Source organism: Stegodyphus dumicola, chromosome X1 (genome assembly GCF_044657685.1).
Source record: "Stegodyphus dumicola isolate Sdum_Otavi_A_Nest chromosome X1, ASM4465768v1".
Classification (NCBI taxonomy): Eukaryota; Metazoa; Arthropoda; class Arachnida; order Araneae; family Eresidae; genus Stegodyphus; species Stegodyphus dumicola.
In genome coordinates this window covers 205,033,573-205,161,993 of record NC_140780.1, presented here as the reverse complement: position 1 = coordinate 205,161,993, position 128,421 = coordinate 205,033,573, and the positions used below count along the sequence as shown (strand labels likewise).

The 128,421-nt window shown below is 34.3% G+C and overlaps 1 protein-coding gene across 1 annotated transcript; it reads left to right on the top strand.

Annotated features, from left to right (window-relative positions):
- The first annotated feature begins 32,952 nt into the window (after positions 1-32,952).
- Positions 32,953-113,084, top strand: LOC118187259 (tyrosine-protein kinase Src42A-like). The gene is made up of 8 exons (XM_035357446.2): positions 32,953-33,617; positions 89,992-90,113; positions 92,448-92,611; positions 95,921-96,089; positions 100,560-100,718; positions 106,672-106,850; positions 110,976-111,132; positions 111,302-113,084. Exons 1-8 carry the CDS (start codon positions 33,193-33,195, stop codon positions 111,511-111,513), a joined length of 1,587 nt encoding a protein of 528 aa, XP_035213337.1. The 5' UTR covers positions 32,953-33,192; the 3' UTR covers positions 111,514-113,084.
- Positions 113,085-128,421: the final 15,337 nt, after the last annotated feature.

The following is a 128,421-nucleotide window of genomic DNA, read 5'->3' as shown; positions in this document are numbered from 1 at the left end:
GTGTCTTACAAAGCTTATATGAAAAGGGTAACAGCCCACTCCACAGTGCAGCGCTCAAAAATCTCTCTCCACAAGGGACCCAAACTCAAGCATCTTCATGAACTGAGTTAGGTCTCCCATTAGCAGATTGGGAGTGAAAGGGTCAACAGTCTCGCCAAAGCAGCTACAACATACGCCGCCGTCAATATCGAGGTGAGTGAGTGAGTGACAGAGGAAGTGGGCACCATCCCTCTACCGTTACGGTTAATTGGTATGAGCACTACGTCCGCCCTTATCTAGAATGCTATAATTAGATACTTAGGTTATCGCTACCCATTCAGACTTGCATGGTACATATTGCCATACTCTGACTTGCATGAATATTACACATGCCGTACCATATTCGGACTTGCTTATTCATACTTGCATGGTGCATTTACATTCATATTGCATGGTACATATTTCACACATTACATTTACTGGGAAATTGAATATGACTTATGTTTAAGGTTCTTTGCATCCGTGAGGTTCAATATTTACGTTAATTATACATGATTAGATACTTAGGTTAACTCTATGCATTCATTATTATTTACAGACTTGCATGGTACATATTACACACAGAGAAATTGATTAATACTTATGTTAAAGGTACTTTACATCTTAGGTACTTAGGTTAACCCATAGTTTAACACTACGCATTCATTATTGTTTACAGGTTTGCATGGTGCATATTATATACATTGCATAGTACAGATTATATTTACTGAGAAGACTTGCATTGTACATAGTACACGCATTACATAATACAGATTACATTTCTAAGAATTTATTATTAATTAATATTATTAATTAATATTTGCATGGTATATATTATACACATTTCATAGTGCAGTTTACATTTACTGAGAGATTGATTAATACTTTTGTTTAAGATACTTTACACCTGTTTGGTTCAATTCTTACTATAAGTATGTATAGTTGGGTGCTTAGATTAACACATAGGTTGGCTTTACGCATTAATTATTATTTACAGTTTGCATAGTACATATTACACACATTGGTACATATTACACACATTAAATAGTGCATACTAATTAATTAGCATGGTACATATTATAAACATTAAATAGTACTGTGAATATTGACATGGTACATATTACGCACAATTATTGAGACATGGGGTATATTTGCATGGTACATATTACACACATTTACAGTTTAGTTACTAAGAATACAATTGCTGAGAATATTAGCATGTTACATATTACAATAATATTAACATGATACATATTGCACACATTAAATAGTACAGATTACAATTACTGAAAAATTTAATACTTACTTCCGTTATGTTCAGACTTTCATGGTACCTATTACCATATTCAGACTTGTATGACTATTATATGTTCTATACCCTATTCAAACTTGCATATTCGGACTTGCTTGATGCATATACATTCACATTGCATGGTACATATTCTCACACGTTACATACTACATATTTCATTTACTGAGAAATTGTTTTTACTTATGTTTAAGGTACGTTGCATCCGTAAGGTTCAATATTTTAATATTAATTAAACATAATTATGCATTCATTATTATTTACAGACATGCATGGTACATATTACACACTTTACATAATACTGATTACATTTACTAAGAAGTTAATTAATAGTTAATGATATTAATTAATACTTGCATGGTGCATATTACTTGCTTATTATAGTACATTTTACATTTATTGAGAGACTGATGAATATTTGTGTTTAAAACACTTAATACGTTCAGACTTGCAAATTCAGGATCGTATGATACATTCATATTGCATGGGACATATTTTACACATTACATACTACATATTGCGTTTACTGGGAAATTGAATATAACTTATGTTTAAGGTACGTTGCGTCCGTTGAGTTCATGTTTACGTAATCATACTTAATTAGGTACTTAGGTTAACACTATGCATTCATTATTATTTACAGACTTGCATGATACATAGTACACACACATACATAGTACATAATACTGATTACATTTACTAAGAAGTTGATTAATAGTTAATAATATTAATTAATACTTGCATGGTACATATTACACACATTTCATAGTACATTTAACATTTAGTGAGAGATTGAATAGTGCTTAAGTTTAAATACTGAGAGTGTTAGCATGGTACATATTACACACATTTACAGTTTACAATTACTTAGTATATTAGCATGGTACATATCAAAATAATATTAGCATGGTACATATTACTACAATATTAGCATGGTACATATTACACACTTTAAATAGTACAGTTTGCAATTACTGAGAAATTGAATAACACTTATGTTGAGGTACTTTGTGAAAATGATTAATACTTTTGTTTAAGGTACTTTATTGCTGTTAGATTCTATACTTACGTTTATTACACATAGTTAGATACTTAGGTTAACACTACTCATTTATTATTATTTAAAGTCTTGCATGGTACACAGAATCGACTATAAATAGAATTGCGATGAGTTAGGTAAACATTTAAAGTCTTGCATGGTACACAGAATCGACTATAAATAGAATTGAGATGAGTTAGGTAAACATTATATTTTCATTATGTTCATTGGCGATGTTTGCTCATTTTACATGGTGCATATTACAAACCTACATATTACATACTACACACATTACATATTGCAGGTTGCAGGTTAATATTAATTTGCATGTAATATACATGCAGTGAAAGTCACCATGTTGAAATATTGTAACATAATCAATTTACACAAGAAAAGGTTATCTACAGATTGGGGTGCAGTCTGTATATACATAAATAGTCAGATATGTGATTAATAGGCATACTATATGCATAAGTTTGTGATTCATATGCAGTAGTCATTATGCTGCTTGACACCATAAGATACATTAAGCAGTTTGTTACAATTATGTGCCACTTTTTACATAGTGCATATTACAAACCTGAATTTCACATACTACACACATTATATAATGCGGGTTAATATTAATTTTCATGTAATATACATGCAGAAAAAGTCACTATGTTGAAATATTGTACCATTATTAATTGCACGAGGAAAGGTAATCTGCAGATTGGGGTGCAGTCTGTATATAAATAGTCTGATGTGATTAATAGGCATAGTACATGCATAAATTTGTGATTCATATGCAGTAGTCATTATGATGCTTGACACCATAAGTTACATTAAGCAGTTTGACACAATTCTGTGCCAAGTGTCATTAGCTTTGACATGATGGCAGTGATTTGGCGTATTGTTGGCTTATGCTTAACGAGGAACCTGCAGAAGGCCTGCCGATCCGTTATAGGAAGGGCAATATGGTGGTCCTCTGTAAGGGGACATGCAGTGATGTAATGGTCTGCTGTGTCCTTTTCACCACAGATGCATTCGTTAGGGCTGGTGATAGCGTGTCGATGATAGTACTGTGGGAAGGGGCCATGACCGGATATGTAACAATATCGAGGTGACACTCTCAGAAGACGCTGCCAAGCGTAGGATCCTCCAACACGTGGCAAGGCTCTAGCAAGACAGATGGGATGAAACCACCACAGGCTGTCACAGCCAAGCCATCTTCCCAGCAGTTTCTACTTCCTTACTAAAGAGAGACTTCTGTATGACATAAGCCTTCACCGACCACGGCAGGTTCCCGGACTACCTAGAGAGGTTTATTCACTAGAATACCAGGTGCTCATGAGGAGCACCCTCCACTTTATCCTGCACTAGAGGCTGACATCTCCACACCGTAAGAAACACTTCCCAACTTTATACAGGACCATTAACGCCTTGGACCTATTCAAAGATTACTATTATCAAATCGAAAGAAGAGAGATCATGAAATCTGTCAATGTAACACCAGACATCATCAAAAAATTGTAAATCCAAATTAGACTATGTCAAATGGGCGAATAAGTCCATGTACATACCGTAAATATTATATCATGTTGATGTAAACGTTTCTGTTATATTATGATGTTAAATAAAGTACTGTGTCCACAACAGTAGTTGATTGCCAGACCAGAGTGGTTTGTCATATCTGTAGTGCCTGTGGTGGCACAGGTCACAAATTATTATTATTATTATTATTATTATCCGTTTCAAGTATTATTGTATCCGCTATTTTTTTCTGTTGTGGCTATTAAAGTAAATTTAGAAAGAAATTTTAAATGCTCTTTATTCTCACTATGAAACAGATAAATTAAAATTTTTTGAAAGACTTTCAGCAGCTGAAATCAATCAGCGATTAATCACGATAATGCCAATACCTTCTATAATAAGAGAGAAGATTATGAGAATGGTGGTGGAAATGGGTTGGAAAGCTCCCCCCTTTACCTATCACACCAGATTGACTCCACCGTTTCAAATGAACTGCTTAGTGAAATTGGTCTATCACTGAGCATTGAAGATGTGATCACATATCTGGACCTAACCGAAAACAGAATTGAACTCAATACAGAAAGTTTTAACTAATTGCGTTTTTATTTTAGTCTGTAATAGCCCATACTGAAATCTGTAAATTGACGATTTTACAACAGAAAACTAAAAACGGTGAAGGAGAATATAAAATGTGTTACTCACAAACTGAGTACAGGACCGCCGTTCTAATTATCTATGAGCAACAAATAACCAGTCTGAAACAGAGAATAACACTCAGTGCACCATGGATCAGTTTATACCGACAACCAGAAAATTATCAAGCAAACTGTTAGCTTAGATAAAACGAGGAACTGTCTATTGTGTTAGATTGTGCAATTTATGATTTCATTATTCTATGAATTCTTTAAGTCTACGCTTTTATGACCCTTTAAATGGAGCGCGAACCTAGGTTCCCCTGCAAATATAGTTCGTCCTCATGAGTACTTCAGTCTTCTTATTTTGTTGAAGCAGTTTACAAACACCTTATGTATATACGATAGGAATTCATATTCATTATCATCAATGAAGAAGAAATACCTTATTACGTAAAAGCAAAAACGTTTGACTATGTTGTTTGAAGTAAAATTCTGAGGAATGATTCCATAAAAATAATTGAAGCAATATTTTCAGAACGTTCGTCGTGAACAAAAGATGTAGAAAAGCTTTTGAAAGCTCTCTTAAAAAGATGAAGCTAGATTTAACAGAAGCATTTCTTTCATAAAGTTACGACATCTTCCTGTGTCGTAAACAACTGAAAAAAATTGTAATCAAGCAATGTGCTCTTGCATTCGGAAAAGGATTCGAAATCTCAGCAATTTTAATATCATTCTATCTCAGCAATTCTAATATAATCTAATATAATAATGTTTAAAACAGAATAAGTGACAAAGCCACTGATATCAAAGATTAAGAACGTACAGGGGATAAAGCTCGAAGCATTTGTCTACTTTTTAATTTAAACTGATAAATCAACTGATGTAACACTGTATTCCCATTTTCTGATGTTTTGCAAAATGTTTTCTGTCGTTTCATTTAAGGAAAACGCTCTGCAATTCTTGACTAAAACGTTTGAAGACATCTTCTGTTTCTCTTTCCCGATCAGTGGAGTAAATAGAGATAGTGTGCCTGCGTGGTGTAATGGCTAGCAAACTCGACGCGTATTCGAGAAGTTCGATTCCCAGCCAGGGCATTGCTTATTTTTCGTGTACTCCTGCTTCTTCTAAACCTAATGTCTCTACAAGCTATGATATAGAAAACTAGCAAGATAACGAAACAGATATGCCGATTAAAGAATTTTTCTTTAGTTAAAAAAGCTGAGAATGTTTGTCGGTTTTTATTGCATTATATATTAACCCGCTAAGGATAATTGTTCCACTTATATAATAATTTTCAAGCAAATGAAGTTAATTTTTCAAAATGTTGGAATAAGCTTATGATGGACCTAGTATTTTTAGAGAAATATATGATTTATCGCAGATGCACGTGCAAACTATATAATCAGATGCTATCTACATCTCATCTACATCCCAAGAACTATTTCTCTCATCTGTCAATACTTTCTTACGACGCTTTCTTAAAAACTTAATAACTCGCAGCTCATTTATACTTTTACTAAGTTGCATTCTGGTCAGTGGCGTAATGCAGAGTCGTAGCTAGGGTTTTCAGCGCCCAAGGACAACTGAAGATTTCGCGCCCCCTAGTGCTTGCCAAGGATGGAAAATATGTAATTCTAAAATGTCGTAACATCAGTTTGGCGCCCCTTGGATTCTGCGCCCGGGGACAGATGCCCCCTTGCCCCCCTCTAGCTACGCCTCTGGCGTAATGAGAGGGAAGCAAGGGGGTCTATCATGACCTGAGCGCCGCTCGCAGAGGGGCGCCAAATGATCCCCAAGACAAACAAGATTTTCCGGAAAATTTCTATTTTTGTTTTTATCGTTTCTGGGAAATAAGGTTAAAATCAAAAATTATTGTAATATAATTAATTATTTCCTTTCTTTGTTTGTCTGACGAAATATGTTATAAATAACGTTTGCAGTAAATCAATCAAATATCTCCCTGTGCAAAACGTTCTTTCCCCTTTCTTTCTGAACACTTATTTTTCTAAAAATAGCGAAATATTTTTATTTTTTTAAACGAAATGCACGTACAGCCCACGTTTGTTATTTTATAGCGATGACAAACAATCAACTGTAGTCTTTTATTATATTATTAGCCCTTCAAACTTAAACTATTATTAATTCTGCCGCTAAACTATAATAATCAAATAGTAAGTCACATCAAAAGAAATTAATATTATGGACTTTTATTTGGCTCATGATATCGTTCATCGAGAACAACTGTGCAAGTCGTTAGGTATATAGGAATATTGATTTAACCAACAGAAAAGTTTCTATGAAAGGATATTTTTGGGGATTTATTGAAGTACATGCTAAAGATGCAGCCTCAATTGAAAATATAGCTTAGAAAAATTAAATTTCGATCAGATTTCATTAACAAACATTACAGTGGGAATTAAAAAATGCTTTAAAGGAAACTGTTAAACATGAACTTGAAGCAAAATAGAGTGCTAGAGCACAAGCGGTTAGTGTTTCTGTCGATGAGCTGGAAGAATTAGTAGAACTACTAGAAAAATTAGCATAGGACAATTCTACCCAAGCGAAACCAGAAATGAAGCTACAATTTTATTGTAAAATACACTAAATTTTAATTTCATAATTCAAGTCCTTTTCTAGCATGAAATCTTGAGGATAACTAATCGTGTGCAGCTCAGATTACAAGATCCTAAAAGGAATTTTAGAGAAGCATTGCATGATCTTGAATCACAAGCGACTGAACTTACAGAAATTCAAGACAAGATCTGTGAAAAGATAATGTCTCTTTGCAAAAAACCGGGTATTCATGCAATAATCCATGTTAGAAGACGACGAAAATTGCCCGGAGAACTGGCTAGAGATATTGGCGATTTCGCAGAAAATGAAATTTCTCGCGATATGAAAAGCGTTCCTGATCATCTGCAGCAGGAAAAAAGTATACGATTTACACGATTAAAAGTGATCATAATTCCAAATTTGGATATTTATTAAACGTTAAAACTTTAATAAACAAGAACAATGTTGATAATGATGTTGAAAAGAAAAAAAATCGTGAATTTTATAACACAGACTTTAATGGATCAGAATATTTAATGTCGAAATATTTTGCTCAAAACAGTTAGGGAATATGTTTTGGGATATAATGGGGATGAGGAAATGTTTTGGTGAGTGATTATATGATGCATAGGTGCTGTAAGATATAAGAAAATAAAAAGGAGCAATGAACAAGGAATAATTAAATTTTTTTTACAAAAATGTGTCAGTAAACAAAAAATGTTCAATTTATGTATATTTTTACAAATAAACAAAAGAATGTGTATTCTCAGATACAAATGAGTTTCAGTAAGGGGTATGGTTTCCGTGATCAAAAGCAATGTCGCTCACCTACGAGGCATAGAATGAATGAGGTTATCAATGAGAGACTGGGGTATTCTCTTCCACTCATGTAGCAGACAGCTTTTTAACTGATGAATTACTACTGGAGGTGATAAGCGACTAGCAACTCTTTTCCTTAGAGTGCCCCAAACATGTTCTATTGGATTCATAACTGAGAAAGATATTGGCAAATCCATTCGAAGGATTCCTCCGTCGAAAAGAAAATTATTCATTAGCTGAGCAGGATGATGCCTGGCGTTATCGTCCATGAGAATCAATTCATCCCCGACTGCTACAGCATAAATGAGCACAATTGATCTGAGGATCTCATCCCTATATCGCTGAGCTGTTAGTGCTCTATTCCTCATAATATGCAGGTGGGTACGACCATTGACAGAAGTATCGGCTCAGATCATCACTCCCCGTCAGCCAAATAGAACACTTTCATGCACAAACGGAGGAGTATTACGTAAGAAGTTCTCTCGTCATATCGTCCCCGTATGAAATGCTCCTGTGCCCACCTTCTACGGATAACATGATGGACCTATGGGAACGAAACACAAACCATAAGTCTGCGAGCATACAAACCACGTGGTGGAAACAGTTTCGAATAGTTTGAGTCGAAATTCTGGTACCAGTAGCCCTCTGAAAGTGCTTTTGCTATAAGGTGGCGTTCATAGTATAGTTTCTTCTGGCCCTTAGTGTTAAACATTTCATATATATATATATATATATATATATATATATATATATATATAATTTCTTTTTCCCGAGATAAATTACTTCGAGTCAATCTTCTAAAGTTTAGTTTTAGAAATCATTCTTTTAAGTATTTTCAGTATCAAAGCTTTAACTGTTTATTAATGCTGATTGCAATATCTGTGCCTAACGCTGAAATATCAAATATGAGATTGAGCTAAAAGGTCAGAATCCAGCCGTTTGCCATACATGTTAAGCTTGTTGATTCATTTCCTTTTTAAATAACAATTAGAAGTCATAACACATATCAGTGAAATGATTTTCATACTTTCTGCTATGAAATTTAATTTAATTAAATAACCTAAATTAAAATGAAAGTGCTGTCTTCCAAGGATAAAATATGAAAGCGTTTTTTAAATAGTATGTCGAACACAGAAATACCAATCTAGCTGTATAAACTAATTACTAAAGGAATTATTATAGATCCCCGCATTTTAGTTTTCCTTAACTTAATTTGTCTGGATTTTTTTTAAAAAATCAGAATTACAAAGAACATTTTTAGTGTTTCCAATTCAAGTTTATTTCAGTACTTAGTTCTTAAACACGATTAAATCAAAATAAATTGTATTAAGGCGGTGAGTAATTTCGTTTTAAATATGATCGAACTGAAAAAAGAACGTTAAGTAATCTGCTTTGTGGAAGTTAGTTGCTATTAATTAGTATACTAATTTTGCAAACGGTCACCAAATTTGAGCCAGTTTAAGACATCGGACATAAGAAAAAGTTAAAGCCGAAATAAGGAAAGGAAAGTTGCTTTATTGCAACCTGCCTCGATTGCCCCTGGGAAAAAGAAATTCTGGCTAAAAGTCCACTGTTTTCTCGAATTTTCCCTCTTGGATAAAAATCCACTGACTAAAAGGACACCAAACCACCAATTCAGCTTATTGCCTAAAGTCTAAAAATCTTCTAGCTGAGCGCATGTGTAATGTCGTGTTCTTTTTGCTATAATAAAATGAAAACGTTGAAGACTGTTTGGTAAATTTTCACCAAGTCCTTTTAGATTACGTAAAAGTCATGAAAAGGGTGTAAAGAAACCTTTATTAACTCAAACAAAATTTAAGTCGGCACCAACTCGTGCTTACAAAAACCAACCTTTTTGGCTTAACTCAAAAGGCAATGAATAGCTTAAAATTTAATGAGGTTAAGTATAGCCTAACGTCGCAGATTAATTTTCGCGCAAGCTGGCTCTGACTCGAAAATCGACGTAACAAAGCTTAATGGCAAGAATAACTCAACTCAACAGAAGTCTAATCGCTAGAGAATCAAGGTTAGTAACGTGGCAGGCAGAACACGCTCCCCCTCCAAAACCTTTCTTTCAATACTAGCTTCTTTCTACCTCATTTGAATACACACTACTCATTTGAATACACACTGCATTCTGGCAAGAAAGTATGAGTTGAAAGCAAGAGCGATAGGAAAGCTGATTGAACATAAATTAACTGTTAAGTAAATTAAATAAACCCCTACACATGCATCAGACTCATCATAGTATATATGGAAAACGTCGATTTAGTTGTAATATACTATAAAGTGGTCCATAACTGAAAAAGATTACATTTTTTAAATACTGAGTTTAAAGTTTTCATAAAACATTTCAAAATGAAAATCACCTTTCTGATACTTGAAACGCTTTCCTTTCTATACTTTTTAAATTTCACCATTCTTTTCGTCATTAAGGTAATATTAATTTTTTTAATCACTCATGATCTTTTCATATGGATTCTAAAAGGTTTATGGAATGTCACCGAAAGCCAGAATTTCGCCCTTTACCTAATTCCTTGAATTTACTACGGAATGTAACGCCTAGGACGCATAACCAATTTACTCCCAACACACCTATAATGGTATAATTAAATAACAAAACACTTACAATTGCACGAAATATTGATGTTCAACAGTTTGCAAGCGTTCATTTGGATATAATTTAACCAGGAATGCCAACAAATTCCTCCAATGAAAAGAACAGAAATAAATGACAAACGATTAATATATCAAAAGAAATTAAATAGTATTCTTTAAATCTGAAACATATTCGATTGATTCTAAAATCTTTATGGGCACTTAAATAAAATGCTAGAAAACTGATAATTCTGGAGTGTTTGTTTTTCATTCATTCTAGAATGCTTGCTTTTCATGTATCACGTTCATCATTTGAATTATTTCAATGAGGTACCATTGAAAACTACTTTCCTTTGGATTCAACAGACCTTCATCTGGCCATTATAATTACAAGAAAGAGAGAACAGAATTGAGTACTCTACAGATTGGGAAGAAATGTTTACAAAATATAAGGAAATCAACAGTGATCAAAACTATAGAAAGACTTGCACATTTCTCCTAAATAAATATGAAAATACTATTAAAATTATTTCAAGTTTTCTAAAATACATTTTAATGTATCAAAAGTGAATATACAACTCTGATCTAAAATAAATCTCTACAAAAAATTAAATTTTTTAATACATTTTAATCTTTAAACACAAATTCCCGGTATGCAGTAATCCTAAAAGGCCTATAACTTTGGTTGTAACCTGCAAAAAAAAAAAAAAAAAAAAAAAAAAAAAAAAATTAAAAACTGTATTGATAACTAACGATGCAATATAAAAGGGAAAATAAATAAAAACTTCGGAATTTCGATTGAAAATTATCATTTATAAGAAATCAAATGCCCTAAATATTTTCAATGTAATGAAAATAAAATCAAGATTACGTGTTTAGCTTTGGAAGATTCGTTAATTAAAAATTAAGTTCATTGTGCTATTTTAATTGAAACTGACATAAGTTACACATTTGTTTTAAAAGAAAGCGCATTTTCATTGATGCTAAAAGTGTGTTTTGCCCACTTTCCCTCGAAAGTAAAATATTACAATTACTAAATGCGCAATCTTGATTGAAGTAAAGTATGATAAATGAAAAAATTAAATTCTTCATTTACATTAAAGGTAATATTCATATTCGGTGCATAGAAAAAGTAACCAATTATCTAGAATTTTTTTAATATTCGAAAAGGCTGTTTTCCCAATTAATCGGGGTATTTAGAATTCTGCTGGAAGTAATTTTTTAATATGCTTCATTACTGGAATTTGGTTTCCGTGTAGGAGGTTTTCTAACTGTCACATGACTCATTCCCTTAAAAGTTTCCAGCCAAGATAAGTTTTCACATGTAAATCCTTCAGTATATAAGTACAACTATTTTGAATAAAAAAAAAAGTCGAAAAATATTAAAAAGCGAATGAGCTGCATTCTCCTGCAGCTTTCATTAAGAATATTTAAGAAGAATTCGCCTTTTCTTTTCCGTTTTTTTTTTTTTTTTTTTTTTTTTTTTCCCTCCCCTCTAAGTGATTATTCAGAGCGAAAGAATTTATAATTTTCAGTGTTATTTTTTATGTGCTGAAGAAATAAGGTATTCCGTGTGAGAAGGAAAATATAAACCGTTGTTTTTAATAAAAAAAAATACGTTCCAACAGTTATAACGTGCTTTCTAATCAGGTATGTAGCAGACTTGCCGTAGGACTTCTGTTTTTCTGAAGGAGTTAAAAGACTGGAGTATTCTACGGAGAATCTTAAGAGCTTTCCTTCCTTTCTTGGCTGCCTAGCCTTCGAGCACGAATAGCTACCTATTGAAACTTGAAGATAGTAAAGACGAGAGTATGTGAAGCTCTTGAAGGTTCTGGAGTGACACTCGAGTGCTCGTCGTTATTGATTATGGCTGTTATTTTTTTGCTTATTATCTTCAGTACTAGTGCCTTACAACTGACGGGTTTTGAATACTTCGAGACAAAATTTTAAACATCTAGAAGTGACCGTATTCTTTTGACAACTTGTGAAGATTTTAGAACGCATTTTCTAATTCTGCATTATTTTCTAATTTTACATATTCTAATTCTGCATTATTTGCTTTAACTTAACAAATTTCGTTAAATTAAAACAGATCTTCGAAATAATTTCTTCTCCTTTATTAATCACTTTAAATATTCAGTTTAATTCTTTTAAAATTAGCTCAAATAAATTTCATTTTCATGATACTATAAACACTGCTTATCAGCCGCAACTCAACTAACAATAACCAGACAAACAGAAAACTAAAACGGGCAGAAAGATATTTCAAGTACTGTTTCGATTTTCAGACTTAACATATAAAGAAGGTATACCACCCTTAGTATAATATGTATATATATATGTGTGTGTGTGTGTGTGTGCTTATTTACATTGCTTTCCAAACTTTAAGCCTACAAAAGTAAATTCTACGTAACTGAAAAAGTTATTCTTTAATTGACTCAAATTTTACATGAAAATAGGCAGTTCAGTTATATATTCATGACTAAAATATTATAGTTTGCAAAAATTTTGTAATCATTTATACGATAATATTTTGTACATCGAAAATATTTTTGGCTAAGGAAGGAAATTTGCCATAGTAAAAAGATGTAATCACCTCATACATGCATACAAGCTCATTAAAGCTTTACAGTGACCTTTTCATATGTTCAGTAAAGTGGTAAAACGTAGTAGAAGGCAATAATTGTCATTTCTTTAATAAAACACGGTATTCAGAAACCTGGCTTGTCTATGAGCAGTATCGTCCCTTTCAAAGAATGATGAATCTATTGTTGTAACTTACACTCTTACAATGGGGTCACGGGGTTTGTGAGTTAATTAACACAGTTACCTTATTATTCTGGCTTTACACTCACATTCTGCCTTCGTCAAGTCTCAACAGAATGCAAATTGGTTAAAGTAAAAATAAGCGCAAAGTTTTGAATTCAGAAAGTATTTAGCAGCACAGGCTGACAATCGCTCTGCTTAGTTTTCCTGCTCATTGAAATTAATTTGTCGGCTTAAGCTTTTATCAGCCTCTTTTATTTCGAAAATTCTTAACAAGACAAAGTTGGGTTGGAAGCGTTAATTCTGTATTTGGCATTCAATTCAATCTGAACTTGCATCCTGAACTACCCGCAAGTAGCGAAGTTCTGCTTTTGTTAAACTTATGATCCTGAGTAATCTTCGGGTTGAAGTGTTAATAAATAGCTTTTAGTTTAAATCTTTACTCTGACTCGTGAGACCTTTAGTTAGAAGGCAAAACGTAAGGTAAGCCATTTGATGGTCTCTGCCGTTATACCGAGGATGATAGTAATTTAAAATAATCGAATAACCAGTGCAGCTCATCCTGATATCTTTAAGCCGTCATAATTTCTTCAGCAAAGATATTCAGGTTGGTGTGATAATTCAAAGAAAATCTAGCCCACATCATTACACTACCAGCATTAAAGACGTAATGCTCAATGACACATAGGTTGATCAAAAAGTAACGCACAATCCACTGTAGCTCGATAATGGTAAGCGCTAGGTGAATGGAATTTTGCAAGTAGAAGCATTTTCCTTTACCACATAACTCATACCTAATTTTTATTTGTCTGTTTTTGATAAGTAGGCCACCATGAATGATCAACTTGAGATCCTATTAAACCAAAGTGCAGTGATCTAATTCCTCTAACAAATCAGTGATAACTCAGCCATCTCGATTCACAGTAAGCTGTTGCCAGTCTATGGGGGCACTGCAATGAATCGAAGTAATTTGCATCGACGATTTCAGAGGTTTCGGCACGGTAAATGGAACTCCCAGGACCAGCCATGTTCAGGTAAACCGTCACAATCCATCGAAACGCATCAATCATTGAGGAACTCATCAAAAATGTTACTCGTCAATTTTGCAATGACTACATACCGAACTTAATAACCAAATTGAAAATTGTAAAATTAAAGTTTGTAAACCAAGCACAAATGAATTGTAGCAACAGTTTGCTTTTATATAAGCATATTGTTACAAATTTGTGTTACTTATGTTTGTAGGATTTATTTATATTAATTAAAAAGTTATTTTATTGTTGAGTCTGTACTGTCACTTTTCTTTCTGTTTCCCTACCAGAATGCAAATTAACTCTCGAGCATTTAAGTATTTAAGTTTGGGATTGTTGAGACAGAGGACGTTCTGCCTAGTAAGGTCACGCCTAGTAAGGTCACGCCTAGTTCTGCCTAGTAAGGTTCTGCCTAGTAACCTAGTAAGGTCACGTTACTAGGTTGCTGCTGTCTTGTTTATTCTTGCCTATAGTACTTTCAAGCCGGTGTAAGCTAAAGAGCCAACTTTCACGTTTAAATTTTTCTGGGTAGCTTTTAGCTAACAGATACTTAGATTTAGTTTTAAATTTAAAATTGCACTTTGAGCTCGCATCATAATTGCTGGCTGATTTGTTAGCACCAGATGTGCCTTCTGTTTAATTTATTTAGTTTTAAATAAAGTCTTTTACACCATTATTAAGTTTCTGTTTTATATTAGACATTGCGATAAGTCGCTTACAGTCATATTGAGGACTTGCTATAATTTACATTTAGTAAAAGCCATATTTTTACAGTGCAATCCTCACTGACCCCAGTCAGGCCCATGAAAGGATTTGTCTTCATTGTGAATGCCATGTGGGCCTCAATGAAACCCGTCGTGACTTTTGATGGACTTACATAGGATTGTCATAATCACTTATTGAGGATTTTCCACAATTTACATTTAGTAAACGGAATATTCTTTACATGTTTATTTGAATGTAGTTTGATTTTTATCTATTTCTGCAGTGTTATGTATTGTTTTTCTTTATTAATTTACCTATTTAGTGCATTTTATGTAATAACTTTTTGTGCATTTTTGTTTAGTCAAACTTGCAGCCATTTTTTTGTGCTTGTATTCTTTTCGTGTATTATGGTGAAGATCGTGTAATTCTCAATCGCTCTACACCTAAAATTGTAAAGAGCCGGAACCTCAGATGTGTGTAAAAGTTTTCCTTGTGGTCCTTGGCGACAATTTTTATCTACAACTTAGCAACAAACTGAAAGATTCATGAATATGGGTTTTTGATACCTTAAAAGCTATTGTTCCCACGCTCTCAGATGTGCTGCTCAACTCTATATACATATAGAATATACATATAGTAGCATAAAAAATATGTAAATCATCATACTAATTTTAATTTGCAATTGTATTTTAATTTGAATATTTCTCCTTTCCGTCCTAGAAACAGTAACTGCTTATAACAAACCTCTTTAAACTACATCATTTTCAAATTAATGCATGTCACATGATTTTGCGTAACGCTGTTAATGCAGGTAGTTAAACTCTTTAGCCAATCATAAGACATCGTAATCGAATTTAACATTAAAAACTATAACCTTTTGGCTTCTCTCTCACACATTTTTTTTAATGAGTTACGTTCCGGATTTGCTTCCTGTCCAGCTAACTTGTCGCCATTCACCTTCCTCTTCCATCCCTAGTATTTGTCGTAAGATGTAAAAATGTTACAAATATGATTAAAAAACAGGGACTCTGCGCCCAGAACCATGTGTAATTTATAATAAAGATACGATTGTCAAGAATTATTTGATCCAGAAATAAAATGCGTTGAACCTTCACGCCGACTTTCCAATTGCGTAGTTCATTTATTTGTATGCGTTTCAACTCCATCATCTTCTAAAACATCGGCCATGAATGAGAGTAATCTGTGCTTTCACCACTTAAGCCATTAAATATGTATACGGCAGCACTTGAACTGAGGCCATTTAGTCGAATGATTCAATTCAGAGTCGTATAATCTGTACTAAAACTTCCGCTCAGTGATCACTGCTTTAAGACTACTCTGTGAGAGACTTTGGTGATCTGTAACATTCTTCGCGTGTTAAGGAGAATTTGCCTTATCTTTTTCCTTCAGTTATTTATATTATTTTGCTTTGTTGGATAGCTGTTATTTATTTAAATAAAGTACCGATTTTTTCCTGAGGATCTGTAATAGTTATTAGGGATATATCAAGAACCAGTAACACACAACTATATTTGGTGACACAGAGTTGTTTTTCAATTTTCCAAGACCCAAAATACCGCCAAATTTTGTCAGAAAGTTTGCCGTTGACGATCAGAAGTTTCATATTTGATAATAATTTATCTCTAGGGATGTAACAGTTAATTGTAGTTGATTTCATTCTGTTTGAATGTACAGAATCAAATGTACCTTTTTTTTTTTTTTCAATCCTGTGCAGAATTCAAGTTTTGGAAATCCTCCTTTTTAATTTCATTTTTGTTACTTGTACTTAAAATTCAGATAATAGTCTTTCAGCCTACTCTATTACAGTACGTAATAATTGTTCCGCATACACTGTTTTATGTAGTAGAAATAAAATACATAATTTTCCTATATAAGTTTACTCGGCTTACAAGTGGTCGAATTGATAAGATCTCTGACACTGGTAGTTTGATTTGACCTTAAATCCCACTGAATGGGATGGTTGTATTGCATTTAACGCTGGGGATAGTTGTATTGCATTTTTCGCATATGTAATGGGTATACAAGCCAAGTTCTCCACGAAGCCATATATCTCCTTGTTGTGATAATCCCGCAGTATTTATTATCTGACTGTGTCAACAGCCTGTCGTTATGAAAGCAAGACATCAGTTTTGAAGCTCTGTTCACCAGCTTTTTACTTGTGCACTGAACTTGAAAAGTTATAAAGTTTAGTAATCCTCTAGGCCAGGGGTTTCCAACCGGTGGTACGCAAAGAAGCAAAGTATTTTTAAATATTAAATTCAAAAATTAAAACCCGATACCTTAATTGAGTTTTTTCTCTAACACTCGTAAATTTATGCGATCTGAGCTTTGTTCAAGAGTGGTGGTGGTAGTAGTACTTTGTAGTGGTGGTACTAAAGGTTTTAAGTCTTTGTTTAGATGGTACGCGTTACTCAAAAGGTTGAGAACCGCTGTTCTAGGCTGTCATAAACTGTAACCAAACTTTAAACAGACTGGCAGTGAATTATCGCTAAGCCCAAAATAACAACTGAGAACTAAAAAGGGTGTAAAAGACCCTTTATTTGAAACTAAGGAAGAACAGAAGGCGTACCTGGCGTTTACAATCTTAACCAGTACTTATGGCGAGATAACTTGAAGTAACAGCCGAATATAAAAACTTAATTTCAAGTAAACTAGTAGCAGAAGGCTACTCTATTCAGTTTAACTCCAAGTTGGCTCACAAAACTAGCCAACGTAGCTATTCAAATATCGGCAATGCCGAAGATTGCAAATCTTATCTGAGCTAGCAGCAACTGAGTAACGTGGCCTCGAGAGGCAAAACACGCTGTGTGTTACAATCTAAAAATCCCATCATCTTAAATACACGCGAAATAATTTGCATTCTGGCGTGGGAACGGAAAGAAGAAGTAAGGTCTAAATCATAATAACGCTTTAATTAAGAAACAAAAATCCTACAAAGAGTTTGATCTTTTGTGCGCTCGTGTTATCTTTACGTGTATTTCAAGACTGTGAATTACTTTATTTTTTAATAAGTGTTTGTGTTTGTGCTATATTCCGTCATTCTTTGCATTGCGTTCACTTAATAATAATTTTAAGTCTAAAAATTAGTTTTTATTTGTATATTAATTCTTCCTGGATTACTGGTGTATGAGCCGAAGTGTACCAAAGTAGACAACTTTTATAACTTTAGTTTGGCACCACTCCTGTAACTTTACAATAATTCTATGCATCTCGTGACTTTTTTTTTTTTTTTTCGAAACTACTTATAAAGCCTTCATGTCAATTTATGCCCTGCTAGAAAGAAAATCGAAACTTAGCAACAAAAGAATTCTTTTTATGCAAGCCATTAGGCCTATTCTACTCTACGTAACGCCAGCCTGGGCTGCCACTGCCAGATCTAACCGACTACTGTTACAAGGGCTACAAAATAAAATGCTAAGAATGATCACTGACTCGCCATGGTTCGTAAGGAACACGGTGATCCACTATGGATTTAACATTAAGCCTATTGACAGTGAGATTTTAAAGTTATCTTACAATTTCTCTATCAGTTGTGACAATCATGTTAATAATACTGTGCGAAGCATTGGTGATTACTTCTACACGGTGTTACAGTGATTCAAGCGACCTCGAACGATTCACCACAACGTATTGTGGTAAATCGATGTAAATAATGTAAATATAATTTTTCTACTTATTTTTCTTTGAATTTTTCACATTTTACTCTTCTGACAAAGCCAGAAATGGACTTGCCAGAAGGCAAAGCCAGAAGGGCCCGTGGACGGCTTATTCGCAAAGCCTACAGACCGTTTCTACTGCTGTTTGCTCCGATTGGTTAAAACAGGAAACGTAGGGTTACAGAATCTAGCGCTTGGCGACTTTTGGTTCATCACCTTTACAATTTGTATCTTGCGTCGTGTACCAAAAAGTGTGCACAAACCACCGGAGAAGCCGCAGCTCAGTGGTAACGAGTTAAGAAAAAATTCTCAGACTCCTAGTTTGCGGGCTGTATCCCCGCTCGTAGCTTTCCTAAGCTCTGCTCTAGACGGGTTTATTTTAATTTCTCTATTTTTGTTAATGTTAATTTTTCTTATTTTTATTTACTGGTTTGTACTCTTTGTAGTAGGTACCAGTAGAAAGATTACGATACAAGATCCCGAACAGCGTTTCAATAGAAATAGCGCATAATGGAATAAAATATAATTTTAGTTATACTTACTCATAATTTAGGTAGAAAGAATAGGTATCCGACTCCCTTAAATATTTACTGAATGCTTTCGTTTGATTAATTTTTTAATATTCCTTTATTTGTATAAATTAATGGGCTATGGAAATTTACAGAATAGGCTCTTTCTAACAGAAATGACGAAAAAGTGCGTATGCTATCTCCATGTAAACACCTTTTTCTTGTCAAACAATTACGTACTTTTAAAAGTTTAAATTCAATTACAAATAAACTATTAATAAGATCAGTAGGTTATTTAAAATATATTCCACACAATTCCTCTAAGCTTTCATTCATAAACTAAAAAAATATCGAATGAAATAAACGCTGTTTCCGTTTGTTTGGCGTTAATTACCACGCCTACAGGGTGATAACTCGCCATTCCAAATATGACCGCCAAGCAGATGTTTCCTCCAATGAGAGCAGCCCGTAGCGAAATGGTCTGTAGGCTTTGTGAATATGACCGTGGACGGCAGAGAACTGTGATTGTATGTGTATTGTGTAAAAACTTTCGTGATGTCAACGTATTGATCGAAGTTACTATGTTCCGCCAACTACTGCTAATACTGCTATCTCACCACCTACGATACTCAGAGTCAGGAGGCCACAGAGGAAGGTCGTTACAGCTGTAGCGCCGGTTCTGCTAAAAGTTATGCTATAAGATATGCCATGATATGCCAAGTTATGCTAAGATATGCCAAAAGATTTGTCCTCTATGATTTGAAACTATGTCTATAATATTGACTTGAGCGTTGAATGACATCATTTTGTTGTTTGCTTTGGCCCCCATCTTGTGCATGTGCATATATAACAACCTTTCTTGGAAGTACAAATTCTGACTGAGAGCGCTTAGCTACAGTGGTGACATCTAACAATACTTCAACTTCGTACACTTGTTTAGTTTCAGGGCTTTGAAAAATTTGTCTACCTCATTTACATTTGTTCAGTATTACTATCTATCATTTAATTAATATTAACCACATCCTATTCAATAGTACCTTGATAGTGTACTTTGTGTTTGCTTCATATTGGAACTTCGTATTGTTACATGCATTAGAAGTTCTCTGTAGTTATTGTCTCTTTAAGCCTGTCTCCAACAACCTGATACTGAATTGCATAATTTTTATATATGTAAATTGGTCCCATTTCATTGGATTAGAAGTCCCCAAAACGCATTTTTTAAAATTGTTAATTTTAGCACACAGTTAGATCTTATTCAGTATGGAAACCTTGTGAAAGCACTTTCTGGGCAACGTTATTCTCTAATTTTATTTTCTAAATTTGACTATTCTTGTTCCTTTTCGGAAATGCTGTCCCCAAGACTTAAAAAAACCACCTGAAAAGCATTTATAAGTTTATCCAACAACAGCACTCTCATGTGGATTAAAAAAAAGAAACTTTAATGGCATTCTCTTTAATTAGTGTACAGTATTTTCTAGTAGAGCTTCTATATTGTTGTTTGAATTATTTATTTTATGTTGTAATTTACTGTACAATTACCTTGTATTTAAACTTTTGCTAATTGAGTTACATTAATTAATCTCTTTTTAGTTTTCGTATTTATTTAAATTGCAATTTCGTGAATTTGCCTATAATGAGCAAATTAGTCTATAACATTCAAGTTATTAATTGTGCCATAGAGTGCCTTAGAGTTTAATAGTGCTTGATGAGAGACCAATACTGCTTGTCTCCTACCATCCGTGCAACAATAATTTAACAACTTGTAAGATCTGCTAATTTCTGTACTCGACATCTCTCTAAAAAATCCAGCATTGCATAAATATTTTATCTTCCCAGCTTTCTCGCTCATAGGATCATCTGACATTTCTCCAGCTCCTTCCACATTCACTAATAACTGTTCTGTAGCTAATAACCATCACACAGAAGCCACTGCAAACTTTCGCATGGTCTATCCTGTTTATAGAAATTCAACAATATTTAAAACATAAATCCATGCTTGAAATTATTAGGCTAGAACGTATTAACTAATTTTACTCCCAGTTATGAATACATACACCATTCTTGTTGTTTGACACGTAAATAAAAATAAAATATTTTGCGATTTCACGCATCACTGTAAAATTTCATATGTCTATTTTTTGCTCATAAAAATGTATTAGCTTTATCAAAAAAAAAATCTGTTTATACTCTTTAAAACTTAATATTTTGTATAAAAATAGTCTGGATATTAACTGCTGTTGGCATGTACAATTTTAAAGCATATGAGGAAATAACTGGTAGTCTAGCTTTTTACTGTTAGAAGAAAATAGAGAATTGTTTTTCTTTTCTCATTATTACCTAAATGTTTTTTAATAAATACATAGTTTGCAGAACTTTTTGTACATTATTCTTGTCTCTTGTATAATTCGCATTCTCTGAGATTATTTTATTTATATGCTTGGGGTAAATATTAATGAGGGTTTAGGAATTTTGAAATTTTTGTACACATTTAAAGCTGTATTTGTACTGAAACTGGCTGTGAAGATTTCATTTGATGTACTTCTCGCATTACTAGCGTAAATTCATAAAACATTTTAAATTATGTTTTAAAGATTTAATTAAAATCTAATAAAGCAATTTTTTCTCTTTCAATTTCGTGGATTATGGAATTCTTTTTTTTCAGTACTATTTCATTTATTGTTTAGTAAATTTTTGTTTCCTTGCAATTAGGTTTTTAACATTTCTACCTATGCTTAATGAGCATTTACTCTATAAGTAAGACATGAGACTACAAACCACGCCATAGTTTAGTGATGGCAAATTGTCCTTCTGTCACTCGTGATATTCTACGAGCGGGTACTGCTATTTTAATTGTGTACTGAGTATTTTAGTTTAACTCCTATTTTATTTTCCTATTATTTGATATTTCAATCATTATGTAAAGCTACATATTAATTAAAGTGTGTTTCTTGGCGTATGTTCTGTTTGTTCAAATACTTTTGTGTTCTAACGCAACTGCAAATGTGCACGGCTTTTGCGTATATAACACAACAGCAGATGTGCTTTAAATCACACATTGATGGAATTATTGTACTTTGCAATGCATTCAGTTGGTAGGTGGGAATAATTGCAGTATTATTGTAATAAATAAAGTCATTCTATTGCTATACATTTCATAAATTTATAAAGAATGTGAATCTCAACATTTGGAAGCACCAAGAGGAAAATATTATAGTGTTTTGACAGCATAATCAAATAATGCCTTTCTGTATTTCATTAAAAAAAATTAGAAATAGTTATTTGTGTAAAGCTGCATAGTTAAAAAGTGAAGCTGTTTGATTTTGGCATTCTTGTTATTGTTTTATGACATACAAATAATTGTTTATCAAAATACATATGCATGCATACATACACTGAAGTGACAAAAGTCATGGGATATCAATATGCAAATATACAGATGGCAGTAGTATCGCGAAAATATATAAATGCGAAGTGCTTTGGCAGGGCTTTCATTTGTGTTCAAGTTATTCATGTGAAAAGGTTTTGACGTGATTATGGCCGCACGACGAGAATTAACAAACTTTGAACGCGGAATGATAGTTGGAGCTAGACGCATCGGTCATTCCATTTCGGATATCGTTAGGGAATTCAACATTCCGAGATCCACAATGTCAAGAGTGTGCCGAGAATATCTAATTTCAGGCATAACGTCCCACCATGGACAGCGCAGTGGCCGACCACCTGCACTTAACGACCGAGACCAGCGACGTCTGCGTAGAATTGTCAATGTTCACAGACAAGCAACACTGCGTCCAATAACCGCAGAAATCAATGTGGGACGTACGAGGGACGTGTCCGATAGGACAGTGCGGCGAAATTTGTCTTCCTTGGGCTATGCCAGCAGAAGACCGACTCGAGTGCCTTTACTGACAGCACGACATCGCCTGCAGCGACTCTCGTGGGCTCGTGAGCATATCGGTTGGTCCCTAAACGAATGGAAAATCGTGGCTTGGTCAGATGAGTCACGATTTCAGTTGGTAAGAGCTGATGGTAGGGTTCGAGTGTGGCGCAGACCCCACGAAGCTATGGACCCAAGTTGTCAACAAGGCACTGTTCAAGCTGGTGGTGGTTCCATAATGGCCTGGGCTGTTTTTACATGGCATGGACTCGGTCCTCTGGTGCAACTAAACCGATCATTGACTGGAAATGGATACCTTCAGCTACTTGGAGATCACTTACAGCTATTCATGGACTTCACGTACTAAAACAACGATGGGATTTTTATGGATGACAATGCGCCATGTCACCGGACCACAATTGTTCGCGATTGGTTAGAAGAACATTCTGGACAATTCCAGCGAATGATCTGGCCACTTAGATCGCCCGACATGAATCCCATTGAACATTTATGGGACATCATCGAGAGGTCAGTTCGTGCCCAAAACCCTGCACCGTCAACACTTTCACAATTATGGACGTCTATAAAGGCAGCATGGCTCAATATTCCTGCAGGGGACTTCCAACGACTTGTTGAGTCCATGCCGGGTTGCTGCACTTCGCCGGGCAAAAGGAGGACCGACAAAATATTAGGAGGTATCCCATGACTTTTGTCGTTTCAGTGTATATACGTATGTGCACTCGAAAAAGTATTTCACTTATTTTTCATTGAAGAAAAATTCTATATGAAGAGTTAATGCTGAAAATTTTTAATAAGATAAAAGTAAACTTTACTTGTTCTTCACTGAAATATATTAAAGATATTGCCATTTAATTAAAAGTTTGCTTTCATTGTCATACATTGTAAATGGCTGACGCTGAGAGAAAAGTTTAATAATTTTTTTGCATTGAAAAAATATATCACAATATTAAATAGCTGCTTGAATCCAAGTTCTTAATGTTTGCAAAATTGCTCAGTGGGAAAGAATATATTATGAAAATTGATTGTCTACTCGAGAAATGAAAGATCCTGGTGCAAAAAAGAGTTCCTGACCAAGATAAGAGTATCTATGATAACTTATTTTGCACTATTTGTAATTGATGAATTTCCTCCTTCGGTCCGGTTTTCCAAGGCAGCATAACATAGCGAAGTATTGGCCTGATGCAAGAAATTTAAATTTGTGTTTTCACAAGCAGACTTAGCTTAAAGTACTTTCCGAATGCAAAGAGAAATCTGCATATAATTGCATTTGAATTCTCGTGTGCATGATTTTTAACGCTGTTTATATGATCCTTCGAAGTAAGCTTTCGAGTTATGATGATTCCTAAATATTTTATTTCGTTAGCAAAAAGTGGAACTTCTTCGTTGAATTTTCCTTTCTGCGTAGTTTATTTCTGAAAAGAATTAATAATTGAGGTTTGCAGGTATTTATGTTAACTCGCCACCTATAACGCCAAAATTTAATGCCACGAGTTTACTTCTGAAGCTTATAAATTGCGTGATTAACATTGAGTGATTAAAAGTCTGTGGCCGTTTAGTTGGCGTAACAAACCAATAGTGAGAAATGTTTTAACCAAGCTTGGAGAAATCACAAATATCACAAATATAAAACAAATAAAGGAGCGGACCCTAAATATTACCCTTCTGGGATCTGGCGTTTATTTCAGACACTTGCCATGGCATTGCCCTGGGTAGTAATAAGACAGTCTATCTGAGAAAAGAATGCAGTAACAAAATCATTTTTGTGCTCAGCTCCAGCTGAATCAATTTATGTATGAGCCCCTCATACCAGATGCAGTTGAAGGCCTTAGCTATGTTTAGAATAAGGAGCGACAATTCTTTATTACATTTCTGGAGAGATCTCTAAGCATCCGATTTGTAATGCAATCAGCTTTGGGCGCTTTCCTTAGATTAAGATAATCTGATAATAAGCTTCTTTTCTGAGGAAGAAAATAGTTTCGGCAGATTATTGTCCTTAGGGTACGTTAACCAGCTTAGTTACCTAATTTTCCACCATATTTGTGAAAAGAGATTCCATTGGAGAAATATTTGGTTAAAACTGAGAAGTGAGATGGTCAGTAAAAGTGGTTATTTTCCTCACGTAAGAAGTATATGATAGAGAGTTCTGAGTCTTTTTTTAAGATTATTAACGAGTTTCTTGATTTTTCTGTTGAATTTGTTAATAATGCATTTATATCTTGAGTTCCAAGCACGATGCATGAGAATAAGCTCTTTAATTATATCCTGAATACTCATGAGGTATAGTGCGCAAAAAAAAGGGGGCAGTTTTATATCTCCCGTTCTACTGGCCAATTGACGAAATTCAACTAACGTTTTTCATGTCTCGAAAGCGCAACTTAAAATATGTATTAAATTTATATATAGCATTGTTTATTAGAACAAAATCGGGCTTTTTCTGGAATGGCATGCCAATTTTTTTCCGTATTTCGATTCTACGACTCAAATTATGGCCAAGTTTTGTAAAAATCGCATGAGTAGTTTTTAAAGAATTAGCTCTCAAAATTTAAGCTCCTCAATATTAATTCAATTTGATAATATATTTATTAATATCTCTTTTTTTATTAAACTTAATTGATTCCTTCTTCCAGAATTTGAAATATAGATTCATTGCAAATGTAATTCGCCCATTTTGTATGATTTATTTTTAAAATTTGTAATTTTAAATATTTTTTATAAATTTTTCGAAAAATTTTTTGTATTATAATATATCAAATTTTTAATATCACCTTGAGGTAGATGTATTTCTAAGTGTACCTGCAAAAAAAATAGTTTTTTTATTCCAAATTTCCTAAGATATACGGGAATTTACATTTTGGCGCGTTGTGAAATTTAGCGTATCTAACATAAGCGATAATAATGAAAATGTGGTTTACGCAATTTCTTAAAATTATTTGAAAGAATGAACGATGAACCTTTCCTCCTCTTGTGCATCAATGAAACAAAAAGAAAGTATGTAGGTTACTAACTTGAGAATTCCGTCAAGTGAATTATTCTTGGCGCAAACTTAAAAAACTGCGCCAAGATAATTTTGAAATTTCTCACCAAAAATTACGAAATTTAATATCCAGGCATAATTTCAGTCGTCGAATCGAAATATGGAAAAACATTATATGCTACAGAAAAAGTTCGATTTTCTGTCAAAATACTTATGTTAGAATAATGCTATAGCTAATATATATATCCTAAATAATTTTAAAACCATTGATTCCTTTTCGTCGCAAGCATACCTTTTTTTTTTTTTTTTTTTTTTTTTTTGTAGAAAATTTTGTAAGAGATCAATAATTCAATTTAGTAGAATTCTTGCTTGCAAAATTTGTTGTAAATACAGAAAAATTATATGGTTTGGAAAGTAACTTATAATGTTCATATATTATTGTAAATATCCCATTTTGCGTTTGAAATTAGGGTATGCTATGAAATTTTAATTTTATTTTTCAGCGTTTTAATGAAAAAGGAAAAAAATAGTATTTATGGATTACAGAAAGCAGCTTATCAGCTTACTCAGCATTTTTAATATTTCAATTTGTAAAAGTCTCATTTATGTTGGTAGTTTCTCAAATATTGGAGCAAAAGAACAGTTTGAAATTTTAATTCATGGATGTAGTTTAGCTAAATATTCCTGTAAGGTTGATAAAATATTAGTAAAGAAACCTTCTTTGTCACTTGAGGTTAAAATTATTACTTTTTTTTTTTTTTTTTTTTTAAATTTAAAAAGAGAATCTGTATACAGCTATACTCTTTGAATCCATTTTCAGTGTTTCCGTCGTTCTCCACATCCGTTTTCAGTGTGCGGCATCGATCTTCGTGTTAACATTTATTCTCCAGCTAGTTTGTCGGATAAATTAAATTAACTTTCTTTTCAGCGGTTCAAAAAATGAGAAAAGGAGAAAATGAGAATTAGCAACGGATTAGCAGCGATTCTCTGCATCATAACTTGAAGACTTTGCTGCGTAGTTAGAACGATGGATGCATAAACCAAAACACTTGCAGACATGGCCTAAATTCCACAAATAATTTTATTTCTTTTTTAATGTACATTATTACTGTGGGTGCTTTATGCACCCACAATTTTTACAGCTTACGTCACAATCTTTTTACGTTACTTTACAATGGGCGAATTTAGAGAAGTAAACTTTGTGTGGCTAGCGACACAGCGGAAAGCAGCAGAAGAGACGAGCGAAGACAAGAAGAGAAGGTTGCGACGTCATTACGCTTTTATATCGAATTCAATTTCAGATCACATGACAGTTTAATGTATAGGTGTCCGGTTCAGATTTCATCGGTAAATGCGCAATACATATTAAGTGACGGATCTTTTTTTAGTTAGAAAATTTATTGTTCTGTTATTTTTAGAATGAAGAAAGAAATTAAATTAATGCTATTCATTTGTTATTTGAAGGATGGATATTTTATTTTTTACATATTAGGTATTTTATATTTTACACACACACGTATATATATACTTCGGTGTATATATATATATATATATATATATACACCGAAGTATATATATACGAAGTATATATATATATATATATATATATATAGTATTAAACTGCCAGTTTGGCATCGCCTTATTACTTGAGTAAAGGGCGAAACACCTTCGTATTTATTTCTTAATTATTGTGCATTGAACGGGAGTTGGTTTGTTCCCCTTGAAAAGTCAACTAATTTCCGATCAATGGCAATGATTACTTGCTTTTAATTTATTTTTTTACAATTGAAATTTTGTTATTCATGATTTAATTCAAGTCCCCGTTAAACATTTTTAACAATTTACATTCAAGTTACTTTAAAACAATTTTCGGAATTAAACTTACTAACTATGGATTCACTCTTTTTAGATACTTCTACTAAAATTAATCTTAGGAGATAATATAATCAATATTTCTTTAGTGAATAAATTATATATATGTAGCGTATATAGTGTTACGATTTTTTTTCTTTTCTGACACCAGTTGTTACGTTGTTTTCTTCCTTCACGTTCGTAGATTTGGAGTGAATAACGACGACACTTGATGAAGTATCGAAACACACTTTATTAGCCAGTATTGTCAGGACAGCTCCAAAACACGCTTTACAGTCGTCGATGAACTACTATAAACACGCTGACACGATCAGCGACACAGCCTTCAGGTTATCAGGCTATCACGGTGGAGACATCTTCCTGCAAAGCACCCGATTCTGCTTTCCGGAGTACAGCTCCCGACTCTGCTTGGTAGTTCTTTGGAACTCCACGTGCTCTCGAGACTCTCCACGCTACAACTCGCGATGCACTCGACGACACACGAGTACAGCTCCCAACTCTTCGGTTCAGTCGTTCCCGGAATTCAACACTCTCTCTCGACGATGCACTAACGGCGATACACTAACAGACTCCTTCGGTGCACTCGACGACCCACTCGGCACTTGCTGCCCGGCTGTAAACTCGATCGACTCCGCAGGGATTGACCTCGCTAGATGAGACATCAACTCGACACTGACTCTCTCGGAATCTATGCGAGGCACACACACTAACTGACTGCGGACCAGCAGGGTTTATATAGCTTTCGGCTTGTGTTCGGGAACGTTCTGGACTAAACCGGTAAGAATTCGTTCCAGAAGGTTCTCCAACCGTCCATGGTAGATCGCCAATTTTGTCGCCTAAGGTCGCCAAGTGGGCGATTTCTCGCCAAATGTGGCAACCTTGCCCTCCTTTGCCATTTTATGGCAACCCTAAAACTGCTTTGCGGGGAAGCCATCTTACCGCGCCTGTACATTTCGTAAGAATATACAGTACACTCCCGGCCGCCGCGGATAACAAAAAACGCTGATAATTCGAAAAAAGCTAAAAACGGGTATAGCAAATAAGAAAACAGTCATTCAAACTTTGAAAAATCGTTTTATGTACAATAAAACGTAAAATAAACAACAGGAAATGTTTAACTAACGCTTAATATTTTAGCTTATTACGCTTAATATATTCTCCCCATGAATTCCAATTTCTCGAATTCCATGTCGCTGCTGAAAACGAGTCAACCAGCCAGAAGACGCATCAAAATTTCCTTTCAGGCCTAACAACTCAAAAAAGGTTTTTGCCTTCGCCGCAATAATAGGATACAGGAGGGTACATGAGTACCCTCTTTTCGAACTTGAACTAACCACTCTGTCAATGCCATGTCTGCCATCAAAGGTATGCCCTTCATAGTTTTTCGCGTTTTCATTGCGGAAGCACTGTCCGACATTGATGCAAAGTTCACCAGTTTGTCTTTTTGCTTTAGAATGTCACGCACTGTTGTTTCTGCGATTTCGTAATCCAATTCCATCTGCTGCCTTGTAGCGCCGTTTGCTACTTTGAAAATTAATTCTAGTTTTTGCGCTATCGTTAACACAACCTTCTTTCGTTTTCCTGACATTTTAAATCGGTAACGAAAACACAAAACCAAAAAGCACAAGCACTGAACACAATAAAACATAAGAAATTAACTCCAACCGGTTCGCAAACACTATCAGGCTTAAACTAACAATGGCGAGTGGGAGGAAGACGCCTGTACATTTCGTAACAATATATATATATATAATTTAAAGTAAAGTAGAAAGAACAAACGATTAAAGACCTATGTGGTCAAAAATTTTGCGCATTGTGCTGCAAAATTAAAGAAATTAAGAGATTAATTCTAGTACGAACGCTAAAAAGCTGCTTAAATACTGTGGTAACTTTAACATTAGCAAAATTAGTTGCAATGAAATGTATTAATTAAAAGAGAAAAATATAATATTTGATTATTTACAAGTAAAAATCAACAATAATAGTAAGCTATATGCTAAACTAATTAAGGTATATTTAAAACATAGTAAAAGTATATATACATACACTGCTGGCCATTAAAACTGCAACAGCAGGAAGGAAGGATCTGACGAACGTCAAAATCACATTGTACAGACATTAGTATTTTTTTGGAAGCAAGTGTGATGAAAAATTAGCAACGCCTTCGCCGGGAATCGAACCGCGAACCTCTGGAATACACGCCCAGCATGCAAACTACGACGCCACGAAACCACGCCACGAAAGCATGCCGAGAAAGCGGGAGAAATACCTTGTACACTCCCCCTTTTAAAGGGCGTCTGGTGTTTTTTAGGGTACCAGTCGCCAAATCCTGGGTGTGGAGAATCACCATCCAACACCCGTTTTAGTTCGGGGGCCACTGTAGAGACATTGGGTATTTTGAAAGCAGGAAAGATGAAAAATATGCAGCGCCTTCACCAGGAATCGAACCACGGACCTCTGGAATACGCGCCCAGCGTGCAGACCACCACACCAAGAAGGCGGGAGAAATACCTTATAAAAGAAAGAAGAGTTTGGGATATGCAAATGATTAGTATTTCAGCCCATTTAGACGCCGTAGGAGGCAAAAACGACATCTGAAGCACTGCATAAAAGAAAAGTTGTGTAGTGGATTTTTCATTCGGAAAGCCCTTTGTAAGGTCGGAGTTTGCTCAAATATCGTGTTATGCCTCGAACAAGAAGATGAAATGCTTACCAGCAAAGTCGGAATTCGATAGAAGCAGGATCGTTGCCTATCGAGGGTGTGGATTATCGTTCTGTGATACCGCCCGTCGCCCTGATCAACATCCAACCACTGTCATGCAAATATGGAAATTATGTGTTGCTCAGGGTCATCTGAACGGCATGCAGGATCTCAACGCTCTTCCATGACTAACTCCTGAGAGGACAGACATATTGTACAGTCAGCCCTGCAAAACCGTACAGCCACATCACGGACCATTAGTCAGGAAATGGACATGTTTACAGCACGCCCAATAGCTTCCCATACGGTGCGTCGACATTTGTAGTAGTGTGAACTATCAGCACAGCGGCCATTACTGCAACTTCCCTTGACAATGCAGCATAGAGAGAGACGGCGATTCTGGTGAGCCGAACGACAAAGCTGGATACAGGAATGGCACAATGTCTTCTTTTCAGACGAGTCCCGGTTCTGCGTGCAATATTCTGATGGCTATATAAGTGTCTGGAGGCTCCAAGGAGACCGCAAGTCGCCCGCTTGCATTCGATATAGGCATAGGGGCCCTCACCTGGTGTGATGATGTGGGTAGCCCTTCGGTATACGAAACATACATCTCTATTTCGGATCGACGGTAATTGAATACAGATGGGTACATTTCTAACATCTTACGTCCAGTGGCTGTGCCCTATCTTCGAAGTCTGCCAAACGCCATCTTCGAACAAGGATAATGCCAGACCGCATGTTGCACGGGGTATTCTGACCTTCATCGATACAAAGAGTATTCGATTGCTGCCCTGGCCTGAACGCTCTCTAGATCTGTCATCCATTGAAAACATCTGGTCATGGGTTGCTGAGAGACTATCCCGCCACTCCTCTTCAGCTAATACGGTTGGTGAAGTGTGGCATAGAATTGAAGCAGCATAGTATGAGTGGCCCGTTTCTGTCATCCAGTTCGACTCCATGCTCCATGCCTAAACGGGTAAGGGCCGTTCCACCTGTCAAGGGTCGCAGATGTTTCTACTAATTTCGCCCCCTATGTATATATATATACAAATAAAGTCCCATTTTGATTTTTATAATTTTAACAAATTTAACATTTAACAAACAATAAAATTTTAATTTAACATTTTAACAAAACCCCCAACTGCTTAGAAATTTAATCATTTTGTCTTCCTGCCATACTGTTTACGTACATTAGGTATATTTTTTTCTATTTGATTTTCTTCATGGTGTTGCAGTTTTGATGGCCAGCAGTGTGGTACTGCCGATTGCAATTGAAAAGAGAGGTGGTGCACAGTTAGATGTTATCGCAGTCCAATATACAAAATTTCAATATTCTACGGCTAATCATTTTTGAGTTGTGCGAGATACGTATATGCACACATACATACGTACGTGAAGACGTCGCGAAAAAAATATCATTTGAGTCTATTTTAAATCCATTTTACAATCCGTTTTGGAAAACTCTTTTTTATTCTGTCCGTACGTTCAGACATAAAAAAATCGTCCAAGTGGATTCGATTTTTTTAAAAAAGGCCCACCATCTGCCGAGTGCTAAAGTCGCTGAACACTGGTATTTCGGTTCGAGGCTCGAATTCCGCGAACGAGCTGGCTGCATGGGCGCTTTCGCGGTTTTCCACATGTGTAACGTGTATACGAGCCAGGTTCCCTTAGAAAGTCCTCCACGAAGGCATTCCTCTCCTTAGGCAGATAGCCCTAGTGTGCTTTGCCGTAATCTCAATAAACCAAACCAAACCTAAAGTATAAAAATTTGGTTATTTCTATATTTTGCTTCTCAGTGCTTATCTTAATTCTAAATAGTATTTTGGCCGCTTTTAATTCCTACTCTGACGCAGAACCTCATGCTACATACAAAGTAAATTTATGCTTTTGTGTTATGTGAGTTATTACACTAAATAAATATAAATTAAAGGATTATCCAGAGCATCAAATAATTGAAAATTATTTTCCAATAACGCTAATTTCTGAATTTATTAATAATGATACATATTTGCAAATATGATGAAAATATTTTGAATAAAAAAATTGGTTCTAACTTAAAACATGTAAAACTTTCTCGCTTTCATTACAATGACAGCTTTTTAGTTGTGTGAGTAATTTTATTTACGTTTAAGCATTTTGTTCTGAGTGTGGTTTTTTCATTAATATAGGGATAATGGAATTTAATTTAAATGTTGGCGTCCCTAGTAGATGGCGCCACTATTGACCAGTCATTCCGCTGGTTCAGCAGAGTGTTTTAAGCAAATAGGAGATGCGTGGCTATGACGACCAGGTTGATCCATTTTACGAGAGGTAGAAGGGAGACTTCTTGTCGATTTTCTAACCCTCTGAGTGGCATGGCACGCAAGAAAGGAGTGGGCTGGTGTGCGAGTGAATGAGGCTTAGGGCAGGGTGGTGGTTTTTGAGTATGTAAATGAGGGGAATTAGGGTGAAAACTATTAATGTGTGCATTTTATGATGAGTGCGCAGTTGTCTACATTAAATATTTTGCACATAAAAATCCATATTATAAGATCTAGTGAACTATTTTAGATTTTGATTTCTAGTTTTCATCAAACATGGGTAACTGTTTCAGCCGCTCTGCGAATAAGAATGTGAAAAAGGGGGATCCATCTGGACCCGCAACTGCAGAAAGAAATATTGATAATGGACCGACACCTATAAGTGTTCTTGTCCCTGTACAGTCTCATGAACCTACCAGTATAAGACATCCTGATGCTGTGGTGCGAAGTGGTCCGATGCTACCTCCAGTACCTATGGACACTGAAAATATATCTGGACATAATGCACCTAAAGTTTTCGTCGCCTTGTATGATTATGATGCTCGCACAGACGAGGATTTAAGTTTTAAGAAAGGTGAGCACCTAGAGGTGCTTAATGATACGCAAGGAGACTGGTGGTTTGCCAGATCTAAAGCAACTAAGAAAGAAGGCTATATCCCCTCAAATTATGTTGCAAAATTGAAATCAATTGAAGCAGAACCGTAAGTACCCTAGAAATGTATCATTAATTTTAATTTTTACAAAATGCATCGAAAGAGTTTAGCTTTTTACCGTATTTACTCATGCATTTCTTTCATTTTGCTATGAAGGTCTTGTCATGAACAAATGTTTTCATTTAACATTGGTATGCTATCTGATTGCCATGTGAAATTAATTATGTATAAATATGTATTCAGTAAAACTGGAAATGAATACCGAAATCTTGGCAAAGCTGCAAAAAAATACAATGTATTTTAAAATCATGGAAAAAAATTAAGCTATTTTGTTTATGTTTGATATAGTATCCTACTGGGGAAAATCATTTTGTTATGTTTACGTATTTCTTTCATCTCTTCCAATATAAGTACTGATTGCTTTGCCTAAAACTGGTAATTAAACATTTACACTTTTTGATAAGCTTTTCCCAAATAAATTGCATTAAATGAAATTAGATGAATGTCTAGTTGGGAGCACAATTAAATAATTAAGTATTATTTTCTAAAAATTATGGTAGAAATCCATGTGAAATATTTGTTATACTTTAAACATGTAAATACGTTGTTTTTGTCATTCTCAAATGCAAAATGTGAAGTAGCCCTTTATATTTAAAAGGTTTTAAATTAGGCACTGGATAGTAAATGACACATCTACTATATTCATAACCTTTTATTTTGTTTCTGAATGGTTTCTTTGTGAATCACTAAAAAAAAAAAAAAAAAATCTAAATTTTATATGTAATAACAGTCTAGCAGGAAGTTATTGCAAAAGTTATAGTCTACAAATATTAATATACTATTTTTATCAGTGTCTAGCACGTGTGTTTCGGCAAACTTCTCGCATTTTAAAAGCGTAGTTGCGTTACTGAGTTATGTTTCTTTTCTTCAGAACATAAAAATCATTAAGAAAAGGTTAAACATGTTTGAAAGACAACATGAAATCATGTTGTGCTGCATTTTTAATGATTTTAGTTTTATTGCCAAGGAATGGAATTGAAGTTTCGTGTTATTGACAAAAAATGGAATCTAGTAAAATTCTCCCCCCTTTTTTAATTTGAAGCACTTTGCTTTATAACATCCATTTTTATTTGTTTATGTTACATTTTAAAGTTAGATTATTCATGTGATGGCTTTGAAATGTCTGGTCACCTAATGCATTCCACTGTCAAATGTTTGTTTTGTTGCCTAACATGTTTTGATTAACATCCTTCTTTAGTAATTATAAGCTTGATGTGGGATACAAATGAAAATATGTGTTGCCCATGACGAAAAATCTGCAATAGAATTTTTGGTAAAGTGCAGAATCACCCACTGCTTGACGCGTTTTTAAGAATTGCACATACTCAGTAACCATGTACACATCGACCTATTTTCACTTAAAAAGTATAAGAAAATTGACAAAAATCCAATTGTTTTTAACCCTTGTAAAAAGCGGCAGACAAATAAGTGGGCGATTCTGCACTTAACCGAGAATTTTTTTTCAAAGAAAAGGCATCATTCATTATAGAAAATTATGTTTGAACAACCAACGAGATGAAATTATGCTTTAGCGATAACTCGGTAGTGAAATAGCGGTGCAGGCATCCATTCAGTTATGTTTAACAATTTTTATATAAATTATAATAATGATCTAAAATAGTTATTTACTCTTATGCTTCCATTCAGTCATGTTTAGCCTTTTTTATATAAATTATAATAATTAAAAAGTATTATATGAAATTAACTTTTCTTCTAAATTAAAACATCAGTCTTAGATAGTTATTTACTTCCTTTCTGTTAAGGTTGCCACAATTATTTTTGGCAGCACTGGCATCAACAATAGTTTGGCGATTTTTTACGGCCTTCAAAACCGAATAGTACCGAAAATCTTGAGTCTGGTTTCACGAGAATCTCTTGTTTTTTTCGTGTTCTTATTCTTGAGAAAATATTTTTAGAAAACTTGCATTAGTATCTGGTTTTAATGAATGTTTTATGTCAAAAAACATTCTTAATAAAGTTAGAAGAGAAATATGAAAGCAGTGGGTAGTAATCACCACCCAAAAATCTATAGTTTTCTGCCATTGTTTTGATAGTTTTTCAAAGCCTTCAACCCAGAAACATGGTGGCCGTAAGTCTAAAACCAGATCAATCTCATTTTGGATATCCTGTGTAGAATGGAAAATAGCACTAGTAACTGCAGGTGTGAAGAACGGTAGAAGTCCCAAGGAGCAATCTCGGGGCTATATGGTGGGTGTGGCAAAAGATCCCATTTGAGACCCTATAGAGTCTAGTCTGCGAATGCAGACACTTGTAGTCTTGCATTATCTTGATAGAACATTACCTTTTTGCACCACAACCGAGTTTGACATTTTTCTTTGATAGCAACGTCAGCATGGACTAGCATCTCTCTGTACATCTTACTGTTGACGATTTTACCTTTCTCCAGTTATTCTTTGTGGCACTAGACATTCTTTATACCATGGCAATTCCACCAGATACAAAGCATGATCTTTTTCTTAGTCAGATTGCATTTGCAATGCTGCCCATGGGCTCACTGGGCACACCCTTTTCAACCTGTGTTGTTGAAGTAAATCCACTTTTATCACAAGTGACGATTTGGTCTAGAATTTTGTCCTTGCATTAGTATTCAAGCAGATTAGTGTAAGCCCGAACACGTCTGTCCTTATCTGTTTGAGTCAGCTTATGCGGCATCCAGTGATTGAACTTGTACATCAAGTTTGTGCAATGCATAGCGTGACTAATGAAAATGGCACTAACGTCTAACTCCTCAGAAAGCTCTCGAGTGGTTGCATACTAATTTTGGTTGATCTTTGGATTATGGTAACATGGTGAAAATTTGGCGACCAACTCTGCTACAGCAACCCTCTATTTGTTTTTTTCCGCCGCCATTTTGTCTTCACGAAGTAAAGACATGTTTCTTTTCTTTTTATTTACTGAACACTTTTTCCAACAATCTACTAGCCAAATTACACTTATGCTAGAAATTTTATCTAACAAAACTGCTTAATCATGACAAATATTCACTGTAAAATTGGGAAAAAGTGCACAATCGCAAACTCCTTGCGCATTTTTCACAATAACACATACACATAAACCATGTACACGTCGACTTATTTTTACTTAAAAAAACATCCCAGAATTGCACAAAAATGGCATTGCGCACACTCTTCACTATATCCATGTACACTGCTTTTTTCTCATAAATTAGAAAAATTTCACGAAAATGCACGACAATTTTCTGAATCTTTAAACCCGGTAAAAAGAACATATATGAAATTACCTTATCGCGAAAAAGTATATACCCTTTCTAAATATGAACATTTCTACGTATAAAATAAATAAAATATCCGAAAACTTTTACCTCTAAATTATCTACAGTCAAAAGTCGTTAATTCGGAATGATCTATAATCCGGACCTCAAAACTAAAAACTTTCTGCGCATGCGCCGCGTTGACACATGCGCATAGGCGTTTACGCGTGCGCGTAAGACCTTTTACGACTGCGCATATGAGTGTGCGCAAGTGCAGAATACGTTTTCGCTTGCATGTTTTATGTATAGTGGACGTATAAGCTAAATAATTATCTATTTCAGTTAATGTTGATGATTGCATTGTTCCTTAATTTTCGAATTGGATCCGGCTTATTATTTTTTGCAGACTGTAACAGCAATTTTATAAAAGTAAGCTTAAACTTTCGATTATATCAAATAGAATTTTCGATATATATTTGTTAATATGTAAAGGATCTAAAGCGAAAGTTTGTTTTGAAATCCGAAATCTGTTTATCAATTACACGCCGCGGCGGGCGCATAATGAATTGGAAGTTGAACTGTCAGCACTATCCTTATCTTCAGAGCAGATGTTTTTATTTTATTCGGCTTATAATTCCTTACCAAATGTAGTATTTCATCTCGATGTGCTCCGTCTTTGATATGATTTAAAACAAGTTCCTCGTCATTATAATTCGCTTCCGATAGCAAAGAAAGTAACAGAGGTTATTGAAAACGAAAAAATTTCGATTGACAAATTAGTCTGTATTCTCAACACAGAAATTATAGGACTTGAACAGCGGAACTTTGTAACTGAACAAGAAATTATGTCTGTTTAATAGAATTAAAGAGAAAGTATTATCACATGAAACGAAGCAAAACTTAAACAACTTACATTCAAAGAAATGTTTAATAAAGTAAACAAATAAATATTAAGCTTTTTCTTTTTGCAAATTTTGATACCCTTTAGATCATAATTGTTCTCTATTTCATAAATTACGGTTTCATATTTTTAATTTTAGAATTTCTGCATGCCATCTTACGAGATTTAAACTGATGATCTATAATCCGGAAAAATCGAATTTAATAGCCATCATTAAACAGCAGAATTTTATTATAAGGGACAGCCAAATGCAGTGTGATTTTCCTGTAACCTTGCAGAACTACAAAGATAATGTTTATGTGTGAAATGAAATCTCTGACTTATTAATTTTTGAATTACATTAGACACCCAAATTAACCAGGATAATAACAGGAATGTTGTGCACACTTAAAAAAATACATTAAGTAGAATTAATCCATATTCTAAGTAAATAAAAAATATGATACTTGCATATTATCCCATTGAACATGAAACTGTCACCAAGCATAGCTTAAGTTTTCATTATGGATAATGTGATGTAACAAGACAGTCATCACATCTGTGCTTTTATTTGATGTAATGCTGATTGATTCTTGATGGGGCATGTTTTGTGTTTTTGAACAAGGATACAAATTAACTGTTATTGCTGCATTTTTAGCCCAAAGGGACAATTTGCCCAGAAGGGCTATTAATTTCGTTTTGGCATTTTACCATGATTCGCTATAAACGGCGAATCACTTTTTAAACTGTTGTCACTAAAAATTAGAGCTCTGTATTTATATTTAAAGAAATTAAATAATGAAAAATCTGCATATATGTATGTTTTTCACATTGTGATAAAACAACGGTACCTAGAGCCATCAAATTTTGAATAGCGTACATGTCCACCCGAATACGGGCATCTGGAAACCCAAATTTGGAATTTGCCTTATTATCTATTTCATAGTTTATAAAGCATTTATGAGTTTTTGGCTAAAAAACTCGACACTTTCAAAGCAAGCAACAGCAACACTGTATAGAAAAAAAAAAAAAAAAATTCAGCTCCAGCGTGCAATACTGTGCATCAGAAATTCTAAAGGTATGCTCTTTTAAATATTTTGTGATAGTGCTGTTGAATTGAATTTTGTGGTTTAAGTGCGAAGAACATGATATTTAATAAATAAAAGTAACACACAAAACATAAAAAGAAGCCCTTTTTTTTTCTTTCATTTCACAAATCTGCTTTCTACAGAACAGCAAGCGATGGATTATTTTAATAGTTATTAGAGCCTATTATAAGTGCATATTAATGACATGATATGGTATTTTATTTGGTGACTGAGAAACAATGATAATGCTGTGTAAAAAAAAAAAAAAAATTGTAATAGGAGAATATCCATTCAAAAAGCAATGCGGTTCGAGGGCTGTGGAATCGCATTTATGGCTGCCCTCCAGTTCATTTACAGCTGGTCCATAGAGTTAATATCTGTTGAATAGAGAAAGGAATAGATATAGTCAACAAAACAGTAGTAAATTGTAACCGTTACCTTCAGGAAGTTTGTACTCGCGCCATTCTAAACAGAATTTCTGATAAAATCAGAGGATTTAACAAAATAATAAGTAACAGAGTATGTATGATTCTTTGTTAAATAAAGAGGTATCATTTTCTTCAGAATTCTGCAGGAATGATTGCTGCAAATTTATCAGAATTTCGGGCAGCTTTCATGCTTCAGTGGTAGCCAACTTTTATAGTTGATGGGATTACCAAAAATATTAACTTAAGCACCAAAAATTATTTACATAAGTACATTATTAACATAAATACCTAAAATTTATTAACAATTTATATTTTTAAACAGTTTGCTTTGGTTAATTTTTTATGTATATTAAATCGAAATTCAAAACATGCACAAGCTTCAAAACACAAACAGCAATGTTTTTCTGGAAAACGAGATCAGTGGCTGTGCAGCAGTCCTTTTTTAATGGTGGTTATGTATTCTAGGTTACAAAAAATGAAATTATGTGCTGCTGTGGATAAAAGTAATTCCTAAATACTGTGACATTATATGCTATCACTGGTACCATCCAATGGATTTTCTATTTCTTTTCATATTTCCCATAGAATTTTTTTTTTATTCTGATGGCTTGTGATAATAATTTTTCTGTCATTCTTCAATAAACAAACTTTAGCATTTTTAATAAGCCCTGATTAATCTTCCTTCAATTGACTGTATGTATTTAACGAGCAGTGTGTATGTATAAGGGGCAGTCAAATGAAAACGACACAGATGGGAAAAAAGTTATTAAACTGTTTTTTATTTCAAAAGTAATAGCTGTAACCCAGGGGTTTCCAACCTTATGCCCACGGGCACCATGGCGCCCGCCAATCGTTTAACTTGTGCCCGCCGCTGTGTGATCACAATAAAAATGTTTTAGTTTTCAATAAAATTCTATGTGAAAGTTTTCTCAACTTTAATGAAATAGAAATTGCATCCAACACAGATACCAGCACAAAGAGAAGAGAAATGCAACCAATCTCTTTTTTTTAAGTACATGTATTATAAATTATATCCAACTATAAATTCACCTTGAAAAAGTGAATTTTGCCTGCAGTCCAACAGATATTTTAGAATGTGCTCTTAGGAACAAAAAGGTTGGGAACTCCTGCTGTAATCCTTAATACGTTTATCCGACTGCAAGACGAGGCGGTCAGTGCCATGATGGAGAAGTGTTTTCGTTTGCTTAAGGAACCATGATTGTACCCAGGTGTGCACCTCTTCATCCAAAGCAAATTGGCAGTCACGATTGTCTTTCTCTAGAGCTAAAAAAATTTGGAAATGTCAAGGAGAGAGATCTGGACTCTATGGGTAATATGCAAGAACTTCCCTGCAAAATGCTTCTTCATAGCATGTTTCAATTTTTGCACATACTGGTGTGCATTAATTGTGGTGCCGAGTTCCAGCAGTCGAAGAAAAAGGCCATTATGATTTTCCCATTAGCTGCCATGGATGGCTTTGAAGTTTTCTGTGGGAGTGAAACCGTGTGCTTCCACTGTTGGCTGTGGCTCAAAATCATAACACCATGTTTCCTCTACAATATGAGACAGTAGACAGTATTCTTCATCATAATACTGTTGCGGGTGCTGCAGCGATATCGGCATTCTGTTCAACTTCTGTTCCTCCGTCAGTTTGTGGGGAACTCCCTGCATATAGATTTTCCGGAACTTCAAATGCTCTGTCAAGTTGAGGTGAGTGATACCGTGATTAATGCCCAACATGAGTCAAATAGGTTCCGCTGTCAGTCTTCTCCGACAGCAGCATCCACTTTAGCAATGACAGAAGGGGGAAATTGTCCTGGCCAACTGCTGTCTTTAAATGACACCTGACCTCAATATTGTTTATTCCATTCAAAAACATCCGCATGTGACATACTCTATTCACCATAAGCAACAGACATTCATGTAGGAATTTCACTTTGACACTCTTTTTACAGTCAAAAAAATGGACTACAGCATGATGTTTCTGTTTCTGGGCCACCATAGTGATGGCTGAGGCACACACGACTCCCTGACCTCTCTTTTAGTACATCTAACAGACAAATGAAACAGCAGTGAGCATTCGCACTGTTTCTTCCTGATTTTCTATAGTGGTTGCTTCTCTACACAAACTTACTTGTGTTACCAAATTCTGCATCATGCTCATTATATAGTCTGTCTCGTTTCCATTTGACTGCCCCTTATATTTATCAGAAGTTCTTTTGCTACAAGATTTTTTTTTTTTTTTTATCTAGGATTTAATGCATTCCTTGGCAACCTATGACCCATAGGTCACCAAGTGACCCATTTCATAATTTCAACTGACCCCCTACAAGTTCTGAAAATTAAGTATAGTACATAAAAATGAATTAAAGCATAAATATGATGAATACATTAAAAAATCAACTGAAATAAATAACAATACTATTTTTGTTTGATTATCAAGTTGCAGTAAAGAACATGTATTTTTATTTTTTATCATTTCAAGGAGAAATTGATGAGTTTGGCAGTACTGAACCACAATTCATAATTCCAAAAAATTGCTTTTGTCATTTTGTGTGCATTTAGTTTAACTGATAAATGTGTAGAAATATTTTAGTAAGAACAGGAGCAGCTTAACTACTAAAAATTTAGGTTCTTGTGTTCATTTTAAGACGACTAACTATAAACCAAACTTAATAAACAAAATTGAAATAACTAGTTCAGCCTCAGGGAAGCCAATGGTATCGAAGAGAAAAATAAAGTTCATTCAGTTATGTTCATTTTATAATAATTATAATTTTAATTTTTAAAGTTTAATGAGTATTGTAATTATTTTTTCAATAAAATTAATTTTATTATTTACTAAAAAAAATTTTTTTAATGAAAATACCACATTTTGTCTGAAGCGTGTTAATAGACTTCAGGGCACTCCCTGAAGGTAGGGAACTATCACTGGCGGCAATACATCATCCACATATCATTAAGCTGTCATAGTGCTTTGAATACGAAATAGAGGTGACCTGGAATTGTATGGAAATGTGCCCCAAACCATGATGCCATGTCGCCGCGCCTTGGGACGCTCCACAATTGCTGCTGGATTGGACTTGTTTTCACATCGATGACACACTTGTATGTGGCGAATATCATTGAAAAAACAGAAGCATGACTAATCTGAGAACATTACCTTGTGCCATTCCATCGTTCACATCGCTCGAGCCCGCACGCCACTGCAGACTTTGGCATCTATAATGTGGGGTCAATGGCAGTCTTCTTAATGCAGACCACTAGCCACCAGTCAACAATTAATGGTTCTGGTCGATATGGGAACATCCAAGCTGTCTTCAACATGGTGCAGAATGGAGGTAGAGGTGCCTTGCGGGTGTGCCACCATTTGTCGGCGGATGCATCAATCCACATATGCTGGCGTCACTCTGGCTGCACTGGCACCCCTCAAACTTGCAGCATTTCCTTATTCGAAACATCATCGCCACAGCCGGTGCATTGTGGACACGTCCAGCTGTGTGTCAGCTGAGATTTGCCATATGGACCAACTTGCCCATCTCAGTCTAATCACCATGCCTCTCGTAAAATCGTCTGTCCTCTGGAACTGCCTCCGTTGACAGTGGCTTGGCATTCTGTGCTATTATACATATCCTCTGAGACAAGAACAAATTTTCTATGGTGATTTCCGTAGCAGAAATAACAGCATGAAAATTAAACATTCTGCAGGTTCCTTCCCTTATATCTTCTTCAGCGTGCACTGGAGAGCTATGCATTTCACACCATTCGCATAACTCGGTGACGTACGTCTACCCTGAAATTTGCATAATTTTCGGGCCTCTCCTTCTTGGTGTTGCATTTTCAATGTCGGTTAGTTTATACCAGCCCTGTTGTTATAGCCTGACACTATGGTGGGAGCTGTTCTCCTCATACACAGACAGTACATCTTTTTGTTGTTATGCTAACAGTAAACAGATTATTTTCTTGTTGCATTTACTGTGATCTGGCTTATAAAACCAAATCTTGGTTTCTTACAAATTATTTTAAACACTATATGTATACTATTGTTTTCAGTGTTGTTGTACTCAGCAATTTTTTTTTTTTTTTTTTTTTTTTGTTGTAATTTGCATTGTTGCTGTAGTGGTGCTGATTTTAGACTAGCTACTAGCTGTTGAGACATATTATCAACTCTAATTACCAATAACATATCACAAATTTTGTTGAAATGCACTACTGATATGTATAATTACAGGTTACATTGTATAAAAGGAAATTTATATCATGGCTAATAAGATCATGTCTGATTAATTAAATGAGTAGGCCTCAGTTGTATGTCTGTATGTTGGTCATCATGCGACTTGTATGGGAAAAATTGTATTTAGTGCACAAACCATTATAAGCTGACAGTTCATTTTTTTTTTTTTTTTTTAAAGTTTTCTTTCATTCATTTGCAGTTGCTTGGCAGTGGCTTGTTCAGTCACATTTGCTTTTATTCTTTCTAGAAATGTGTTTGTTTATGTACGAGTTAAGATCAAAGGGAAATCATTGCTTGTGTTTTTCAAACTGTTGCTTGAGTCTTCACTCGATGAAAATGTTTACTTTATTATATAAAAGCAATATATAATAAAGTATAAATGGAAGTGAATTCCATTTTCAAACAGTAATATATATATATATATATATATTTCCTTATACTTCCCACCTTTCACATCTCACCACCAGTTCTCCCTTACAAAATTTAAAAAAATGTATAATTATGTTCCCTCTATTTTGATCTATTTAGGGCTGTTTTTATTTCCCTCCCTGCATTTAATTATTTCTGTTATTACGAGCTTACGCATAAAGTACTGTTGTAAGAGTTTAAATAAGCAGTCGTGTCGTCCAGGGATGAATTAATCCATTTTACAGTAATTCCTATGGAGGGAGAAAATTTTGGTTAATGAACATTTCATATGACACATGGCCTTCAAGAATGAATTACATTCATAAATTGAGGTTTCATTGTGTTAGTAAAGCAGAAATTTAAGTTAATGCCTATTACTGTTAAATACTGCAATGCATCAGAAGGTAGCATAGTGCTTATTTTAACAATCATTACTCTTTGCTTGGGTACTTTTTTGTTGTATGATGGAAATGCAAGCCAATTTACCTGGCTCATCTGGTGGCTTGGATGATTTTACAGTTTAAAGAAAATGAAAGCCAATTTATGTTAGGAAACTGGCTTGCAATTACATCATTGAAAACTTCATATATGAAGTTCTCAATAAAGGAATCCATTTGTAGGGACATAGATCTTGTGCCTTATTCAAATTAACTAACCAACCTAAGTGAGATTGATGTCAGGGGTAGAGGATGACTATACAGATGTCTGAAGATTTTAAATTGTAATGGAAATTTCACTCAGATGGTATTGAACCTAGTTTAAGATGTAAAATTTCAGAGAGAATGTTAAAAGTAAAATTTGCAAGAACTTTTGCTTTTAATTGGAAGATTTGTCTATTAATCTTTAAAATAATGGTCTTAGAAATTCAAGTTGCTGTTTATTTGCTAAAATCAGGATTTTTGATATCATTCTAAAATAGCTGTGTATTTTTATTGTTGAGAATAATCACACGATCTGGCAACAGTTGTAGTAGTTCTTGTTCATGGTGTGATTTGCAGAAACGTGCTGTTCCATGTACGTGAAATTGCATCTTTTAATAAAGCCTCTACTTAATTATCATCGGCCTCTGATTCACCTTTTTTTAAATCTTTACAGCAGAGCGTGGTTCTGATATTGAACACGCTAGAGGCGAAACAGTTATATTTGTTTTGTGGAACTTACTTGTTTGGAACGGAATCGCGCGTTAAGTGAAATTTGAAATGGCAGCACGTGATGAGAACACAAAGTATTGTGTTGAGCTGTTTAACGGTAAAAACTTTTCTCTCTTTAAGCGCCGTGTAGAAGCTGTGTTTGAAGCCAAAGAACTTGATAAATATTTAGACGTTGAAGCGGATGAAACGAAAGTTGCTGAAATCAAAGATGCAAAAAAGGCTTACGCATTGCTGCTAACCCTTCTAGATGATGCCATATTGGCGACCATGTCGAGTGAATCTTCTGCATGTGAAATTTGGAGTAGTTTAAAGAATAAATAACATAAGGTGAGTGCAGTTAGTCAAATATTAGTACGAAAGAAATTATCGACACTGAAGAAACGTCGAGATTGCAGTATGCAGTCACATATTAACGAACTGTTGGCGATCGTAAATGAACTTTGTCTCTCGGGTGCTGAAGTCAAAGATATGGATGTGATTATTTATTTGTTGATGTCGCTACCTTCTGAGTACGACATTATTAAATCGACGATTGATAACCAGCCAAATGAAATGCTTACGCTGGACTTTGTTATGCAAAGGCTCTTGAATGCTGAAGAATTGCAAGGTGAGAGAAATTCTTACGATTCTCGTATTTCTGGCTCAAGTAATAACGTAGCTTTTAGCGCTGATAAGCATGATATCATCTGCCACAAAGGTAAAAGTAAAGGTCATATTGCCAAGCTTTGCAAGAAAAAAAAATTAGTTTGTTTTGGATGTGGACGTCCAGGGCATTACAAGAAGGATTGCAGATTTAAGCATAAATCAGATTATAGAGAATCAGCTGCAGTAACATTCATGGTTGGCGAGCCTGTTGGAAATTTCATTCTGGATTCTGGAGCATCTACACACATGTGTAATAAAGGTGAGTGGTTTGAAGAAATTAAACCTTTTTCTGGAACTGTTGCATGTGCTTCGAAAAATGAAGTTTTAAAGGTAGAAGGTATTGGTACAGTACCTGAAACATTAAATGGAAGAGAAATATTACTTAAAGATGTGTTATATGTGCCTGAGTTGAACGGTCAATTAATATCTGTGAAGAATATTCAAAAAGCAGGTTACAGTGTAATTTTTAAGAATGATGTAGCTGTTATTGAAAAGAAGAATGAAAAATTTGAGTTTGCTAAACTCAATGAGAAAGGACAGTATGTGAGTCAATTTGAACCTGTTAAAGCTTCAACATACATTGCAAATCATAGTGCAGAATTATGGCACAGGCGCATGGGGCACTCATTTGATAAAATATTAAAAGAAATGGGTTTGCCAGTATCTGAGTCACCTTCAAGCTTTTGTGAATAGTGTGTACTAGCAAAACATTCCAACACTCCTATGAACAAAGGTCCTAGAAGCAGAGAGCATGTGCCAATGAGAATGGTACACACTGACATATGTGGTTCGATTGATCCACCCACTAGGGAAGGTGAAAAGTATTTTGCTACAATCATAGACGATTTTTCTAGATTTACTGAAGTGCATCTCTTAAAGCACAAGAGTGACATAAATGAAGGGTTTAAATTGTTCCTAAAGCGGAATCCTGATGTCTACAAAATTCGGTGTGATAATGCCAAGGAATATGTGTCTGGTGAACTAGCTCGTTATTGCAAGAAAAATGGTGTTATGATAGATCCTGCTCCTCCATATTCACCTTCTTTAAATGGTGTGGCTGAGAGAGCCAACAGATATCTTTTAGAGAAGGCCCGAGCTCTAATATGTGAAGCAAAGCTTTCTAAATCCTTCTGGGGCTATGCTGTACAGACAGCTGCATATCTTAAGAATAGAATTCCAAATCAGACTGTTGAAAATGTACTTTATAAGCTCAAATATGGGAAGCCGCCTGATTTGAATATTATTAAGGTGTTTGGATCTGATGCATACGTGAGAGTTCCTGATAACTTCAGAAAGAAATTGGATCCAAAATCAAAAAAGATGATTTTTATTGGATATTCTACCATGGGTTATCGTTTACTGGACCCAGTCACAAATCATGTTTTGGTTTCTCAAAATATGTTGTTTAATGAAGAGAAAAAGAAATGTATCTCAGTTCAAGATGATTTTTCCATAGAAAGTAAAGATCCTGCAAAAGATGAAATAGTATATGATTCAAGTGATGTAGAATCCAGAAATCTTGAAGAAATTACTAGGCAAAGAAGAAATATAAAATTACCTGTAAAGTTGAATGATTACTTTGTGTATGAAGCTAATGTGGCAACTCTTGATACAGTAACATATGAGGATATAACATCATTGCCAAAAGAAGAGCAAGTCCTATGGAGGAAAGCCATGGATGAGGAAATAGCTTCTCTTAATAAAAATAAAGTGTGGGAGTTAGTCAACTTGCCAAAGGATGAAAAGCCAATATCCTGTAAATGGGTGTTGCGCATCAAACGAAACAATGTTTACAAAGCTAGATTGGTTGCTCGTGGCTTTGAACAGAAGCCAGGCATTGATTACTTTGAGACCTATGCTCCTGTAATTAGTACATCATCACTTCGACTTGTGCTGGCTATCATTGTTCAAAAGAATCTTGAAATCTATGCATTAGATGTAAAGACTGCATTTCTGAATGGTGATCTCCAAGAAACAATCTACATGGAACAACCAATGGGCTACAGTGACAACAGTGGTCATGTGTGCAAGCTTCTTAAGAGTCTTTATGGACTTAAGCAAGCACCGAGGCAGTGGTTCAAGAGATTTACTGATTTTATAATTCAGTTAAACTTCCAACAACTAAACTGTGAAGCATGTACTTTTGTGAGAACTAAACAGAGTGAAATATTTATTGTGCTGTATGTGGATGACTTGCTAATTGCTGGTTCTAGTGATTCAGAGGTAAAAATTGTGATTGAACTACTTAGAAATGAATTTGAGATGTCCAAGGCTGAAGTTGCAAATGAATTTCTTGGAATAAGTTTTGAATATTCAGAGAACAAACTTACTTTAGGCCAAAAATCTTATGTTCAAAAATTATTAAATAGATTTCGAATGTTAGATTGTAAGCCATCTGATACTCCTCTAGTGCCTAAGTCAACTTCATCAAATTTTGTGAATGGTGAAAGATTTCATGGCCCTTATCGTGAACTTGTAGGTGCTTTGCTGTACCTATCTATGACAACTCATCCTGATACTCTGTTTTCTGTGAACTGTCTGAGTCAGATACAAGAATAACCCACTAACAGTGCTTGGGCTGGTCTGAAGCAAATTCTTCGATATTTAAAAGGGACATCTGAACTGAAATTATTATTTTGTAAATCTAATAGTGTTGATATTATGATAAATGTTTATGTTGATGCTGATTGGGGGTCAGATACAAATGATAGAAAATCTATTTCAGGGTACATTATTTTCTTTAATGATTGTCCTGTAACTTGGTCTGTTAAAAAGCAAACATCTATTGCTCTGTCCTCTACTGAGGCAGAAATTTTGGCTTTAGCAAAAGCTATTCAAGACCTAATTGTATTTTATAATGTATCTAAAGAAATTTTAGGAGTCGACAATATTAAAGTTTCAGTTTATGAGGATAATCAGTCTGTAATAAAAGCAATATTGAATGAAAGTAATTGTGCTAGACTAAAACATTTGGACATTAAACTAAAGTATATTAGGGATATTGTAAAATTGTATGATATAAATCTTGTATATGTTTCTAGTGAAAATCAGTTAGCTGATTTGTTTACAAAATGCTTGCCTAAACCAAGATTATGTTATTTAAGAGATAAATGTAAAATAATATGTGATTAAGGGAGGGTGTTGAGAATAATCACACATACTCCCTGTTCTTGTTTTAATGTCATGTATTTTAACCGTAACTGTTTTATAGTTTTGCTTAGGTTGATCTGGCAACAGTTGTAGTAGTTCTTGTTCATGGTGTGATTTGCAAACGTGCTGTTCCATGTGCATGAAATTGCATCTTTTAATAAAGCCTCTACTTAATTATCATCGGCCTCTGATTCACTTTTTTTTTAAATCTTTACATTTATTAAATAAAAGCTTAATTTAAAAAAATGAGATATAAATATCTCTTGAAAAAAAAATGTGTAAATGATCTCGGTAAAATAATAAAGTATTTTTCTGTTCTGTTGTGTACAAGACAAGCAGGAAAAGTCTAATTTTTTAAATCTTGAAACATCTGATCTTTTTTTATTAGTTGAAAGATTATTTATTTATTGGAATTCTGAAGAATTCTGAAATGTTCCTTCTGTTTTGTGTCTGAAGTTTGGTGGTTAAAATTTCTTGATTTACTTTTTAATGTAATGTGGAAGTCTTTTACAATTTAGTATTTAAATTGTGATTAATCTGTAGTCTTGTAATTTGTGTGTCTACAATTTCATTAGTTGTTCTGAGACTTATGTGAATTCTTTTCCTCAATGTATTAGATGGCTGTAAAACTCATAAATTTTATATTTAGACTTTGTTGTCTGTTTGTTTGTATTTTGTTTTGCTTTCTTTTATATGTGTCTGACATTTTTTATTCTTAGTAATTCATGGGGTAAATATGAGTTCAGCAGTGACCTGCTAAATTAAAAGCAAGCTGGAACTAAGCTAATCAAATTTTGAAAATTTGCATCAATCAATCTGATTTGTATTTGCTTCAGAGTAGTCTCTTTCTGTATTTATGCCCTGATGACAGGGCTTTTCACCATGGTTGAAGTTCTTCCTGGAATTTATTAAATTAAAGTGCATCTGGCGTTTTTTTTATGATTTAATCCGATTATTTTCTTTAAAGTGCAGAAATTCAGCTTTTGATATGGATTTTAACTTCAGAAATCAAAGTTCACAAGTACTAAATTTGACAAATAGGTGTATTGGAGACCATTTGAGTCTTGTTATACAGGGTGATTATAATTAAAGTTTAAGTTTAAAAACGCTATAAAAAAAGAACCACTGATGAAAATGATGTGAAATTTGAAAGGAATGTTATTGAAGAAGGCGGAAAGCGTATGGCAGAAGAAAAAATTTAGTTTCGAAAGTTAGCCACAGATGGCGCTGTAAGCGGCAGAATCACGACGAGAAATGATTCGTAAAACAACGGCTAAGGTGGAAGTTACACATTAAAACGTATTGACAAATTAGAATTGTTGAATAATTTTATTTGCATTACTGTACATATCACATCGAAAGGGACAAATTGGTTTCAAGAGTTTTGCGGCGACGTACCGCATAAGAACCATTCATCAAAGAAGTTCGGAACTGTCGCGAGACTGGCGCAAAACATGTTCAATATGGTGTCCACCATTGTGTGCAACAAGTTGAAAGCGACAAACAGCATGTTCCACAACGGATCGCAGTGTCTCCGGGGTGATGTTCAGAATGTGTTGTGAAATGCGTGCCTTTAATTCCGCTAATTTGCAATTGGAGCACGGAACACAACATCCTTCAGATATCCCCACAGCCAGAAATCACACGGAGTAAGATCAGGCGATCGGGACGGCCAAGCTGTAGGGAAATGACGGCTGATAATTCGAGCATTTCCGAAATGGGGCCTCAGCAGCTGCTTCACGGGATGTGCAATGTGCGGAGGAGCGCCATCTTGCATAAAAATGATTTCATACACACATCCATGCTGTTGCATAGCTGGAATCACGTGGTTGCGCAAAAGAGACGCATACCTCTGACCACTGACGGTTGCGATAACAGGACCGGAAGCACCCGTCTGCTCGAAAAAATATGGTTGTAGGATGAATGATGCCATAAAGCCACACCATACCGTGACCTTTTCAGAATGAAGTGGTACGGGGTGCGTTGCCAATGGATTTTCTGTTGCCCGTATTCGACAATTCTGGGTATTCACGCATCGTGTCAGATAAAAATGGGCTTCATCTGTCCACAAAATTTTCCACGGCCATTCATTATCCACTTCCATGCGAGCCAGGAATTCTAACGCAAACGTCTCCCTAGCTGTCAGGTCAGACGGAAGCAACTCCTGCACATAGCCAATTTTGTACGGATAGCATTGCAGGATGTTTCGTACAATTTTCAGCACCGTGCTCGTAGGCCTGTCCAATGTTCGGGCAATTCCTCGTGCACTGCACGGTTGCACACCACCGGCCGACCCCTCCTGTAATGCTGGGGCCACTTCTTCAACTACCGTCGAATGCACTCGTTTTCTCCCTCTACCATACTGCACATCAAGCGAACCTGTCGTTTCGAATTTTTGCATCATTTTCTTTAGACCTACGACACTCATTGGACCAATGCCTTCTTTTATACCCTTCAGTGTCCTGAATTTTTGCAGAGCTACTCTTGCACAATCATCATTCTTGTAATACAGCTTTACCAGCAGAGCGCGGTCCTGCAGTGAAACACCCATGGCGAACGTCTGAGACGCAAAATGAGGAACAGCCTGGTACCTGACGGCTTTATAACACTGAAATTTTATTAACATTTTAATTTACGTCTTCTTCCGCTTGCAGCGCCATCTGTTGCTAACTTTTGAAACTAAATTTTTTCTTCTGCCATACGCTTTCCGCCTTCTTCAATAACATTCCTTTCAAATTTGACGTCATTTTCATGAGTGGTTCTTTTTTTATAGCGTTTTGAAACTTAAACTTTAATTATAATCACCCTGTATATAATAGAATGTAATTATTACATCATTAGAATACTATGGTTTTTTACATAGCTGTGGAAAAGTAGCAATTCCCATCCATCAACAGCTGAGACACTTTCTGACAAGCAGCTGGTCAATCACCTTAAAACTGCAGAAAGTACCCTCTGCTTATTAAACACACTGATTAATAAACGGTCAAATTTCCAGGAACTAAAACAAATACATACTATTAATAGAAAAAACTCTGTTCATTAAACTCATCTCCACCGCTTAGAAAACTCAGATCAGCAAAAGACTTTTTGTTCAGTGCCAGAATATCTTATTTATACTTGCCAAAACCCTTTTGTAGTTCATCCATAGTAGCAGTTTTCGTAGCCCATGTAACATTAGTGTCTCTTCCTGCAAATACCACTTCTACATTTAGCTCTTAGACCAGGGAATTATGAAAGCTTTCTAATGTCATTAGAGAGAAAATGTTAAGAAAATGATGAACATAATTTAATTTTGTGAAAATGCAAGCACTTCGAAGGAGATAAGTAAGTCAATTTCTCTGCTGTAGAGACCATACATATTATGGTCACTGCAGGGAGTTAATCTCTTAAAACCTGTTTCTGAAAATAGTTTACAAAAAATTAAAAAAGAAATTTAAAACTGCGTAAATAGTTTAACTTTAGTATTGATTTTTAGTTATTATTTTAGGATTAATTTTTAAATCAGTTATTAGTTATTATTTTACTTGAAAAGTTTTTTAATTGATTTCACAATTTGCGATTTACAAATCGCCATGTATTAAACTCAGCCACCTAATAAACTCAAATACGTTCGGAACGGAAGTGATTTTAATATTCAGTGGGCACTGTGTATATATATATATATATATATATATATATATAGGGTGGTTAAAAAAAATCCGCTGATGCTATGAACCCCTAGCGGCTGACCCTTCAAAAATTGAAATGAAATATCAGATATTTTTATCTGAAGGTATGCACTTAAAGATTCAAAACAGTAGAGCTCTCACGGTTACGTGACAGTAAAAAAAATTCGAAATTTTTGAATGGCAACACCCACGTTTTCCTGTGCAAATTGAATAGTGTATTAAAAGACCATGAATGATGTTGGAGCTATACATGTATGACGCAGGGGCGTAGCTAGAGGGGGGCAAGAAGGCGCATCTGTCCCCGGGCGCAGAATCCAAGGGGTGTCAAACTGATGTTACGGCATTTTAAAATTAAATGTTTTCCATCTTTGGCAAGCAGTTGGGGGCGCGAAATCCTCAGTTGTCCCTGGGCGCTGAAAAACCCTAGCTACGACTCTGGTATGACGAAATTAAATTGCCAGCTTAAAACATTTGTAAAGAAGAGAATTATAAAGGAGTGACAACACAGAGAGGAGATGCATTTTTCATAATTCACAGAGATAGGTAGTAGAAGCACTAGTCATAGAACATCATGTGCAAAGCATTGTTTGTGAAAAACTTTTTAATAAGCAGTGTGAGAAGATTGTTTCTTCAGTCAGGTAATTCAAGCGTGCTAACAAGATGGCAAATACAGGGAAAACAAGGAGGTGTATTGATAAAGCTGTTTTATCTGAATGGGAAAAGTGCTGCGGAAGGAGTGCGAATTCATCTGCAGAATCATAAACAAAGACGAGGCTCATGTTCCGTAAAAACTGTAATGATAAAAAATTTTGGTATTTTAATTTTTGGTAAAAACATTGAAAGAAACATGATGCACATGTGATAGACTGCGATGCGGACGACCTTGTGCTTCTGTAGTTGTTGTTGCGGAAGTGCAAAATGCGATTACTGCAGGTCCACTGCATACTGCAAGAAGTCTTGCCCGCAACTTATATACACCGAAAACCACACTCCTGCAGCTTCTGCAGATATTGCAATTTTTTCCGTATCAGGTATGAAGATAGCAGGTGCCCGCTGCAGATATTATGGACTGAGGCACAAGTTGGGAACATGAACTCTCAAAGCTGCGTTCATTGGACTGACGGAAATCCTCACAATGTGGCATCAGTGCCATCGCATGAATGTGCTTTGTGATACCATACCACAGTCATTAAAGTGACTGTGGAACGATGTCTCAAAGCACATTCGTTCTCGGTCCATACCTCTTTTAAGAGGTCACTTCACGGGTATGAAAACGTGCGCAACAAATGCTCAATACACAGGAGTGCTGCAGAATTATGTAATTCCAGAATTACAGCAGAGACATTGCATGGATGCAAGATTGTTCTCCTCCACATTTCTGCTTATGTTCCCAAGTGCTGCAATAGCACTTAGGAGGACACTCATTTTCCGCAGCTTTGCATTTTCGTGGCAACTGCGAATCCCTGACCTCACTCCCACAGATTGCTGGTTTTGGGTTTATCTGAAATCTAAGGTGTATATATCAAATCTACGAGATTTGTCAGAACTGAAAGATGCCGTTAAATGGAAAGTTATACAAATACCTCCTGCTATGTTATGTTCATCATTGCTATCAACAATCTTCTGCATGCAGTGTGTTATCGTCTGTGAAGGTGGACACGTTGAAAACTTCGGTACTTTTCCGTTTTGCCGGCGCAAGCGATAAAGTCGCCAATAATGGTACAGCCGATGCCAAACTGAATATTCTCGCTGGTAACCTTTTAAGCCTCATTTTCAAAACAAGTCGCAGCTTTTTCTTATCAGATTGATTGTTTCTTTCAATACTGGCATAAAATTACATAGAATTTTTATCAGATAGTTCAGTTTTATGTCTAAGGCCATTTTTATTAAGTCAATCAGGATGCAATCACAGCGCTTAACCCGAAGCCGAAAATATAGAAAAGGTAAAGTCAAGGGTTAAATTCATCAATTCTAACGAGAATGCATTAGCTAAGTAAAGCACTGCAGTTTTACATAATTTCTGAGTAAGCTATTCGTACGAATTGAAATATTTCTTGCATTTAAACTTGTGTTCCAAATTAAGATTTAATGTGAAATTAATATAGATAATTATTGAGAGCATTAGATTTTTGTAGAGTAGTTTACGTGAGATGAGATCGCTTGGGGTCACGTGATATAAACCGGCGAATCACGATGTTGAACCATGAAAGCATAGTAAATTCTTAAATTAATGTCTTTTTACAAATTTATTGTCTTTATTTATTGGCTTCTTATAAAATTTTAAGCGATATTAAAATGTTTATGCCTTCAAAAAAAGAATTCTTAGAACTAACATTTTTTAAATATTTTTTATGTGTATACTGTATGTTGTCGCCAATAAAGTCTGCTTGGCGATATTTGCGCCGGCGAAACGGAAAAGTACCATTACTTCTAATTTCAATAACGGTTTTTCTTCCTCTCTTCTGTAGCATTGTCAACTAGTGCTTTACGCGCTCTTATTTGGAACTGGTTTACACCGGGAATTTTAGTCGGACATGTATTGTTCCAAAGTCATTTATGATTTTTCAGTGCCCTGATCAATTTGCGCAAAAAAAAAAAAAAAAAAAAAAAAAAAAAAAAGGTGTTGCCTTTTAAAAAGTTTGAAATTTTTTCACTGTCACCATAACCATGAGAGCTCTATTGTTTTATATCATCACAATCTCGAGCACATATCTGAAATTTTATTCAAGTATTTGAACAGATAGGTAGCTAGGGATTCATATATCGGAAATTTTTTCTTTATGACTACTGCGTTTATATAAATTTATATATGGTGCTTCTAATTTTCTATAATTTTGTTGATCGTAGAGAATATGGAGTATTATTATAGAGCCTGTAACTTTGTCTGAATTGCAGGGTATGCTAGACGCAATTCAGCTAAAAAAAATCTGGATGGCAGATGGCATTCCAGTTTTCCTGAGGAATTTATATGCATGCATAATACAAATAGCTAAGAATTTCTTTTATTCTTAAAACTACGTTAACTTCTTTTGGAGCTTTTTTCAGTGTTATGAAAGAATGTGATATGCTTTAAGACAGTTTAAACTATGTTAAATCATATCACATTCTTACTTAAATACATACTTAAAAGCATTAATCTTTGTTATTTCAAACATGGTGTAAGTGTAGGAGAGGATTACTCTGAAATGCAATGCAGACATTTAGTTCAAATGAGTTTCCAAAGTTTATTGGCCTAGTCCAGTTTCTTTTGATTATTCTGATAAATGTTCGTTCAGGTCAGGCATGTGCAAACATTTTAGAGAAAGATCACATTATGGATTAACACGATGAGCCCGGCGCCGAATTTGCTGTCCTTTCCGTTCAGCCGGCGCGAGCGATCAAGCGGTGCAATGTTGCAGGGTGATCTGCGACTTCATGTACTGAGTAGAGCTTATCTGTTGGTGAGCTTTGTCGCCTACCGACATACAAGCCCTGCCTGTGCGTGACAAAGCTCGTGGTCGCGAATGTAATTACTGTCGGTCCTGCGGACCGACGCCAGCCAAACGAAAATTCCATTGCCGGTCCCCAGGAACCGACGCCGGCCACACGGAAAGTTCACTGCCGGGCTCAACGTGTTAAATAAGTACAAAAAATAAATAAATAAATAAATAAAAAGGGAGCCCTAAATAAAATAGCGTTTTTAGGTGTAAATTGTTAGTTTTACGGGGAATGGTCTTTAACCAGGGGCTTCGTCTTAGGGCAATGCGATGACCTAAGACACATGCCTATAAATTTGAAATAGCAAAAAAAAAAAGGAATTATTATTTTTTAACTCAATCGAATAATAAAATCCTTATTAGTTACTTTAAATACACAGCTTTGCGGTGAATCGGTGAATCATCGATTTTATTTAGAATCAGAAATTTAAAACAAAATGAACTGCGCGCTATCGTGTCTTCTCTAATTTCCTCTGCATGCTGTGAGATTACCAGCATCATTAACGAAGTAGTGTATTTTACAGGGACAAAGAAAAAAACCTTTTTTCCCCCGCAACATAAAAGCGTATTCGAATTTTCCTTAAATACATGCGGTACTTTTATAGCATTCAGAAGGAGGAAATGAGTGTTCGTTGTTTAGCAGTCAGTTTCGTGCAATTTATTACGTTCTAGGCATTATTATTATTACGCAAAGGCAAGTATTCTGCTTTGAAGTTTTACATTGTACTGTACACTTAGTTTAAAGTTGGCCGTTTTTCTTTGACGGAGGGGGGTTGTTTTCAAATTTCTTTGCAGCAGTCTCAAACCGGCAGTGCTCGAAGCAAATTTATGTGGCCTCTGAGTATATTTCCTCTAAATTAGTTATTATTATGACAGGATTTTGAAGTAAAGATTTTAATGGTTTAGAGTCCAGTTTTACATCATTTTCAGTTCAAAAATGAACGTAACTCTTCGAATATCTAGAAATGAAGTTAATTCATTGACACTGTGATTTAAATCTTATTCAAGATTTGAAAATACGAATTACTTTTAATAGTACCAATGGAAAGATAAATATTCTCAATTATGAATTTTCGCAATAAAAATAATCAATTTGTTTCAAAGGACATTTACATTTGAACACCCTTCCCTTTTTCCGTTTTTATCAATAAATAAAGAACCAGACACCCGATGAGTATTTACTATTTGTGATAACGATATTTCATAGTAATTTTCCTTCAAAATTACAAACTTTATAAAAATTGCAACGTCATGAGGACATGTAGCTGAAAGGTATGAAACATAGTTTATAATTATTTAAATACAAATATTATTTTTTCTGTATGCCTCATAGAAAAATCTAATAAATAAAAGGAAGATAAAAGATTTCATTATTTATTCTCAAGTTTTGTTCCTCTTGGAAAGTTTTCGTATATTTCTTATACGAGTGAGTTGTTTAGCAGTAACTTCAGTATATTACTATTATTTGAGTAAATGCCAATGTGAAAATCTTAGTATTTTGCTCTGAGTTTGAATAACCGATTGTGACGAAGAGAAATAAGGCAGAAAAAAAAATATAAATTTGATTTTTGTTTTGTTTTGTACATTTTGAAAAATATGTAGTAATTGTTTTTTAAAATTTAGTTAACAATTTTTTTTTGTTTTGTTTTGTTAATTTTTTTTTTTTTTTTTTTTTTTTACATTATTTTTGTAGCCCGTCTGCTACTTTCAGTTCGTGCATTTGGCCTACGCGCAATTTGAGTTTGAGACCTCTGTGATAGTGTATTAAACCTGAATTATTAAGTTAAGCTTTTTTTTTTAATTGAAGCATGACTGAAAATTAAGGGACAAAGTTTTAAAAGGCTTAATTTTATCGATAGTCAGATTTTGATCGTCCTCTAAAATGGTCTAATCTTTTGATCTTCCTAAAAAAATAAAAATGATAAAACGTAAAGAGAATGTGCATATAAAAGTCAAACCACGAGGCATACTCAAACTGTACGTAATAATAAAGTTGCACTTAAATTTAACATCATGTATAAAGACCAACAATATTCGTATCATGATAAGTGAAATTAGTATCTAAGAGAACTGGCTGTTATTCACGTTACACGTGGGAAAAACCAGCCATGCAGACAGCTCGTTCACCTGGAATCGAACTTCCAGTATTCAGCTGTCTTAACCATTTAGCCACTTGTGGGACTTTTATTTTATGGAAATAAGCGTAAAAGTGTAGCCGGTATAGTGGTTAGTGACCCTGGCTGCCGTTGGGCTTGGCTTCGAATCCTGGAGAAGACATGGTTGTAATTGTCCGTCTCTTCATAGGAGGCAACGGTGACCGCTTATTAGGCGCTTCCATAATGAAGTGGCCACCATTTCCAGCCCTTTTAGTGGCGCAAGACTAATGGCCATTAAGAAAAAGTATAAAGTGTAATTGTGTTTTACTAATGTAGAGAAAAATTTACTCATAAGTGGTGTGATTGGATTATATTTTTGTGAATATTTTCAAATATGTAGTTATTTATTGTAATATGATTAATTTTATATTAAGGTGAAATCTGTTTACTCTGTCATTGAAAACAACGAGACACACATGCCTTTCCTTTTTACAGTAGTAAATAAAAAAAGTATCATTAGATGAAACGTAGAGTTCAGAGGACCTGTTCTATTTAAAAGTTAGCACTAACATAATTTTTTTATAGTGTAATAACTTTTTCTTCCACATCGTTGGTTGCATCTTACCAATTTGAATCAAGAATTCTGAGGCACGCGATTTGAGCTGTTAAATACAGATGGATATTATGAAGATGCAAGTGTTTCCTCATGACACCATGAAAAGCCTTGACATAAAATTCATTTTTATTCATTCAGTTTTTGTGTCATTTTGTTTCTCGACATCAGGTACTCGGCCTCTAAAAAAGGTGAATTATTTCCCTTCTGGCACTTTAAACCGGGTTTTTTAGGTGTGAGATCAGATCGTAGGCAGATTGCATTTTTCAGAGGAAGTAGGCGCTTCTCTTGAACTTAGATTGAAAAAGCTGTCTTACCTCCACTGTCATCTTTTGTTTTGCGTATTTTTGTGAATGTAAGTTATTTACAGACTGTAGATTGTGGGTTATTGGTTAAGTAAAGTAGCCTACATAAATTCGACATTTCTCTTGATAAAGTTTTTGTAGATATATTATTGGAATCCGTGTATACGATTTTTTTTTTTTTTTGTAATAATAGTACGCGGAAGTTCATTAATTATGCAGTTAAGTGAATGATTATTGCTTAAAATATTATTTTGCATTTAAGTACAAAATCGAAAAACCAATTAATGTAAAAACATGCCCTTTCCCCCCTGATCCCCACTCTGTAATATTTTATTAAACACTGTTTAATTCAGTTCGCATTCATAAAAAATTTTGTAATCTAAATAATTATAAGACAATTTTTTTTTTTAAATCTTTGAAATTTCGTTTCATTGTTAAATGACGCAAATTTTTGGCCATGTCTGTAAAATGTGTATCTGAATGAATCAATTAAAAAATTAACTATTAACACCATGAAAAGTTTGTGCATTTACTATGAAAGATGTAAACGTATTTATTTTAAATTATTTTCAGAAATTAGGATAGTTAAGACAAAGGAATGGAAACTTCCTTCACTTATGCAACGTGTTAAGGAACGGAGTGCTTTCAAAAACCGGAAATCTTCAAAATGGGAAATAGTTTTTAGTTCGCAAAGGGTTTTGATTCCTAGAAAACGTAAATAACTAAATTTTAAGTTCTCTTGAAAATGTTCGCGAAAGGTGGCACAGTTTATGTATTCAGTAGTCTAAATAAAGAAAAACTTATCTTTAAATTAACGAAACATGACGCAAAACGGGATATATTGGTTCTGTTTATAACTTTTCGAGTCAAAAATTTGGGAGCGCCTGTATTTAAAATCTCAAGGAAGAATCATTATATTAGGAAAGTAATTGGCTGAATTAAATATTTTAGAATTCTCAAAATCTGGATATTTGTGTGATATTTTGAATAATCCTTTTTTCCCTATTCAGAATGGAAGTATATGAAAAATGAGGCTTCACTTGATAGCCAAGATTATTTAAAATTACATAGATTACTGCAAACCACTTCGTTCCAGGAGGTCCCATCGAACTCGGTTCTTAATAGTCAAATGAGTATAGTTAATATTTTAAATTTTAATATAGTTTATCATCTGTTAATTTAAATATATTGCATATTTTTCATTACTCCTGCTTCCAAAAATTACCTAATGTCTCTACAAGTTTTTTCTTTCCCTTTCTCCCCTCCCCTTTCTTTTGCGCGTTGTTTACCTATAACCTTATTATTTTCAATACCTTGGTTAAGGCCAGAGGTGCTATTAGTCTCAAACCTCACTTTTGAACTTTGTCGCCATGTATTATTTTTTTAAAGAAATTATACAACCAATAAAAAAAGTATGACAACATTTAGCACTTTATCGAGAATTCTGGAGATAAACGATATAAAATATGTTTAATTTCCACGTGCAAATTTGTTGTCATTTGGCGGCGTGTAAGATATTTAATTTTTCTCTTAAATTTAATCTGCCTGTTATTTGTTAACAAACTATTCTATTTAAAAGCAATAAATGCAGTTCTTTATCTCTTTTATTAATTAGCATGTGGACTCGTTAAATTACACTAGCTGGATTTATTAAAAATATTATATATTTTTTTTCTTTTTATAGTAACTATTTTAGGTGGCTGGCTGGTTATTTGAAAAGTGATATGAAGCGGAAGTGAGGTTTGAGAATAATAGCCTTTCTGGGCCAAGCCCACCAGCGACCGAGCGGTAAAGTCGCTGAACACTGGTAGTTCGGTCCGAATCCCGCGAACGGGCTGGCTGCATGGGTGTTTTCGTGGTTTTCCCCATGTGTAGCTTGTATACGAGCCAGTTTGCCTTAGAAAGTCCTCCACGAAGGCCTAGGCAGATATCCCTAGTGGGCTTTGCCATAATTAAATACACCACACCACACCTTTCTGGGCCAAAAAAAAAAAAAAAAAAAATATATTGCAAAACATAGCACTGTATCTGACACTGTGTTTTTAAAGATTTTGTGATTTTGCTCTTGAATTTTATGTTGCGTAATTGCGAAAAAAGTGATGCTAAATAAATAAAGTTGAAAAGACAAAAGAGAGCTGTGTCAGTAGGAATGGGTCTAAGAGCAGACACATAAACTGAGAACTCAACGAGAGTATAAAAACAAACTTACTTAGTTTTAAGTTAAAATCTGAATCTCTTCAGATTTTTTTCCGGGGGGGGGGTTGATAGTGTAATTTTGATTTGTGTATTCAATTGAGAGAATAAACCTGTTTGAAAATATCGTTTAAAAATTTGTTTCTAAAAGAATATGCTTCACACAGTATAACCTAGTTTCCTTTTAATGAGCGTTTCTTCATACAGGAATTTTAAATTCAGTGGCAGTTTAATTTTACTGTTAGATTTAGGTTAATTTAGTAGATTTATTTTGCGCGTAAAATGCTTTTGCCTTTTAACAAATCATATTCTGCTCAAATATAATGCTGGTAGCTTAAAACGTTTTTTATTCTAATGAATTTGTTATGCCCTGATTAACAATTAAACGACTTCTTTAAGCAACCACCAGTGTTTATGAAGTTTGCAATCACTTTAGCATGTCACAGGCCAGTTCAGTTTTTTTAAAACACTGTTTAAAATTTGGGGAAAAGATGGTACAGCGTGTTATATTTTTATTAAGACTGATTTGATAGCGTAGGGGGTCATGCTTCCTTGTCGCTTTGTATGACAAAAATGGGACGTGGTTTTAAGGAAAACATGCTTGTTCAACCGCCGCCGCCTTTGCACTTCGCAAATCGGCTTCTGACCTGTGGAGCAAACCAGCCATTTGAATAGTAATCATGGCTGTTTTCGGACTGTTCAGGGTCAGTTCTGTAGACGTGACTGAACGAAGCCATCCGCATCTAAGTCAATTATCCAGCCTCGTTATCCTTATTACTCGTAGTTTTTTTCGCCCTCTGGTATTTATTCTTTCCATACGTAATTGCATGTGTCATTTCACTGACGGAATGATGTGCAATTGGTCTTACTTTCTATGTTGCACCAGAGTAATGTTAATTAAAATTAAAAATTACCGAGAAGTCTATTTGGGTCGTTATGTAACCATGACTCTTATTTAGGTCATAAAATTCCTCTGATGGTATTTAGTTCATTTAATGGTTTCTTAATGAAGCCTAACTGGGTAGTAACATATTTTCGACGCTATGCCATGTTTATACTTTCTGTTGGTTGTCTGAGGTTCTCTTATGGCACTGAAATATATTAAGATCGCTGTGTAACATTTTAAGCTTCATGAAAAGCTGATTTGGAAATCGCTTTGAAAATATGACCCCTCCCCCCCCGAAAAAAAGGCCTTTCATCTTTGTTTTTAAATTGTTTTGGGTAGTTCCTATTCATCTTAAAAAAGACGATGTTGTCGATGTCACCGTAACAGAAAATGAATGAAACTCGTTCGTTGTTCTTGTGATAGATAACAAGTAAATTTAGTTGCCTATATATTTTTAAGCTGATTTCAGAAAAATTATGAGGAAAACCATTACATTTCTAGCATTCTAATTTTAAAACATCCAATACATCAGTAAGATTTATTGAATAACTCCTTATTAGGCGATTTTTAATTGCCAGATATAGTCTGTGAATTTGTTAATTATAACAAAGCATTCGAAGTACGCGTTAAGGAGACATTGGTATTTACGTTGTAAGTACAAAAATACTTTTCAGGTAGCCTGTTTTCAGTCATCGGGAACCGAATCTGACACATAACTGTTCTTGGCTTTAGCGCGCCTACCGTCGGTCGAGCAGTAAAATCGCTGAACGCTGGTAAATCGATCTAGGTTCGATTCCAAGCGAAAGGGCTGACTGCATGGTGTTTTTGCGGCTTTTCCCATGTGTGATGTTAGGTAGTTTCCTTAGAAAACTCTTCGTGAAAGTATCCTTCTCTTCGGCAGATAGCTCTCGCATGCTTTGCTATAATAAATAAACCACACCAAACCATTCCCTGGCTTTAATCATTCTGCCTCTGTTTGCCGTACTTATATTTTGGGATCACCGAGTGGATATGACCGTCGGCTTACTGGTATCTGAAACCGGACTTACTTCTCGGAGAACGGGCAGGTAGCATGAATTTTATAAAAAAAAAATTACGTAACAGTACAGATAAAATCTGTTTTATATATCGTGTTATTAGGTGTGTGATGACTTGATGACCACGCATGCACGGTTTAGCCGAACGACGTGCAACGCCTGTCTCTCACGTTTACAGTAGAAGATAAGAGATTGATAGTAACGAAAGCAACTCACTGTATGCCAGCTTAATAATGATTAAATGAGGTTCTTTTTTTGTGTGTGTTAACTATTTGTTTTGTTCGTGTGATAATAAAGTGTTCGTACCATCAAATGTATGTTGTATTAGATGCCCACATTACGTTCACGTCCATGTTAAGTAGTAAATATATATCCAGAACCCACACAAGAAGAACGTATGACAAGGTGTTTATGATATTTATATCGCATGCATAGATAATCAGGTTCTAATTACTATGTAGGATTTTTATTCCATCCTGTAATTCGGTTAAGACCACTGATTAGTGGAAGTTCGATCTCGAGCGAACGGGCTGGCTGCGTCATTGGTTTTCGTAGTTTTCTCCTTTGTGTAACGTGAATACGAACCACTTTTCTTTAGAAAGCCCTCCATGAAGGTATAGCATCCCTTAGCGAAATAGCCCGCGTGAGCTTTGCCATATGAAGTTAACCTAACCATCATTTTCCTTATAATCCTCTGTTTCTTACATTAAAAAAAGTGGGTGTTCGGGGTTGCAAAAGATTCGGCTTAGCTTGTTTTATAATGGCAAAGTACGCGAGGGCTATTTGCTTAAGGGGAATGGGTTGCCTTCTTGGAGGACTTTCTGAGGTAAACAGGCTGTGATATTCACGTTACACATGAAAATCCAACCACACTGTCAGCCTGTTCGCCTAAGCTCGAACCCGAATCAAACTATTCCGTCACTATGGGAGCCCCCTTCTTGAAAGGCATTCTAAGGAAAGTGGTTCTTATTCACGATACATACGGGGAAAATCACGAAACACTATGTTGGCTGCCTGTTCGCCAGGAATCTGGCAATGTTCATCGTGCTTATTCACTTGTTTGCTGTTGGGTGCTGAAATATAGAACCCATCTACTTAAGTTGAAGGTACTGTGAAAAGTGAATTCGTCAATTTTTACTGTTGCTGAATAAATGCAATCATCAGTACTAAATTTTAGATTGATGTGTAGCCTTATAATAATGGAGGCAAAGCTAATTAACTTCTTAAAAAAACTTATTTTTCACGGAAACCCCTATAAAAGGTTATGGATTTTTTTAAGAAAAAACTAAATATAGTTAAATTAGTAAAACAAATTTTGCAGTTAAAATCGCATAGAAACTACTGTGCTATTTATTTTCCTTGTAAAATTCTGAACTTTTTATTTGCAATGGCTAGGCAAAAAGTTACAAAGAACTAAAATCTTGCAAACAGAGGTTACAAACAGTGTAACTAAGAAGAGAAAGATTGAAGCGATCTTGCCTCCTCTAATCTCGACTCCTCTGTAAGTCACGAAGAGCCCCACATCGAAGCAGGTGGTCTCTGTCCATTTCTTCACCAGAATCACAAAGTTGACAAATTGGATCGCTTAAAATCCCTATGCGGTGCAAATGGGCGGCAAGGCAATCATGTTCTATACACAGACGGAAAGCCGCAGCTATATTGCGTGTTGGACTATCGAGGATAAGAGAAGAATTTATCATTCTCCAAATTTTTAAGGCTGTACGAGTCTGAAGATCTTTTAAAATTCTGAACTTGGATTATTTTTACTGAGTAGGGCTTATGAAAGTTTGTTATATTCAGTATATAAGATCCTTAAGGTTTCAGCCTGTTATATTGACAAAAACGAGCTGTGATGATTTAATTCTTTGCATTATACTGAGCGGGCAAAATTTCTGTAAAATAAATAAATAAAGGATTTATCAGCATATGGAAATCTCGCAGTTTAAATTTATTTTTATCAGTTATTTTTAAAATTCAGATGCTGTCTTAGCATAGGTTTCGTGAATTGATTAAGGCAAAGTAACTCGACGGCTATTTGCCTATGGCGAGAATGCCTTCGTGGAAGACTTTTTAAAGGAAACTTGCCTTGTTCTGATGGGATAACCTTGAAAACTTCCATGCAGCGAGCCCATTCGCTGGGATCTGAACACCGGTGAAACAGCCAGTGTTCAACGACTGTACCACTCGACCGCTTGTGGGCCGCGTTAGCATAGACGATGAGAAAATAAGTCATAATACTAAAAGAAATGACTTTCCTGTGATTTTTTTAACTCGTGTAAATATGTTGTTAATCCTGTTGTAAGAATGCTTTAAATTGGTTTAAAAAATGAATCAAAGTTTACTGTAATTTGAGCGAGACTAGGCTTAGAAATTTATTCTTAAAACAGTGACGGTATGGTTTTGTGCTTGACTGGACGATTATTTATAGTATAAGTCACATATTGCGCAGTAATAAAAGAAACCGTATTTGTGTTAAAGGAAAGAAAAACCACAACGAAACGAAAACCTTGACGAGTTAAACTATTTTTGTTTGGTACTTTTGACAGCATAGGAGAGATATCGATATATTCCCCCCCCCCTCGTTTTCCAATGTTTTAGACAAGGCATTGATTGAATCTGGCAAACTGGAGGAGACAGCTTCTCTATTGCTAATTAAAAATTTGAAGGAAAAAAACCACTATGTCGGAAATCTCTCCTTGTTCATTATATCGCTTTTCGTTGAATATACTTGCTTAAACTTTCTTCAACAAACCCAGAATGTGACTGCTTAATTTATTAGCAAACTTATTAGTATTCTCCCGCCTCGGAAGTATTTCTTTTGTATTTTCGCCTTTTTTTCTTTCGTCCTTCCTTCCCCCATTTCCTTCTTTTTCATTATTATTGTTTATTTGTCAGGTATTTGCTTGAGCGTATTGTTGCTCTCGAAAGCGTCGGGTTGATGGATTACATTACACAGAGTGAATCCATTTCATGGGAGCAAATAAATTTGCGAATTTTGGTTTGTTTAAATTAACTGATTATTATTTCTTCAAGCAGAAGTTAGATTTCATAGCATGCAAAAGAAACACATCTATGTAGATGACTGGTATGTGTACCTTTGGAGGAAAAAAAGGAAAGAAAATCCTTCGCGTGGGTTTTTTAATACTGTCGAAAATTTGCTTGTTCTGCTCACGGTTTATCTCTCGATAAGGACCTTACCCTTTCTTTTTTTTCTTTCCTGAAAATTTCACGGGTGAATGCATTTACGTTCGCTTTCTGTCTTTCCCTTCCTCCTTTTCCCTGCTAGAAAAGGCCATATTTTGCTTCCTAATGTTGGAAATCGACGTTTGGGAAGCTTTCTGTATTTGAAGTATTTTTGTTTTCTTTAGGTACTGAGTTATTTCGAATGGAGTAGTATATTTTACTCTAATCTCCCTCTAATTTCACTAGATTGCTTTCAAAAGATTTTCTCGTTTCTTTTTTTTATTGAAAGGCGGAAATGCGGAAAATGCCTTGAATTGCTTACTAATGTTTGCTACTTGGGTTTGTCGAACCCTTTTTGTTTTTATACTTTTTTTTTTTTTTTTGCTTTTGTTGTTCGAAACTGAATTTTAAATTCGAACTACACTAGTAATGCACGAACCTGTATTATAAATTCTGTTCATGTTCGAACTGATTACTCGATAAAATTCCAGTAGGTTTAACATATTTTGCTTCTCACTAAACAAGGTATACAGTAATCTCAGATACCTTTCTTTTTGGTAAACGGAAACAGTGAAGCGTATCTAAGCATTTAAAAAAAATAATTAATATTTAATTCCATTGTAGCAATATTTAAAAAGTACTCCATTCTTATCATGTGTTTGCGAATTCAATTTAAAATTATTACACATTTGTCTTTGGAAACAATTGTGTGACGAGCGAGAGGTGGTGCAAAGTGCGCGTATACATAAATAAATGCGTTGCTACTTTCGAAGTTGCATCTCCCGCTGCATGCCAGAATAACCCATCACTTTCGAAGTTATGGCCGAGTGGATTAAATCCTGAACATTAGTAGTTCGACTTGGATTCAAATCCTGGTGAACATGCTTGCTATATGGACGTTTTTCGTAATTTTCCGCATGTGTAATCTAAATACGAGCTGATTCCCCACCCCCACAAAGGCATTAGCCGTAGTATGTTTCGCCATAATTAACTAACCTACCGATTGCATGCTTGTGCTGCTGGGGAACAGTCGTAGTAATGAGACGGCTAAATGACCGGAGGGCTGTATTTTTCGATGAATGGCTAAACCGTAAAGTGTTGGCTGTAAAAGAAAAAAAAAAAAAAAAACATTGCACACGCACGCACGCACACACACAAAAAAAGACAGTTCTGTATCTCCCGTTCTACTGAGCCGATTGACGAAATTTAACTTGTATTTTTCATATCTGGAAAGCGCGACTTGGCATATATATTAAATTTATATATGGCTTTTTTCTAACATGGGTATTTTGACAAAACATCGGACTTTTTCTGAAATGACATACCTATTGTTTCGTATTTCGGTTCTGATCATTATAAATATGTATTCTCTGTCATAACCATTTCAGAACTAAAATGCTAATAGTAAACTACTCCTCCGTCCCTTTGTTTCCCGGAGGAGATCGTAAAACTTGATGTAATCATGCGATTGTTGGGCTGTTTACTAATATAACTATAACATCCTGCATATGGTAGTTGCTTAAAAAATTATTTTCCTTGATTACCTTTTGTAGTGCTTGCAAATTCTGTGTGATAAGACACCGTTGATTTATCATGAGGAATCATGTAGCGTTTAAAATCTGACTTTTAGGCTTAAAACTTTAAAACAACTAAAAGGGAGTTTCATTAAATTTATTGCAGTATTCTCATCATGTAGTATCAAGCATCTCAGTATCATTGCAGTATCAAGCATATCAATAGTCGAGTAGTTAAGACCGCAAAACACTGGTAATTCGAATTGCGTGCGATTTAAGGCTGTCTCTTTGTATTGTTATACGAACAATTTTCCACTAGAAAATACTTATCAAAGCCATCCTTCGCATGCTTAGTTTTCTTTTAGATTGTTAATGCAACGCTTAGTTTTCTTTTAGATTGTTAATGCAACGCTTAGTTTTCTTTTAGATTGTTAATGCAATGCTTAGTTTTCTTTGGTTTATTTTGATTATGGTAAAGTACGCGAGGGCTGTCTGCCAGGGAGGATGCCTTCGTGGAGGACTTTGAGCTCGTAATCACGTTACATATGAGGAAAACCTCAAAAGTCAATGCAGCCGGGATTCTCCGGGATTTGAACCTGGCTCGAACTATCAGTGCTCAGATACTTAACCGTTCTGCCACTGCGACTAACCGTTCTGTTGAGCCGGCAGAGAGTAAAAATTATTTTCTTTCTAGTATAACTTTAATAGGTCAAGAATATTCGCGCAACGTTCACTTTGCAAAAACACCGGTGTTTGTTCTTTGAAATTAATCATATTCTTTATCCTTTATTCATGCCCCTTAAATCACCATAAAGGCAAATTATTATTGAAGTGTCAGAATTTATCTGATGGATTGATTTGTTCATTATGGCAATTTGCATTCATGGAAATGCGCATACGCGTGTGCAGCTTACTTACTTCTTTAGAACATTTATTTAGAAATTCTTGTACGTTAGTATGGGGAATAGCTTTATATCATTATCATTCCGTGTAAGGTTATGACAAATAATTTATTTAGTAGATCCATTAACTTCTTATCTAACATATATGAAATTGACTTATATGAAGACGCTTTGATAGTGTGGGAGAACATTTTGCCTAGATTTGCTGTGTATGAAAACTGTGCCAGTATATGTGGAAACGTCTTGAGTTGTGCTAGGTGGGAAAACTCCTCGTCAATGTATGGAAACATCTTGCCCATCAATGCTGTGTATGAAAACTCTTCAATATACGAAAATATTTGGTCCGGCCGCTTTGTGCGTGGAAGCTATTTTCCGGTATGCGAAAACGTCTTGCGCAGCTGCGCTGTGTATGAGAACTCGCTATTGTGGAAACACGCCTTGTTCAGGTACGAAATCATGTCCACCTCAAAAGAAACAGGTTGGTGAGTGCCATTTTCGTTATGTCTGAACTTCGAAAGTCAAATTTGTTGAAGGAAAATGTTCAATAGTACTAATTATGTACATAAACCTCTTTTGTATTGTTTATTTTTATTTATGCTTTCTGCGAAATCATTATTGCTATTCTTTTTCATGAATCTTTGTTTATAAAGGTCTTGAAGGAACATATATATATATATGCATTCATACATAATATACATATTGCATTCAATTTTTAACACTTACCTGTCATTTAAAGCAGTTTTGCCTTTCTTTTTCTGTTGTAAAATAATGTTTTATGCTATCACATTTAGGCATAGTAAAAATATCAGTTGATTTTATTCTTTTTGAAAGCCTTTATCGTACGCTGGATATTTTCCGTCTCAATTTTGGCTTTTTATATGTATCCTTTTATCCGATGTTTGCATGTGTAGTTTTTAATCTCCGGAGAGATTAACCACTATCATAAAAATTGTTTGGTAGCATTCTGTTCGATGCCCACCAAGTCGCGGAACACTGGTAGTTCAACCTGTGCTCGATGTAAGACGAACATGTTGGCTGAATGAGCATTTTCGTGTTTTTCCTCATGTGTAACGGCCCACCAGCGGCCGAGCGGTAAAATCGCTGAACACTGGTAGTTCGGTCCGAGGTTCGAATCCCGCGAACGGGCTGGCTGCATGGGCGTTTTCGTGGTTTTCCCCATGTGTAACGTGTATACCAGCCATTTTCCATTTGAAAGTCCTCCACGAAGGCATCCCTCCCTTTGGGAAGATAGCCCTAGTGTGCTTTGCCATATTCTCAATACACACACCTCATGTGTAACGCGTATACGAATCAGTTTCCGTTAGCTAGCTGTCGCGTGCTTGGCCATAATCAAATAAACCAAAACTAAACCAAGGTATTTTGTTAGGTACGAGAGAAAGATAACGAATGCTGTTTCCTATTTCTTATTGAGGAAATTAGAGCTCTTGAAATTCTTCAGAATTGCTGTCTTGAATTGGGTATTTGCTCGAAATATTAAAACTTTTGAAATAATATGTTGTTTACATCTTATCATTGAGAATAATTTATGATGTACATATATTTTTATATTAAACGTTTGGAGACCGGTTTTTAATAGTGCATTCTAATCCAAGTACTCTGGATGTCCTTTACTGTAAAGTATACCTACTAATAGCTGAGAAGGCTGAACATGGGTAGTTGACCAGTTTCGAGTGAACGGGTTGGTTGAATAGATATTTTCGTGGTATTCCCCATGTGTAATATGAATACTAGCCAGTTTGCCTTAAAATGCCCTTCACGAAACCCTTCTCTTGGATAGGTAGCACGAGAATACTTTGCCTAAATTAAATGGCTTATTTGATTGCGGACAAGCACGTAAGGGCTATCTGCCTAAGGGGAGGAATGTCTTCGTGGAAGAATTTGCCTAAATTAAATAATCCAGTGCAATCAGAATTATTAAATTGATATATATATATATATATATTACAGTGCAGTTATTATCTGCCATTTAAATGGCTAATTATATATATTAGTATTTATGGTATTTATTCTATGTATTGTCAGGTGCCTAGCCTGATAAGATTTCTTTATTTTATCAAAATATGCTATGGGGGGAGGTATGCCCTTTTTGAAGTTTTTTCTTGAACAACTGGCCCGTATTTTGTGTTAAAAATAAAGGAAACCTCATGCTGCCAGTCTGTTCAAACGCTAACTTAAACTCATCTAGAAACGTTTCGCAGCATTTCCGAATAAATGTACGATTTCTCTTTCTCTTGTTGTCTTGTTTATGTTGTTTACTGCAAGAAATTTCCCATTGAAGTAATTGAACTGATGCTCGTATTTTTTTAATTGTCTAACATAATATACATGTAAATATTCTTTTAATACGCAATATATATGTCAGGCTTCACTTCTGGGTATGAAGGGGGTTAAAAATAAATAAATAAAACGTTTAACTAATTAATTGCAAATACGTGATAAATTCCTTTCAGCTTTTCACCAATGGCCGAACGATTAAAGACTGCTGAATTCTTTTGAGTAGTCTCTGTTACGTTGTTTTATTTGTAATATCGTAAAGAAGGTGCCAATCGCTGAGTGAATATGACCACTGACACCGCTCGACTCGGGCTCAAATCCCGGCGATGCAGCATGGGTTTTAATTAAAAATATTTGTACGTAACAAGACAGATAAAAAGTAATGTTATATATCGTATTATTGTCTGTTTATGATTTTATATTGCATGGGTGTATAATCAGGGCCTAAGGAGCCTGTCTAGGGCTCCAGTTTCATTCTGTAATTCGGTTAAAACCACTGAATATTGAGAGTTCGATCCCAGGCAAACGAGCTGTCTGATTGATTTTCGTGGTTTTCCCGATGTGTAAAGAGGTTATCACATCTAGCGATGGTCCCTGCTAGATGGGACTTTTCTGAGAAATGAGGTTCTGGTAGCACTGGTTTTAACGGAAGGATTCCTAGAAAAAATAGCCCCGCTGGAAGCGTAGTCCCGCCTAGTTACGGAAATGATGTAGCGGATACGCGAGATTTTTTGAAACCTCGCCGAAAATGTTCCGGCTGCAGCTCTGTCCCGCGTAGAGATCAACCAATCAGACGAAAGCTCTGCTTAGGAAGGATCAAGTGATCCCAATCTGAGCGATAATCGATTACTGTCTGGCGTTCAAGTCTTTGTAGTAAGTGAAAATGATAACCTAACTATGTGGTTTTCTTGGAAATGTGCGGGTTCAATTGCCCCTTTCGACGTCCAGTTGTTGCTTTTCTTCTTTTCAGCAACGTACATAATGCAGATTTTGAAATTCCGAGTTGTACAGAAATTTCACGTTGGCTCCAGTTTGGTGAACCATCATATTGCTTCAACAACTCTTCTTTATTCTTCTTTTAAGTCCTTGCGTTTGGACATTTTGAGACACGACCAAACAACAAAAAGAACGATGTAGATGGGTGAACTGAGCGAAATTTTTGAGCAAAAAAATTTTTTATACAGGATTCTCCCTTACGTCTTTATGTTTTCGCTTTCTCCCAGCTGGTCTGAGCCAGTTCTGACAAATCTCTTGTAGTCCACTCCGAGCCATACTTGGTACAGATAAGACAATGCTAGGATATGCAGCTCTACTTGTAAAAATGAATCGACCTTGAATAAATTCACTGACCTTTTAAAACATAGACTTTGGGGTTTTGATAATTCGAGGTAAGAAAATTCTAGCATTTGCACCTCTACGTGCGAAAGTGAATCGATGTTCAACAAAATCACTAAACTTGAAACACAAACTTGGGGTTTTGACTTTACAATTTTAAAGGCGATTTGATTTTTATAATCGGTAGCGTTGATTTTATTAAGCGGTTATTTTATAATATCTGTATTCATTTGAATTCGTACCGTGGGTTTTGATTTTAATAAGCAATTAATTTGATTAAGCGATACCCACTGTAAATTTATGATTATTGATAAATGACAACGCTGTTAAAGCACAAAAGTTTCTACTCGTGTGCGGGAAATTATTAAATTTTCATATTCGACGTTCAGATATTAAGTGTTGTTTCCACTCAGGTGAAAGCCCCGCCGGTGAGCGAGTGGTTAATACAGCTGAATACCGAGAGCTGAATTCTGATTCGATCTCAGGCGAACGGGCTGGCTGCATAAGTAGTCCTTTGTAGTTTTTTTCTACGTATAATATAAATACAATCCAGTCTCCCTGAGAATGCCCTCCTGGAAGGCATCACTTCCCTTAGGCAGATAGCTCTTATGTGCATTGCTATGTTTCAGTAACCTTCAACGGAAAATTTTGCTAAACTTTCTAATAACCTTCTCCATTTTACACGTATTAAATATATCTTTGCTTTTGTAACAAGGTATGCATTCGTTTAGGAAGAATCGTCAAGAGAATGCATTCGTTTAGGACGTTGAATCAAATAATATTTGATTAACCCCCTCCCGTGATTTTTCTGTTAAATAAATGAAATTTTTATAAGATCATACTAGCTAATTCATATTGGGAAAAGATATGTAAAAAAATTTTAGTTTACATATATAAAACCTCTTGACACTTTTTTCTTATATTGTAAACAGCGACAATATTCCGCCGATATTTAATTGTTTTACTGTGATCTTATTTCAGACTCGAATTAGCTGTTTTTTAACTTCTTGCATATTAAGTCTATCGTCCTCAGAATGGGTAAACGTGTTCAAGTTAACCTGCCGCAAGGTTCGGTTATATGCAAATATTAATTTGTAGTTTGTAGTCGTTCATCTTTTAAGGAAATCATTTACAGAGACATAGATGGTTAACTTCTGTTAAATGATTCTTATTTTTGCATTGTAAGTATCTGTTTTTTTTTTTTTTTTTTTTTTTTTTTTTTAACAGGAATAAATATAAAGAATTCTAAGTACAATGAACGAGTAACATTCACATTGTTGGTTTGATTTTGAAGTACCTCTTCTTTTTAATTTTAGATATTGATTGATTGCAGGCTTAATCGTATGCATTGTTCTGGTGAAGCAGAATGAACATAAGTTTATATTAATGGATCATCAAGTTTGACAGCGTTCTGAGTATTTCTTTGCACGCCTTTAGGGGGTTATTTTATTGATCGATGACAATGACTCACAATTCGGGCCGTTCCACTGTGAGCTAGTGGGGATAAAATGAGATGATCTGTATTTTTATGTTGCGTTTTTGAAAGGATTTCTTGGGCTTCTATAATTTGAAACATCGTTTTCTAGCCCTTATAACTGAGATATCTTCTTGAGGTCCAAAGTGTATTGATGATTTCGTTTAGTGATGGTTTACGACGAATTAAACTATCACTTTGTGAGAAACAGCCTTAGATATTCAGGGGTTGTTATTCAAAAGGTTTTAGTTATATATAGAGGTAATGATTTCGTTTGTATTATATTTAACCATTAACTGGCACTGTGGCAAATTGTGCAAAGCTGTTACTATTGGATTCTTGAAAATCATAAATAAAATTATACGTTTTGGGAAAAATTATCGAATGTGCAATCGGTTAGAAATCATTAGCAATTTTTCCTTACTGTAAAGTATATTTAGGTGTGAGTCAGATGTTTGAGTGCCTCGGGCTCAATACCATTAAAGTTAAATTTCCATAGAACAAAGCTAGCACCCGTATGTAAGTCATCCGCGGTTCGAAAAGACAGAAACCTTCATAAGGGTGTTCCGGTATAAATGAGGCTGCACAAAGTGAAAATCCAATTTCTAGCTTGAAACTTAATAGTCACCCTCCTTATGCAAATCCGATTTTCGTTTCAGTTACTGATTAATTAATAATTTTTCTAAATTAGATAATTGTATTTTTAGTACCTGTAATTTCATTGCCAAATTTTTTTTTTTTTTTTCCCTCGTTTAGTGCTGAAAGTAAATTTGAGAAGAATAGGCAAAAATTTAGATCATATCCAAAATTATATTCTTGCCTTCAAAACACTCCTACTAATAATAATAACACTAGTTCCGAAATGGAGTTTCTGATCACTAAAGAAAGTCAGCTGAAGAAATTACGCAGGAAATCAATGTATTATTAGAACGCATAAATTATGAAAAATAATATTCATTATAAAACAAATGGCAAATAATGATATGATGAGGTACGGTTAGGAAACCGAAATAACAACCGCAGTCTCGTAAGTCGCGACGCTAAAAAATTTGGGAAAAGCTAGAAAAGAGAATAAATGAAATGGGAGAAGAGGAAATACATTCCATTACTAAGAGTAAAAATGCTTTTATATATTTGAAATCGACAAATGCATTTGTTAGCCGTTAGATAGCCTACTTAGACTGTTAGAAGTTATAAAATTTTTCTATTTCCTATAAAGTGTTTCAAATTTTTAGTAACTGAAATGTAATATTGTAAAGCTGTGAAAAAGTTTTAGTAAATTATATTTGAAAGAGCATAACTTACAAAGTTGTACTGCTAGCAAAATTGATGTGTCAACCCGCGAAATAGGAAGACAGTAAAATATTTTACCAATTAACTCCAGTATAGTCAGGATAATTTGTTTTATGGACTGAGGGAGTTAGAAAGATCGAAAATCTGTGTTTTAAGACTACCTTAAGTTAATTGATGGTTTCATGGGTATTTTCGAGATTTCCCCCATGTGTAACGCGAATTCGTGTCATATTCACTTAATAATTTAAGGCATCCCTCCTTAGTCTGTGTGTGTTATTTATTTATGTTAGTAAATAATTGGAGTATAAATGTAAATAAAATCAACTTTCCTTTAGTAAATTAGCAATGAAATTCATCATTTACATAGATTTCGCGATGAATGAATGTTAAAAGCAAATCTATTTGATCGAGATTTAGATGTTGAATTTCTTAATTACGACTTTAACTGTCTAATGCTAGAAAATTAATTTTTGCAGTGTCAGTAAAACGGGCAGAAAAAGCTAATACTGTACCTTAGATAATCCGTATATTCGCGAAATTAGTTTTGTCGAATGCTAGAATGGCATCTGTGATAATTTTAGAAAACGTTTTGTGCATCCAGTTTTATGGAGAATATTGTATTTGGTTTAACTCATTTTAGCAAAATACGCAAGGTTATCTGCGGAAGATCGGGAGAGACGTCTCTGGAAGATTTTCTATGAGAAACTGTCTCGTATTCACGTCATAATGGATGAAACCGAAAATCTCATGCAGCCGGCTTACTTTATTACCAGTAATACTACTCTGGACTCACATAAGCAAAACTGCACGTTACTTAAACCACCACTTGAAATAGCCAGTTAAGAGTCAAAGTAAACATTGTTGATAACTCCTTGATATCACTGGTCAGAAAGTTTCTTTACGTTCTACAACTCCCCGAATTTTACAAGACTTGCTGTTATGATTGCAGATCGATATAATCTGGTCTAGTATTATAATATGACTTTATCTCCAATGATAAATTTAATATTAATAGGGACTTGCTAATATTTCATAATTATAAGAGTAGTTAATAAAAAAACTACGAGACTTATGCAGCAGTAGCTGTTAAGCCGTTTGTGGGCTTTCCGTACCGAATACTTATTCTGAAGTACTACTTTGTTATATAGTAGTTCTCCGAACTCCCGAAACTTTGCAGCTAGATCCAGAGATGGATAACGATTTTTGGTGTAGAATTCTGAACGAATAATCGCAGTGATAAAATTGAGATTAAAAAACATTCGTTAATGCTTTCATTTTTTTTTCTTTTTGTAAATTTTTTTGAATCTAAAAAAATTTTTCTTTTCTTTCTTGACCATTAAAACTACAGCCATACTTTATGCACCCTAAATTACGTTTTTATTTAGAAAAGATAAAAATCATTTTTGGGCTATTATTGTCATACTTAGCCCGAAAAAAGATTTCTTATTACCACCATATGTCAGGCTCCGCATAGCTATTTTTTTTTTTTTTTTTTACAATAAATAGAACAATACTATGTCTTTGGTATAATTATTCAGTTTTATCAGTTAGAATTGAGAGCAGGGGATAAAATGAACCTTCAGAAATATAGTTGATCTTTGAATAAAGAGCATTTGAACAGCACTGTGCTGTACGCATACGCCGTTTCCCTTTCCAGCAATACATGCATTGGAAATTTTTTTTTTTTTTAAATTTTGACATTGGTAGAATGCTGCATTTACAGTACAGCACTAGTACAGTCAATAATACCTCTGTCAAATTAAGATAATGCTAAATTTATTGTAAATATTTTCTAGAGTTTTGGCCTTTGTCAGAATAGCCGAATCATCAGCAAAGAGTGTTATTCGAATTTTAGGGTGTTGTGGGATGTAAAGCTTCATTCATACGGTGGCTTAGTAATGAAGTTAAACCGAGCTTCATTACTAAGCAACGAGACCTTTCTACCTCAAAAGAACTGGTTTAATGATTTTTCCTAAAAATTCTAACTTCAGCTTTATGCCAAGTTGGTACATAAACCACCAATCGCAGCGAAGTAAACAAACATCTCTACGATTTCATTGAGCTAGCGGCAGATTTGCGCATGCGCAACTTTCCTTTCCCTGATTAGTCATGGCTTAAACCCTGTTAAACAGGTGTGGATAGACTTAATGACTTTTATGCCTTAAACTACAAAGCTTCATGACGACAGAACCGTCATCTTAAGTTGAAGTCTTAAGATTTTGAAGAGGCATATGTTCGGAAGCTACGCGGATTTTCGACAACGCGCCCTTACCTTTACTTTGTGTACAAGGGTTGATTAATAAGCATTTTAAATGTTTGCCTATGGAGCCTATGCTTGCACTGACCTGCAAGCGATTACATGGCACTTGTTGGCAGCCGCCCAACAGGTATAGTGGATAATTTAGCTGACGGGCACGGGTTCGAATCCCGGAAAAGGCATAGATGCTTGTAAATGTATAGTGTCCTTGCGGCATAGGGGCGCTCTAAATATGTGGCGGGCCAAAAATCCTCTTGAAAGGTTAGTGGTAGGGGAAGAGGGGGTGGAAGGCCATAGGACCCGTCTTCCCGGAGCGCTCTCCATCAAAATTGGGGCGGAAGTGAGTTAAATTACGCTGTCACCTAGAAGATAGATGCTCATCAAGGCGTTGACAATCACAGATGTATCTTGCGATCTTTGCCACGGGGAATTTCATGGGCTTGGGCTGACTATAGGTAAGACAAGTAAACATTAGTAAACAGCAACAAAAACTTGTTCGCAAAAGTATAGTTTAAATGAATTATTCTGAAATAAACCATACGTAGTGCCGACGATGAAAGAGGTAAATATTTTAAATTTCGAGATCATATAAAATATTTATTTTTTATTTTGACTTCTAATCCTTCTTGACGAGATTAATACAGCCTATAAATTTTTCCTTTCCTTGTAGGGATCGCGTTTTGAAATGGCTTTTTACAGCTGCTGAAGTTTCTCGTGCATTTTACTTTTCTCGTTGGAAATAAAGGTATATATTCACTAATAAGTATTCGTGTCAGTTTTATAGATTATTATAAGAAGTATTGTGATTCAGTTTCTCATCTCATTTAATAGTTCAAGCTGGAATTACCATCCCCCCTCCAAGAATTAAAAATTAAGCTGAGCCGCGATAAGCTGCGGCTGAATTAAACTGTCAGTTCGCTTAATCGTATGATGCTAAACATTTAAACGAAGAAGAAAAATCTAAAGTATGTTTATTTCCAAGAAGTGCCTCATATTCAGAAGTTTCTTTTATTGTTTTTATTTCATGTTTTATGCTTAGGAAGTTGGTTGAACACACAAAGAAATTATGATAATTAATATTTCTTAATGTTTAATACATTGCAAAGTCCGTGATCCGGATTCGTCGGGACTTCGGCGATTCCGGATTTGGTTTTTTTTTTTTTTCGGATATTAGATCATCAGTTTAAAGCTTGTAAGAGGGCATGTAGAAATTATATAATTAAAAATATGAAATCGTGATTTATGAAATAATGAAGCTTTTATGATCTAAAAGGTAACAAAATTTACAAAAAAAAAAAAAAAAAAAAAAAAAAAAAAAAGAGAGCTTAGTATTTATTTGTTTACCTTATTAAACATTTCTTTCAATGTAAGTTGCTTTTTTTTGTGCTAATATTTTCTCTTTAATTCTGTTGACAGACATAATTTCTTATTCGGTTACAAAGTTCCATTGCTCAAGTCCTGTAATTGCTGTGTCGAGAATTCCAACTAAGATGTCAATCGAAAATTTTTTCGTTTCCAATAACCTCTCTGTAACTTTCTTCGCTATCGGTAGCGGTATTTTCTGGATCTAGAACTATACTAAAGATTCGCTGTCCGTTAATTGATTGATAATTGGGGCATTGTCATCGCAATAAAAAACTTCTGTTATCTCATCTTCATTTATTACCGACTCTCCACATTTCTTTAAAAAGTCTATTAATTGGGAAATTTAACCTTTGGTTTTACGATACCCGAAAACCTTCACATTCGCGGCTACCATATTCATCAACCTGAATATGGAATATGTTAGCTGGCAATAAATTATGCCAAGCATTTTTTAAAGTATCTGAAGACACATCCTCCCATGATCTTGCGATGCTTCACAAAGCAGATTTTACACTAAAATATTTTTTAAAAAAAATAATAATAGTCTTGCCATTATTCAAGAAATTTATCATGGATTTTAAAAATTCTACTTTATATTTGTATTTCAGCGCGTGCAATATTCCGATATCCATAGGCTGAATAATTGATACAGTTTGGAGGAAAGAATAATACGGTTACATTATCTTTCACTAAAACAGTAAAGTGTGAGCCGAACAGTTGTCTATATAGTCAAGACAATTTTCGCGTTATCACGTAAACCAACCGAATTCTGCCGAGCATCGGGTATGATTTTCAGACCAATCATTATTCATTAACATTTGTATCATCCGTGTTCTATTTAATGCTCGAGGTCGTATTTTTTCGGATTACGAAAAGCTTACTCTTGTGCGTTCCTGCCGCATTTGCTCATGGTATAGTTGCTATTGGAATCTTTGGCATTTTCTATAGAGGTTGCGAAGGTATTTTGCGGTACATATGGCCAGAAAAGACCAGTTTCATCAGCGTTGTAAAGTTGTTCTGGAGATAACTTTTAGATTAATGAATTCAGTTCAGCAGCTTCAGTATCATCTGAAGCTTTTTTACCTGAAATTGTTAATTGCCTTATACCGTGGTGATTTTTAAATATGGTTAACCAACCTGTCGAATATCTGCACTCAGTTTCATTTTTTAGTGAAATATTTTAGCTTGCGCCATTAGCATTTGACCCGTCAATGGCACGCCCTCGCTGCGACGCTGTCTGATCCATTCAATTATCACTTTGTCATGATCTTCACTTTTAGCATAGCAAATACTTTTTCTGTTATTCGTTGCGAGCGGGGTGCCGGAATCCACAAAAAATTCAAAAAGTTCCTTTTTCTGTTTCCTTATGTCATATACAGCTGAATTTCCAATGCCATACTCCTCACATAATTTTGAGATGGATTTTATCTATTTTTTGCAGCAATTCCACTTTTTGTTTAATGGACATCGAAACATGCTTTCACTTTGTACATTCTGTTATAGCTCCAGAATTAGAAACTCTTTTTGACATAACCGAAAGTTGAAACTTTAATTTTTCATAAGATTGCTATAATTAAAACAGCCTGCAAAAATAATTAATATTAGAGATATAAAATATTAGTAGGTGTAAAATCAACGATGTTCCTATCTAGATTTTTTTTTTTTTTTTCCCCGGTTTGAGATGTATGCCAAGCAGATACGCAGCTACGGAGCCAAATTATTAATCACAAATTTATTCTAAATTATTGTTTCTTCAATAACGGGGTATTTATTTTAATGCCGAAGGGAAATTTAAAAATTGGGACTCTCAACATGTTTTATCTACCGGGGGGGGAATAAAATGTGCATGCATAAAGCATTTAAAAAAATGTTGGCGGTTTTGAGGTCCGGATATTTGATATCCGGATCTCGGACTTTGTACTGTAGTGTGTACTGTTTCTAAAAGATATTTTGCATTTCTTTTTAATGGAGATGCATTCTTCCTTTCGTGGAAATCAGTTAATAGCATCTGAATTTCTTTTATACATTTCATTCGGTACATTTAGTAATTTTAATTTTTTGCATATTTAGGCAAGAGGCTTCCTTTTCTCGAAATTTGTTAACAGTATTTAAATTTCTTTTATATGTTTAATTTTTCTTTTTTATGTTTTTGTAAATTTTCAGTGTTTGCGTATAAATTATGTCTACATATTTTTAATTGGTGGAATTTACTTGCTTTTGCAAGTGTCGTGTGATAACATTGTGAAGCACGGGCAAACTAGGAATAGTTTTAAATCTTCAGGTGATGGTAACTTATATATATAAATATATGCATTTTCTCTTTTGTATTTTGTATGTTTAAAATGTGTTGCTTCACCTGGACATGTTTAATTTTTTTATCTCGTGTACTCATAAATATCGCGTTAGTATGTAATTGAATGTGCTCTCTCGGGTAGTTAATACATTCTTATGTTACATTTACGTTTATACTCCATTTCGGAGGACAGTTTGATTGGAAATCTGTTATAAACTGCGTGCATGCTAAAAAAGACTTAGCCATCTGCAGAAACTAAACGCCAAGTTTCACGCTAGTGGTCAAGAATTTGCGGCATTTGGAGTAATGCAAGATACTTGTCCTTTCAGGATCTAAAGGCGGGGAGGGAAGACCGTATTTGCTTGTGTTGTCATAGTAACGGCTTGTCTTTCAGTGGAAACGGCTGTTTAGCAGAATCAATGTCTCCGTGCGTTCTTGCTTTTGTTGCTGATTTTTGTCTAGTCCGGTTTTCTCTGGATAATTATGAAAGATTTTATAGCTTTTTTAAATCGATTGGTAATTTGTAATTAATAATCACAAACACGTCAAAAACATTATTTTCATTACATGCTCTTTATCTTGATTGTTTAATAATTTATATTTCGCCTCAATTTCGTGATTCTCACGTGGAATTATATCATAAAGTGTTAAATTCCGAGAAACGTGACAGATCAGAAATGCTCATTGAGTAGTTGCGTTTAGAATGCAGAGCGAAAGCTTGGAAAATAAAATTTTGTTTTGCTGTTTTTAAAACCCATTTTCTAAAGCATTTTCAAACTGACCACACGTGTTTATGAAGAAAAAAGCCAAAATTCGTCAAAAAAGAGCGAATAGTTGCCAGCTTTAGCTCCGTTATATAAATAAATCGCCATTGTAACAATATGACATAGCTAAGTTTTAAGAACACCTGTAAACCGCAGATTTAAGATCGGAGTTTTTTACCAAAAAATGAAGGCGATGCCATTAGTTTCTTACAAGAGTATAATATATTGTCGAGTAATCGTCAGTGTTCCATTTTGCATATTTCGAAGTTCATACGCAAAATATTGAGCCTGGGTATGGGATTCTTCAAAATGGCAGGAAAAGGAACACGGGCACATCAAGACATCGTACTTCAGATGGAGTCTTGATGTTCATGTGGTGGCAGAAAGTTGTCGCTCAGGGTAAAAGAAAAAAAAACCTTCGAAACTATTTTAGAAGTGATTGCCAAACATTTTCAGCCCGAAATAAAGAAAAACTAATTGTATCAAATTACCGCCAAAGTTGGCCAGTCCTTCTCCGTTAACACGCAAGTACCGGGAGAATTTTAATCATTTTTCATATGTACTTTAAATACCAAATAATAATAAATTCTTCAATTAAATATTCAGACGACTTTAAAAAATAATAATATAAAAAAAGGAATAAAAGCATTCCAAATTTTATTCACAGATCAAGTTTAGCGCCTTTTAAAGCAACCTTCTAAGTACCATTTCAAGCTGTGCTTTGGGGCCGTGAGCCGCAGATTTGTGTTATGTGTAGTAAATTCTTAAGATTATGCCTCGGAATAATAAACAGTAGTTATTTCAAGCTTCTTGTTGCAGTAATTTAAAAAAAAAAACCTTTGTAAATAATATTCAGATTGACCATTACCGAGCCAAAAGGCTACACAAAAAAGTTAAAAATCTTATGTGGAATACATTTTTCAGAAAAAAAAAAAAAAAAATTCTTAAAAAATCTTAAGGATTAACACGTTGACGCCGGCCTGACCCACCGATAGGTCATGCTTGATTGTTCTACGGGCCGGCATGACTCACTGATGAGTCACGCTTGTATATAAAAAAATTCGTAGTACAAAATTTTATTTTAATTATTCAACAGTATACATCAACATTTCAACATTATAATCAAACATTCAATACAAAACAAATAGCTTAAAATGTAACTTATAAATTAAGTATAATTAAAAATAATTATTTTTTCCATGCAATTTTTTAATGCAGGCTGAGCAAAGTACCGGCTTGCCCTTACAATTATCACAATATGGTGTTACTTTCTTTGCTCTATTCGTGACGTACTGAGTATCTTTTAGTCTTGCTAAGCGTTTATAGCCTTCTTTGCATCGCTTTCTCGTCTTCCTCGCGGATCCTTCGTACGAATTTTAAAAATGTTTTTTTCTTTTTTGTTATTATTACTTCGCTAGGGGGATTCACAAAACGGACGGACCGCTAATTCAAGCGCCACCGCACGAAAAGAACAATGAATATTTCTGCCGCCGTCAACGTGTTAATGGGGTCAAGGGACGTTCAAATTTTCGTCATGAACATTTAAAGCGCATTTGAATGGCTGACACTTTATATATATTCTAGTCGTTTTTCACAGATTTCATGTTTTTAAACTCCTCACCTTATAATAAAAAGATTTAGGATTTTATCCATAGTATGAGGTGTCAGAACAGCTAAGAATGCGAATGTATTTAATTATTCTCGTTCGCAAAAAAAAGTTTACCTTTCCATGCTTTCTAAAAAATACATACCAATCCATTTTAATATATTTTCCTACTAATAAAATAAAACTCTATAATACAAAATGTTGTAATCAAGAATGTAAATCCAGACCCATGCATAGATATTTTTTCATCTGAGGCAAAAAGATAAATGCACAAAACGATCTGACTGTTATGCATACAGTCAATAAAAGTCAGCTATTTTAAATCGTAATATCATAATCATTATAGTAATTCAATGTAGTAGTTTTTTTATATCCAGTAAAATAATGCATATAATAGTTTGTAGATTTAAAGTGGAAAAGTTAAGAAAATGCGTTTTTTCCCAATCAAAATAAAAATTGCTATGAAATAACTTAAATGATACAATTAATATAAAAGATAATTCACCAATTTTCAAACTTTCTCGATAATTTAATATTTCTTGTATTTCACAAAGCAGAATCATCAATAATTTTCTTAAATAATGCCAATTTAAGTAAATGATTAATTAAATTCTTGCTGTAGAGAGGAAATAGTCATATTAAGTGGTTTTCCATAATAAGGCGAAGATCTTAAATGAAACTTTTATTATCCTAAGTCTGTTGAAATTTTTCGCTTGAAGCTATAGCAACTGACAACATTAGAACTAACCCAATATATTTAAACTCAAATATGACTTAACTGAACTGTACTTATTACAGTCAAAAGTCGTTAATTCGGACACCCATAATCCGGACCTCAAAGCTACAAACTTTCTGCGCGCATGCGTCGCATTGACGCATGCGCGTAAGACCTTAACGGCTGCGAATAAGCTTGTGCGCGTGCGCAAAATACGTTTACGAGTGCTCGTTTAATGTATAACGGACGGTATAAGCTAAGCTAAAATTATCTAATTATCTATTTCAGTTAATGTTGCAGATTGCGTTGTTCCTTAATCTTCGAATTGGATCCGGCTTATTATTTTTTGCAGACTGTTAGAGCAGTTTTATAAAAGTAAGCTTGAACTTTCGATTATGTCAAATAAAATTTCTGATATATATTTACTAATATGAAAGGATCTACAAAGCGAAAGTATATTTCGAAGTTCATTAAACAAAAAGTGGAATTGCTGCAAAAAAAATGGATAAAGGCATATCCTTTGTTTATCTAAACTTTAACGTTTGTTTATCTAAACTTTGTGTATCTTTAACGCCGCGGCGGGCGCGCAATGAATTGGAAGTTGATCTGTCAGCACTATCCTTATCTTCAGGGCAGATGTTTTTATTTTATTTGGCTTATAATTCCTTACTAAATGTAGTATTTCATTTCGATGTACTCCGTCTTTGATATAATTTAAATCAAATTCCTCGTCAATATAATTCGCTTCCGATAGCGAAGAAAGTGACAGAGGTTATTGAAAACGAAAAAATTTCGATTGACAAATTAGTCGGTAGATACAGCAATTACAGGACTTGAACAGCGGAACTTTGTAACTGAACAAGAAATTATGTCTGTTTATAGAATTAAAGAGAATGTATTATCACGGAAAAAAACGAAGCAACTTAAACAACTTACATTGAAAGAAATGTTTAACAAAGTAAACAAATAAATATTAAGCTTTTTTTGTAAATTTTGATACCCTTTAGATCATAATTGTTCTTTATTTCATAAATTACGGTTTCATATTTTTAATTTTATAATTTCTGCATGCCATCTTACCAGATTTAAACTGATGATCTATAATCCGGAAAAAATCGATAATCCGGAATCGCCGAAGTCCCGACGAGTCCGGATTACTTTTGACTGTATTTGATTATTGTAATCTCCAGAAAATTTAAGCTGCTTTATTCTCTGGAAGTATTTAAAACTATAATAATAAAATGTCCAAATCTTATAAATGTTGAATTAGTCTGCTTCTTAAAAATCATCTAAATCTGGTGACAAAATTTTCACCAATGAAAATTTTAAAGCTAGAAGATATCTTATTTAACTCTTTCTAGCATGCTACTCTTTAAAGTTGGAATTTTATGAAAAAAAATTGTAGGCAGTACACTGAGCCGCATGAGCTGTGATAGGTGAGTATTACTGTGAAGCACGTATTACAGTAAAATACTTTGTCTATGATTTAAAAAAGTAGAATCTGATCTCTGTAGCAGATTTAGCATAATTCAGGGTGCACCACGAGGAGACCTGCTCCTCTACAGCCCCCCCCCAAAAAAAAAAAACCGTTGAGAAAAAAGGAAACTCTGAGCCATTTACACAATTTTAAAATTAATTATTGACTAGAAAAAAATAATTATTAAATATATATACAAATAAAAATCTACAGAAATCAAAACTAAGCGAACTATGCATGATGAAAGCAAAAGAAAAAAAGGATCTGCTCTCGCTGAAAATCAAATAGCTAAGTGAAAACAAAGCACCGGGGTCTTCAAAACCAGAAACAAAAAATTATAAATAAATCTGCGCTTTCAGCCTCCCCTGTGTTTGAAGCACTAGACCAGATTTTGTGACTCACGGCCACGTGACAGGTGCTACCAGTACAGTGTGTTCAGTTCGAACACACACTACACTGAAGGCTTCACTATACGCAATATTTCAAAGATAAAAATTAAAAGTAGTACAGAATAGGCAGATTAGCATATCAACAACAAAATTATATAAAGATTTTTTCATTGATGTTCTTTATATTTCAAAAATCATCTGAAACATTTCTTTGAAAAATCAGTGTTTTTAAAAACAGGATATATCTCAACATTAATGATTTACTTGTGTGGTGCTGCCATCTATTATTCATAAAAGAGATTAAAAGTAAGCATTAGTGTAGTTTTTGTGATATTTATCGATTATTTTCAGTGTCTAAAGAGGGAATATTTTTAGTGTGTTCACACCGCACACACTGCGCTGGAAAGGGTTTACTTTTCATTATTATATTTTATCTAAGCTTGTATCACATTTTTCATTTTTACTGTAAAAAAGTAATTTTCTGAGAAATTAGTTCTTTATGATTTAATTTTCTTATGTGTTAGAAATATTTTGTGAAATCTGTTAAAAAAAAGCAATGATCTCAGTGTGTAATGTCATGTACAGTTTGTTTCTGATTGCATGTCTTAACCCTTTGCGGCACAGTGTGTTCGGTCTGGACACACCTAAAAATTTCCTTTTGTACGCACAGAAAAATTGAATGAAAAAGGATTTATAGGTTACTATAGGTTACTATGAACCTTTATTTATAGTAGATGGCAGCTCAACACAAACCAGTCCATATAATTTAGCCATGTTTAGTTTTTTAAAGCCCTCATTTTTCAAAGAAATCTTCCAGATTTTTTTTTAGGATATAAAAGGAATTGTTTGAAAGGAAATTTCTATGTTATTTTTTTCTCTGTATGCTAATCTCATTATTCTATATTAATTTTAAATTTTTACCTTGAAATCTTGCCTAAAATCAAACGGCGAACCCTAGGTGTGTCCAGACCGGGCTCGCCGATAACCGAGGACAACTGAGAGTCTGTATTCTTTGTTTCTCCGCATCTCATCGGTCAGTTCATTGACAACAATGCTCGTTTCAGCACTCTTTTCAAAGCTCTTTTCAATCACTGTGCCACTTTGGGCCCATCCACAGAATTAAAATGATGAGTGCTATCTTCACAGAATTTTACTTGTGTACTCCTTTAGGCTTAATTAGATGGCCTACCTTTTTTTTTTTTTTTTTATCAAAACTCCAAACTTTAAAAAGTAGCGTGCCAGAAAGGGATAATTTACTTTTTTGTTTCCTGCATTGTTGAATTTCGTGCAGATAACACGTTAAATTTTTGCATTGATTTCCTTAAGGTGCTGTTAGTTTAAATAAATGCCACCTACTTTCGCTCAGTTGATTTGTGTATATATTCCTCTTGGAGCTGTATCTGGTTTTGGTTCCATCTTAGAGGGCAAACTTTTTTTTTTTTTTTTTTCAATTCTGGGAGTTAAAGTTGGTAAGAGGGCCGAATATCTAACTTTTGGTGCTGTCTGTTATCAGGTCCAGGTCCAGAAATGTATGTGTTCATGTATGCATTTATCTATGTATGTATATGCATATGCATGTGATTACATGCATACACTTCTGAATCGGGTCCTGCTAATAGAAGAGTAACTTTCTCTGCATTGAGTTTTATTGAGAAGGAAATATAGGAAAATTCTCTTTGTAAATGAATGCAGTTTTGCACAGTAGGAATGAATTATTGAAGATTAAGTATATGCCAGATAAGTTTTTTTTTAATATAGTGGGAATAGAAAAAGATATTTTTTGCATCAATGAATTGCTATTGTAACGATTGAATACAGCTTATAGTTTGAGCATTATGTTACATGAAAATAAAGTAGAGTGTGGTCATAAAAATTATCCTCGATGTAGGAACCTTTAATGGTCTACCGCTCAACCAATCTAAATGAAATTTCAGATATTATTACTTAAAGGTATGCACTCAAGTTTGCAGTGATTAAAACAATAGAGCTCTCACAATTATGGTGACAGTTGAAAAGTTTTGAAATTTTTGAACAGCAACACCCACTTTTTCCCTGTGCAGATTGATCAATGCATTGAAAACCATAAAAGGTTTTGGAATGATGCATGTAAGATAAAATTAACGGCATAAAGCATTTTCAGAGTCATAGGAAAAGTAATCGTAAAATCGTACTCTGACACATTAAAGAGCCAATGTTTGTTGCAATTTATTAATGTTTTAAAGAATAAAAAATTTTTGTGGATTGAATATAATAATTTTTTTTTTTACATGTTAAAGAACCTCTTGTTTGCCATGGATAAGAACATATCAAATGTAAGAATGAAGCTTGATTGATACACTTTTGAAGAAATCACATCTTGCTAAAAATATTGATTGCCTCTTGATTTTTCAAAGTCAGATTAGTCTTAATCTTGTCTAACCTTTTCAGAAATGTCAAGACTTTCATGGCAGCCTACTCTGCTTCTGGCAATGAATATTATATGCAACAACAATTGGTTATTGATTCTTTTTGACCTTGTCACCCAAAATCTGTTTTCTAGGCTTATGGACATGTATACATCAGAAAAAAATCTATTGCTCTGGCTTACAAATATGAAGAATTAAGAAATAATGATTAACAAGCACTTCTTAAAATTAAATTCATATGATACTCAGGTGTTTCAAAATACTGAAACTCTAACAGGGTCAAAAAGTTTTTATTTGATAAACATATTTTAGTAAATGTGTCATTTTATATTTTACACAACCACTAGGTATGAGAGGATACTCAACCAAGACACTTTGTATATCTTTTTCACTTGAGGCCACATTGTGCAGGTCCGTTTATTACATCGAAAGAAGAGGTATTATAGTGTAGTTTTAGTTTTATCATAATTTGTTGTAAATAATACATGTAAGTTATATATTCTTTTTAATGCCTTAGTTTGGTGGTAAATAACTTTTGCAGCATGTCGAAATGTTAAGTTAATGAGGAGGTACTCTTTAAACCACTTTTTTTCCATTATTGAGCTTCTTATGTAACTAATTGCTTTAATTTGTAGCAATTTAAGAAATAACTAATCTTGTTTTGTTCCCATTTTCATCTTAAGAACCGTAACTCAAAAGATATGCTTTTTAACATTAGGGAACAGGAGGTAAAATTGTTTCATTAGTGTTATTTGAACATCTTTTTAAAAATATATTCACAGACCTGGTTGAACCTGGACTATTTGTTAAATGACAGTAAATATATGTTTAAGTGCATTGTATAATAAAACATATGAAATACCTCCTAAGATCCTAATTTCACCCCTAAATTGGAGGAGCTATTGAGATTACATGTTTATGACTAAAAGAAACTCTTTATCAGAAAATGAAAGGAGAAGCTTTGTTTACTATTACACTCTGGGGATCAAAGCTTCATTGTTGTACATAAAGCAAACATATCTAAGGAATAAGACCTAACTCTATGAACTTGATTCATAACAATCTTCCAAACAAAGCTATTAGACTTGGCAAAAACAGAAGCAACCTGCAGCATTACCTAGAGACACACTTCCATAAACCCACTTTTGAAAGATGTATTTCTGTGCATAGCATTTTTCTCAGTGAGCAAATTGTTTCAGATAACTGAGCCATTTGGAAGGAAACTAGATGAGTATCAAAAGTCTTTATTTGGTAATGGGATTAATAATGGATTTCTTCTTGGCATCTAACTCAAGTTCTCAGTTGAAGATAGTATCTTGAGAAATGGACTGGAACTTCTGGAAAATATTGCAGCCCCTGTTTCTGAATTTGATAGGTTTTAAGGGTCATTTTCTTTTGAGGAAATCTAAAGGAGAGTTGCATATAGCTCATTTATTAAATATGTGTTATCTTGATATACTCAGTGTGAGTAAATTTAAATCGCTTACTTTACTTTCCCCTCTTGGTACTTTTGCTTACTTTATGTAATTTTTGTAATTCTTAGCATTAGATGCTAATTTTGTAAAACTGATTAAATTAAGAATTTTTCATTTGCTTTCCCAGATGGTATTTTGGAAAGATCAAGAGGATAGAAGCAGAAAAAAAACTACTCCTAGCAGAAAATGAGCATGGAGCATTCTTAATTCGTGATAGTGAAAGTCGTCGCAATGACTTTTCACTTTCAGGTGAGATAATTGCTTTTTAGTATGAGACAATACAAAAAAAAAAAATAGTTTTATGTCAGCCACATGTACCTTTATTTGTGATGTCACCCTAGCATGTCTAGATAAATGTTGTTTATTCGATTATCCTTAACTCCATATTGTCTAAATGAGTAATACTTAGGTACTAGCAACAGATTGATTGGTTTATATCTGAGTTCAGTTCATATGACTTTAAAGTTTGTTATTAAAGCATACATCAGTGTATGTTGTCCAGGCACTTGCTAAATGTTTTCATAAACATGTCAAAATTGTAAACCGAGAAACTTTGCCACAGAAATCAATCTCACATGCTTGTCTTAAGATTTAAAAACAAAAAAATTAATTAATATCAATTAAAAAAAGACTGTATAGGACTATTTAAAAAAAAAGCAATAAGGGTTTGATATTTTTTGTTGATAGAAATGTTTTTACCTGATATTAGTTATGCATGTTATAAATAGCATTTTAATTGCAATTGTGTGTAGCAAGTGCAATGTATCACGTTATGTACATTTTTAATCAAAATTTGAATGTGTATAGTGAAATAAAATGCAGACTATTTCTATTATTATAACAAAATTCATTCTAGAAATGTGTTATTCAGTTTTGTCAGTGGCCATTGACAGTTAAACTTTACATAACATAGGCTTTTTATGTATTACTATTTTTAACATTCATTTGTGAAAACCATTAAAATGCACAAAATAAAAATCTACCGACTGTAATAAATTCTTGTAAAAGGTTTTTTTTTTCAGCTATTTGTGTAAGTTAATGAATGTTGAGTAAAGTTATAAATATCCAAAGTTAATTTATATAAAAAAGAAGCACGCCAGGTAGAAATTTAAATTTCAAAATTCAGTGTTAGATTAATGTTTAAATTGTAAATTAAAATGCTTTTTGATAGAGACAACCATGGAGCTCCTTTTCTTCAAGCAGCAAAAATAATCTGGCACCAGAGATCTATGATTTATTTTGGAAAAAAAAATTCCTTTCTCAAAGTTTTGATTTTTGTATTTATCTAGAGTGTGTGTTTTGGGTATTCAAAATCTGCATTATCTGTATACTTTTGTTTCTTTGATGGTATAAATATTCTATAGTTGCCTTTCAGGTTTTTTATCCACAAATGTTAAAGTTTCTGCCAATACAGAAGTATTGAATAGTTAATTATAAGTTAGCCATGTCGTTTACATGTAAAGCAAACTGACATGCACAGTCCAATATGTGTAGAATTTTTATTATCTGTAGATTTGAAAAAAATCTAATTACATTTTGAAAAGCCATTTAGGCTGCTTTTCATCCAAGTGAGCAGTTTTGAGAAGCTGGTTTTTATCACTGATTGAATCTGTGCTTTTATTTCTGCATTTTCAGCTCACATTTTCTTTTGAAATGACTCATATCAGCAGCAAACATGTAAGCTGTAATGAATTGAAATAGTTTCTGTATATATAAACAGCAATAATTTTGTGTAAATTATCTTTAAAGATCTAGAATTCCATGCTGTTTTCCTGCATATGAATAGGCTGACTTTACTATAATCAACTGACACTCCCTTCTTAAAATGTCTCCATGAAAGAGGCCAGCCTTTGAGTATTTTATTCCAATTAACGAACCAGAATTGCTGAAAATAATCTTAGGAAGCAGAACTTCCTTTCACAATCATTATAAAAATGTGATTATCTGAAGTTTAAAAATGCTAGCAGGTTCAAAAAAGTTGAGATTTCATCAAGTGTTTTTCTAAAATGTGAATATTAGCAGTTGTACTTAATAACAGTTTTTAAATTTATGGATGCAGTTTAATTCATTGTGCCACAAATCCTGGTTCGTGAATTGAAGGAGAAATATTATAAAACTGAAAGCACAGAAAATCATGATTTTTGATGGTATTCTTGATCTCTAAATTTTAGAATATAGAAATATATTGTATAATGCAAATGAATATAATTTAGACTGATATAGCTTATTACTGTAATATCATGACAGTTAGGTAGCATTCTCTTGCATGATAAAGAAAGATGTTTGCACAAATTATGGGTCAAAAGTGGCAACTGGAAAAATTGCTGAACACTAGTAATATACCCCAGATTTACCTTCCTATGGAAGAATTGGTTTCATGGAATTTTTTGCTACATGCATGTAGTTTTGTTCATAACTAACATGAATGCAAGCCAGTTTGCTTTAAATATTCCTCCATGAAGGCATCTATCCTAAGGTAGATAGTCCTTGCATACTTTGCTATAATAAATGAGCTTGCACATCAACAATTATTGATACACCTAAATTACATGTGACTAAAATATGTATATTTTCAAATTACAGTCAAAGATGGTGATACTGTAAAACATTATCGCATTCGCCAGCTAGATGAAGGTGGATTCTTCATTGCTAGAAGAACAACTTTTCGCACACTTCAAGAGTTAGTTGAGCATTACAGCAAAGATGCGGATGGTCTTTGTGTCAATCTCAGGAAACCTTGTGTTCAGGTATTGACAAATTATCTCTTAACTCATTTTAAAGGTAACAAGATCTGTAAAAAGTTATTAAAATTAATTTTATTTTAAAAGCTTACATGATAAAGTTTCTATGCTTAAGATTTATCTTCAGAATGTTCTCATGTCCCCATGTGATTTTAAATGGCCAGTCAGACTTCTTTGCAACAAACTTGCAGAATTCTGTAAAAGAATTACATAACATTATTGTTACAAAACAATAATTAGATTATATCCAATTACTGTTTTGGTGAGAATGTTAGATATTCTGTATCATCTACAGTCCTAAATATTGTAATTATAAATGATATCTGTTGAAATAAATCAAATATTAATACTAAAAATATGTACATACTTATATGCTTCCATTTCACTGAAATGTATTACACTCAATTTTTGCAAAAGAAATGTTTTTTCTATATTGTATGGTTAAAATATTTTTACTACTACATTTTTTGCTGTGTTTTTGATCTTTTGGGGAATGAAGAACATTTTTCTAGTGTATTTCCATCAAATTTGAGACAGGTTCATGCTGTTACAAATGTGCTAATTATTTTTATTGAAGATCTTGTAAATTCAGTTTCATTCACGTACTCATTTTCTTCACCTGCTTTGCTGTTTGATGTAAATTTTAACATTCTCCGAAAGTTCCACATCATAAGATTTTCTGAATGTTCAGCATCATTGTTTAGAAAAAAAGAAAATGACTTAAAAGCTCTTTAGTTGATAACTTTTAAGTTCCTAGTATTCTCATACTAGTAAACTATTCTCAAACTTCAGCTCCCTGTCTGATGCAGTGGTTACAGATTGAAAATCATAGTCAGTAAAAGAAAAGCAGTTTTTACATTTTAAAATTTTTGTTTAGCATCTGGAAGAATCAACAATTTAGTTACTACCAGAATATTTTTTTTAGTTCCCTGTAGCCATATGTCTATAAAATTTCTTTTTGTATCTTACCATCTCATTCAGTCATTTAGTCTTACATCTTTATGTTCACTGTATACAGAGGGTTAAAGTTCTGTTTAGAATTTTATACTTATATCTTTTTTTTCTTTTTTACTGGAGTTTCTGTGCTCTGGGGATTTTTCTTTATCTTGCACATCCATTCTTTATATGAAATAAAAAATTCAGTTTTTCTAAATTTCAAAAAGCGTATTACAGAAATAGTAATTATGCTAAGTTCTAATTTGCAGATAGCTGAATCCCCTCCCCCATTGGCAGGCACTTAGCTGACTTAGGCTTGGCCACTACTAAGACCGAAATTGGTGGCCACTTTATTGTTGGAGCACCTAAATAGTTGGACCACCATTATCTCCTATAAAAAAACAGACAATTACAGCCATTCCTTCTTGATTCAAATCCCGGGCCCTTCAGTACAACAGTAGGCTGCCTTAACCACTATACCGTGTGGGCAGTAGACAGCTAAAAGAATCTTTTATCTTTTTCCTTTCACATATTGATTTAATACTAATATTAACTTCTAAAACATAAAGCAAAGTTGTACATTCAAAACTTTGATTTAATAGTATGTATATTGTTTTTAAGGCTACCTCACAGAAAAATACTTTTAAAAAGATCAATCAAGCATTTTGCTTATCAAAATAACCATTTTTTATTGATCCTTTCGTTTTAGTGTATGGTTGATTATGTGTGCATGCCCATGCCTGTACACTCTCTTTTGGTGTGTGTAATTGAAAGAGAAAGAGAAAAACAAAAGCATTGAAAAGTAAGCTTAGAAACTGCTTTTCATCAGGGAGTGTTCAATATGTGTCACTTATGTAAAATTAGGCAATCCTCTTTAAGTTGGTTAAATCAGATACCACTTTAAAGCTAGGTATGAAGTTAATTTCAAACTGAATGAATGATTTAGTCCTGTGGAAATATACTCAGCTGCTGTCCAAAACTGAGAAAAGCATCAGAAAGCAATAACGATAAACGCGAGCATCAGTTTCCGAGAAAAGCATCAGTCATCTAATATATCGCTGAATTCAGTGATCTTATATTAGATGTTTAGTATTGGCAAGTGTGTAAAGTAGCTGAAAGTAATCAAAATGTGAACGATGATCAGTAGGTCATACCTCAAGATTGGAAGTGTAGCTTTCTAAAATATAATAAATATTCACATTTTATATGAAATGTGTGACAGTCATGCAGTTGACCATTTTCTCCTAGGCATTCTTACTTCTGTGAAGGGCATTTTCACAAGTTAAGAAAAATGTTGAATGTCTGGATAGTACTGTAGAACAATTTTGAGTAAGCCCACCAGCGGCCGAGCGGTAAAGACGCTGAACACTGGTAGTTCGGTCTGAGGTTCGAATCCCGCGAACGGGCTGGCTGCATGGGCGTTTTCGTGGTTTTCCCCATGTGTAACGTGTATACGAGCCAGTTTCCCTTAGAAAGTCCTCCACGAAAGGCATCCCTCCCTTTAGGCAGATAGCCCTCGTGTGCTTTGCCGTAATTAAATACACCACACCAATTTTGAGTAAATGTTTGTAATGAACAAAACACTAAATAAATTTCACTAGCATGTTTTTCAAATTTTGGCAATCACTATGAAGAAAAGAAACATGGTAAAATCACCACTATTATCTAATCATAGGTCAGTCATGCAGTGACAGAAGTGTATAGACTTTCACTGAAGGTGACACTCTCATTCTTTTGCAGTAAATCTTAGTGTATGAACTTTAATTGGGATGTTAAAATTTGGAGCTAATTAAGTTGAAATCAAGTTGTACAAATGAACCACTTTGTCCAGCCTGAGATTAAAAAAATTCCAGTAGGTAGAATCAATGAAGCAGATCTTAATCTTCATATAAGATCAACTTGGTTATCATCATATCAAACACAAGAGTAAAATGTAAAATAATTAAAAGATCTTGACCATGCTTTCCATAACTCCAGATTATGATGAAAGGCCTTTTCATCTTATGCACTAACACACAGCTAGGTTTGGAGGTGATGGTAGGTTTGTTATACAAGTGGAAATTTAACTCATTGTACTTGATGGCCCACGCTTCTAAATTTTAATTTTTGTCCCAGGCTGAAAGCAAGAGGAGTAATTTTTCATCACCCTTCATTCAAGAATCCAACTGAAAATTTTCTCCTTTTATAATGTTAGGACACTTATTTTGAAAAATAGTACTTAAGACTGTAAAAACAACATTTTGAGACACTTAGTATGTTAAAAAAATAATGCAAATCAATTTTATGTTTACCACTAAGTATTTTTGATCTGTGTAATTTAAAGTATTTATTTGTGTTGATATAGTATGTTAATCTGCATGAATGATTTCATTAATAAAGGTTGAGAAACCAACTACTGGTGGACTTTCACACAGTACTAAGGATCAGTGGGAAATTGATCGTAGTTCTCTAAAATTTGTTCGAAAACTAGGCCAAGGCCAGTTTGGGGAAGTCTGGGAAGGTCTATGGAACAACACTACTCCTGTTGCAATTAAGACTTTGAAAACAGGTATTACTTGTTATTAGTTTCTTTATTATTCATGTAAATTACTGTCAAAATTGATTTTTGTGCTTCTTTTATAAGAGCCTTATTTAGTAATTAAGTTGATTATAGACAGAGAATTTTAAGTGCCATTAATTCTTTCTTTGTTATGGCTGCATTTTTTATTATGGTCTGTTGCCTTCCCAGATGATATAGTGGTTAGGAGAGAAGAGAATGACTTGAATCCTGCGATGTTTTGTTCAGGTCTCGATCCCAGATAAGGCATAAATGTTTGTAATTGTAATATCTTCGCAACCTGGGGACAGATAAAATTTGTTCAGCTGGAATGTAATGGTAGGATAGGAAAGTAGAGATCCTCATGTCTCCTCTAACATGCATAATATCTACAATTTGAAATTGTAAACTATAAAATAAAAATATAAATGCCTACAACTGAAACCTATTAAATGTAACGCTAAGAAAGCTTCTTTGAACCAAAGTGAAAGAGAACTGCTCTAGTGAAAAACCAAACAGCTAACTGATAAAATTATCCTTGATCTTCAGAAAATCACCCAACGATTTCTTAATTGATAACCAAACCTCTCATCCAAGAAAAAAAAAAAAAAAGATGCGGACGCACCTTTCTATGTTAATGAGCTGACCAATGATCTACAGAGAAACAAAGATACAGCTGCCTCTCAGTGATCTAGACTCGCAATGAGCCCAGTCTGGGAACACCTTGGTTTGCCTTTCAATTTTAGACAAGATTTCAAGGTAAAAATTTAAAACTAATATAAAATAAAGATATTAGCATACAGCCAAAAAAAATAACATAGAAATTTCCTTTCAAACAATTCCTTTTATACCCTAAAAAAAAAAATCTGGAAGATTTCTTTGAAAAATGAGGGTCTTAAAAAAAAAATAAACATGGCTAAAATATATGGACTTTTTTGTGTTGAGCTGCCATCTACTATAAATAAAGAAGGTTCAAATCTTTTTTCATTCAGTTCTCTGTGCGTACAGAAAGAAATTCTTAGGTGTACCCAGACCTGCCACACCGTGCTGCAAAGGATTAAAAACGAGCATCAGACATTGTTAATGTGGTCTCATAGTTCATCTTCATTTTGTAGAAAATGGAAGTATTCAGCATCATGTCTTACAAGTGCTTGACAGGTGTGAAGGTACTTACGTATTAACGCAACCAGGCCAAAATTCGCATTAATCACCAAATTTGGCAACCCTGCAATCGCCAAATATGGCAACCCTACGTGTTATACGTAGTTTTTCGTAAAGAAATTATTTTTCTTACTGGTTATGGAATTATACCAAACGAACGTACTTGTAAAAATTCTCATAAAATGAAACTGTATTGTGGAAAGCAAATCTTGTGGAAATGTAACGTTGAAGAGTGCAATCAACATTTGGGTATGAGAACCGGAAATTGGTTTGAAGGTAGCCGAATTTCATTTGTGACAGCGGTTTCAATCAGTGCTAAAAGCAATAGCCAAAAGATTTCTGCCGAAAAAATAATTCTGCAACTTATTCAAATTCGAAACCAGAAGGGTTTAATTGCTATTTTATATTTTAAAACAAAATAATATAAAAAACTGTATTAAAAATTATCTGTAATTAATAAATGTACATTTTCTTTCTATTCATACTTTTTTACTCAAACTTACAAATCGCACCAATCTGGTTGCGATAATACGTAAGTACTGATGTGAAATTAGAGGATTTGTAAGTCAAGGGGCTGTTGTGTACCTTTTAATGCATTCAGACTGAGCCAAGTTTTATCTTGTAAGGTGATGTTTGGGATGCCTTGAATATAGGAAAGATATATACAAAGCATGTCGTCAACAAGTATCATTCTGTTAATATGTCCAGTTTCCTGGTTCCACTTTTAACTGAGCTTATCTTGCATTTGTTCTCGCTCTAGCAAGTAATGCCTGTAAGGGCTTCGAAAAATAGAATCTCAATCACTATGCAAAATTCTTCCTATGGGAAGAGATTAAAGGTTGTATAGAGAAGTGACCGCTTGTAACATTGCAATGACATCAGAAGGTACAAGATGAGCTCTGGGCAGTCTTGAGTCTGAAATGCTGCATAAAAATCAAGTTGTCACTTAGATCAAACTTCAAGTAATTAAATTTCACATAAGACATTCCTGTTGGTAACAAACATTGGTAGCACAAAGCATAATAAATCATCTAAAAGTAAGCAAGTCCTTAAACTGCAAGGAAATAAACTGTGTATAACAGCTACCATATACTCTAGAGCTCATCAATCTGAGTCTTGCGCGAGTCAGCCGCATTACCTACTAAGCCAGCATTCACTACCTCAGTTTTCGATTAAAGGCATTTCCATTGATTGGTTTGTATAAGCACTTTATAATTTACATACTTCTTTTGGTGTGTTCAGTAGTGTTGAGAAGTTTTGTTTTGTAATGTTCAGCTGGATTACACTAGTGAAGAGAATAAAAGTTGGTTAAATAAAAAAAAAAAAAAAAACTTTTGTGATGCAACAGATCTGTTGACCCAATATCAGATTTTTAATTTTGTCTTCTAAGACAATATCTGTTTATTTTTTGTGTATATTAGATGTCTTCCACAGATTTATCTGTTTGTCTTAATTCTGCAGGGGAGTGGGGAGAAATTTCCAAAAGAGTGGCTTGTCTCATGTCATCAGACTGAATAAACTGCTCGAGTGAAATCTTCACATTTTGAAAATAATTTAATTTTTGGTGCAGCTGGCTATTTTTGATGTAATATCAGTAGTTTTACTATTCCTTTCCTTTTCAGAAGTTGAAAAGTTCTGTATATGTAAACTATAGTTTTATTTTCTGGTTATTTCTGGCTTTATTAGAACTAGGATAGTAATATTTTTATGGAAAGAAAGAAAAATTTACAGGATATGTAGTAAAAATTTGCAAAACTTAATTATCTTGGGATTTACTAATGATTAATAATTTATATTAACATTTCAGAAAGGGGTTATAAATTCTACCAGAATTGAAACAGTAACAAAACTGACTAAGAGGTAACTAAATTATGTAACTGAAGTTTGCATTTATAAATCTATCAAATTCTTAAGACATTCAACACCATTATTTTACATAAAAATTATGTTTTAATTAGTGTTTAAATATTATTCAATACATACCTTAGATTTCTTCAATATGTAGCATATTTTTTTAAAAAGGGATTTTTTGACATTGACAAATAAAAGTGGGTGACTTATACATTACTTCAGAAAATAACTTTTCATATTCTAGAAATTAAGCAAAATTTACACTAACTAAAGATTTTGGAATGTGATTACTTTGCAGTGTATTTTTAATTAAATTCTTATGGGAAATAGCATAAAAACTCTTACAGTAACAAAATGTTCTAACAGTTATGATAGAAATTTTTAAAACTTAAAAGAAAATGTCTGAAATTTTGAGAATTTTACTTTTATGAAAATAATTGTGGAAATTCATGGGTAAAGTTACTGCCTGAATTATAATTCAGTGTGTATAACAGGGATGAAATTTTGAAAGAAGCATATATATCTGCTTATGATAACAGTGGAGTACCACTTGTAACTTAAATTATAAATGTATTGCATTCTCTTTCACTGATAGTTTTTAATAATGCCTCAGGCCCACTAGTGTCTGTTTTGAAGATTGCTGAACACTAGCAATTTGACCCTTGCTCAAATCCTTGCAGATGCATTTCTGCGTAGAAGTTTTCTTGATTTTGTGGGTTTTCCTTATGTGCAACATAAATGCAAAAAAGTTTCTTTTAAATGTTTGTAAAGTTATCCCTCCCATTTGACAAGTAGCCTTCGCCTGCTTTGACAAAATCTGTATAATCCAATTCAAACTGCTCATTTGAGATGGTTACAATACATATGCATAGTATGCCTTGTACGTCAGGTGGTTAGCTTGAATCTAATCATGTATTTTTTGCATGTACCCTACTTTAGAATTTATGACATATTTTGTTTGCTACCACTTGCTAATTGAATAGCGTTTAATTTGCCATTTGCTGCTGCCTTACAACTTGCTGCATGTGTTGTCTTGATTAAGCATTGTTGCATTTAAATTGACCTTGTATTGAACTTTTATGTAGTATAATATTTTATTACTGTGAAAGGGAATATTTATGGTCACAAAGTATGTCACCTTTATTTCAGTGGTACATAAACAGTTGCATATAGGGAATTCTTAATATAGCATGTAAATAAGTTAAAACTTGATATTTTTGTCCTATATGGTGTAACAGTTTTGCATGTTTATCTGTAGCTCTGTTTTATCTTAAAAAGGTTGTTTATGTATTCTATATTTGTTATGCCATAAAGTTACACTTTAAACATTTGACTATCTATATGAACCATGTTGTTTATCTCAAATTTTGAAATATATTCCTGTAATATTTTAATTTTTAGTCATGTTCTTCAAATATAAAATAATACTGTAGGAAAATGTGAATTAATAATACACAAATATTATTTTAGGCACAATGGATCCTAAAGATTTCCTAGCAGAAGCGCAAATTATGAAGAAATTGCGCCATCCAAAATTAGTGCAACTATATGCTGTATGTACATTAGAAGAACCAATTTATATCATAACAGAATTGATGAAAAATGGAAGCCTATTGGAATTTTTGCAAGGTATTTTTTAAAATTTGTATGTTATGTGTTAAGTGAAACTAGTAAGTTAATTCAGTGATTTTTATTTTTAGTTTGTTCTTCAGGTTTTAAAGACTTTAAAGAAAAGAAGTTTCTAGTCATCATATATGTATATACACTTGTATGGGCTATACAATTGCCGATTTCCTCAGAACAAAAAGTCACTGCATTACCGTGCTGTGCTGTACAGTTGTGCAATGCCTTGGTATTAAGGCAAGCTTGTGACTTTGCTGTACGATTTCACATTGTGATTTTTATTAATGTTATTAGAGTGGGCAAGAAGTGACTTTGACATAAGTATGGCAGTATGTATGACACTGATAGTTTGCCGCTCAAAAGTCCCTGCAATGGGCTTAAAGATAGATATTCATGCCACTTGTTTTTAATCTGATGCATTGCTCAAAAAAGTCTAGTATTCCATGAAAACTTAAAAATATATCATCAGACATTAAACTAAGTTTTAAAATTGGAGATGATTCTAATGATATACAAAAATGATCATATCATATTTGTACAACATCAAATTATTGCTCCTGAAACTCTCGGTATGAGCATAGCATAAATAATATTGCTCATAGAATCATTAAAATATTTATCATGCTAAGCATAAAATTTGAGAATTGCATTAGTGATCATGGTTGATTTTGAAGTTACTGATACTATATATGCATGTATGATGTGCTGAGAAAGCAATAGAAGTCATGTAATTCTTACAACTTGTAGAATTTCCAGGTGGTGTTCGAGACAAAAGTCGAGTACTCAGTTAGGTCTTTCGAGCTCCATAAAGGTAGAAATATTAAACGTTGTTTTTCTTTATACTATTCAAGAGTTAATGAGATGTTTAACAGGGTTTTAAAATGAGTAATTTTATTTTCATCCTGAGAGCTTGCTTCCATTAGAGGCATTGTTCTGCAATTTTTGATTAATTGCAGAACTGTTACAACCAAAATAACCCTGTCTGCATTATTGAATGGTTGGAAAATTTTTTAAAAGAAGTTGAAATTGGTAAAGTAATTTTAGTTCATGTGAAAAATAAAAGTGTAAGAGAAATTTTGAAAATAAATATGTAAATGAAGTTTAAAATTTACACACAAAAGAAGCCTGGCATTCAGCTTATAATTTGAGATGGTCACATTGATTGATTTTATCCCAAGTAAAATGAAAATTAACAAAAAAATTAATAGTTTTTATATTTTAATGTAAAAAGTTTCCCATTCAGTTTAAGAATAATTTTTGTAATTTTAAAACTAAAATTGTGATTTCTTTTTCCCTTTATCCATATGTGTTTTTTTGGAAATGATAAAACGAGTGATATAAAACGCAGCGCATTACAGGGAAACTGCAGTTGCCATTTGCAACTTGCAACATTTGCAAAGGCATAAACAATATTTGATTGGAGTGCATGTCGGAGAAAAATGATTGCATCGCTGTTGCAAAAACCTTCAAAGGAAAAAACAACACAATTCAAGAAAAAGTAATCTGGTGCATCTCAAAGCTTTGAAAGACTCATTTGAATTTTATGTTCTCACAGTTGAAAAGAGAGTGCTTAAATGATTTTCAGTGGATATTGAATGTGTTCAGCGTAAACAAAAAATCAACTCAACCGAATTCATGTTTCCCATAGATTTGATGTCTCACAATAAATAAATAATTCAAAATGAAATTATGCTGGATTTGGGGTTGCATACAACATGAATTCAAAATTTTGTCAGAAAAGGAAAAACTTGTCTTGTTGTCTTCTTTAACTACATACCCCTGTAAAGCAGAATTTTCTTATCTTTACAGATATCAAAACAATAAACGGAATCTCTGTCAGTGGAGAACAAGGCATTCATCTGCAGTTATGAACATAAAATAATTTACATTCCTTTGCTATCTACATCTTTTTAATGCCCCTGTAATACTGTTTGTAAACATGATTAACTTGTAAGAAATAGCACTTGTAGACTAAGGGGATTCGCTAAATGACTTCATGAATGGATAAGTTTGTGAAAAATGACTTTAAAATAACCTGCCTGGGTGATGAAAAAAAAAATAGTTAAATTTTTCCTTACAGTTACTGTCATTTATTGATTAGGTGTAAACTGAATCATTAAATGTATTGTTATTATTCGAGGGTAAGTTAAAATTATATCCATCTACAGTGCCATTCAGTAAGATTTGAGGTGTATCATTGTGCAGTGTGTTGCCAGTAAGCACCAAAATAAGAGATGGATGAGTCAAAAGGTATTAGTCATGTTAGAACATTTGTTATGGTAGGCAACCATATAGAGAGCAGATGTTTGTGTGACACTTGTTAAGTCATGACCTCTGAACTGACTACTGTATGTCTTGCACTTTCAGTCATATTAAGCTATGCTGGATAAGGTTCATAATTTATATTGGCTTATTTAATCCTCTAAACACTATAGACACATTTACAGACACATAGAATTCAATAGTTGTTGGAGTTCTGAAGCTAAATTTAAGAAGCCATGATCAGACATGTATCATATTCCTTACTTCTGGATTTCCAAACATGTAGGAGTAACAATTAAAGGTAATGTGCTAGCAAACATCACAGTAAAGTCTGCTGTGGAACTAACTGCTCAGTAGACTAAATGGATTGTTCACCTCACTAGTCCCTTTCAAAGATATCAGCATTGTCATCAAGCAGTACATCTTATTTAAATATTGGTGATACTGTGGCATTCAGCTTCATAAGAAGCTGAGAAGTATAAAACATAAAATGAAGTGTGGGAAGGTTGCCAAAGACCGGAAGGAGAAATTCCTTTTAACTGACCTTAGAACCAGACACTCTCAAGTTACACGCAATTATTTTCTAAATGCCAAGAGTGAGCCCATTTGCACCAAGTTTAATGCTCATTTATCAGTGGGTCACATTTTTACCCTTTCACGATGGGTGTATCATATGCATCAGTACTTAATCCTCTTATGTAATGATATCCTGCTTTGTGCAACTCACAAATAAGTATGATCTCCCAAGCCGAGGTATTTTGCATCACTAAGCGAATTCATTAAAATATTTATAAATTGTTTTGATTTTTTCTGTAATGATATCCAACAGTAATATAATTGTAAATACAGAATACCAAAAGATTCTGAAAAATTTTTAATTGTAATCTAAATGCAAAATAAAATATTTTGACTCATCTTCATGAAATGGTATAAAAAACTTATTTAAATAAGGTTTTAAATTTTTTCATATCTAAACATATGAAAAAAAATAGTATGATTAAATATTATAGCAAGAATGATTCAGAAAGAAGGCAGTGTGTGATAATCTAGTTGCTATCGTTTTATTAGTTATGAAACACATTTTCAGGTCGAACTTTTTAATTACTCCCAGCAGAATAATTAATGCTAGGAATCCCCTCAATTGAAGCCTATCTACAGAAGTATGTTGATTTTGGATGAAGATGGATTTTCACTCATCTTTTGTTCATAGAAATTATTAGTTTCTTCAACTGTTATGTTCCATTGATTATCGAAAAAAATGGTGAAAAAAATCGGTTTCATTCACATAACTTTGAATTAAGTTTACTTCTGCCGTTATTGTAGTATATTCATAAGGCTTTACTTAATAGATCGAGTTTATGATGGAGTAGTCATTGTTCTGCTGGATTGTGAGGTGACAGCAAAACAAACTTCCAATTCAGTCTCTGACAATTTTTCGGTGTCAAAATAGTCACTCATGTGCTTTATAATTTGAATACACTCTTCTTCCATTAAAAACTTCTTTCTGTGAGATATCACCCTATTAGTGTAACTCTCTTAACTGCTGTAAAAAAACTTACGTCTGCTATCTAAAGAAGATGCAAGCTGAATACAAACCAGAGTTCCTAAAATCACAGCTCCACTCCCAATCTTCCCATTGGAAAAAAAAACAAATTGAAAGCATCGGAAACTGTTTGGTGTTTATATCATGTGAAGCCTGAACTGCACTTCGGCTGGATTTTGTTTAATCTAAATGAATCACCAGATAAATAATATGTTCAAATAAGCGAACTGTATCGGACACTAAGCACCATCTAGTGATTTAAAAAATTCTAAAAGAGTGTGTATATTTGAAAGTGCATATATGACACACCCATCTGGAAGATAATGCAAGTTGCGGTATACCAGTGCATCACCCGGCTGTTTGTGACATTCGGGACTGATGCATGTATGAGACACCTGTCTGTAGAGGAACAGACCATTGCAAAGGGATTAATAGAGTATCCATATTTTAAGAAACTACATTTTTTAGTAGTTGTAACTTTTCTCTGGACTGTTTAATTTGAAAAGATGTCAGTTTTAATTTATTTCAACATGCAAGAGAAACTGGTTTGTTGTATATAATCTGAAGTGGTTTTAAAATGGTTTAATGGTACTTTTCTGTTTCGCCGGCGCAAATCTCGCCAAGCAGACTTTATTGACGACAACATACAGTATACACATAAAAAATTGTAACAAATGTTAGTTCTAAGAATTTTTAATTTTGAAGGCAAATATTAAATAACATTTTAATAGCGTTTAAAATTTTGTAAAAAGCCAATAAATAAAGATAATAAGTAACATTAACATTAGTTTAAAAATTTACTATTCTTTCATAGTTCAACATCTTGATTCGCTGGTTCGTATCACGTGACCCTAAGTGATTTCATCTCATGTAAACTACGCTACAAAAATCTAATTCTCTCAGTAATTATCTACATTAATTTCAAGTTAAATCTTAATTTGGAATGCAAGTTTAAATTCAAGAATTACTTCAATTCATATGAATAGCTTATGTAAAATCTCAGTGCTTTATTTCGCTAATGCATTCTCATTAGAATTGATGAATTTAACCCTTGACTTTGCCTTTTATATTTTTTGCCTTTGAATTAGTAATGTGATGAATTCATGCAGCTATTCATCACATCATTTAACATTATGTATTATCATATGATCTTAGTTGGTTTTAGAGGTTTTATCATACATTAAAAATTATGGGTAGAACTTTTAATTGTGTTTACAATTACTCTGTTTAACAACGTTGACCATAAGTTTGGTGAATCAACCTGTTGGCTTATGTGCCATAAAATCCACCAATCCTTAAAACCTGGATTTTATGACCTGGTGGCCACAAAATCCACCAGGTCTTATTTGAATTTTCCAAGAAATGTTTTGCAAAAATACTTTTGCATATCGTTAATTACTGTGATAATTAGGGCATGGTAAACAGTTTAATTTTTTTTAATTAATGATGTATATAGTCTCAAATGAATTTTAAGGAAATGTAATGTGGTTTTTGTTCCAGTTGGTAATTGAATTTCATTAATAAAAGTATTGTTGCTTTAGTTTGAACCACATTTAAAGGATCATAGAGCCGCAATTTGGCCATGCATGCTACTGAATATTCAACTTTCTTGATTAATCTTGAAAATTTTGCCTCATCAAAACAGTAGATTTTAGGTGTAGTAAACTGTATGGTTTCTCGGCTAGTAGTTCTGGTGTTAACGGTGAAAACAGAACAAAAAGAAATTTTCCATATAATATAATTTTAATCATTAATTTCACTTCCTTAGTTTGGAATAAGTATATTTGCATTAATTCATTCATAATTCCATCTTTTAAATAACCATCAGCATTATTTTGCTAAATGTGGCTGTGGAATTTTATACATTATCTGTAGAAATTTGTTTTATAATTAACAAAAGCAGTTATGGGTAATTTAACTAATCTGTATTTTTTTGGTGACTGGTTTTAAATTGAGTTTATTATAAATATTAATGATCAGTGGACATTAAATAAATCTTTTGATAACTTTTATGATTATAATAGTTGTGTACAGTGGAGATTTGACTTTATCTTCAGTTCTCAAAAGTATAGTTTGAATGTTCATGTGTTGATGAGTGAAATTTTTCAATCGTATCTTTTAATAAAATACTCTTTATTTGTTTATTCTATGTAGGGCGAGGAAGAACGCTAAAATTGCCACAACTTATAGACATGTCTGCACAAATAGCTGCTGGAATGGCTTATCTTGAATCACAAAATTATATCCATAGGGATCTTGCAGCACGAAACATTTTAGTAGGAGACAGTAACATCGTTAAAATAGCTGACTTTGGACTGGCTCGTTTAATTAAGGTACTACATTAACTATTTACTAAAGAAATTTCAAATTATTTGTATTTAAACTTCAGTCTGTTATATATTAACAGCCTTGCTAAATTTTTCCAGTCTGAAGCATATCACAGTAAAAATGAAATTACTATATAATAATATTATATATCTCAAATATGTATAAATAATTCTAATGAAATATGGCTCTTATCATTTTGACTGTTCAGTTTTGAAGTCACATTTCATCTGAAAAATCCATAAATTTTCCACAGAAATTTAGGAGTGGTTCGTTGTATCACAGAATATCTTGTGCTCTTGTGATTTAGTACTACTATTAGAAAGTTTGTGGGTCTGATGTGAAACATTGTATCAACAACTTGCAAAAATGTCTCTTTCTTTGAAAGGAGAAGACTTTGCATTTATCTATTTTGGAGTGAGAAGGAGAAATTAGTTGGCATTCGTTAAAGAATAGTCTTGCTCAAAAAGTAGTATAATGGTGCTTGTATGCCACTTCAGCTGGTTAACAAATGGCAAAAATCAACTTAAATTAACACAGTTTGTGCTGGTGTATGAGATAAAATTATCTGATGCAGAGCCGGTGCTCACTTTGTTAATGAATTTTCTATCTTCATTAAATCCAGGAATTTCTGAAGCATTGATGCAGATATAATGAATCTGACTTGAGTGTTCTTCCTGCACTCACTAATTACAGTTGATTGTTATGGCATGAATGATGCTCTCAGTGATAATTTCAGATTTATATTTATTTAGTTTTAGATTTAAAGGAAATAATTGTTTTTTCTGCTATTGGTTGAGAACTGTTATGTTTTCCTTTCTGTTCACATTGTATCTACTTCCTTTTATACTGTAATGTTCACATGCTGTCACCTTTGTGGGAAAATATGTGCCCATAGTTTTTTAAAGAGTGCAAGATAATGATGGATATAAATAAGCATGAAATTATTAAAATGGTGTGTTTAAATTTTCTAATTGTTTAATTTGTAACTTGGATAAAATGATCTTATAGCATGGTTATAGGAGAGTTATTTAAATATGAAAATGTGAATGAATGTAATAACAATTTCAAAATACTTATTACTAGTTTTGTGTAAAAGTTAATACTTTTATGATTATAGTTATTATATTAGTAGGTTTAAATTTTTTGAAAATATTAAAAAAAGCTTTAAAAAGGGGGAATTTGGTTGTATAAAAATGTAACTTTTTAGTGTTTGCATTCATCAGTTTTTTGATCAAATAATTTTGTGAAACATGTAAAATTCCAAAAGTAAAAAAAAAAAATGAAGCAATTCTAATATAATACTTCAGATACAGGTAATGCAGGTTAATGGTAAATTTTGTTTTAAAGCTTATAAAATCAATCTTTATAATTCCTTTTTATGTTTACTTAATAAATCATGATTAGTAAATCATGATTTAGACAAGAATAAATCATGATTCCCCCCAATTGCATTTTATTTCTTCTATAAGATCACTACTAAACTGAATATTAAGATTATATATTAAAAATCATTTTTTCTAGACTGGAATCTGCAAAATGTGTGATTCTTTGGTGAATTATCATTACAGTAGTGCAATTTAATACTCTAATTTTTCTAAAGAAACATACAGAATTCCATATGTATATCTCATTGGTGTAATTTATTTCACAATTCTATTATACACTGTACCAATAAGTATTTGGACACATATGCAAATGACGATATCTGCGGTCCTAAGGTACGTCATGAACTCCGTCGGTATATATCGTGTAGGAAACAGCATCTGCTTTAGTCGCATGCAAGATGCCTTGCAGTTCGGAGCTCTCTGATTTCGAGAAAGGTATAATTATCGGGTATCACAAATGTGGCCTATCCTTAAGGTACATATCTAGCGATCTGAAGTACCCAAAATCGACAGTGGCCTATGTGATTAAGAAGTGGAAGGTGAGCGGTGATTGTCGGAATGTGCCCCGAGTCGGCAGACCAACGAAACTGGGAGATGGACACTGACGAGGGCTGTCCAGAGAAATTCGGAAGAACCGCACCCAACCGATGGCCCTCATCCGCGAGGAGTTTCAACAGGCATCCAGGAGTATTGTTTCAATGAATACCATCCGTAAGGAAGCACATCTGCTTGGTTTTCATGGTCGTGTTGCTGCCCATAAGTCTTTGATCACAAAGTCCAACCGCGCTGCTTCGTTAATGTGGTGCAAAGCACATCGAAATTGGACCGTAGATCAGTGGAAATGGGTTCTTTGGAGTGACGAATCAAGGTTCACCCTTTACCGTTCGGATGGCAGTGTCTGAGTCTGGCATCTACCTGGAGAACGTCTCCTGCCAGCATGCATTGTGCCCACAGTCAAGTTCGGCGGAGGTGGAATTATGGTCTGGGGGTGTTTCTCCTGGTATGGGCTGGGACCTTTGGTTCCCATTCATGGTAAGCTCAACTCCGATGCCTACTGCACTATTTTGGATGACAATGTGCTTCCTACGTTGTGGCAGTTTTATGGGTTGGACCCCTGTTACTTTCAGGACGACAATGTCAGTTGTCATGTTTCGACGTTAACCAAGGCTTGGTATGGTGCCAACGGAGTTCATTGAATGGACTGGCCTGCCCAGAGTCCAGACCTGAACCCTATCGAGAACCTCTGGGACGAGTTGCATCGCCGAATTCAGGTGTGCACTACCCGTGCAAAATCGGTGAAGGAACTTCTATGTCTTCTCCAAGCCAAGCGGAAGCAAATACCACTAGCTGTCATACAAAGACTTGTGGAAAGTATGCCCCGTAGGGTCCACGCTGTAATTACCTCTCGTGGAGGCTCTACCAACTATTGATTTTGAATAAAGTTAGTTTTTCTTTTCTATCACAGGTGTCCAATTACTTATTGGTAGTCAGTGTATTTTTGGTGGTGTAGCTGATATATTTGAATGTGGGGAGAAAAGCATGTGGAAACTGTGTAACATAAAAGATCTTAATTTTTCTAATTTCTGATATAATTCATTCCTATGCTTAAGTGTATAGAGGATGCTGATAAAGATAAATCAGTGTTCAGCAGGTTATATGGAATATAGTTACCATATTAGTTCCATTAGATACTGAAAAAAAATTGAGATTTTTTTTTTAAGCAAGAAGGTTATTCTCATAGGCAAAACATAGTTTGTGTAAATTAAAAAAAAAAAAGAAAAGAAAAGGGGGGTATTTTAATTAGTATAATAATGAGAATTACTTGTGATATTAACTTATTTTTAATAACTTGAGAGTGAAATTTGTTGTGAATCAAAGCATTCATTTGCGAGCTAGATGAAGGATTTTTGTGAATAAACTGCAGAAGGTGCTTCTCTCCTATTCTATTCTATTTACCAGCTTTAGGATTTCAAAATATACCTAATTACATTTTCTGTAACTTTTTATTCACTGTATTGTATTTCAATTTTAATTGTATTATATTTAATTATCATTGCATATTTAATCAGCATGGAATGAATCTCTTATTTTTTACTTACTTTATTCTAATCACTTTAAAGCCATTTGGCAAAGACTAATTATAACTTAATACAAATCATGTACCCTTTGAAAGCTGTTTGCTGATCTGACAGCATGTCTTCAGCTTACTAAACAAAGCAGATTTTTCATTTTTGTGTTTGTAAACAAGTAAAGTTACATGTACATAAAAATTTGACCAGATGAGTAAAGTACAGGATCAGGAAAACCTAGGGTGTACCAAGGGACGTTTTTGCCACTTAAAATTATCGAGGGTTGGTAATAGCTTTTTTTAACTACATGTCTGTCTACATGTTTTAACTTACATGTATTAAAACTGATGAAGTAATTTTCATTTATATTGGTGCATTTCCTTTTACTTTCTCATTTTTTCTTATACATACATTTAAAGGTGACCTTTAAAAAAAACTTCTAATATTTATAGATATCAGATTTTTTTTCGCTTAATGTGCTTAATGTTCTGTGAATTTCTCCGAAAATCATAGCAATTAGTTAGCAACCCTAAAACCTCTTTAACTTCTTTAATGAAGTCATATCCTGAAAACAAGGTTTCTCTACACATCAGAATAAAAGTTGTTGAATTCTGGTTATTTGCTATTGATATTAATGGCTAATTTAAATCCTAAAACTTTTTATTTTAATTTATAGGAGGATGAGTATGAAGCAAGAGTTGGTGCGAGATTCCCTATAAAGTGGACAGCCCCTGAAGCTGCAAATTATAGTAAATTCTCTATAAAATCAGATGTTTGGTCTTTTGGTATACTTTTGACTGAGCTTGTCACTTATGGCCGAATACCATATCCTGGTAAGCATAAGATTGCCATATCGGATTTCATCACAACATTGTTTGCTAGCAGAAAAAGAATTGATATTAAATTTCAGTCTGTGTTTATCTCATGAATACTGTATTTTGTTGACTTGATAATGAGTTATTTGTGCATCTCTTTAATAGCTTTTGCATGTCTTTTTTATAGGTATGACAAACGCTGAAGTGCTGCATCAAGTTGAGCATGGCTATCGAATGCCATGTCCTCCTGGATGCCCTTCTGCTCTGTATGAAATAATGTTAGAATGTTGGCATAAAGATCCTATGAAACGACCAACTTTTGAAACATTGCAATGGAAACTTGAAGATTTCTTTACCATGGAGGGATCTGAATATAAAGAAGCATCTATAGCCTACTGACAACTACCTCCACGCCCTAGGTATGAATGGGGTGTGCAGCAGCTTGGCAGGAATGTACTAATTCCACACTATGATCTCAATGGATAAAAACTTTGCCTGTGAAAGATGGTTATAAACATTTCAAATTTCTGACTCTATTTGTTGTGAATTTAAAACCAATCATGTTAGCTTTTTTCAGTTGTCAAGTTCTATAGTTTACCTCAGATGCCACTGAAAATAAATTAAGTTTTAAGTCAATTATGTAAGTTCTTACCTTATGCAGGAATACTGAAATATATGTGATGATTGAGCAACTGTGCTTAATATGTGATTTTAAATTATTTTCAGCCTCAAGTAATGCGATTTCGAACTTAACTATTGACCTGATAATGGTAAAAGAATAGATTTAGGATAATAATGTAAATTAATTTTTATCTGTGATGCTGTAGTAATGTGGCTTATGGTGTCTTCGAATGACTTCATCATCATTATAATGTCCTAAATGTATAGCAGTGTTCTGCCAAGTTTTGAGTCTGCTCTCTTAGTTGAGTCTTGTCATATTAGCTGGTTGGAAACATATGCAATGATGGTTTAGTCATATTTGTCCTCATGTTGTATTTATTAATAAAGTTTCATTATTTCACTCTTTTATATACTCAGTGCTGCTTGATTCAAGTCAGATTTTTGATACCAATATCATAATAACTTGATTATTGCAAGTGCTAAATCTGTACAATTTTTCCAGTTTGTCATACCTGTATAGTAAAAGAATTAGATGCTCATGTTGTTAATGATAGATTAGTGTAAGTTTTATAGACTAAACATATGTCTAATGCATCATTTTTCTTACAGCTACTTAATGTTCCGTGAGGTTAGAGCAGTAAATAATACTGGGGCCATGTCATCAACTATATTGCCTTAAGAGTAAAATCTAGCTGCTGTGCATATCGTAATACTGCTGTGCCTCTGGATGGAAAATAATTTTTTAATAAAATATTGTATACAAAAATTAAGTTTTTAAATTTTCAAGCATCAATGCCATGCAGATGCCATAAAAGTTTTCTAATTTTTAACTATTTTTATAGTTTTGGGTTCACAGATTTCTTTAATAAATATCCTCTTAGTATCTAGCAACTGTTTAGTGTTTAATAAGCATCCTTTGTGTATATGTATGTGAAAAATGTCATTGAAACTTAATTAGCAAATTATGTGATGCATTTATAAATTTTGTATGTCAATATCAATCATTAGTTGTATTTTATTTGTAAAAATAAAGTTTTCCAGCACAATTTGATCCTGCAGATTTATGGAAAAGTGTATCTATCCATTTCAAGGATGATGCCTTAACTTTAATCCATTTCTTCAATAAAACTGTCAGGCAGGTGACTCTGTATTTATGAATTATGTTGAATGTAGTATTTTCATTTTGAAGTCATCATCTTCTTTTTCATCATTGAACACTTGCTTTCGTGAAATATGACTTTTGTACGACTGTCAAGTACCATTACGTGTCGCTAAAATTGTTTCAATTTTTAATGTGTGTAATAATTAGTTTGTATTAATTGAGTTAAAATAAAATATTTTATCTTTTTTGTTTTGCCTGTTGCTTAATGCAAGTTTTTCAAGGAATTTTCCAATTTAGTTTTCTCTCTTTTTTGACCTAACTTGAAATGTTTAAGATATGTATCTGATATATTTAATATATTAAGTAATTTTAGATTCACTTTTAGCTCTTAGTTTAAAAACTAAAATATGTGTTTATTATTTCTATTGATTTAAGTTTTGCAGCTTTGAAGAAATACTATGCATCTGCTTAAATTTTTTCTGTGACCTTTTTTAAAATTTCCTATGTAGGCATTTCATTACATCTGTATGCTTTTCCCAGATGTATCTGTTAGCCAATTCATTCCTTTTTTTAATCATGTAAAAGTACAAAATGATTTAGTACCTGTATTATCTCCTAACTACCAACATTAATTGTAAATGTCTTCTTGGAAACTGACAGTTGACTGGAAAAATTATTTTAAATATGTATTTAATTTTTAAAATTTTGCGTTTTTCTCTGCTTTTTAATATTTTTTTTCATTTTTTGCTTTGTTAAAAGTTTTATTGTGAAGCAGTTAGCTTGAAATTTATAGTTTCTGTGCACATTTTCCACAGGCTGTGTTATATGACACAATTAGTAATCATTCTTATTTTGTGTTAACCTCCATTTTGGCTAAAATTGCTAAGCACGGTGAAAAATTTTATCTTCACTTCCTCAAACTGTTATTATTTTCCTATGAGAGCTTAGTTTCGGTTTGAATAATGTTCATTTAAGGTGGTTACTTTCTCAGTAAATGGGAATTTTTATGAATTCTTCCCATCATTGCCAAAATTCTCTTTTATAGGAAATAACTACTTGAGAATCTACCTTATTATGAAACTATTTTCGAATTGTCATTCTATATAAAAAGAAATTATTTCAAAAAAAATTCTATATTTTCCACCAGTGAAACTTCTTTTATTGAGTAGTTTAAATACAGCATTCAGCAGTGGTATGTATAAATTTTTAATAGTGAGCCCAGTGAAAATTAAATACTTCTAAAAAAATTATTGGAATTATTGGAATTCTTGCTTGAGTTGCGTGATTTGTGAAGTTGTTCTGAAAGGCTGATGAATGTGGCTGGTATTACAAGTAAGGTAATAAATGTGTTTGTGTATGATGAGAATATTTCTGAAGAAAACATAGTTATAACTGAATTTGAATGTTAAATATTGTTATGGGCAATCAGGTCCATAATGGACTGAATGTGCACATAACTGGCAATAGCTGTTTAAAATTTTATTTTCCCGAAAGAAATCTTTTATAGTTCTAGAATGTTACATAAAAGTAATCCTACAGCTTAATCTCAGTATGACAAAAGAGTTACCACTTTAAACTACTAAGAACGTTAAACACAAGACAATATAAAAAGCTTAAAATGCGTAAATGTGCACAGTAATCTCTCAGTACTCTGAGCCAAACTCTGACCTTCAACTGAAGCTGTCTTTGGTCTTAATAGTTTTTTACTGGATGCAGAAATTTCCAGTTCTTTCGACTTCTCAAAATTGCTGGAAGGCATGCATATACAGTTAAGGTTATATATGGGTCAGATTAGTTGCAGTTATACAGAGATTTGACCAAACAGTTGCCAAATTAGGTGAGAGCAAAAGAAATTAGTTCCATCAAACAAAATCATCATCCTCAATGTTAAATGGACTTATCCCTGTAATCTTATTTTTCCGGTGACACATTGTAATTCCAGGCCTTTCAATTTACATCATACAAAATATACTACAATTTAAGCGTAATTTCACTAAAAATATTCATACAGATTCAAAAATGTTACATTGTCACCTTCCCAAGAACTGCGTAAAAGAACTCAAGAACTGTCCTGGGCAGTATAATTCCTTAACAGAAAGCTGTATTTACAACTAAAGAAAATCCATGCAATACTAAAATAATTTCAATATATAACATACAACAAATCAAATACTAAACCGATAAATAAATGCATGAATTTACAAATTTACATGCATGGAAAGTCTTCGTTATTCAGCAGTGACCTCCTATCGGACTGCTATGTAGTTTTTTAAAATGTCCGGTATCTCATCAATATCAGTTGCCAATAAAACACCTTTCCATCATCCAATTTGAATTTCTACCCTGATTCTAAATAAGGCATTAACATTTCCGTGTGACCATTCTTTTTGATAACAGATTGTGATGTCATTTTCCTGGAGTCTGTATACATCTTGCTATTTGGCCTTCAGGATTAAACAGCCTGATATATGATGATGCATGATATGTGCGGAGCAGGAATTTTCTACTATGGAGGCAATGGTGTTCTATGGTTTTATGATGACACAGGTAACGGATACAAGTACTTTGATGCGATATTGGACAGTTAGGCAGGGGGAGTCCCATGATGCCTGCTGTGCTAAGATCTGCTTCATACTATAGTTTGACAAGGAATGCAAAGAAGTGATGTTTAAAAAAAGCTGCATTTTATTGTGAGGATGAAGTGTGCGACTGCAAAAAAGGAGAAATTAAATGACCTTGCACACTTCCAGGCAGGATAGCCTTGATTTTTGCGATAAGTGCCTTTTATTTGATGTTATAATATTGGTATGGGATATCATCTGTATTATCAAGAAATCTGAGATGGTGGCTGGATGTCAGTGGACAGCTCGTCGGGTATGTTCGGGAGTTCCTGTGCTACAGATGCACTGGTCCGTATTGCTTAGGCATCGTTTATGTAAATGAGCCATGACTTGTGATATAGCATGTTGGCTGAGCTGTGGAAGTAGATCTTTTATATCTGATTTTTGAAAAGGCTATATAGGCTAATGTTTACTGCATGAGTTATTGTCATTGCCTGTGACAGCACTTCTGCCTGGAAGATACTATTTTGGGTAAACTTTCTGCTGAACAGAGCAGAGCCAATTCCATTACCTTGGCCTGAACCATCAGTGTAGTGCTGAAATTTAATATTGGAAGTGATAGAATGTTGTCGCAGATGTATACTTCTATTGCAAACTGCTCTGACAGCCGGGTGAATGTGCAGCTTGTTTCTCAATGCTTTATATGCATGATGGTGAAAGTGCATTTGTTTTCTTATTTGGAGAACAGTCTGTAGTGAGTGTAGCTGTTACTTCTGTCTGTAAATGCAGTGGTGTGAGTCCTGCTAGGATATTTGCTGCAGCTAAGGAATTGTACGGTAGGCACATGTGATTTTAATGGCAGTCTTTGGATGCTTAGAAGATGTTTTACTTTTCTACATTGGTGTTAACCATACTACCGCTGCATATATTATGATTTTTCAGCAGCTGTTGTGTAGAGGATTTGTTGTGCAATTGTGGATTCAAGATTTGGCACCTTGAAATTGCCGAGGTTTGTACGCAGTTCTTAGCATCCAATTCCCGAGGTCCATTATATACATTATCCATGTAAGACCTGGATCCCAAGCCATTCCAATGTATACGAGTGAGCTAGTGATATTAATTCTATGTCCCTTCATTTGCATCATGTCTGGTTTAGATAGACACTCGCTACAGTATACTACCGCACGTCCTTGATCGTTTATTTCTTGGGACAAAACGGAACCGACACTTGCAATGCTCTCATAATTATTAAGAATTATTGGTTTGTCGAGTTAACGATACATAAGGATTGTCGCAGATGTTAAAGCTTTCTTCAGTGTATAGAATGCATCCTCGTCCCACAAGAACTTATGCTTTCTCTGTATTAATCTGACAAGGGGTCTTTCAATGGATTAAGAGAGGAAAACTCATTCAGAAATCTCCTACAGTAGGTGCAAAGCCCCAGAAACTTCTCAGCTCGGGGCACTCCAATCTTTAACTGTCTACACGTTAAGGATCTGTACACACATCTTCGCCAGAGTTGGCATATCTGAGGTCAGTCGCTTCCTGTTTGAACGATTTACATTTGGCAGGACTTAATTTTAGATTTGCTTCCTTTAGTTTCTGAAACACCTCCGTAATCTTTTCTAAATGCTCTTCAAAACTTTTCTTGACTGTGATATCATTCAAGAATAACAGACTAGCTTCATAGGAAAGACATATCAGCATTGTCTCCATATTGCCTGCACATTGCACAATCCGAACAGCACCACCTTGAACTGCCAAAGTCTTTTCCCGATCGTAAATGCCGTCTTTTCTCAGTCATCAGGGTGTACTTGTACCTTCCCAATATCGACTTTTTAAATCAGGTGTCGAAAACCGCATGCTTCCAGAAAGAGTTCCAAAAATGTTGCCAGTCCTAGGAAAGGGGAGGCCCACCAGCGACCGAGTCGCTGAACACTGATAGTTCGGTCCGAGGTTCGAATCCCGCGAACGGGCTGGCTGCATGGGCGTTTTCGTGGTTTTCCCCATGAGTAACGTGTATACGAGCCAGTTTCCCTTAGAAAGCCCTCCATGAAGGCATCCCTCCCTTTAGGCAGATAGCTCTCGTGTGCTTTGCCATAATTAAATACACCACACCAACCTAGGAAAAGGGTAGCTATCTTCGTGATGTCATTCAGCTGGCAATAGTCTACAAAAAATCTCATTTTGACCAGGACAGAGAGGTCCAAGAATTTACTGAAGGCTCAATAACGTCCAATGTCCTGTAGAAGTTTTCTTACGTGTTATTGTTTTCTTGTTTAGATCCTGTTTAACCGTAGACATCTTCGATGTTGCTTGTTTAGCGGATGAGCCCCCATATCAATTCTATGCTATTGCGTAGTTGTGCATCTGCAATAAATCCGATGTTAGGCTCTCCGAAGACACAAAAACTGAAGGACTACTGGTTCCTTTAACGCAAGTCACTGGAGTACATGTTACGACGACATTCCCTGTCCTAATGACTTGCTCCTTATCATATACGTTGGCAACTCTCACCAGGATGTCGGTTACCGGAAATTTCTGTTTTCAGTTATAGATTTATAAAGTTAAGTTTTTGTTCTTGCTTGTACTGTGATGTCGTCTTGAACTATTATTTGGTGGACAGATTTAATACCGGACAGGGTAATGTCCACAAAGGCAGAAAGCAATTGTTTTTAAAGTCCAAGCAAAAATTCTATTACCATGGAAAGTCTAATCTAGGTACTCAATCGTCTGTAATATTTCGCATATACCCCTTGATGATAGGCAGCACTTCCAAATGTTAACGTTTAACCTTTCATGGATTTTATTACTGGACGCAATCTGGAGGGTAATGCAGGGCACCATACAGATAAATTTACTTCGAGTGGTTCAGCCGGATCTTTCCAGTGGTTTTGCTCTATGGCATTGGATCCTGTATTGATAGGCATATTGCAAGGAACTAATACGCAGTCGCATGGACCGAGTCCACTCTATTGCAAGGAACTGCATGTATTTCTCATGATGAAAATTCCATTTGTGCCGCAACTCGTAGAAATCTGAAGCACTTTAAAACGAGGTTTCTCAATATTTGCCAACCTCGCCCTCCGCCCCACCGAAAGGGCCATTAATTAATTTCCTTCCTTGCTGGGAGTAGTCTTACTTCTCGTATCATGGGATTTTTAGCAATTCCTTCGCTCGTGGCTCTAGGAACTGCATGTATTTCTCATGATGAAAATTCCATTTGTGCCGCAACTCGTAGAAATCTGAAGTACTTTAAAACGGGGCTGCTCAATATTTGCCAACCTCGCCCTCCGCCCCACCGAAAGGGCCATTAATTAATTTCCTTCCTTGCTGGGAGTAGTCTTACTTCTCGTATCATGGGATTTTCAGCAATTCCTTCGCTCGTGGCTCCCACTACCGCAATTCCAGCACTTTAGAATAGATTTGTTGACTTCGTATTCTGCTTTAAGATATTCAATTGTTTGGTTAAATCACCTAGTGACTAGACGAGTAGTCAGTTCATCCACTGGCTGCTGATTGGATGGCTTGAGCAGATCTGATTGGATGGCGGTCTGTACGAGTGGCTTGTTGAGCTACCTCGAATTTCATATTCGTACATTAAAGCTCTTTTTAGGTCCTTGACATCCGCCATTCGCAAGGCTTTTTTGTTTCTCAGGATCCCGGATGCCATCGACGAAGACCTGCAAAAGGCTTGAATTTACTTTGTATTAAACAATCTGAAAATGCGAGATGAGACAGTCTTTCAATAACCGTGACGAGCTCCTGGAGAGTTTCCGTGGGCTTCTTTTTGGCTATATTTCAAATGAAATCGGCTATAGTGTTTTAAATACTTCTTCCCAAAGCACAGATCCAACGTGCCGGATAGAGCTTCGAAGTCTAGCCTCTGGTTTTCGGGCAGAATCTGAAGGATATCAGCTGCGTCTGCTCTCACAGATGTGGCGAGGGTGGCAGGCTTTTAGTTTTGGAATCAATGTCCATTTGCGTTTGGCCCTATGACAAATTGAGTCTTGTAGACCTGACAGGATATCTTTTCATCATGCGTAGATAGCTTTAGAGAGGGTCAGGAAGGCATACGTGGAAATTTCAAGCCGTCAGAATTGCTTCCTTTAGTCACCATGAATTTCTTAGCCTGCCAATTTTTGTTGCCTGCAGAAACTCTCTCATCAAGTTGTTGTTCTAGAGCAGAAAGCGTTTTCTTCAATTTGTTAAGCAGCAGAAATTCTCTAATTTTATTTTCAACCGTGTCTATCCTGCTTTCCCATAGCCTCGAATTTGTTTTATATTGTGCAGTAGTTTCTCTTTTTATTTCCTCTTGACCTACTTCAGTCTTTTCTTGAATTGAGTTGACTGCCCGTTCTGTATTTTCTTGCTCTACTACCATAATTTCTTGATGTGATTTCACGGCCCTTTCGATCTTTCTTAGACCGCTTCCATCTTTTTTTAATTGCTTTCATCTCTCTTTTAACAGTGATGACTGCTCCTTCCATTTTTTTTTTTTTTTTTTTTTTTTTTTTTTTTTTTTAATACAGCAAAGGCTTTAACCAGCTGTCTTAGTTGTTTTTCCATCGGTCTTTTCACCAGTATTCACCTCTTTTGTCACCAAACATTTGTTACGAACGTACGGATTCGTAATGATTGTCACCAAACATTTGTTACGAACGTACGGATTCGTAATGATTGAATGCACACTGAACCGATGACAGCTTGATAAATTTGACTTTCCCAAAAAAAAAAAAAACACTTTACAATTCTGGAGAATGTCGCAGAATTTATGGTATCCTACTTCTCAGTATGGCAGAGCGCAAATAGTTAACATTCAAACTACTAAGAATGTTAAACACAAGGTAATATAAAATGCCTCAAATGCGTAAATTCGCATATAGATCTCTCAGTATTCTGATCTAAACTCTGAACTAGATTTAAAAAGGCAGATGCTCTCTTCCGTCTTATATACGTTTTCCCAGGCCACCGAGAAATCTTCAGTATCTTCGATTTTTCGGAACTGCTGGAAGGTTATACAGTTACATAGGATCCATTACTGTTGCAGAGGGATCTGACCAGTTACAGTTAGATAGGGATCGGACAAAGTGGTAGCCAAGTTTGGCGATTTCACGCCGAATTTGCCGACAAAAATTAGTTGCCAAAATCATAACGACCTTAGCAATACCTCGCCAAATTGGGGTTATAGCAATTTACCTCCATATTAAATAGACTTGCTGCTATAATCTTATTCCTTCGGCGAATCTTTGCTTTTTGGAGTGGATTGGATTATTCATTTATGGCAAAGCACACGAGGGCTATCTGCCTGACGGAAGGGATGCCTTCGTGGAGGACTTTCTAAGATAAACTGGCTCGTATACACGTTACACATGAGGAAAACCACAAAAACGCCCTTGCAGCCAGCCCGTTCGCAGGATTCGAACCTCGGACCGAACTACCAATGTTCAGCGTCTTTACCGCTCGGCCGCTCTCTTTGCTTTTTGAGGCCTTTCATATTACACTATACAAAAGATATTACAATTCACATATAATTTCACTGAAATTATATACATATATGCAAAATTCGTAGCAATGTTTTTCACAATATAGGTTATGGATTTTTATAAGCTATAAAATTATTAAACGACTTGTGTATTAGTTTTAGATATACTATATGCAGATCTTTGAAAACTAGGAACAGTTAATAAAAAGTAGTTTTCCACATATAATTTTTCGGGTCTCGTTCATAGGGACTGTCGTGGCGTAGAGTCGACATCAGCAAAAGTTTGACAGTACTTTACTCCCCTTTTTCTGCTGTTTCCACCTAAAGTGCTTTCTGTGTGTGTAACTTCCCTTTTCATTAAAGTAATTTGAAGATTCACTTGACAAAAATAATTTAAGTATTCATTAAATATTTAGCTTAATCCGTCCAAGCAGAGCCCAGCCTCAAGAGGGTATGCATGTGAAAGGCCTCTGGGTGCCAAGCTATGCAGACACCGCAGAAAGATGCGAAAGAGAGTGGGAAATTTTTTATTGTTTAAAATAATTTTATTTTCTGAGCTTAACGTCAGTGTTACGTTCTGAACAAAGAGCTGACAGTACGTATTATGTGCACAACAATGTCGGAGTGATACCAATAGTATACAAGTTAGCAAAAGAAGCATCTGAAGACGGCATACCTAAGAGTTAATGAAGGAAAACTGTTTTTTAGAATTTGAATTAGATTGTGTAGAAGAATTTCAGTGTAATATTTTTCAATATTGTAATTGAAATAGCTGTTATATAAATGACTAATCAAAACGGTAACTAAAATTAATTTCAGCTTATAGATAGAATTCAACTAATTTCCATTAATAATGTGTTTTCTCCAGAAAAATGGAGGACCAAGTAAAGTTTTAAGAAATCGAGCGTTTTCATGTTCTGCATCATATGTGGTTATAGCACAGAAATATATTACCCAGAAACTTCTCGCAAGTGCTGAGAAGCCTTTTTGAAGCTCTCCATAATTGTGTCTTAAGTCTTTTTTTTTTTTTTTTTTTTTTTTTTTTTTTTTTAATGTGTATTTGCATACACATCTATTTATGTTATCAGAATGATACCGAGAGCGAACTGAGTAAGACACTTTCCTACGGTAAGAAATGAGAGAAGCGATAAAATAAAATTGTAATAAATTAATGATTAATGAGAAACGTATAAGCACCCAAGTGTTTAAGGAATACAGTTTTCACATTTGCCGTAGATTAGAATCTGTAAACTTGGTTTTGTATCTAATACCCGAAAAAATGCGCCGTTATTTTTTTCTCATTATTTATAATTTCAGAAAATTAATAGATCTGAAAGAATTGTTCTCTGCTTATTTTAAACTTGTGGCCAGAAATAAGGTTTTAAGTGAGAAATCATGAAAAATTAAATTTTAGGATTCCTCTGAAGAAATTAAGCATGCTGTTGTCCAGCATTAAACATATGGCTTTCCAATAATAATTTTGATGTGCTTACTATTAAACTATGAGAAGAATGTCTTAATACCTTACAAATTCATTATTTTAAACATGTGTAATTAACTGGCAGATGCGGTTAGATTGAAGTTAAAAACGAGATAAAATGTTTTAGGTTGGCATCGCTGAAACCACTTTGAAAAACATTAAGTCGGAGCTTTCGTAGGCGACCCATCTGCTTCGTCAGCTGGAGCTAGATGGCTTCATCAAGCTCGCTTTCTTTTCTTGCTTTCCACAAGCTGCAGCACAGAATCAGTGTCCTGATATACAAAAGGTCTCTGTTATAACACGATTTAATAGTGATTTCTGGCACTTCTTTGGTTTTGAAGCTGCTTTCATGCCAGGGTTTGGTGAGGATTTCAGTTATTGAAATTTTCCAAGGAGTATTTAACTAAAGATGTACTATTTTCGTTGATATACCGGTTGGCAGATAGTTTGTAAATGTCTGTGTGCTATTTTCATTGATATGCTGGTTGGCAGAGAGTTTGTAAATGTCTGCTTTATACTGAGCAATTCCTATTGATTGCTTTTCATAATGCTGAGCCAATTTACTGAGTTTCTATGTTTGCATTTGCATTGCGGATCGGGATAGTTATACACAACTGAAGTATATGTTGTGGTGGTGTTTGATTTGTCTGTTCATAACAATTTCCATACAGGAGGGATTGGAGTTGGGAAGTTTATAACCATATCGTTCGAAAATAACTCATGCGTCGGGTGATTGAATAATAAAGGAATGTTCCAGTAAATTTCCTTTCATTTCATTCTAGCATCAGGAGAAATTTTACGTTTAGAGATTAACTACAGAATCTTTATTGATTTGTCTGCTAAGTTATGCTCAGCTAATAGGATTTTTTGTAACTCTTTGCTACAATTTATAGGATTTATATAAAGCCACTTTCATAAAATTCCCATGTAGAACAGAAATCTTTGGCTCGTCTTAAGTAAAAATAAAATGTAGCTGTTTTATGCAGATGAAATGAAAGAGATCTATGGGATTAATGCTGGGTCGCTAGCGGGTCTGTGTTTGACTAGCTTGAAGAATATCGCAGTTTCTTAAAATTAAGAGATAAAAAGAATTGGAAAATTGGATACCATTGTTAATTTCTCTATCAATCATAAAATGCTGTTACGAGAAGTTTTCTGAAATAAACGAAAACAGGATATTACGTGCATGTTCTGGATGATTTCATAGGACAAAAATTCCTTTTTATAAAACCGGGTTTTGAGGGAGGGGGGACTTAGAGGAAACAAAATTTTCAACTTGTTGCATGAAAATTTCAGCTCACATGGGTGACTCTGATGCTGCCATAAGGAGAATTTGCTGTTTATAAGTTTGTCTGTAGCTCTAAACACTGTAAATTATAGATGAAATTAAGGACTTCATAGAAATGGGTAGTAAATTTGGATGTGATTCTCAGTTCTTCAAATGAATGGGACGATGCCGAAATCATTACTAACTGGCATAAAGTACCTCTAAATCAGAGAAGCTCTAGCAATCGTCACCAAATCTTTCTTTTAAACTTCAATAATCTGGGCATCTGTTTGAGTACTACAACACTGCAGTAAAAAGACGAGAACTTGGTTAAGCCAAAGAACTTCTAGCTCCTTAGAAGTTCTTTGATAAGTATCCATTCCAGTTCCAGCAGATGGATTGTCTGCAGAAGCTGCTACTTGTGTTTAAACGTGATTTCAGCGTGTCAAACCCTGAAAATTTTATCATGTTCTTAATTTTTTCATGACTATTTAGAGATTTTAATGTAATTTTCTAGAGTGCATGCATTCGCGAATTTAAGTTGATGTCAGTCTGATATTTTTAAATTAATGAAACTTGTTGCAAGTCTGAGATTTTTAAATTAATGAAAATTATAATGACAACTATTCTATGATAGAAATGCAAAATTTGTAAACAAAATAAAAACTTTTTATTTCATTTCGGTAAAGTAATAAAACGTTTCTTATTCATTATTTAGAAACTTACGAATGATTCAGATAAAATTCCATTGTTGAACCAAAATGCTCTGCCCGAAGTTGTCTCCCTTATACGTAGTTTATAGCAACTCAGTGGTAGCATTTATTTACATATTTTATCTCTCTTTTTTAAATGTATGCATGCATTTTTTAATTTAATTTTTTTACCGAAGCTTAATATAAAGTTATATTATTTCATATTTTTGTTTTTACTTGTCACGTGGTGGATGAAAAATAAAAACAGCGAAATTTGTTCGCTAGAGCAGAGACGTAACTATAAGATTTTCAGCTCCCGGGGACCACTGAAAATTTCGCACCCTTTTTACTTGCCAAAATGCAATAGGGAACATAAATTTAGCGCCCCCTTTATGCTGCGCCCGGGAACAGAAATAGCAACTAGTTACGCAACTGTGCTCGAAACGGTCGGATGTGAAAACGAAAATAGCACGATCTCGGCGATAAACGATGGCACCAGCGGTTGTGTTTTAAAGTACACTGTTGGTCATTAAAATTTCTGCACCATGAAGGTGGCATGTAATGATCGTCAGATTTGCATAAAAAATCTACATACCGGGATATGCAAATAATTAGCATTCCAAAGCATGCTTACAAAGCAGGTAAGAGTAATGCCGCCTATATTGTCTAAAAATGGAAAGTTTGCACAGCGGTTTCTCATTTCGAAATCGAATTTGGACGTTGGTTGTTTGTGTAAAGGTTATGTTATGGGCTCGTGTAAGAAGTATCACACACATGTGTCGGAATTTACCCGCAACAGGATCATGGCCTGTTGAGACTACTGTTTATCGTTCCGCGACTTTGCTGCTTGTGCTTGATGCGATCTTATGACTGTCAGGCAAGTATAAAATTTATGGGTTCAAGAAGGCTATACCATAGATGCCAACTCATCATCTGGTTTTTAACTTTCAGCCTTTATTAAGGGAAATGTTTCCAGCAATTAATGAAATTTATTAATTAATGAAATTAAGAAAATTCCATTCCCTCTAATAATTTTCGGAATAATTTTTCTCGTTAAATTTTATTTCATCTGAATTCTATTTTTTTTTAAATATTTGTCTTATTAATTTTTTTAATTAAATTTCATTTGATCTGAGTTGTCTTAATCTACTGTAGACATCTGTAGATTTTAATATGGAGATTCCAGCAATGTTTAATCAGTTAATATTTATATTTAATCCTCATTAATTCAATATATGGTACATTACTAAGTTTATCCACACAAATACTATGAACATTAAACATTTTATTTCCAACGTATTTAAAAGTACTTTGATTACAAAAGCGTTCCTTCACTAATCGAGATTTTCTGAATATAAAAGTGTAAAATAATTAAAAAGAAGTTATCCAAAAAAACATAAAATGTAGAATATTCAATTAAGCGCTAATATGTTTTACACCAGAATTGAATTATAAATAGCTCAATAATCTGATCTGCGAGTTTATCAGGTTATCTGTTCAATAACCTGTTAAGCTGAGATAAAATCAGTTTGGAGTTCCTTTGAAATGGCGTCTTAAAATATACAGAATGGAAACCTTTCAGGTTCTCCCCGATTTTAAGATTTCAGGGTTGGCATACTATGTCATACTAATCGCTATGCAGGATCTCAGCGACCATGGGACACTAAGACTGCTAGTACACATTCGTTTGTTTCAGACGGATAACTATTTCAAACAAATTTTCTATCTGCTTTAAAAGTGAAAGAAAGACGCACGGTTTTTTCCTTCCTTTCCCCAAAAATTGTAAGTTGTTCCTTTTCAACAAGCTATTAACATTGAATCCCCTATCATCAACCATCATTTGTAATAGCGAACTAGTTTTTTTCCCTTTACATGGTAACTCCCAAGTGATCCATGGAGATTAGTTTTTTCATGTCATTAGGCAAAGTAGAAAAAATGTATTAAACAGTTGTTCCGAAATGGTACATCATTCAAATGAGCCAGACACGCTGCACCCTTATGCGGTGTTAGGACGCTATCAGATCAGGCAATCAATCAGTCCATGTTCTGAGTATGTGATACTACCTTAGCTCTCGAGAAGACGAAAATGTCCTCTCTGGTCCTTGCGCGATGCTACAGCCACGTCACTTACGAGTATCTTGAGTCAAAAACTTGGCTCGTGTGCACGAAGACGTCTGCGGCACTGCGGACTGTCAGCATGATGACTACTATTGCAGCTTTCTTTGGCGTTGGAGCAGAGACAGTTTCACCTACAGTGGTGCGAAGAACGATGACACAGTACTGTCACAATGTCCTTTCTTCAGATGAATCTCGGTTCTGCATACAGCTTCATAAGGATGTATCTGTGTGTGAAAGGACCAAGAAAAACAAAACTTGCTAGCTTGTATAATATTCGCCATCGTCAATCGGACCTAACAACTGGCATGCTGGTATGGGGTATCATTGGGTACGCATTCCAGTTATTTCGAGTTCGAACAGCCGGTAATGTGTACTGTCGCCATTAACATTTCTGACGTGTTAAGGCCATGGCTGTACACTATTGTCGAGGTCTGTGTGACACCATATTTCAGCAAGATCATACACTACTGCGTGTTGTTCGCACTGTCCTGACCTTCCTCGATACAAAGGGTGTTCGACTGACAAACACGTGCTCCAGACTCTCACCCAATGAAAACATCTGGTCAGTGGCGTAGCAAGCATAACTGGCGCCTGGGGCAAAATAACTTTTTGGCGCCCCCCCAAAAAAACACTTACAGTATAATGTATGGAATATATTCGTAATAAGAAAATAATGCAAATAATAATAAAGTGCTGAATCTGCTATAAAATACTCTAAAATATATTAAGAATAGTCACTACCTAACTGCACTAGCGTTGGATTCGGAAATGTATCTGTGTCGGCAGAAAAATCAGACATACGATGATCTAGAATTAGTTAAAAAAGTATGATTTATTTCACATATTTTTATAATTGTTTTTAAAAATGTCTAATTTTTATACACTGACTACCAATAAGTATTTGGACACCTGTGATAGAAAAGAAAAACTAACTTTATTCAAAATAAATAGCTGGTAGAGCCTCCACGAGAGGTAATTACAGCGCAGACCCTCCGGGGCATACTTTCCACAAGTCTTTGTATGACAGCTAGTGGTATTTTCTTCCACTCTGCTTGGAGAAGACATAGAAGTTCCTTCACCGATTTTGCACGGGTAGTGCACCCCTGAATTCGGCGATGCAACTCGTCCCAGAGGTTCTCGATAGGGTTCATGCCTGGACTCTGGGCAGGCCAGTCCATTCGATGAACTCCATTGGCACCATACCAAGCCTTGGTTAACGTCGAAACATGACAACTGGCATTGTCGTCCTGAAAGTAACAGGGGTCCAACCCGTAAAACTGCCACAACGTAGGAAGCACATTGTCATCCAAAATAGTGCAGTAGGTATCGGAGTTGAGCTTACCATGAATGGGAACCAAGGGTCCCAACCCATACCAGGAGAAACACCCCCAGACCATAATTCCACCTCCGCCGAACTTGACTGTTGGCACAATGCATTCTGGCAGGAGACGTTCTCCAGGTAGACGCCAGACCCAGACCCTGCCATCCGAAAGGTAAAGGGTGAACCTTGATTCGTCACTCCAAAGAACCCGTTTCCACTGATCTACGGTCCAATTTCGATGTGCTTTGCACCACATTAACCGAGCAGCGCGGTTGGTATTTGTGATCAAAGGCCTATGTTCAGCAGCACGACCATGAAAACCAAGCAGATGTGCTATCTTACGGATGGTATTCATTGAAACAATACTCCCGGATGCCTGTTGAAACTTTTCGTGGATTAGGGCCATCGGTTGGGTGCAGTTCTTCCGAATTTCTCTGGACAGCACTCGTCGGTCACTATCTCCCAGTTTCGTTGGTCTGCCGACTCGGGGAACATTCCGACAATCACCTCTCACTTTCCACTTCTTAATCACATAGGCCCGATTTTGGGTACTTCAGATCGCTAGATATGTCTCTTAAGGATCGGCCACATTTGTGATACCCGATAATTATACCTTTCTCGAAATCAGAGAGCTCCGAACTGCGAGGCATCTTGCATGCG

Bases quoted from the DNA above. Each gene is read 5' to 3' on its own strand.
- LOC118187259 (XM_035357446.2), top strand. From the start codon at position 33,193: ATGGGTAACTGTTTCAGCCGCTCTGCGAATAAGAATGTGAAAAAGGGG. The intron at 100,719-106,671 runs GTATTTTTTAAA...TATTCTATGTAG, and splicing joins CCTATTGGAATTTTTGCAAG to GGCGAGGAAGAACGCTAAAA. The intron at 106,851-110,975 runs GTACTACATTAA...TTTAATTTATAG, and splicing joins GACTGGCTCGTTTAATTAAG to GAGGATGAGTATGAAGCAAG.